General features: G+C 31.7%; 10 protein-coding genes across 23 annotated transcripts in view; 4 read left to right on the plus strand and 6 right to left on the minus strand.

Moving 5' to 3' along the window:
- Window positions 1-20,068: 20,068 nt before the first annotated feature.
- Window positions 20,069-22,773, plus strand: shams (glucoside xylosyltransferase 1 shams). The gene is made up of 4 exons (XM_088261620.1): window positions 20,069-20,401; window positions 20,488-20,785; window positions 21,380-21,572; window positions 21,929-22,773. Exons 1-4 carry the CDS (start codon window positions 20,229-20,231, stop codon window positions 22,408-22,410), a joined length of 1,146 nt encoding a protein of 381 aa, XP_088117746.1. The 5' UTR covers window positions 20,069-20,228; the 3' UTR covers window positions 22,411-22,773.
- Window positions 22,774-26,374: 3,601 nt separating this feature from the next.
- On the minus strand, window positions 26,375-38,404 carry cdm (importin-13-like protein cdm). Its single transcript, XM_088261619.1, has 17 exons — window positions 38,041-38,404; window positions 37,716-37,883; window positions 35,568-35,684; window positions 35,366-35,481; window positions 35,132-35,287; window positions 34,774-34,981; window positions 33,822-34,094; window positions 33,313-33,504; window positions 31,531-31,792; window positions 30,736-30,935; window positions 30,205-30,366; window positions 29,430-29,588; window positions 29,032-29,169; window positions 28,726-28,942; window positions 28,091-28,228; window positions 27,455-27,671; window positions 26,375-26,677 (listed from the first exon to the last, which is right to left on the minus strand). The coding sequence occupies exons 1-17, from the start codon at window positions 38,191-38,193 to the stop codon at window positions 26,566-26,568; spliced, it is 2,988 nt and encodes a 995-aa protein (XP_088117745.1). The 5' UTR covers window positions 38,194-38,404; the 3' UTR covers window positions 26,375-26,565.
- Window positions 38,405-38,877: 473 nt separating this feature from the next.
- On the plus strand, window positions 38,878-39,771 carry LOC148308492 (uncharacterized). The gene is made up of 2 exons (XM_088261600.1): window positions 38,878-39,277; window positions 39,376-39,771. Exons 1-2 carry the CDS (start codon window positions 39,060-39,062, stop codon window positions 39,731-39,733), a joined length of 576 nt encoding a protein of 191 aa, XP_088117726.1. The 5' UTR covers window positions 38,878-39,059; the 3' UTR covers window positions 39,734-39,771.
- Window positions 39,772-42,762: 2,991 nt separating this feature from the next.
- Window positions 42,763-47,959, minus strand: eIF3g1 (eukaryotic translation initiation factor 3 subunit g1). Its single transcript, XM_088261599.1, has 5 exons — window positions 47,835-47,959; window positions 44,475-44,663; window positions 44,064-44,331; window positions 43,597-43,853; window positions 42,763-43,034 (listed from the first exon to the last, which is right to left on the minus strand). The coding sequence occupies exons 2-5, from the start codon at window positions 44,661-44,663 to the stop codon at window positions 42,888-42,890; spliced, it is 861 nt and encodes a 286-aa protein (XP_088117725.1). The 5' UTR covers window positions 47,835-47,959; the 3' UTR covers window positions 42,763-42,887.
- Window positions 46,207-47,611, minus strand: Tmem43 (Transmembrane protein 43). Its single transcript, XM_088261598.1, has one exon. It carries the CDS (start codon window positions 47,482-47,484, stop codon window positions 46,348-46,350), a length of 1,137 nt encoding a protein of 378 aa, XP_088117724.1. The 5' UTR covers window positions 47,485-47,611; the 3' UTR covers window positions 46,207-46,347.
- A 2,223-nt stretch (window positions 47,960-50,182) lies between the features above and the next one.
- On the minus strand, window positions 50,183-57,343 carry LOC148308495 (bifunctional FAD diphosphatase/FAD synthase-like). 3 transcript variants are annotated; one of them, XM_088261616.1, is made up of 6 exons: window positions 57,232-57,311; window positions 53,047-53,202; window positions 51,853-51,982; window positions 51,349-51,696; window positions 50,595-50,716; window positions 50,183-50,507 (listed from the first exon to the last, which is right to left on the minus strand). In XM_088261616.1, the coding sequence occupies exons 3-6, from the start codon at window positions 51,895-51,897 to the stop codon at window positions 50,333-50,335; spliced, it is 690 nt and encodes a 229-aa protein (XP_088117742.1). In that variant the 5' UTR covers window positions 51,898-51,982; window positions 53,047-53,202; window positions 57,232-57,311; the 3' UTR covers window positions 50,183-50,332. The 3 variants fall into 3 exon arrangements, with proteins under 3 accessions (XP_088117742.1, XP_088117741.1, XP_088117743.1); XM_088261615.1 differs by lacking the exon at window positions 53,047-53,202 and having other exon boundaries at window positions 57,232-57,343; XM_088261617.1 differs by lacking the exon at window positions 57,232-57,311 and having other exon boundaries at window positions 53,039-53,164.
- On the minus strand, window positions 55,550-57,294 carry LOC148308496 (tRNA (guanine(37)-N(1))-methyltransferase). The gene has a single exon (XM_088261614.1). It carries the CDS (start codon window positions 57,165-57,167, stop codon window positions 55,680-55,682), a length of 1,488 nt encoding a protein of 495 aa, XP_088117740.1. The 5' UTR covers window positions 57,168-57,294; the 3' UTR covers window positions 55,550-55,679.
- Window positions 57,344-57,504: 161 nt separating the features above from the next.
- Window positions 57,505-66,099, plus strand: Ir40a (Ionotropic receptor 40a). 9 transcript variants are annotated; one of them, XM_088261604.1, is made up of 15 exons: window positions 57,505-58,001; window positions 59,038-59,176; window positions 59,639-59,723; window positions 59,810-59,911; window positions 60,089-60,225; window positions 60,746-60,911; window positions 60,981-61,087; window positions 61,308-61,401; window positions 62,193-62,351; window positions 63,001-63,151; window positions 63,532-63,764; window positions 64,456-64,621; window positions 64,781-64,877; window positions 64,954-65,192; window positions 65,951-66,093. In XM_088261604.1, exons 2-15 carry the CDS (start codon window positions 59,166-59,168, stop codon window positions 66,082-66,084), a joined length of 1,881 nt encoding a protein of 626 aa, XP_088117730.1. In that variant the 5' UTR covers window positions 57,505-58,001; window positions 59,038-59,165; the 3' UTR covers window positions 66,085-66,093. The 9 variants fall into 9 exon arrangements, with proteins under 9 accessions (XP_088117730.1, XP_088117731.1, XP_088117729.1 ...); XM_088261605.1 differs by lacking the exon at window positions 57,505-58,001 and adding an exon at window positions 58,028-58,139 and having other exon boundaries at window positions 64,954-65,197; XM_088261603.1 differs by lacking the exon at window positions 57,505-58,001 and adding an exon at window positions 58,028-58,139.
- Window positions 66,100-66,137: 38 nt separating this feature from the next.
- LOC148308498 (kinesin-like protein KIF18A) lies at window positions 66,138-75,733 on the minus strand. Of its 2 annotated transcripts, none has more exons than XM_088261602.1 (7): window positions 74,914-75,733; window positions 73,950-74,162; window positions 73,189-73,394; window positions 72,368-72,866; window positions 71,340-72,216; window positions 71,107-71,247; window positions 66,138-70,344 (listed from the first exon to the last, which is right to left on the minus strand). In XM_088261602.1, the coding sequence occupies exons 1-7, from the start codon at window positions 75,496-75,498 to the stop codon at window positions 70,253-70,255; spliced, it is 2,613 nt and encodes an 870-aa protein (XP_088117728.1). In that variant the 5' UTR covers window positions 75,499-75,733; the 3' UTR covers window positions 66,138-70,252. The 2 variants fall into 2 exon arrangements, with proteins under 2 accessions (XP_088117728.1, XP_088117727.1); XM_088261601.1 differs by having other exon boundaries at window positions 66,141-70,344; window positions 71,328-72,216; window positions 74,914-75,731.
- A 16,797-nt stretch (window positions 75,734-92,530) lies between these two features.
- Window positions 92,531-144,179, plus strand: part of LOC148308499 (uncharacterized) — a 62,580-nt gene continuing 10,931 nt past the window's right edge. The window contains exons 1-4 of one of the 3 annotated variants that reach the window (XM_088261624.1): window positions 92,531-92,796; window positions 98,305-98,908; window positions 118,245-118,450; window positions 126,500-126,635. In XM_088261624.1, the coding sequence (XP_088117750.1) occupies window positions 98,851-98,908; window positions 118,245-118,450; window positions 126,500-126,635 (400 nt within the window). In that variant the 5' untranslated portion in view covers window positions 92,531-92,796; window positions 98,305-98,850. The remainder of the gene's footprint in view (window positions 92,797-98,304; window positions 98,909-118,244; window positions 118,451-126,499; window positions 126,636-144,179) is intronic. The other 2 variants (XM_088261623.1, XM_088261625.1) reach the window with 2 other exon arrangements.

The following is a 144,179-nucleotide window of genomic DNA, read 5'->3' on the forward strand; positions in this document are numbered from 1 at the left end:
TTTTTTCAAATGAAGACATTGAAGATCTTTTTTTTTTAGATGGGAATTGCATTTATTGCTTACCTTGCTTATTATGTACATGGTTTATAGATCATTAAGTGAGGCATTGAAGATCAGCTGTGTATATTAAAATTATAATTAATAGCTCATCTATAATATTAAAAAATATATCCTTGTTAGAATATCCCGGGTTAACTAAAAACAGTATTTGTATGCTGGAAATCAAACGTACACAAATTTATCATTGACGAATTTCCAACGGCGCCACGCAGCCTGCCAATCACTTCTTTTAGCATGGGCTGGAGGGTGAAATAATGAACTTTAATTTGTTCTCAAGCATGTTTATAATTTATGATCGACTTCATAGAATAGACACGTTACAATGGAACTTTTCCATTACAGTGTTGAAATTTAATTACAATGGGTCCTCTTAAACGTTTCTTTATGTTCTTTAAACAGTTCGACAATGACAATGGGTTTGAAAGACTTGGCAATAACACGATTTGGGAATTTCACAACATTCAAAGGAGAAAACTTTTCAAATTATATTTAGATTTTCATTAAACAAAATGTTATTCTCGATTTAAAATAATTCGAAGCTATAAATAAGTTTATTCGTTAAAACAAATTTGATTATAAGCTTAAATTAAGAGCGGGTATCAGGAAGGAATTCCAATTGGATTTTTATTTTTATTTTAATTATATTTTCCCTCGATCGAGCGTTTATTAACTATTTTATTTGAATAGAAAAATAGTTCGTTCAATCATGAATTATTATATACTTTATTAACATAAATGAATACTAGTTAAGATAATCATATTCTTCAAAATTAAATGCTTTTTAACATGTTAGCTATAGAAAAACAAAGTGTTTGCTATTATTAGGAGATAAATGGATTGCCATTTTATCTGCAGAGTAATGGTAGGCTAGTAAAAGTTTATGACTCTCTACATAACGCAGTAAGGTACCTTCCTATTAATAAACGTCTCGGAGAAGTACTCAGACCTTGGTAAACAAACATTTCTCGGTTTTAGTTATTTTTTTACAATTTTTATTGCAAGCTTTTACAGTTCCTGAGCGGAAAACAAGTCAAAGGATAATACTCAAGTTCTCTCAGCCCGAAAGCTCTGATAAAATTGTACTTATTCTTTCTGCTATTTTCTGCATCTCTACATTTTTACTCAAATAAGCTTCCATCTTCAAGCGCAGAAAGCGCTTTCAAATTTAAGTGAGCGATTGTAAACACGGTAAATTTTTTGGTTATTTTTCATACCAGACTTTACCGTTACTCGACGTTTATCTACAATTATTTGTCTGGCTTTCTAGGATGCATGATTTTTTTTTAAAATTCATCCCATAATCATTTGAAGTAATTTTTGGTTTTACTTATCGTATCACATATAACTTATACACTTGTACGAAACGGAAATGTAGTGAAAAGATGTACTTGTCTTATTCAGATATTTAGTTTTTAGGTACCTACCATCTTAAATATCACAAATTAAGAAAAAATAGCTTAATATTTATTGAAAATATAAAATATAACCAGTGACTGTTTTAATGGAGTTAATTTAATATTATACGTTTATATTATTCAAGTATAAAGTATTCACATATACACTGCATATAGTAAAGCTAATATGAAACTTCCTCCTAGCTTACGTTACAGAAAAGTGTAAAATTAAACGGAATTCATCTATTCCAAAATAGACTATATAATATATCTACAAACATATTGAATGTGACAAAGTTTATTTTTCTTATCGATAAATAACCCTTAATATTTAATTCTTTATGTAAATTAATCAAGATGAAGTTAGACGGATTAAGCCAGTAATTATTATGTACACACAAATTATTGTGAATGAACATATAGTATAAACAACTAAAGAAAAACCAATATCAGTCCTTGTAAGGCCATTAATTAGAAGTCCTGTATTGTACAAAATATGTTTTAATCATTGTAAAATTGCACAAACAAAATAATGTATATCCTTTTAAAGAATTCATCTTCATGAATAAATATATACTATCGAATAACTTGTATAATATTAAATGATCGTATTATAATAGAAACATAATTATAATATGACAAGATTTTGGTCTTAAAGTATGGAAGAAAAGTTTTTAAGTATAATATGTTATATGTAGGTTATATGTTAATATGTTGGTGCTCTACAGTACTATTTGAGTAGGTATCTAATCATGTAGGTAGCTACTCTAAAGTACTATTTGGGAAGGTATCTACATATGTAAGTTCGCTGATATAGCGGTCTAAATTCTGACTTTTTTGCTATGTAACAAAGAGCGCCGTAAAGATGTTTGGCTCCACTAACCTTTTTGTCCCGATGCAGAGCGGGCGGCCGAGTGAGGCAGGCGGGGCAGAGATGGCGCACCGCTGATTTGCGGTCCCGACTCGCCCGGCCAAATTTTCCCAGAGTGGGCAACACAGAATGAATATTCCGGTGTATTGAGCGGGAAACTGTAGGAAAAGTCAGTCCGTGATGTTTGGCGGTTTCGAGAACTTGAAGCGCGAACATTTTGTTTTATCCGGATTATTCTAAAGGTTCATTAAACGGACACTAGACTTCAGAATGGCGGTGTTGTTTGGATGTTCGCTCCGGGCGTTGGTATTTGGTTTAATTATTTCCCAAAAACAGACCTACATAGGTATTTAAGTACATGGCCAGAGAATTTTAGAAATTTTCCACAGAAAACTTTCCTGCGCGAATCATTTCGCTTTAGCAGTAACATTTATGAAGCTTATATTTTTTTACGGATTGTTGTAGATTTAACAAATGATAATTTATATTTGACATACTTGAATATAGCCTCGTATTATCGAAAGTAGGCATATTTTTTTTATGTCCCCAAAAAGGATATTTCTTTCTTAAACTGTAGAAAGCCCTAGCTAAAAAAGGAAGAAAATTAGTTTCTATTTTAAGTTTACCTCGATATTAATATAAACATTCAAAATGACGTAACTTCCAAACATTTCAAAATCACTTAACATGCAACAGGATTTTCATTAGTCGTCGACCAACGAAACAACCTGTATAATTATTAAATCATGAAAAAATATATAAAAAAAGACTATTATACCATTAATTATATAAAACATTAAACCTTGAGTGTAAGTCCCTCTCCAAGCACAAGAGCCCAGTCTCTTTTTTGAAGAGGCACTACGAATATAAAACTATAAGTTTGCCATATCGCTCACTCCTTTCAAGAACGTCATAAATCAAAAATCGTCAATTTTCAGTTGTACATGTTTTCAGAACGCCCAGAAAATTTACTATATCCCAGCAAAAGAGGCATGTTTTTAACTTAATATTTATCTGCTACAGGGCAGAAAGTGTTGTTTTTGCATTTTGAAGAAAAGTTATTGTTTAATTATTTTTTTTAATATGTTAAATATTTTTCAAATGGAGAAAAAATCTTCAGGTTTTACCTAAAAAGATCTGTTGCACAGTAAAAAGTTCAATAAGTGGCTTGATATTTATTTTTAATACATTGTATTATATTTTTAAACTTTAAAAACGTTCTCCTGAAAAATCAATCTTTTTGATTTATGACGTTCTTGAAAGGAGTGAGCGATGTGTATAACTGTTTAGAAATTGTATTATGTTGTTCTTAAAAATTTAACTATATTAATAAATAAACAAAACAAAATATTATAATAATAATATAAAGGTAGGATCAAAAACGTCCATCTTGAATTATAGTTAATTGTTTATACAATTACATAATTGTATTTATAAAACCTTGCAAATTACGTAAATTAACCCTTGATATCATATTGTAGTTTTTCCATCAGGTTTGCTTTAAGAATTTCTAATTCTAGTATATCTGTTTTTGAAGGGTGCTGAATATTTGTGAAGAACGCGGGAAGGGGGTTGGTGAGAGTACCTGTGGAATGTGGGAGGCTAATGACAAAAGGATGGCAGTGTTGAGATCCTAAAACGCGAGTGGTCGGGGTATTCTTCGATTGTTCGGAACTCCTATCATTCTCTTCTCCTATTACAATTACAACAAGCATCCCTTTGAACTTTGAGACCATTAATACTACGAAATTAACAAATTTCATTTGATCCTTTACAAACTGATATTCGGCGAGATTTAGAATAAAACTGATTTTAATTTAACATTAACCGAATGCTTGTGGGTCTTTGATAGAAAGGCAAAATGAATTCCATAAAAGCTTCCAATTTAATCAGATTTAGCGCCATGAATCTTTAAAATGAAATTGATAAATAACCAACAAACAAATAAATTTAGTTTAACGAACTCGACGAAAATAATTTAATTTAAACGTAAAACAAAAGATTATAAAATCCAATAAAAATATTATAGGTCATTTATGGGTACAGCGCTTATCCTTTTTAACAGAATTTTCAAAGTTTTATGGGGACAGCTGGGCTACGAACTAATTAATCTTAAAAAAGTATTCACGTATTATCTTTTATTATTTTATGTGAACTCCTATGTCAAATGGAAGATGAATGAAAATCATAAGGGGCAATCGTTCTACATTTTTTAAATTAACTGAACCTAACACTTTGGGATGCACAACAAACATATACTTAAATAAGAAACCAGGATCCTCATAAAACTTGCGGTGGTTTAATCGGTGTAGTTTTCAAGATGTCAATAGGGTTTGGGGTATGTGAAGGTACTGTGACGTCACAGGATAGAAGGGGGGGGGTAAGAATAACAGCGCGACACGTCGATAACCGACCGTTCCGTAAGTCATCTTCGGCCTTTAACGTGAAGAAGGAAATAATTGTGCCAATTCTGGCGAATAAATAATCACTATTTGCCCCTTTATTGGTTTTCTGTATGCACGCCTTACTTTGCTCTGTGGCGAGTAACAAAAACAATATATTTTATCGAACAAAATAATACGACCACAATCGATACACGTAGTTATTGAAACTTGTTAGTAGTGGGTTCGATAATCGATAAATAATTGGACGGGAACGGAAGTGAAATTTCAAGGAACCGTCACGTTTATTATGCACATTTCATTACATGAGAGAGAAGAAATATATAACGTGGAGAGAAGGAGAAAAGATTATAAAGAAAAAGAAATATTCATTCTGACACCACGGAAGTGTTTGCTCCACTCCTTTGGGAGATCGACGTGTACACAACGATAAAAAGCGATAGAATAAGATAGTGTTTCGTTGTATGTAGATGTACAGGTCAGTCGCTATAAATGAACAGTTGAGGTACCGAGCGTATTATCATTGCGCATATTTATCATTGTGTTTTAACAAACCCAACGAATATTAAAAAAGTTGTGGAAAAAATAGTAATTTTTATTATGAGAAATAGAATGTTTCATATAAACATTTATTTAAGCAAAAAAAATACTGAAAGTCAATTGATTGAACTATTAAGTATTTAATATAAACATTGACAGATATATTAGACTAAGGTAAGTTTAATAATTATTTTAAACTACGATGCAATTAAATTAAATTTACGTCGAGTGGGTGTAGGCAGTGTACGGGCTCTGGGAATAATGTTGGCTAACCGAGCTAACCAAAGTAAGGCCGAGTGAGGGGAGTTTTATTGTTTATGGCGGATATTAAAACGTGACAAAGAGTTGGGGGGAGGAACAGCGTAACCGCCACCCCCCCACCCCCCGGCACCCAACCGACTAAAACATCAAAACCGGAAATATCGTTCCAATTATTTTTAACAATGTGCAAGAGATACAGATGTGAGATTTAATTTAAAAAAAACTACGAATTATGGTATCTATTACACTGAATTTCGTTCTTCGTATCGTAACTCTTTATATAATAAGAAGTAGATAGATTCCTTTTATATCTTCTAGAAATAGATACATTCCCTTATCTTATAGAAGTATGTATGTATGGATATATCTTATAGATAGTCTTTTAGATCTTATAGAAGTAGTTACATTCCCTTATCTGCACCCTATGGTGCATAGGGCACTGCATCGCACATAAGCAGAGTTATCATGATCGTGAAATACACGAGTGAAAGGTGATCAGCCCTAAGCTTCACGTACCAATCCAGGGTAATATTAAATAAATATTAGAGTGAAAAATCAACTATATTTATTTAAACCCTCCGCCGGGAATCAAATCATATGTTTTACGTAACGTTATCATAATGTATTTGTTATTTTTTAAATAGCGTAAATTTTCAGTATTCAGTTTGAACAACAGAAAGTTTATACTTAAAATAAAAAGCATGCACCATAATTTACATGTTTTTTCTTTCGTCTGCGTTGAGAAATAAATTAAAATAATTGATGGAAAGATCTGCTGAATAAATGCTTTCCTCATCCCACCATAGATATATCTAGTGACTCTCGCACACTGTGTTTCGAGTTTGATTAATACATCTAGAAGTTTCAAGAATTTGAGTAGCATGATTGTCAGTCATAGGTAGAATTGATGAATGTTACACGTGTGCAAAGTGATCATTTAACGAGCCTATGACGGTCGTAAGCCCTGTAAATGCCCAGACTTTCATATTCTTCTTCATCTATGTATGTTGAGATGTCAAAAACAAACTGACGTTGTTTAGTGTTGACGACGCTTGACAACATGTGTTAAAGGAATCTATATTAAACTACCGATATAAACAAAATATTAAATAAGTGCTTATATATAATATTGTAAGTAAAGGAGTTAAGCAAATTTTATTCACACTGATACTATACCCTTTCACGGTGTTTGTAAACAGCATGCGTGAGAACTCTAATTAATTTTTTTTAAATTATTACAATAGGTTGCTACGTCACTGGATACGTACTCGCAGCAGGCGTATTGCGAATACCTTACCCCGTTTCTGATACTGTCCATTCGTCCTCCTCGTAACTGGATACTCGAGCCGGCGATAAACTTTTCATTGCTGTTCGTCAAATCCTCTCCTGAGGGGCGGTCATATGGGGAAAGTGTTTCATGTTCACACTTGATGATAGAAACTCGTAAGATTGCTCTACTAAGCACCGGAGGGGGGGTATCTACTCGAAATTGCACCTTTTGACGCGGACGGTTTGGGGCGAAAATTACTTTGCGCCAAAACGACTACGCACCAAAACCGAGATAGAGGTATGATGCTCCTTAAAAACCGATCGGTATGGAGTTAAAATCAGTTACAATATTTCTCGAAAAGACAAAAAGCCGAAAGCGATCATCGCATGGTGATACGACTCACTATAGTCTGTATAGGTACGGTACAATTAAGAAATACACGAAATAGTTTAAACTGGTGCTTTTCCATTCATTAAAATAATTATTTACTAGTACGCGTACCAGTATATCTGTCTTTTCCTTTTATGATTTCGTTTAATGAAACCTCATTATTTTGAAATAGTACATTGCTACGGTTCATCTTAGTAATAAAATAATATCACGGTGCGGTGGGATGAATGACGTAACCCTTACTCTTTATGAATATGCTCTGTCAAAACGCCAGCGGACAAAGTCACAATGGATATTTTGTATGAAGTAAATTAAAACGTGATAATGAAGCTTCCCCCAGGTTGCTTTTATTCTATTCACGTTCTTTATTATTGTTGTAACCGATAATAATTTAGCTCTAAACAATTATTTTTCAAAAAATAAAAACATCCAGATGTTCAGTAAGACTTTTTGGACGCTATAATATGAAACGCTTGCAGCCGTGCAAGATTTAAAAATATATTATCCGTGATTAGAAACGTATTATATATGGTGAAATATCCGATAACGAATGCCGTGAGTCCCGAGTGATTCGACTTATGAAAATAATTCCGGCGGAAAATGGTAGGTATGACAAAATAAATTCTGAAATTTTATTTATTGTTTCGGCATTAACTTTGTGGTAAGACATGTTACAATGATTAAAGAAAACACTTGTTTTTTACCACTTGAGTTTTATCATAGACTACATGTTTCAGAAGTTAAACTTCCATCATTCAGGTCTGTATAATAATTATTATACAGACCTGAATGATGGAAGTTTAACTTCTGAAACATGTAGTGTATAATAAAACTCAAGTGGTGAAAAACAAGTGTTTTCTTTAATCATTGTAAATTCTGAAATATTGAACACGTTTTTAGTAGGACGGAAATATGATGAACTTTAGGCATCCCTTTCCGAAAAATAATACATTTACCACTAATACTTATACGATTTGCTTTTTGGTAAATCATTTTTACAAAATGTTAGTAATGTTAGTATGTAAGCAATCTCGAAACCGGTAGACTCAAATCTAGGTGACTTGTTTTATTCTAACATTTTGTAATAGTGCATTTATTATTTGTAAAATTTAAAATTTATTTATCCGTTTTTTCACTTTGTGGACATGATGAAATTGTAAATGAAAAAACTTGTTTCTTTCTACTTGAACTATATTTATTTTGACGACTAAATATAAACATATTTATATTTAGACCCAGAGATAGAAGCATCTGTAGCTTCCGAAACTAGTCGTTATCGTCGAAACTAGAATATTATGTATGATCGTGAAAGTATTTCGTGATTATCGTAAATATTTTGTATTATCGTGAATGTATTTCGTGATTATCGTGAATATTATGTATTATCGTGTATGTATTTGTGATTATCGTGAATATTATGTACTATCGTAAATGTATTTCGTGATTATCGTGAAAATGATGTATTATCGTGAATGTTTTTCGTGATTATCGTGAATATTGTGTATAATCGTGAATGTATTTCGTGATCATCGTGAATATTATGGATTTTTTAGCAAAAATTAGCATTACTTACATAGATATTTCAAAAAATGGTAATAATTTTAAATTAATTATAATAAACTAAGCTCTGTATGGACTTGTATGTAAATAACGATTTTTAGGAGTGCATAATTACGAGTATTAATAAGTATCTGTCTCCAATAATGAATCGCCGAAATCTGGAACCCTTTAACCTCTTCATTATGATGATCCATGAGCATATTTCATATGACCGGGGACCAGAATAGAGACACTTGGTGGAAATCAAAATTTTTAATTTACGTGTCATAGAAGCAGAGTTGGAAGGTTTCGGAAGTTGAATGTGGGAAAGAGAAGGAAGAGATCATAATATCAAATGTAATATCCGATCTCTAGAGCTTATCTGCCCCCGGCCGATTATATCAGCCAAGGGGTGTAAATTAATATTACAACTCTGACAAGGGATGGTATTAAATAACAATTATTATACTCAATTTTAAATTTCATGCTCCTGTAAATACGTGTAATCCAATTAATTTTCAGCATACCTGAAAACCTCTTTAAAACACCCATTACATATATATATATATATATATATATATATATATATATATATACATATATATATATATATATATATATATATATATATATATATATATATATATATATATATATATATATATATATATTTATATATATTTATATATATATTTATATTTATATATACCAAATAATAAAGATAGGTTTATATTATTTCGAGAAATAAAAATACTCTGTGTTCTGATCCACTCACATTTTTATTTAACCAACTAGTTTCGGCAACAACCTGTTGCCCTCTTCAGGGTTACATTTATTACTAACCTCTTCAGAGAGGGCAACAGGTTGTTGCCGAAACTAGTTGGCTAAATAAAAATGTGAGTGGATCAGAACACAAAGTATTTTTATTTCTCGAAATAATATATCAATATGATCCACAAAGTTAATGCTTTCAATATTCAAAAAAAAAAAAGATAGGTTTAATTTGACACAGACCTCGTGGGTCCATAAAAACTGGTAATTTGATCTTGGGAATCAACAAATTTTTTTTTGACCTTCTAAAGATGCGTGAAGGGATTGGCAGTGGAACGTAGACTGCAATTCTTAAATATGTCGACTAAATCAAATACACATTATCCCAAAATGGGTAGATACGAGTACATCATGAAAAAAGGAAGAAAATGCTTCGATATTAAAATTATGTTTTAAAAATTTATATTTTTTTTTGTTGACATTTCGCATCAAAAACTCTTTAATTAAATTTCTCTCACTCACTTCAAATTTATTTTTTAAATTTCATTTATCAACGTAATAAGATAATGAGAAACGTTTATGTAAATCATTTCTAATTCAACAAGCTCGTAACTCTCAACTGTCAAAACCAAAACAATTGTGCCGTTTGCAATTCAAATTAAATAATACTAGTAAAAGCATTTCTTATGAAGACTGTTTCCGTGGTCTGTATAAGACGGGTAATTAGCATTATACAACTAAAATAGGTTTACAATTTGCGCTCACCCCTTTACTTAGGGTAAGATTTTTTTAAATTAATTTTTGTACTCAGACTTCTACAGTTTTATGAAATCATGTTTCTTTTCTACAATATTGATCCAAAGTATTGCTCAATGAAGATCTTAAAATTTATTATATTTAAAAATAACGAAAAAACCTTTAAACCGACGCATATATTTGATTTAAATTTTCTACTACTGAATTTATATTTTTTACCGGTAAGCACCTACTCAAATCTTTAAAAAATAACATTAATAGAGAGTAGGGATCATATTCTGTTCCGTTTGTTCACATATTCAAGTGATAATTCAATGGACAAATTAACGTCATTCTTGACTTTCGTTGTCGCTTTCCTAACCAATTATGTCGGCATAACTTTGTAGTAAATTGAATTAATCCAGATTTACGGAGAAGCCATACGTTTCCAGCAAGTAATTAATTTAATTGTAAATTATTTTGGAATTATCTCTACGTATCTACTTACTTTGCCTCGCAGGTTTTCTCTCATTTATCGTAAGAAAGGTGATAGAAGCTACCTTATATACATATAATTATTATTAACCTTGTCGAGTGTTTCGTGGAATTAAAAAAGGTCTATTCCAACGGTCGATCTTTAAGGCTCTATCTATATTAATAATTAGTGAAATAAGGAAATTTGACCCGAGATAAAAAACAAAAACTATTTTTCTCGATTAAATTTAAAACTTTACTATTTGGATCGTACAAATCGTTAGTAAAGTTAAAATGGAGGTAAATCTATATAAATATAGTGTTCAGGATAAACCTACCTCTTTCAAAATCAATTAATATGTTTTTAAAACTTAGTAGCAAACAGGTAAAGGTAACCTGATAAGTTTTAAAATAAAATGAGTCGTTTGAAATTAATGTATAAAAAATGTTTTATTTTTCAACAATACTAAAAAAATCTATAAAATATGCATAAAATACAATTTACATCACTATAAAAAGAAATAATAAGTTTATCTCAAATTTAACCTACTGATTTATATATATGTTTTTGTGATACATATATGTTTATATATACGTAATTAATTAATCGGTCTAGGCCACCCCAGTTAATTTTTATGGTTTATCGATACGTTCAACCCACCTTTCCTGTAGTCTTTCCATTGAATATATCTAATTCTACATTTCTCTCTTACATTGGTTCACAGTAGCGTTGGTCGCCTGGTTTACTCGTATCTTGTAAAAAAGTGAGCACCTCTGGGATATTGTACTGTTCTGAAAATAATTCCAGGAGTAAAAAAACTAATATAAGAGATAAATTTGTTTGCTCCATGCCACCTCCTTATGAAAGGAATATTTTTAGCGTGGATAAGGCATACGTTTTGCTATTTGAATGTGCGTGATGTTTATAATATATATATATATATATATATATATATATATATATATATATATATATATATATATATATATATATATATATATATATATATATATATATATATATATATATATATATATATATAATATTTGTTTTATCACTTTTTTTTTCAAAACTGTACCCCCTCAAAAAGATATGAATTACATGGGATATGGTTATAATTATTATTAAACAAATATTTACAAATAATAAAGTGATGTTTTAACCACAAACTTGGTATTGTGGAGCTCCATTAATCTCTATCAGTACTTCGAATTTATCCTTTTCACATATACCCGTAAATTAGTTAACCTTTATCATGAATCAGTGCTTCAAGTAAATTGATGAGTTTGGAACTAATTTACGATATTTTTCGTAGACATAGGTAGTGTTTTCATCCAACAGATTTAAATAAAATACATTTTACATTGTAATGGTTATCTGGGTGCAAAACAATAAAATAAAGAAATATCTAGAGGGCAATTCTTTATATATTTACATTCATACGTAAAACATACATGAGTTTTCCACTGGACAGCGAACACAAACAGCGATGCAATGGTCACTGTACAATGTACAAGGTAAAGTACCTACATATATGGTACATATACATTCAACTCACATAAATGCCTTCGGTACGAAGTACAAACATTATATTTAGTGGGTAACAATGGTGAAAAGGTCCTGAAAAAGCGACGTATTATTCGCTATCCCGCTATACGCAAATCTGCAACTGCTTCTGTTCCTGTAATCGGGACACAAATTCCAGAGTTCAAACATTTTGCTAATTGTTTTTGTTGGAGCGTTTTTGTAGCTTTCACAGCTGCTGACAGTTTGGCTTTATACGATGCAAAAATTTTCATCCCGAAATGCTCTAATTTTACCATCACATAAAGTAAAGTTTGTTCGGGTCGTTACGCCGCGCGCCGCCCGCGAAGCGCTACACGGAACGGAGCTCCGTTTAGTCATTCGACAACATTGTATTTCTACACAAACCACTTGTAATGTTTTACTATAAAGTTTGCAGTTGAAAAATTCCATTTGATTCGGCGTAATGGGTTTCTTTTGTATGTTTCCCTGTCTTGGAGAATATTAGATAATCCCGGAACACACACATCGCTTTAAAGCGGGTTTAAAACAATTATTATTCAAACTAGACATTAAAAATAGTATTTTTTACCCTCCTATGTGAGATACTGAGGAATAATGGTGTAACCTGTAACGTATTAAGGGGTGTTTTTATACTAGCTATTTCTAGTTTGAAAAAAAGTTTTATTTTATTTTATTGTTAATTCGTTTTTGCCTTTACTCTCTATAACTGTGAATGTTAATTGTAGATAAGTCAAAGATTAATTTATATTTGATGTAAATGCAGTCCTATTTTTTGTCAATTAAAGTAATCGTCGCACTTAAATACATACGTAAATGTGTGGAGATCGGTGTAAAGCTTTTTTTCAAAGACCCCCGTCTTGGACATTTCAACAAAGTTTATGACGTCATTCTAAGCAGTCAGTAGATGCGAACTCTTAACAAATAGCCGAACTTGCCAAAATCATAAATATTGAAAAATCAAAAGTTAAGAGCTCAGAGTTTCGTGCCACTGGGATTTTCAATAAATTTGACTACCTTAAGTACGTTATTCGTCATTTAAAAATAGAACCCATTTAATGACAACTTCTTAAGCATCCGTCATAAATTTCTAGCATTGCACTTATAGATTACCATTTATTCAGATTTCTCCAAAATCATCATGAGTATATAAAAAAAAATCCTGTAGACGATATCAAAAAGATCCTAGGTATTTTTTTTTCTTCAATCTGATATTTTTTACCGGTATGCGGTATATACATGTAATGTAATGAAAAGGTAGAAGACGATCATTCTATAACAATATAATTTATCAATTTCATATTATTTTTAAAAAGAAAAAAAAAATTCATTTCCCACAAAAACTGCTAGAACTTTGCACCACCTAATACAGTATAATAATAAAAAGAAATGATATCAACACAAATTGTTTTATTTCTTATACGTACAAATATAGTGACGTGTGTCTTCTCACCCATCCTCATTTTTTATAAAAATTACTTAGAGCTGTCGGATTCATAGTTTTTTTTTATTATTAAGATACGATAAAAATAATGTTGAATTCGTAATACTTTTTACGTATATAAAAAGAGCAAAAAAAAGTCCTAAAAAGAATCCTAAAACTGAATATATTTCCTCAATGTCAAAATATGTTTATGTAAAAACAAATATCATTTTCATCCAAACGAAAGGAAGGAAAGGAGGATACGAAATATATATGTATCTAATGTGTTTATTCATCTACATGAACGATATATTAGGACGATATAACAATACGCGATTATTTGGAACCACCCTCTACGCTTTGTAGTACATAGCAGAGTGGACGCGGGCGGCGGAAATAAATTGTACCGAGTGTCAGGGAATGTAGTACTGTGTTCTACCCACCCCACCACCCCTCACCTCTTCACCCGGCCACGCTGAAGGTAGCTACATATCAAGTGTGTAATATCCAATACAAAGGAGAAATAAGCCCGTGGGAGCTAGGGGGAAGTCGGGATTACAAAAAAATACACTAGAGTGCAGATAAGGTTGAGTAGATACTAATGCAAGCTAGTTTTTTTCTTCAATTTACAACACAAAAAAGGCGACATTATTGCAGCGAAATTTATGAAATGATTTCAATGCAAAATAATAACAAAAGTGTATTTATTTAATAATAATAAATAAATTCAGGACTAGCTACAATTATTTCGTTTTATCTTGATTGGTTGTTCTAAATATTATTAGTAAATTTTGAACAAAAGTTTACCTTATAATATATTTACACTTAATATAAATACTATTTGTACACTTGTTGTAAATACAACAAATGTAAAAATAAATAATATTTAAAATAGAAAATCACAAATTTAGTACATCGAATATTTGATTTCGTACTGTTTATTATAATTTACTATCACTTTTAAAGCAAAAGTAAATACTATCAGGATTTCAGTAAGGTACGTTTATATTAGGATTGAAAAACTTTTTATTGTTATGACACATCATTTTCTCGTTGGTAGGCAAAATGAAATGAACAAAGTTAGATGTAATTTAGGCAAATAAGATCCATCTTTATAACCTCTGTCACGTGAAGAGGAGAGTAGAATAGTGAAGAAGTCCGCAGACTAGTCGGCGTGATGGGAAGTACAGTCGAGAGTGGTGCTGAGAGTCGAGAGTGACTAGAGGAAGTATAATTCGAGAGAAATGGTTCCATTAATCATAACTTCCTCTAACAACGTGCGGGAAGATCCGCGGTAACATGACAGAGCTTTGTTATTTTACTATAATAAGGGGGATACATGTAAAATACCTCGCGACATCTATGTTAGTTCACCTACGTATATACGAGTATGTATCTACCATATATTTTAAGAAAAATATCAACCGACCAAACATGAAACAATGCCATTTTACTGAAACGGTCGTAAACATTAGTATCGAAAATATGACAATCGCTTTTTCAACAAAAAAAGGAATTATCCATATTTAACAAACTATTGTTTAAAAATATATCAAATAAATACTTAGTTGTGTCAACCAGGGCTAGGATTCCTTACGGAGGTTAACGGTTTTACTACGTAGTGTAGTTAAACCGTTGACTGGTTAATCAACTTATTACTTTATAATCAGAGATACTTTGATAAGAAAAAATAAATAAAAAACGCCGTGAAACGCTGCGCTGGTGCGACGATAATAATTAAACTATGGAGTTCTATGATTGTCACTTTGGTATAACAATACAAGAAAATGATGAGTAAATAAATACATAATAAATTATATGTTACAGGATTTTTATGTCCAGGAAGATATTTATATGTGTGATCCCATTGTTACTTTGACGAACTGTTTGTTATGTAGATTCAGTAATTTAAAATACATTTTAACCATAATAAAAACAAAGTTTGTACCTACGCAGTTTTTAAATATTATTTATAAGGTAGCTATATTGCTTTTTGCATTTTAGGACCAGGTGCAGCGATGTAGCTTTAATTATAAAATTGTAGCTTCCAGTGTCGTATAAAAAATATCTGTTTAATATTTTTTACGTAACATTACACCTACATAAAACGAGGCTCAGAGTTGAATTAAATGCCTTGGTAGTTAACTCTGGCAGAAAGTACTAAAAATTCACACACACACACACATATATATATATATATATATATATATATATATATATATATATATATATATATATATATATATATATATATATATATAAATATATACATATGTATATATATATATATAAATATACATATATATATATATATATATATATATATATATATATATATATATATATATATATATATATATATATATATATATATATATATATATATATATATATATATATATATATATATATATATATATATATATATATATATATAGCTCTCTCCAAAAAGAAGACTGAGAACTTGTGCTTGGAGAGGGACTTACACTTGTTAGTTATGTTTGTTGGTAATACAATTTATTATTATAATTTTTTTTTTGAAACTAGAACTTTATTTTAGCCACTTTTATTTTTGGTACATTACTTTAACCGGTTTCGACATGAATCTTGTCTTCTTCAGGGATGGACACATGTCCACTAAATCTATAAGTGTGAAATATTCGTAGTTAGGTGAGTAGAGGGGAATAAGTAGTAGGCAATTTTAATTGAAGTTTGAAGTGAGAGGGGACGGGGGCGTGGAGCTTTTATTACTATTATTTTTTACGAATTGGAAAAAGGAAAACATTCAAAATAGAGCTATTACTTAAATTCAATTGGTTAACAAAAAATGGTTATAAATCTACAATATTCATGGTGACTAAAAAACACTTATGTATGTACTCGTATAATGTTATAAAGTGAATTAAATAAAAAGTTTTTGTGTTTATATTTAAAGTTATTATATTGTTTTGTGTAAAAAAAATCAATATAATGCAAAAAGTCCCTACCAACTTTACACCTGCTGAAAAATGAAACATTGTAAAATAGAAACAGATTTTTTTAACCACCTTTATTTTTTGTACTTTTCTCTAATAGGTTTCGACAAGAACCTTGCTGTCTTCAGGGATGGACACATGTCACAACTTCACATTACGTATCTTAAAATGAGTTATTATCATAACTTCTAATTAAACTTAATACCATTGTAATACTGGGATTCAGAGAACAGTCAAATCGAACTCGAAAAATGTGCGTGACATTACAAACCACAACATCCTATCACTACCCCACGAAGATAAATCCTAATGAAATACTCGCTAAAAGAATTTCCTCCCTCCAAAGTGTTTAGTTTCATCCTTTGAATTCCCCGCACTCTAAAAGTCGAGTCGAGATTACAGCCGACAACGACGCGCGACACTTCTCCGTGGTATGCTGATTTTTATACAATTACACGAATAGCACCGGAGCACAGAAATTTTAATTAAGTCTGGATTAAAGGTTGAAATCCAGGAGAAAGAGTTCACGCATGCGTGAAATCTAAATTGCAGACCAAGAAATATTATAATGGCAGAGAGGGAAGATGGATCACTACTACTTGCAGTCCACGAACTCACTCTTTGTTCAAAAATCAAAAAGGCGATAAAAAACTAATTTATTATTTCTCTTAAAGCTTTTATTGTAAATATTAGTTTTTTTCTGGGAAAAACCCGAGAATAGTATTTTATACTTAGGGAAGATCATGGTGTCGATTCCAATGGAAAATAATGCGTTAAATCTATATTGTAGATAACTTTAACGTTACTTGTATTCGGTAAAATTCAATTATTCAATTTTTCGGTAACTTTAATTCTCGATATTAAGTCAAAGGGTTTTAAAATGCCAAAGTAGTTAAAATCAGTAACTACAATAAAATTTGAGTTATCTACACAACTCACGTTGTGTTCATCTTTCCATTGTGATACCACCAAATATGCGAATGAATAATAATTTTTCAACACAACAAAATATTTGCTTAAAAAGAAGCATATTTATTATCATAACATAACATTTTTTATTATCATCATTACATAATATTTCACATTCTTAGTTGCAACCTTATGTAATGCCTTGCAGCTACTAAAGTGCAGCAAAGAGATCTTACCATCTTGAACTTGGTGAACGTGCATTTGCTGTTTCAGGCCTGATGGCGTGGAATTCTGTTCCACTAGCAGTAAGAAAGTACGAGAGTGAGATAATCTTTTTTTTCAAATCATTTCCTATTTTTGCGTTCATTGAATCTCAGGTCAATAATTTACAATTTAATTAAAACGCCCTTCAGGTAGTATTTTACGAAAATGGCGCTCTATAAATCATCCATTATTGTTATTTTTATTAAAGCACGTATAAGGTATTTGGGAGGGGTGTGCGAAGAATATTACAGACACGTACTTATGCAGAATGATTTTTTTTAAATGGGTGTACATTTTTACTATAAAATTAGAATGTATATTTTTGCAAAGATTCTAAATGTGTTAACGTATATTTAAAAAAAAGTAACGGGTAAATAAATATCTCACGTTTGGAATTTTTTTTGAACTGTTGGATATTTTTTTCAAAAGCATAGTTTTATTAGAAAAACTGAACAATAAATATAACATTATTCAAATGACTTAGACTTAGGCTGGCCTTAGAGTACCCCATTTGATCAACTCAATTTTTCAATACATTTTCATACCTTTTATCAATATGTATGTCAAAAAATGCTACATTAATATGTAGGTATATATTGCTCGATACCTAAGGGACTATCGAGTGGACTTAATCATCCATCAAGTAAAAATCGAAGATGATTTATATTCAAAAGCTGGTCTATTTTTTTAAAAGTGTATATTAAAAAAAACTCTGATAGAAGATTGAGTCCTATCCGAATATACAGAAATACTTGTATATTTATTATGTGATATCATATTGCCAGGAATTTCAATTACACAAAGCAATAGATCGCTCAGCGATATCCAAAGGATTTCAATCATCTCTGAATAGGATCTAATTTAGGGGAAAGTGGCGGCAATCAGCAATAATTCTCTGATAGCAAGGTAACAAGAGGATAAAATATTATACAACACAATGGAAAGAAAGTATCAGAATGTACCTAGAGGTCGTCAATTCATTTGGTCCACAACTCAAAAGGAAATCACCAACATTTGGTATTGATTATTTGTGTCTTTCTATACCAAAACGAGCCAAGTCCGCAATGGATGAATCGGAGAAAATCCGCTTTTTGTTTCTTCGTGTGTCACAAGAGAGAAAATCGTTGAAATTTATTTTTTTTTTTAATAATAGAATTCTGGTCAGTCTGAAAAAGCAGGAATGATATTAGATATTACTTTTGAAGAAATAAACAATATATTGTAACAAAAATTCTATTCTACACTATTTTTAAGTGTGTCCAAATCTACGCTTAGAATCTCTGGTTGTGAAATGCTAATAAATATTGTTATCAACGGCGTAAGGCCTAATATATATCGCATGATTTTCTTACATATCCTTTGTACCATTGTGGGTAGGTATAATATGAAATAAATGTTTGAAAAAAAGCAATTGAAACCGTACCTAACAATAATGAAATTATATATTCAAAAATCCCAACTGCGTAGAGCCCAAAAAACATTCTATAATTTTATTTTAGTACTCTTTGTAAGATAAAGCGATCACTTAAACTATCCAATGACAGGCCGTAAACCCTGTATTTACAGAGTCATTTGACCTGATTTCAATTCGCCCCTCAGGGGAATCATCATCATGGTTAAGATATCAATATAACTTTGATAAAAATACAAAATTTTTATAAGACTATATACATAGCCAACGAAGAAGAAAGCTTGAAACGTCGAAATAAAATTTACAGTTTGAATAAGATTCTTCTATATTGAAAAACTAGTCGATGATTTGTATTATGTCACATTATTATTTTTATTATAAGCGCCATACTGGAGTATCTTGAACAATCTCCAGCCAAGGTAAAGAAATTCTTAATATGCTGAACCTGCTCCACTTTCTTATATCTAGAAGCCAGGACTCTTTTCTGTCTATGCTTCTCCTACCCTTTTCCACTTTCCTGCCATTTTTTCCTTGAAAAGTAAAAAGTGTGGCATTAGCCACCCAAATTTTGTCTATCCAATAAGTATAAATGTTATGTGTTTGTTTCTTTTTCATGATGAAAATAATAATATTTATCTTTATAATTTCAATACCAACTTTGTTTTTAAATTTCAATCAATGGCTAATCTATTATTTATTTATAATATTTTAAATTTAATAATCGTTTCGTGTTGGTGTGAAGATTCATTAATTTTTTTCATTAAGTAAGTACCTACACTTTTTTAATATAGCCGTGGGTGACGTTACACCATTTTAAACTATGGTAACATTTTAGTGTTTTGACAAACGTCAAAAATTTGTTAAGTTGCAAAGTGGTAAACGCCGAAAACGAGTGACGTTTGCGTTAGTCTTGTGATTTTTTATCAGATGTTATTATTTCGCGCTATTTTACTTATCATAAAATACGTGGATAGTTTTGAAAATGATTAAAACATGATCTCTATAAGAAGGAACAACATCGGCAAAATTCTATTGGGTCTCTTTTTGATATACATTTATTACTTTATTTTTAAATATGTTTATAGTATATTCGGATCATATGAAAGCCCAAAGGTAGATTATGATGTTTCGAATAGGCCGGTGTCAATGGAATACTACCCTGACAGGTATTTTTTTTTTAAAAGATAAGTAAAAAACAGAATTTGGACACATTAATATTTTAATCTATCACTCTTGTATGTTTTTTTTTTAGAAATACTAAAACAAATGAAGAATTAGTTGTGGCAGTTGTAGCTTGCGGGGAGAGATTGGAGGAGACTCTGACATTACTGAAATCATGTCTCTTGTTTTCTTCCAAATCCCGATTGCGTTTTATTGTGATAGCTGATGATGATCTCATATTGGACTTTAAAGAGAAACTCAGCGAATGGCAGCAAATTCTCAACGGATCATTTCAGTTTGATATTATGAAGTTAAGCTTCCCTGAGAAGGATGCGGACGAATGGCGTAAATTGTTTAAACCGTGCGCTTCCCAGAGACTTTTTCTACCGGTTAGTATATTATTTATCTACTAGCAGATAACAGTCGGCTATTGCTGAACATGCTAGTCTCCATTCCATTCTGAAAAACTGTTCATAAAAAAATTGATCGCAGAGTATGATACAAGTTTTTAAGTAAAAAAGTTTATGTCAAATGTATTACTAGAATATGAATCCTTGTTTACTTGCATTGACATTTCAGCTATCACTACGGAGTCTTCTTTACGAATCATGATGAAACTTAACTTTCTCTTCTGACCTCTCTTACGATAATTGTGTACATCAACCAGTCATAAGAGAAACAATTGAAACATACTTATTGTCAGCTCTATTCGCTCAAGTGGCTCACTCCACTCCACTATCAGGACTTACTGTACTTTGTTAAAACATTATGATATCACCATTAAGCGAAATTTATATACATTTATAAATATACAAATATTTATTTGTACTTGGGAATATAATAAAGTTCGAATCAATAAAAAAAAAATTGTCGTGTTAAATTGTAATGTTTTTACAATTTTCTGAAATGTCCGGATGGAGCTTGACACTTTAGGGATAAGCCTACATATTATTCCAAACTAATGTTTGTATTTATTTTTCCAGGCCTTACTTCCCGATATTGACTCTTTAATTTACTTGGACACTGATACATTATTCCTTAGTCCTGTGGAATCATTATGGAGACACTTCAAGGAGTTTAATTCTTCACAAATTGCCGCTCTTGCATTTGAACACGAGGATCCTAATGTGTCATGGTATAGTCGATTTGCCAAACATCCATACTATGGAAAATTAGGTAATACCTTATTCCTTCCTATATTTATTTTAGTATTAATTTTAATTTAAAAAAGAGGAATATATTTGTTTTTATTATTTACACAAACATTTCTATTTCATGCTATTTCTGTGAGCCTAAGCGGCTCATTATAAGAAATAGGTATCAAAATGTGGTAGAGTGGGCTCGAACCGAGAAACTCTGACTTAAGGAATCCGCAACACTAATCACGGGACCACAACCCGACACTATATCTTTCTTAAAACTGTGATTGTGCTATTCTAATACGCTATCATAATTGGTAATAACATTCGCTGTGTGTAAATTTTTTAAGTACCCTCGCGCTTGTTATAATATATTCTGGATTTATATTCTAGGTGTAAATTCAGGTGTTATGTTGATGAATTTGACGAGAATGCGATCGTTCCAATGGGGGGAATATGTATCCAGCGTGTACCACCAGTGGAAGACTCAGCTCACGTGGGGAGACCAAGACATCATCAATATAATATTCCATTACCATTCCGACAAGCTCTTCCTTCTAAACTGTGATGCTAACTATCGTCCCGATCAGTGCACGTACGGTTCTGCATGTCCCACAGCCGCCAAACACGGAGCTAGAGTGCTGCACGGTAGTCGGAGTGCTTTCCATTTCTCCAAACAACCCGCTTTCAGCGCCGTGCACAAGGCCGCCAGGGACTACCAGCTGGGATCGGATCCGGTAAAGAAATTCCTCGAACCGCTATTGGAAAATCTTAAATCTGCTTCTGAATCCAACTGCGGGAAAATGCTTAGTGTTTTTACTAAAATACCCAAAGAAGTGCTGGAAAAAGAAAAGCCTGAAACGGTTGAATCTTAAAATCTACCTTTTATATTTTAATATTGTGATGATACTTGCAAATCTTAATTATTTTCATCTTTAGTATATCCAACGTACAACATCCAACCCATAGGAAAAGCTTGTTCATTTTAAATTAAAGAAATCAAGATGAAAACCATTTGGGACTATATAATGGAAGGAATGATTTTTTGCATTACAAAAAAAATCCCTTGGAGAATTCAATACCCACAGTATTTTGTATGATAAAACTAAAAATATGATACATTTTTCAGTGTATCAAAGTAAATACCGTGTAAAATGATATGTACTTTTATGTTTCTGAAAAACATCTTCAATTTTATAGTCTGCTTTTGCTTTTGCTTACAGCAATAATTTTTTTTGTTTGTAATTTCCTGTTTAAATTTTGTAGATTTCCCCGTATGGCACACTAAGCTACATTACTGTACATATATTCCCATTCTATGAAATTGTATAGAATTAGGTTAGTTATCAAATGATTTTATACTTTAATAAGTCAGAATGTTTAATTTATTCATTTATGTAAAGACACTGACTTAGCATTTATTGTGGCAATATTCCAGATTGCTCATTCTATTTATTCAGCTGTTCAGTATGTAAATAAAATACATATTAATATTTCTTTAAAATATCGATATCTATTTTATTTTTAATTATCTTTATTGTCACTTTCTCATTTATCTAATTTATTTATACAAAGATTGAGTTTGCCAAAACCCAGCCACCCTTAAGATTAATTTAAATTAAGAAAAAAAAAATTACATCGAGTATTATGTTAAGAGTATTATTATTATCTAGCTCATGTTTGCCTCAAATACTGTAAATGTACTTAATTTTATTGTTAAATATATTTTAATTCAAATTACTCGCTTTGTATAAACATGTTAAATTTTTACTAAACTAGGCTCATGTACTATAAAATTAAATCATTACATTTACTATCTTTAGACCTCAAGTATGAACTCTATAAAACATACATTGATCGCTCACTTGCTGTGGTTCTAATTAATGCAATCCTCAATAAGCAAGATTTATTATAGCAAAGTTACCAATTTTTAATAAGCATAAATAAAATGTTGAAAAGGTTCTTAAAATTCATGGTATGATATGAAAATCTACTTAGGTTCATTGAAATTTACCTCACTGAAATCCTGGCCATACTGGTGTAAAGCTTGGCGTTAAAATTTGTACAAATAATACGAAATAACTTATTGACAGTTTTCAAGGTAGTTGACACAATTACTGCATTTAAAATGTTTTATTTACATTCTTGTCTACTGTTTCATTAATGGATTTGACAGTTACTTGGCTGATCTATCCATTTTTAAATTTAAAATTACTTTGGTAAATACCACGAGTTATTGCACTAGTATAATGTAACATATGTTTCGATGCATTCGGTGTTTGATAATGATATTGGGTGTATTGAAACATGTGTCACAATATAGTATAATAATAAGCGGTACTGACCAAGTTGATTTTTTTCAACATATATTTAAAATTTTGATTTACTACTCTTAGCTTAGTTTTCAGAGAACCTACATACAATTTTTAATTTTTGCATTGTTTTAATTATGTAATTACTTTTTTGCACACTGCAAACTGATGAACAAAAAACATTATTAATATGTTTAGAGCAGATTAAATATCCTGCTTATACATAAGCTAGCTAGTTCTTGGTAATCTGGAGAATTTTTTTATATTCACAGATTGGCCTATATATTTTTTTAATATGATGAAATAATGTACAAGACTAGCAATGCCATGTGATTCTTGTATTTTAGCAAAGATGGATCGCTAAATTTATTTATTTATATATATGTATAATGATACACAATGTTGGACAATTTTTAACAGTCCAACCGATCAATTTGTTGCTAATTACCAGTTTTGTTAGATTTAGTTCCATGTTACATGTTCTATTGAGTGTGATCTACATTTTATCCATTATATATGATGGAAATAAAAAATTAAACTTTCTATTTATTATTATTATTATTTAAATATATTTCTCGAGTGAAGCTTGTCTCGTTACAATTTTTGTATAAAACTTTTAAAAAATGCATTAATAAAACTACTACTTCTACTGACCCTTATTCACACCTAATGGTCCATGGAGCACTGCATCAAATTGATGCAATGTTAATTTGATTGTTTATTATACGAAGACAAGGTGATCAGTCCTGCGCTTCAGGTCGGGGTCAGGACCAGTCCAAGATAATATTAAATAAATATTAGGGTGAACAAACACTTACATTTATTTTGATCCCCCTGGGAATCGAACCCGGGACCTCCAGCAAGGTAGTCAAATGAGCTAACCACTACACAGTAGACGTGGACAATAAAAATAATGAAATGCTACCACTCATTATGTATTAAGTAATTTGTTTTATTTTTATTATTATAATAATGTCTGTTTTTCCTTTAAGGATTTTCATTTTCATTGCGTCGGAAATATTCAAATTTATTATACTGTAAAAAAAATCAATATCTTTTTTTAAATATCTTTTTTTTTTGGTTTTAAGATACTAAGATATTTTATGTCGATATGTTACAAAAAATCATCTGAACACATTTTTACCTTAATTGCCGAAGAGATAATGTACATATTTATATTTTTATACATACATACCTACATAAAAAAATATTACTCAACAATAAACAAAGATTTCCTAAGTCAATTATTCATTTTATGGCAAACATTTTTATAAATACAAAATTGTAATAAATATTCAATTTTATGTTTTAATTTATTTGTATTTTTAAAATTTTGTCCTATATATTTTAAGAACCTCATTTCTCTTTTAAGTATTTCATCACTACTTAAAACAAAATTACTTTTTACCTATATAGCAATGTAATGAAATTAATAAAAATGTTTGATAATGAAATTTTGAATTAAATATTCCAACTTTATTTCACCAGTCTGGTAATAAAAATAGATTAGTAAGATTAATTACATTTAAATGAAATTCTTGAATAAATTGTCATTAAAAAATACTGATTTTTAAAATATTTCCATTAACACATTTTATATCACTCTCCCTAAATTTTTATATTGATCACAGAGAGGTATTAACTCGAATTTATAAATCTAGATATCAATCATGAATATTTAGATTTATAAATTGGTCTACTATATTGGACCGAATACAATTGTTTTTATTTTTGTCGTCTGCTTAATTCTCATGGATTCTAATGGAGACGGTACTGCCCCCAGCTGGCGCTGGATAGATCTTCTAGGGGTACTAGAGGCCCTAGGAGATTGAAGAGGGGGTTGGAAAGAGGGAAATATATTTTTATTCCTCCTCCCTCTCCATGAGGGGGTACATTCTGGTAATTTCCTTCCGCCCGTCTGATAAATTTTGAAAGGGGGGCGCTAGACTAAAAAAGAATAGGAACCTGTGGCTTAATTCATAAAGTGCCCAAACCCTCTGTGGTTTGCTCACAAGAAAGAAAAAAGTAAATGGTTTAAAAATGGAGATATTCAAATTCTAAAAATATGATTTTTGTGTACATTTGAAATACAAAATATATTTGTGGAATTGGTGAATTAGTTTAAATTATCGCATTTGACTATTTCCTGTTAAGTAAATCCTGATGATTTTGGCCATTTTATAGATTAACCTGTAAGTAATAAAGACAAAACAGTTCATGAGTTTTATTTTTATTGCTATACAATAATTAAAATTTTAAAATATTCATGAATTGATTGAAATTTATATTGAGCATTTATTATTTACTCCTCTGTATTGACTATATACATACTATGTAGCAGTGAAAGATAAAATGAAGAAAAAATACATTCACAAATTGACTATCATATAGGTTTTTTTTATATCACATAAAAAATTATGGAACGTGGTAGTCTCCCATACCAAATCAGCTTTAGAATCTCTACCAAGAATCATGAAAATGAAACACATTTTTTTTTAACAAAAGAGAAAAGAAAACACAGTAATTATTTGGTTTTCTTTTAATTAAAATCATATAATTGAAATAGAAAATATTTTCAATAAATAAAAAGGAGTTATTGAAAAGTTAGGTCAGGTAAGAAAGAAATTCATTTACATGCTATAATATCGAATTGATTTGGTAAGGTACATGTGCACAATGCAGTCTGGAGGTCGGGGATCTGCGGGGCTGGAGACAGATCTAGAATAGGTTTGTAGTTTGCGTCATCTTCCCATACTCCCCGAGGAGTCCTCTGCATGCGAGAGCAAACTCTCTTATGGTTTCTATTAACCGCCTCTTGTGTCCGTGATTCCTGGGGACAAATAATACTTAATCATCCATTTCGCACCAAGGTCTATCGAGCTTACGTAATCAGAGACCCTCATACTATATTGTCTCCATTCTGGTAATAATCCCGAACTTACAATCGTTATTGTGCCCATTATCTGCACACAGTAAATAGATCCAAATAATGGGTGATTCATTATGATCTTTTTTTTCAATAGACTTTCCAATTAGACGGATCACGCTTGAGTCACGTTGAACTGTCATGGTAGTTTTATTCATTATTGTTTGACATTTTATCCTTAAATTTCTTATACTGCAACATTTTTTCTTCAAAAATGACACTGGCAACAACGTTGCCGTGAATGGTGCCTGCTACCGCGCCATGATAACAGACTATTTGCTGTCTGAAAAGAAGCCCGAGATCTCGATGACATTTGGTTCTAACAGGACAACACTACTTGCCAGACAGCGCATGAAACAATGGCTCTATTGAGAGATTGATTCTGTGAGAAGTTATTTTCACATTTTAGACTGGCGAATTGGCCACCTAAACTGTATGATATCGTACCTCAGACTTTGTTCATACAATTTAAATATAAACAATTTTATCATTTTATTGATAGAGAAAAATGTAAGGTATATGTATGTACATATTTGAAACATGCGGCTCAAATAGACCTTATGAAGTAAATTATGCTATTGGCTGAATAATAGAATTGTTCATTCTTTAAGTTGAATATGCCCAAAGCATATTCAAAAGGATACATTTATATAAATGAGTATAGATAGAAATGAAGTTTACTTAATAACAGCCTTGATAAACTTGTCCTTGACTTGCGGTGTGGCGAGATCGGTGGGGAAGCCGGGATGTTGCAGGGCATCCTTCAACCAAGTGGCCAGTTGGGCCGGGCCCCGGAGAGCCTCCTGGTCCCCCGCACCTGGCTCTTCCCACTGAGCCTTCCCTAGTCCCAGGAACACTTCAGCAAATGGGTCAATGTGCGATCTTGGAGTTAAGATGCCTGACGACCAAAGAATATTATTAAACAACATAATTACAAACATGCATTAAGTTTTTTGAAATTATGTTTTAACCTTTTACTGCCGACAAGTATCAATCCAGTAGTGCAAGTAGCTGCAATTTTTTTACTATAATTTTTTGAATTTATAATTGTTTTTACAGCCGCCATTGCATTGTTTGGACTAATATCGGAGAGTGTAATTGCAAAATAATCCAGAAAAAAACAACTACAAATGAATGGCCGAGATAATCAAAGAACATAAATCATATTGAATGTGGTAATGAAAGTTATCAGTATGTACTTTGTTCGGTTGCATCTGTAAGCATCTGCTCCCTTTGGGAACGGGTAAGTTAGATGAAATATAAATCATGAGAGGTAGAAAATTATTACGAAACATTAAAAAAGGACTTCCGGCTGACCTATGCATTGGACGGTGCGCTCGACAAGTGCGGGAGCTTGTGGCAGGATCTGCGCCGGTTTGACCCTCGCCAGCTGGGCAAGGAAGAAGCAACCAGATCTGCAAGGTCCTTGCTCTGGTAACCCAATGGCTAGGATTCCTTTGTGCATAACAAAAATTATACTATTGTCAGTTAGAAATAATAAAATGATAAGTAAATGTAAATAAAAGTTTTCATTTAATTTTTCATATTGTTATCAAGATCATAGGAGGATTCCATAAAGTGTAATATGTATTAATATTAATTAAAGAAGTAATGGAACAAAAGGGTAAATGTTTATTTGCTTCTTTGGATAATCACCACTGTTACTTAATCGAAATTTCATCCATGAGAAAAAAATCTGTGGTTTGGTGTGTTTTTGTGTATGTTGTTTATTTTTTCAAAAACTTAAAGTGAGCAAATAACAGTTTTGCCATCCACATACTCAAACACCTGATCGTTTGCTTAACACAGTTTGAGGTCTCAATCATGTTTTTATACTCTTTATAAAGATACATCACCTTTGTTTCAATGGTGTGAAATTATATGATACAAATGTATGCACAAAATATAACAATTATAAAGTAAAAACATATAAAATTGAAAGTATTCAGTACCTAAATGTATAATATTTTGCAGTTGGTAGTGCATGTAGTCTAGAAGTTGCGGTTTCTTAGTAGAAGCTGCTGCCAAAGCAGAGAACAGAGAGTCCAGGAGAGGAGAGAGTTCCGACAGAGAGCGCCCTCTCTCCAATCCGGACTGACATTCCCGGACTACCGCCTCGGCAGATAGACTCAATACAGATCCACACACATCAGGGAACATGAGCGATATCTGAAATTCAATTATATAAAAAAATATATATAAAACTTTACGAATTAAAAATGTTTATAAGTTTGTATTCCAAAAGACAAAACTCTTACCAATTTGGCTATATCTATGGCAGATGGATGTGGTTCTCCTTCCAAACCAATATTCAGAATGTTAATGAGATCTGGTAGCAATGGTATACATTCGTCCAGTAAATTTGTGATTATTAATTTTATTAAAGCAAACAGGTGCTGAAAAAACATAAATTTAACATAATTAGTATGAAAATATTGCTTTAATACTTTTACAATACACATTGTACGAGTATATATTACAACCTTTTATTTGCCTTCTACCATAATGGAAGAATGCAAATAAAACCCCAGATCTGGATCCTCAGATTGCCGGTCAGTTTCTTTATCCAGTAAGTTAATCAGTCAGATATGTTAACATTAAAATTAAGCAATTATTGTTGCTAAACAGAAAAATAGAGTACATAATGCATAATTACTTCAGCTAAGGCGGGATGCCTCGCAGTGTGGGGCAGAATGGGCATGAGAAGTGAGAGGGGCACATGAGCCGCTTCGGCGCCCCCGCCACATACGCCACCGAGTAGCGCAGCACCCTGGCGCAGGGAGCACCCGCATTCCTCCATCTCACTCTTGGATAACTACAACCAATTTTTTAGATGTTGACTAAAGTTTATATTATACATAATTGGTTTTAAGTTTATTAACTGCATACATATTATATTAACCTTTCCGAGAGTATGGATGTAAATGAACGTCGGTGCGAATTTTCCACCGACGTTCATTTACGTTGAATAGCAATGACATCTATGGATATTTGTGTGTAATTTTGTCATAAAATAAAACTGTTGTTTTTTATTTATTATTTTTACATAATTTCCATCTTCATAATTAATTTGTAAACATGATTTTGTGAATTTATTATTTATTTTTTCATGTAAAATGAACCCACTCTCCAGAAAAAGTCGGAGATCAATCATTGTTCTCAATAATACAATAATAAATTAAATTACTAAAAGTTACATTCTTTATTTGGGATCTATTTCGGTTGGTTGCCTACCAAAATATTACCTTTTTAAGGTCTATTATAATTTACCTTGCAGCGCTTGTATGTGTTTTTAAAGCTAAAAATTAGCAGGTCATAAAATATAGCAAGATACGCGGCTTTGGCTGTCCATCTGAACGGGGCCTAACGTTAAAGTTATAAAAAAATATTAAGTATATAAAGTTTAAGTTAAAATAAGTATTGAATAAGACCTGCGTGCGCTGGGTGCATTGCAGAGTGGCAAGCAGGGGGGCGAGAAGAGCGGCCACGTGAGGGGCTGCCGTGTCCGGGGGGAGGGTGGCCGCGGCACTTCCGGCAGCTTCCATCACCTTTACTGCTACGGCTCCTCCCCAGCCCCCGCCACTTTGACCAGCCTGGAAATAATTTCATATCAATAGGGGTCGAAATGAATTTTATTTACGTTTTTTGTTTGTTTTTGTTTTGAAAGAAATTGGCTTTTGGAGGCTTGTCTGCAGGTAGGATAGTAAGGATTCATCTTCCTTCAAACCCTTATTCGCATCCCAATGCAAAGGGCACTGCAACATATAAATGCAGTGTCATCCTGATTGTTTACACATGAAGGAAAATTGTTCAGCCCTCCGCTTCAGGTACCAGTCCAGGATAATTAGGGTGAAAGATATTCGAGTAAAAAAAAAACTTAGCAGTCGAGCATCTACCCAAATATGCCATGGCGCCTGCCTGCATTACACTATTATGATTATAAGATTATAAGTATTAGTAACCTGAATGGCGGTGAGTAGCGTGACAGCGTGTGGGGCCAGAAGGCAGCGGCATTCACGCGTTAGGGAGCGCAGTGCCAGAGCGGCTCGCGGCGCAGCTCCGGGCACGCGCAGGGCGGCGCACACTACGCGCAGGCCGCCCCCCACCAGTTCCCCTGCCACCTCCCCCGCATCCTCGCTGCCCAGCCACTCTGCATACGCCCCTATACACACACATTGTTGTTAATAAAACCCTACAATACCATCATCCCTCCATATCAACCTGTAGTCGCAAATAGCGAAACCATAAATACCGAGACTTCTATTAATCAATGATGACCCTTCTGAAAACTCAGAAACAAGGATTTTAAAATCATTTTAATAAAAAGGAGCATAAATAAACATTCTTCTTTGTCAACTGTCTCTCCACTGCTGGATGTAGGCCTCTTCTAATTTTTTTACAGACTTTTATTGCTTGGGTTTTTTCAATTCATTTACCCACAATGGGACAATGTCAGCCCATCTTTTCTGGGACCGGTCTATTCCTCAAAATAAAATTGTTGATATTTTTTACTTAACAAAATATCTATTCCTAAAAGACTTTGATAAATCATGATTTAAATCCTAGAAATTCATTTTAAAAAATGCTTACAAATTGTTTAGAATAGTATATTCTAAAATCATGAAAAAAATAGCTTGTCTTGTTAGAAATGCGAGATAGTAGTATTGTTTCCATTTTTATTTTTTTGTCATGGGCGCTTTTTCCGACATTCATCTCATCAATTCACATCAAGTCTAAATATAGGCAATAGAACCCACCAAAACAGTCGAGCGCAGTGATTAGCAGCTGGTGGTGGGTGGCGTGGTAGGGCAGGGCCAGCAGCGTGCGCAGCAGCAGGCTGGGCGGGCCGCACCCTCCCGCGCCGGCGGCCTCCCCGAGCGCGTGCAGTGCGTGCAGCACGGCCTCCAGCTGTGCGGCCGCCAGCTCCGCCCCCTCCCGCCCCACCGCCCCCGCCAGTTGCTCCAGGAGCTGCCCCAGCTGCTCCAGCAGGGCAGGCCCCAACACCGCGTAGCAGTAAAGCTATATAACACATTAGGAATGGGGTTTTATCACTCAGGAGGAATATTTAATTTAACATACTCAACCTATAAAGGATTGTGTAAGACTCGTTTTGTGTTGAAGCCGATATCATCAATAGTATTATTGGCGGCTCTATTTGTTCATGTCTATGGCCAACCCTAACAACCCCCAGCCCCCCATGGTAGTGTAGTGGCAAACCAACAATCCACACTACTACTATTATACTTCTATAAAGAGACATTTTAGGATCCATCCGGTGATGTAAAATTTGATAACGTATACGGATGTCCGTTTTTCATTTTATTCAAATATCTAAAATTTAAACCTTAATACCTCCCTTACTTCTCTACAGATTTCAATAAGAATGTCACCAACAGTATTGCGATTTTTTCATTTATATTTATTAGTAATAACACATCATTGAATAATAACACATCATGAAAATGATCCATTGCATTAACAAAATGTATGTAGATGAACAAGCATACATATATATATACACACAGTTGATTTGAATATTTTAAAGCTAGATGTGGTTGGCCTTACAGTGCGATGCGGGGGAGTCTGGATGGTTCCATTCTCCTCACATGCGCATACCATTGTCTCCTTCGTTGCCTTCCCCACCTAACGACATCTTCGATCTCGCATATTTCCCTGATCCTGGCGTTTCTTATTCTATTTCGAAGACTCTTCCCTGATATGCTTTTGAGAGTCTTTATTTCTGACGCTCTAAGCGCGTTTTTTGTGGCAACGGAGTTCGCTCTACTTTGGATTCCATACGTCATGATGGGTCGGACACAAGTTTTGTAAATCTTGATTTTGCTGCCGATCTTCATCTCAGGATTTTTCCATGTAGTATTTTTCAGGCATCCTGAGATGGCTGCAGCTTTGTTCACTTGTCCCATCACTTCGCATCGCAGATCCGTTTGACCACACAGGTATTATCATAAAAATGTTTTACATAAAATGATTCTTTAATCGTTCCGGGAGTACAATAATTGATATCCGACTTCCTCTAGGAAATGAGTCCATTTTGCATGATTTTTTTTCATGAAATCTATGTATTATAAAGATAGAAATTATGTAAAAATAATAAATAAAATAAAAAACAACATTTTATTTCATGATGAAATTACATATAAATATCCACAGATGTCATTGCCATACGTTGCATACCAACTGACAGATGGACTTCAAAATTAATTGACATCGATACTCCTTTGAAGAGAATTCGCACCGATGTTCATTTACTTCCATATTCCCAGAAAGGTTAAATATTCTGTTTGCAGAACATATACTGAAGTACATTCAATTTTTTTTTTTTAACCTAACGTACATACATTATTTGTCTCGTAAGAAATGTAAAATATGTTATTTTGGTTGTTTGACGGCAATTCTATCAGAAAGTTCTATGGCAAATTTTTAAGTTTTATTGCAATGAGATTTTATAGATTTCTGAAATAATATTTTAAAAATGATTTGTTTAATAAATTTCATAGCCAAGAAAAATGTTCACATACTAAAATATCAGCTATGTCTTGGCGGTAACATCGCATGAGTTCTGCATCCTCAGCGGAGTAGGTTGCTGGCGGAGTGAGCAGGGTAGACTTCCTCAATAGAGCATTGGCCAACTGCTCATACCAGCCACGAAGAGCGATCTTTACAAAACATCCACTGCCCACACTTTCTGGTATATCTCTTAAAGCTTCGTCCTGTCAAATAATGAACATTACTAATTAGCATAGTACATTTACGCTTGTAAATTGAGGATTCTCGGATTATCATAAGCAATGTTTTGGAAAAATATGAGTGGCCGGCTATCATAATGCTGTTTTTTTTGTTCAGGGCTTTCATATACAGTATTTTGTAATCTTAAATTTCCATTTAAAGATGTATAATACTTTCTAAGGTTGAATGGAAAATTAACTGCTAAAATCATACATTTTTCTAGCCAAGGCAAATGAATATATGACAAATTCAAAACAATGGTGTCTTCCATCTGTGAGTTTTTATGTAATTTGTTTTATACCTGCAAAATATACCAAAATCCAAATGCCAACTGCGAGTGGGTCTCCTGGGTAGGATAGTTCCCCGGGGCATCAGAGCAGCGCAGGATCAGTCGCACAAGGTCTTCGGCACTCTGTAGCGTCTCCCTTCTCCCCCTCGCCTGCTTGTCCCCCTCGGGATCCGCCCTCACTCGCACTTGGTGGGAGGTCTCTTCCACTGCTAAAGCTGAACATATCCACTGAGCGTGACACTCGCCTATTGCAACCACCACACCATAGATTGCACCAACTAATTCCTGTTTAAATAATGCAATATTAATTTAAAACCATAGGATAAGCAGTTCAAATAATATTACACGGTGTTTTATAAAGCAACCGTTATACGAGGGAGATTAAAAAAAATAAGATCTCCAACAATGCCACATCACAACGACAGTCCACGATGAGGAAAGGCCTGGAAGACTGTGCTTGTTTCGGTTGGAATCTTGTTAACCACCCCTTTTATAACTTGGCGCTTAAAAAACACCTGGAAGAACACAAATTCTGGTCTGATGAAGAAAGGATCAAAAAGCTCGTGGCGCGGGTGCGTAAGGTCATCGAACGGGAAGGAGACTACATAGAAAAACAGTAAAAACTTCAAGTTTCCCGACGATTTTAATATGGTTTTATATGAAGAAAAAAAATTAGGAGGGGTTATTTTTTTAATAGCCTTCGTAATAGGGTATTGGAAACAAACAACAATCTACAAACAAGACATATAATTGATTTTTTTTTAACTAGTACAGGTAGAAATTGATGGATTAGTTTCAAAACCAAAATTATTGATTTAAAAAAAATCTAAATTCTATTTTAAGTAAATACAAAACTATACAACTCAAAGTAGACAGACTCAGTGTAACCAAATAATTGCAGTAATAATAAATTTAAATAAATTTTTTTAGAAAAATGGGGAAACTGTTAAAAAAAAATACTCACATCATTTGACGTATGGACTACATCTTCGATGAGCAGGATTGGTTCAACAGCATCGAGAAACATTCTTAATAGTGGTTGACAAGAGTTGGAATGTTTGGCTGCATCTGCCTGAGAAAGGGTGGCATTGACTACCCCCAGAGCGCTCTCACACGCCTCAAACTCTGTGGATGACAACTCCCTACGTTCAGACTGACACGAAGACTGGCCCCTGGAATGTAAACAAATGCTCTAAGAATATCGCGCTTTACTATTTCTAGAGGTTTGAAGAAGACGTTTACAAAATATGTACCTCAGAGGAGTCACTTACGATCGTGGTGGAGATTGAAACATGAGTTTAAGTTTTGGAAAGAATACTTACCAATATACGGCATGTAAGATTCTCAGTGAAGCGGCAAAGACGGAAGAACATTCAGTAGGAACAACTCCTCCAAGCTCTAACCATGCACTAGCACATTGACAAGAACTTTGCCATACGCTGACTTTTCTATTCCATTCCTCAGAATTAACCATTGATCTAAAATGAAAACACACACTAAAAGAGATGATGTAGAAGTGATAAAAAATAAAGATTCATACATAGAAAAAAATGTACCTCTGAGAATCGACAAATAGATTCTTAGTTACTAATTCGAGAATTCTCGGTGTCATTTGTTCTAAGTTATGGCGGACAACTGACCTATTGTTACCCGACATTGTCATACTATGGAACTGAAAGCAATAAATAATAAAAAAGTGAATTAAAACATTTGAAACATTGTGAGTGCGAAACAATTTTTTTTTAGTTTTATAATTACCTCTTCCGGAACTACAGATAAAATTTCGAGAACAATTGTTGAATTATCGGAAGACATAAGAGGTTCTACAGATTCTAGTAATCCACAGCCACCTTGATGCAGTAAAAAAGCAGCCAGCTAAAATGAGAAAAATGTATACCTATTAAACAACAGAAAAAATATACAGCATAAGATATTCACTTAATTTCTTAAAATTTATTATTAATATTTAATAATAAATATTTATTCTGTCTTCACATTGTTGTGTTTGGAGTGTTTGGTTAGCGTACTGGGCTTCAAGTTTGATTCACAGAGGGTCAAAATGAATATTAGAGATCTTTCACCCTAATTACCCTGGACTGGCGCCTGAAGCTCGGAGCTGATCACCTTGCCTTAATGTAATTAACAATGAATATAATACTGGTTTTATACAAAGCAGTGCTCTATGCGCTATTGGGTGTGGGTTAAAAGTAATAGATAGATAGGCAAGTAATCATTATGATTTTTAATTTAAGTTTTACTTAGTAAACACCACTTTTTCTTAAAATCTACTGTGACACGTGTTTTGATGCATTCCGCATCATTTTCAAACACCGTATGAAAACGATGCGGAATGCATCGAAACACGTGTCACAATAGATTTTAAGAAATAGTGGCATTTACTAAGTAAAACTTAAATTAAAAATGGATAGATTTTACCACAAAGTGAATGCCGAATCGATTAATGAAAACATTATGATTTTTATTTTGCAGTGATACATGTATTCATGTATATTCAACCTGTGTTTACGCATCTCTAAAAGTGATTATTTTTTGGAAAAAGTGATAAAATAATATAATACGCAATTTGCATACATGGCATAGTCAATGTCGATAGCAGCACCAAGACAAAATCGACATTGCTGAACATTGATAGATCCAACACTGTTTAATAAAATTTTTATTAACATTATGATAGTTGACGCATATTGCGAGTTGGAATAGTTGGTCCGTGTTTTTTTTAAGAAAACAATTGGACTGTGACTTCAGACCATTATGTCAATATGATTCAAGAGTTTTTTCTGTCATGACTTGAAGAAATGGGTGTAGGATAAGTGTGGTTCCAGCGCGAATATCAATGACTGTTTTGCGGCAACACTTCTCAGGACGGATCATCTCCTTGAGAGGCAACCTGCCGTGGCTAGTGGCACGGTCGCCTGATTTAATGCCCTGCACTTCTTTTTGTGGGGATATAACGGTCTACAACGATCATCCTAAGACCCTTAATCATTTAAAGCAGTGCTCCGCAACCGGTGTGCCGTGAGCCTAATACAGGTGTGCCGCGATCAAATTCAATGGAAATGACATATACATTATGTATTTAATACACGATGACAAATTATTTTTCATAATATTGTTTTTTTTTCAAAATGTAGGATATAATAATGCTCCCTCTCTCAACCCTTATCCGCACCCCAATAGGGCATAGGGCACTGCATCATATAAAAGCAGTGTTATCTTGATGGTTAACACATGAAGGAAAGGTGATTAGCCCTCCGCTTCGGGTACCAGGACAGGGGCCAGTATTGAATAAATATTAGACTGAAAAAATCATTTATATTTATTTGACCTCTTCCCCTTGAAATCGAACCCGGGACCTCCAGAACAGTAGCTGAGCGTGCTGACTATTACAGTACGGAGGCGGATAATAATTACTTCGATAAAATAATTTTTCAATGGTCTATGTACTTTAGCTTTTGGTGTGCCGCGGAATACTAGGTAGAATTTTAGTGTGTCGTAGGTAAGAAAAGGTTGTAGAGCCTGATTTAAAGAACACTATTCTTCAAGCTATTGTCAACATACCAGTGGATATGCTAAAGAGAGGTGAAACAACTTTAAAAATCGACAAATGCAGTGCATTAGAATAATGGATGCCATCTACCTGACATAATCTTTAAAACTGGGTAAACGTAAACTTTCAATGTTGTAATTTATGGTGTTCAGAGAATAAAACATATATTTCTGCATTCATTATTTTGATCTAATAACCAAATAAGCAAGTTGCTCTGTCCCACCCTGTATAAGCTTCAACCATGTTGCAACCATTTTCTTTTGTATACCTCACTTTCACATTATAATATTGCATCTGTTGTATACTATATTTTTCCATATGGCGGTTAAATTACTTACACTAATGCAAAGCCTATTAAGAACTATTTTAGGGCCACGAGAAAACATTGCAATTGCCCCTAAGATTAAGTTCTTAAGTTCTCCATATTTGTCAGGGGGGACTTCTGCCCAACATCTTTGAAGCTTGGTGTGAAGAGTGGTGGCAGCAAAAAACTGGATTTCCGTCCCCTGTAAATGTATTGCAGATTTTTTTTTAAATCATTAAAATACAACTAAGCCATTCATTTGAATAATAAGTCAAAAAAAGAATATGGAGATAAATACCCAACAAGTAAAGGGTGTTTTGCACAATTTGCTTTATGAACTGTTTAAAATAAGTACTCACTTTCCGAGATTGCAAAAGTTCCCAAACAAAGCTCCATGCCTCTGGACATCGTTGCGCTGCTGTAAGCCATTTGTGCGCTTCAGCTCTGTCACTGTGCTCGCTTGAATAAAATACAGAAACCGCATGTTCTAAATTCTGCGCTGTGTAATCCATAATAACCCCCTTTCATGAAGACATACATAAATTTACATTCTATTGAGCATTTCTTAGAACGGAAACGAGAATTTTTTAACTTGTTAGTTTGTGAGTAAATTTAAAACAAATGTATCATGGCAAACTGATCAACAAAAAATATATATTCTACATTCCAGCGATCGCCAGTACAATATTTTCCTTTTCCTATTTTGTTTGACTTTGACAGAAGAAATATTATTGCTAGAGTAATAAAAAAATATTACCTTATAAATTATTTTTAAGAAGGTAAGAACTAGGATCGATTTTGTTTGGTACCTAATATTTCAAATCCGAAAAAATGTGGGCCGTAAATTAATTTGATGGGCATAAATAATATTTGGGCTAATATTGCTGAAGGGATCAAAACCGCAAGGCATTGCAGACCTTCACCCATCATTGGATACAACGTTTTTTTGGCTTAAATACTCTCTTAATAATTTTTTATATGAAGTTTGTGTATTTGGTATGCACCCAAGTACCAGGTCGTAAGCTCGTAAGCCCTGGGTTGCTCAAACTTCCATCTTCTTTCGTATAAAAATGAATGATGTTTCATCTCAAATCGAGACAGAAAAAAATCCTCCAATATTATTCGTTAAATTCTAGCCCCTTGTTTTTCCGAACCAAAGTTTTCCGATTGATCCCGAATCGTTCCGATATTGCACTAACTGACATTAGGCTGACATTACTGATAGTGCTTATATTTATATCTATCAATCTAAAATCGGGTGATTGCCAAGAATATTGTGAAATGAAAATACAATTTTGATACAAGTAATTTTTGACTTTAAATGTGATAAATCGGTTTATTTATAGAATACTCGATTTCAAATTATCGTTTATGAAAAATGGAGTCTTTTAATCGCTACTTCAGTAATTTTAAATCATCAGTGATGTGTATAAAATTACCACCTATTCATACAGATGACCCATGGAGTGCAATTGGCCGAATAAAAATTAAACCTTTTACCAGGAACAATATATTATACTATTATATGCCACTTCAAGGGCTGATAGGTTACTCAGCTTTATCTCTCAACGTGATGAATCCAAGTTTATTTACTAGGTTAGTAAAAATAGTATTCATTAATCAAATATGTTGTGGTATTTCACAATTCATACAAAGTTGGGACCATTAATTTGTGTTACTATTTTTAATTCCAGACTTTTTCCTCGAACTGATGTGACAAATATACTTTTATTGAGCTCAATCAGCGGAGCAGGACTGTGGTTGTGGAGGAGGCCACACATGTCCGGTACAGCTCCCGGGAGAAGGTTTCAGTGGGTTTTCATGGGAAGCTCTATGTTTGTCCTAGGAAGTGTGTTATTTTGGGCGATCATCCGCAGCATGGTCGGAAGAAGACCCTTTATATCTACAACATTAGGGTTCATTAGCGGAGGAATACTCACATACTCTGCTGTAGATTATTTCAATTATTTAGATAAGGATATTGAATTCATGGCAGATATCACAGATGAGACTATTCCAAGTGATGAAGAAAAATATGACATTGAAATATAAATGTAATATTGAAATTTATATATATATATATATATATATATATATATATATATATATATATATATATATATATATATATATATATATATATATATATAAAGTGTCATTCATTAAAAATTAGTAATTTGTGATAATTATCGATTGACATGAAATAGGCACGAAATCAATGTTAATTTTTTTCTCATGTTGAGGTTTCACTACACCCATTTTTTGGTTTGTAATTTAAACTGGCACCAATCAGTGTGCAAATCTGCCAGACTTGCACACTAATTGGTGCCAGTTTGTCTTAAAATACTTAGAAACAAGCTTTTAATGAAAGAAACAACCTTTTATACATACCACATCAAACGATATAATTGTTCCCCACATATAATTTTTATGGCTGTCTAGTAAATGTCAAGTAATATTTTTATTTTGTTTATGTCCATGTCACAAAAATTGTAAACATAATTGTTCTCTGTGCTTATTTATATTTAAGTATTTGTATTTACTTCAAGTAAAAAAAATGCAAATTAGGATATATTTATTTTTAATGTACGGACATCCTATTTGTTACGCTCAATAATTTTTATTTAATATTTATGTACTTAAAAAAATATCTTATCGTTTTTTCTCTTGAATACTTGCCAATTTTTCTCATGGTGGAGTTATCAAAATGAGTCATGTTTGTATTGATAAGTACCTAACTATTTTGTTTATGTTTCATCTAAAAGTTTACCAAACTATCTAGCAGCTAAAAATAAGTTTTCAGTCACAGCACAATATTTTTTTATAGCCACCCTCAAATCTTCATTGCTCAGTCAAAATCTGACAATATCGAGATTAAGGCATTATAGAACCACTTTCTTGAATCTCTTTATAAACCATATAGATTTTTTTATTCCACAGAATTATATTTTCTTTTAATTTTGGCATTGGGATGGTAATATGTAGTGAGGATAACTTCCGCAAGTGATAGTATCTTGTAATAATATTATGTCTACTGTGTTTTAGTCAGTATTATCACCTAATGAGGACCCGTAAATGTGACTACAACACACTATCAGGAAAATCTTGGAATAGTGATGATCTTATTGCTTATAGATAATTTCCCCATGTATGTATCAAGTTAACTTTTGAACTAGTCAACTATTGTATACCAACATAATATTATTAATATAGTTTAAACTCCATTGTTGTGTTAAGTATTTGTTAATTTAGATTTTGTGACACCATGTAATTTAATTATTATTAATATCACCAGGTTTCAACCAAAGTTAAAAAGATTTTTTATGTTGAGGTTTAAGGTTAAATGGTTTTTAAATTGATTAATGTTATTTTAAAATCATCTTCTATGATTCAATATGACGGATTGAAAAATATATTAATCAAACATTTTTGGATCTATCTATCACACTGTTGATCAAATTTCGAAAATGCAGCTTTGCAATATTGCATAAAGATATTTGAATTAATTGTTTAAAAAAAATAGTGTGCAGCGTCATACATGTGATAGAAGTGAAACTTAAAAAAAAAGAATATGATGAGAAATTTAGTGTGAGAGACAGAGGGCATCTCAAAAGAAATACGAGAATACAAAATTTGCATAAAACGTAAATAAATACAAAACGCATTCATAAATATAACTTACACAACTTGTGGTAGAATACCTCACTGTTCATACATAGAGTCTGACATGTACATCTAAAATGCTTCACATCTTATTCTATTGATTTTATTGTGTATACGTCACTTTCTTTTGTTCCACTCCCGTGGCGTCGGAATGTATAGCTCTCTTTTTCTCTACGTTATATATTTCTTCTCAAAGGTAACAAAATGTACCTAATAAACGTGACGTGTCCTTGAAATTTACTCTTTTAATTTTCGTATGACAACTTTCAAGTAACAAATTATAAATTGGATAACATTTCACAACATTTTGGAGTGTCCAAATCCTTGTTTGCAAATCTGGGTTTCTCCACTTAAAAAAAAAAGAGTTTTTACATTTTGACATCTCAACATAAATGAAGAAGAATATGGAAGTATTGTATAATTGTTATATTCTTTCATGTGTAATCTCTCGGCAGCATCTATGGTTCATTTGAGTAAGCTTTGTATTTTAGCACTCTTATTTTAAATGCATTTAAAATAGCCTATGATGGGTTGTAAGTTTCGTGAATACCAGACTTCCATATTCTTCTTCATTTATGTCGAGATATCAAAATGGATAAATATTTGACTGGTTTAATTTAAACATTTAAATGGTAAAAAATTGTTATTGTAAATGTATGGCAAAAAGTCCTAAAGTTAGTTTCATAACTTATTCCAATAAGGTGCACACGGAAGCAGCAAATTGCGTTATTAGAGTGGAAGTGTTATATTTGAAAAAAAAAGTTTCAGTAATTTGGGAACAGTACATAAAAGTTTTAAAGTTATATTGTAATTTTTTTCTGCAAACGTAACTCTTACATTCTGACACCACAAAATGTTATTTATTTATAGATAGCTTATGGGCTTTCCTTTGTAATAAATGTTTTATGTTATTTCTATGGTTTAATTTTTAACCTTTTGATGGACCAAATATATTTAGACATTTACAACATTTTGAGTGTGTCCAAATACTTGTTCACAAATCTGGATTATCTCCAATTATGGCAGTACTATTTCATACTATTTTTTGACATCTCAAACTGAAGATTGCGGAAATATTTATAGATTACATTAAAAAACTATTCGGTCTCACAAGTCCGTATAAGGTGGAAACGAAGATTGTTTAAATCACCGTAATGAACTATTGAGCATGATGATAAAATGCTTTATTTTTTCCTTATCCGTCAGCAATATAAAACATGAGGTGAAAAATCATGCCTTGGATGGCTTCGTTGCGCTTACGTATATTCATAATTAATCGCGCTATTTTGCTTCTTAATGTAATCAATTTTTTTAAAATAATGAATGTACATTTTCTATTAAAGTATAAAGCAGGAACCGTATTATTTTTCTGAAAAAATAGCTGAAAATATGGTTTTCAGGAAATAAAACAAATCAAACTATAGGTACCATTATTTCATAAAAAATATGGATAGTAATTTAAGTGGATTAAATGATATATTTTATGCCATATATAACATGAAAGTAATTATAACTTAAATATATATAGTACACGGCATAGCAGTTAGTTTTGTGTTGCGGGAGGTTTAGACCAATCTACTCCAAGAATCAGATGATCGTAGCCGTGTCCATTAAGAACCTGGATCGCTTTAGCCGCATCATTACGGAACTTGAAGTGAATGTACGCAAATCCTTTGCACACGCCGGTGTTCTGTAAAAAAAAACAGCTTTAAGATATAACTCATTATTTTACAAGTACACTATTTCAATAATCTTTATATATTTTTTTTATATTATTACCTGATTCTATATTTTTTGTTAAACTAACATTAAAAACAGAAAACTAAACTTTTAATTTATTAAAAACAAGATATATTGTTCAGAAGTACACCTATTACTATTTTTGCGGGGTTTATGAAAATAATAAGTTCTTATAAACACTTTAATTGGCTTTTAATTTAAAATTAATCAATAACATTTTATTTTTCAACTATCAAAATATTTGTGTACACCATTAGCATTATAAAAAGATATCAAAACAACCTTTAAAATTAGCTCACTGATGATTTTTCATGTGGGTTTTTTTCCTGGTTTTCTCTAATATGTACCCACAAACAACTGGAATAACAGGGTTTAGCATATGTATAAAAAAAAGCCTAGTTAAATATTTTACCTTCTTGAATGCCGCTAAAAATAATAGCAATAACTGATATTAAAAAAAACTAATTATGCCAGAAAAGAATATCTCTTTTTCAAAGTGACTGGCAAATTACCTTTTCCTTGGCGAGATACAGTTTTTGCACGGGCCCAAAGGCCTTGACCAGGTCCTCGAGATCAGCCTCCACAGTGGAGTCAGAGAGGTTGGAGATGCGGATGGCTGCCGTGTCGTCCCGGCGCATGGGCCCCGAGCCGGCCGCGTCCCGGCGAGCTCCGTCGCGCAGGAAAGGCGCCACATACTTGCCTCCCGCACCGGTACCCCCGCCCCCAGACCCACCCGCCTTGCCTGCGTCCGCAGCACCACTGCCTACGCCTGACAAAAACACGCTTTATATAGCATCACAATAGATATATACAGGTCCAACACTTTGGTTGGGAATATAAGTTAATCAACTTTGTTTTGGGCTTGTGTTTGCTACAAGGGAAGATTTAGTCCAAATTTGTTATAACCGCTCATTATAACAATAGTTCACACAGAATCTAAACCGAGAATAAAAATATTTTCAAATTAGACTTTACTTACTCAGATCTGGTTTAGCAGAAGCCAAGTATTTGAAAGGACAACTGACAGTCCAGTGGTCTCCTTGGCAAGTACGGCACTTGAACATGGCATTGTTGGGATGCGCCTTCAAAGCGTCCAGGTCACTTTCTTCTGGTCGCGTGCTCTCTTCACGAGAGGTGATAAACTGCATGTACACATCTTCAGCTACAAGAGTGGTTGCGGGATTCGGACCGGGCTTGTCATTAGTGGAATCACCGAATTTGGGAAGGTTTTTGCGCTTAGCAATGGTCTGTAAGTGAAATTTAATGGATGTCAATTTTTTTTTTTTTTTCTTTATTTTCAATATATTAATATAATATTCCTTATTTTATTATCAATAAAATATATGTACCTATTTAAATGGAAAAGCAATAAATATTCAGCTAAAATTACCTTTGATACAATTCTCTTCTCGATCTTGTATGTACGCACAATCTTCACTTTCTTGTCGTTTTCATTGATCTTGTATTCCGTGACAATTTTCAGTCCATTTTCTTGAACCTCAGAACCAGCAGGCAAAGAGCCCTGATCCAATTCTACCTCATCAGCCCATGAAGATTTTATCTCATCAGCGACAGGCATCTATTGTAAACAAAAACATAATTTCATAAATATTACATCAGTTTTAGGCGATGTAACCAAATTTCTTGTAATAAAAACAAAGCTACGTATAATTCTGTCATAAAAAAATCGGATTCAATCGCTAAATATCACCAAATTGGTATACTCTGTTAATATGACATTCTGAAACATTAGCCAGATATATTTCTTACCTTTTCTACTGATTTTTCATTTTGAATTAAGGTAGAATAGAAAATAAAATTGAAATAGTAAGGATAATAATTTATTTTCAATTTTGTTTTAATCACATATGGCTGGTTTTGTAACTTATATTCCATCCAAAGAATGATTAATCCTGATATTGAATAAATAAATGAAAAAATATACAGTGCAAGAAAAATAGAATATTGATACTATGCAAAGCTAAATGCTGGGTTTAGGTATGAAGAAATTCAAATAGATTAAATAAAAAACACAAAAGTAGCAATATTTCATTTGATTTATTAAACATATCCCGAAGAGGCAAAAAAGTACAAAAACTGTAAACAATACATATATTAATAGATGTGTAGTATAAAGGAGGTATTATTTAGCATTATTAACCATAGAAATAAATAAATTTGTACATTTATAAGGAAAAATATACCAACTGAATTATTATTAATGTGACTAGTATCCAGAATCTTCATATTTAATATTAAAATGGTTGTGTAATTCAGTGCATATTGAAAATAAATCACACATCTAGCAACGGTGAGTGTGATATGAATTAATGATAAAACAAAGAGTTAAATAAAATAACCGATGCATTATGTATATGTTGACAATGAACTAAAAAAAATCTTATAATCATGAATATAAAATTTGGCACATGTTGCATCATGGATAAATACATTTTTATAATGCATTTATTTGTTTTTTAGTTTTAAAATAAAAGAAAAATATGTTTTTATACAAATTCTTATTGGAGATTCACAAATGTCTAATAAGTGCAACGAAGCCAAATTAAATATTATATATGTAAATAAAATAATACAAAGGAAATAAGATTTTATTTAATTGACATAAAATGTGGATTCATTCAGTCGATGAATTTTATTTTGGCATAGCAGAGACATTCTACAAAAAAAAACTATTTTAAACATATACAGTAAAGTAATTTTGTTATTTATATATTAGTAATACAAAATACTTATTTTTTAATTGAATCCTTAGTTCAGAACCTATATTTGTGAAATTATTTATAGCATTGTTTCTCAACCCGGAGGTTGCAAATCAGAATTTGTGGCAAGTGTATTAATTTATTTAAACGCTTATCTGCACCCGATGGTGCATAGGGCACTGCATCATATAAATGCAGTGTTATCTTGATCGTTAACACATGAAGGAAAGGTGATCAGCTCTCCGCTTCAAGTCCATGATAATATTGAATAAATATTAGATTGAAAAATCACTTAAATTTATTTGACTCCCCACCCTGGGAATCGAACCCGGGATATCCAGTACGGTAGCCGAGTATGCTGACCATTACACTACGGAGGCGGACAAATTCATATTAGTGAAGGAAAACTTTGGTAAACATTACGTTGATATTATAATGAGGAGGTGGCGAGGATTTTAAATTTTGACTTTTTAAGGGGTCACAGCACTAATGTGACTGAATAAATATAAATACTTGGTATTGTTTGGAAACAAAAGTCTAATTTCAATTTTGTGTGTTGCGGTTGTGCGTATTCCTGTGAACTGTACTTGTAAAGTAGAAAAGTGGCAATAAGGCCAGAAGCAAGAGGGTGAGAGAGAGAACGGGCGAGTATACAATCCAGGCCAGAGACGTGATAACAAGTGTGACACACGTCGCCAGCGTGAGGTTAGTGAACAGGCGGCTGTGCTGACCAACTCGAGGCGACACCGTCATGAGCAGAGAGAACCAGTCGGGGTGGAGACTCATGGCTGCAGCGAACATCTGGAACCAGCCAATGGCTCGGTAGCGCCAAGCCAACCACCCGGCAGTCCGAAACTCCAGTACTACCATATCTGCCACTGAATGCTTGCCTTTTCGAAGCAACACCAAAGGCTCTTGGGAAGAGATCGGGATGTAAGGAACGACAGTTCCATGCTGGAGCAGTCCCAGAACGGAGTATTCGTCATCCTGCCTACCGGCATACGCAAACACGACTCGCAAGTCTCCTATTTCATGCACTAATGGATCCACCCCGTGATAGTACATTCCAGAATGAAGTTTAATGTCGCGTCTCTCCGGACGTTCGTCAGAGGTGATATCGTAATAATCTGCAAATTTGGTTTTAATGTCTCTTCCTAGGGAAAACCACCCAATTTTAACATTTTCCGCAATATATGTCTGTCCCGACATCGGCATTTCTTTGGGGTTATGATGCCCTGGAGTTATGTAGAACAGACTGGAGTCCACAATGTAGTCTCTCCAATCTTTGTGGTAGTAAAAAGTATTAATGTCTGGATTAGAATCCAGAGTGTCGCCGAAATCATCCTTTTTCCTAGATTCTTCTATCCACTGATACATTTGTACTCTTTTCTTTAACTTGACAGACATAACTTGAATGTTATAATCAGGTTCTGTTAGCGGTTCCATTATATCTATAGGACCGATGAAGTGCACGAGTTTGCCTTCATATTCAGATTTGGAAGCCGAGTTAAAAGGGTCTATTGTCTCTACTTGATTTGTTACTTCATTCAAACTTTGTACGTTGAGAATTGCTTGACCTTCGTTCCAAAATAGCAAGTAAGTTACTGCTAGAAAAAGTGCACAACTGAATGAAGTAGTTAGCCAAGTGGCTTTGAACTGTTCCAGCACTGCATTGGTCATCGTCTTACGATTTCAACATCAAACCAAATTTGAAAACTTCAACACAATCCCATCCTTGATCCTCGGCTCTAACTGAAATAAACGTCTCGGGATGTAAGGGCGATCCATTCAACATTACAAAGTTGACACATGAAATATTCGAACTACTCTACTAACCCTCAATGCAACATAAGATAAAACGATTGTCAAATTGGTTTACAAAGTAAAACGTCTTCTAGGTGACACTTAAATAAAAATACGTATTTAGTCACCACCAGACGAATTATATATTGTTCCATGACGTTGAACATTTAACGAGTGAAATAATACATAATACACAATAAATATATGAAATTAATTTGATTTCTTACTTTGCCGTGATGTGCAATAATATTATCTTCTGACGAAGCGCTAGTGATGTCAATATTCCGAACACCTTCAACGCGGCGATTTTTCACAAAACCGCGAGGTCAAAAACTGTAAATCGGGCAAATATGGCGAATTTGACAAGAATACGGGTGACTAGAAAATCTTAATAACTGATGACTAAATAATTACCAAAAAGTTTACAGAGTACTTACCGGAGAGGATAATTTACGTACCTACTTACAAAAAGATGTGAGAGTGGAGCTAAAAGTTTTTAATACCTACCTTATTTTCTCTGTGGGGGCGCATGATTTGAGTAAGAGATACCAAATTAAATTTCTTGGCTTTGCATCTAGGATATCCCGGTTTATTTATTTATTATTATTTAATAGGGTTACAAAAGTTTTTTTTTTAAATTTTGATTGAGTTTTTAGACATTTCTACACAAACAATCTTTAAATTAACAACGCAGTTTTCTCTAGTAAAGAAACTAAGCTCTTATGCTTGGAGAAGGACTTTCACTCATGTATTTATAATATGTGTGGTATAATATTAGGCCAATGAATATAAAAAGGGGGATTTTTCACGTTGTAATTTTGAATTCGTGGAGAAAAATATTACATTCGGCAAATTATGATGATGAGAAAATTAGAAGTACGCCGACGACCTGGCAGAAAGCGAACATCGTGGCTTCACAACATTTGGTACTGAACCGGGATGAGAGGAGTTGAGGAATTGTTCCAGACGGCGCAGAATCGCGAAACCTTTGCCATAGTGATCGCCAACGTTAGGGGGACCTAACAAGGTGTACGAAGAAGAAGAATTTAAAATTTCAATATCAAATACAGCGGAACCTCTCCAAATTGGCCTGGATTAGATAAAAAGTGGGAGGAAAAAGGAAAGAGTGGGAGAATCGTTTCTACTCTCTCCGTCGTATGTCAGGGAACCAGTAAAGGCTTGTATACAAACTGTCCATTAGCTGAACACCTTTTGATATTTAATTTCCACTGTTGAAGATGCAGCAAATTAGTTAGTCTGTGGATGCAGCAATTAGTTAGTCTGTGGATGCAGCTTTATATGGGGGAGAGATGGACAAAATGTCAATGGTTATGAATGGTGATTTCAACATCAAGTCAGATGTAGCTCAACAAATGATAGGATTTTTGGATGAAAAATTCAATTTAAAATTGAACACCGACAAAGGTCAGTCTACAAGCAGATCTGGCATATCATAAACGCAGTATTCTCTCATTATTTAGAAAATATACTGCCTAAATTATTTGGATAATACTTTAGCTACATAAATCCACAATTTATTTCTTAATACATTGTTTGCAAGAAACATATTTTTCATACTGTTGAATGAATGAACTTTGAATGATTCATGTTAAGATGTTTACAAAGTATCACAAGTTTGTTAGGGGAGATTAGTTGAGATATTAAGAGGTATTTGTATGTCAATACTGAAAATATCGGAGAGGAAGCTCAGGTAACAATAACTTATTGGGCATTTAAAGATATGATCCAAGTGTTCCTCTTCAAGACGAACACTTAGACCTTTACACGTGGCACTGTCTTATCTGTGTTGGGATAAGACAGTGACTCTCATAAACCATCTTAAATCTACTAAAAGGGAATGAATTAGCCATGAGAATATAATAAAAAACCCTCAACTTTTATAAGCATATATTTCTTATATTTTTAGAACTGGTCACCAAAATAATTTTAATTCAACAATAATAATAATAATTATAACTCACTTATATAAATATGGAATCTTCTAAAAATCCTAACTATAATACTATTAAGTCAGAATAGTAAATACTACAGGCCACTATGGTAAAAATTGTACTGCCGTTTCATTTATTAATTATAAACTTTATAAAATAAGACCACATTTATTTTTGGTACTTTTTTCTAACCAGTTTTAACAAGCACCTTGTCAAAACCTGTTGGAAAAAAGTACCAAAAATAAAAGTTGTTAAAAATAAAGTTGGAGTTTTATTTTATAAAGATTGTAAAACGTGCCACAAATTATCAGCAAAAAACATTCAAGAAATTGTTTTATGAAACCATTAATTTAAAGTCTTATTTAATTATTTAATTTGTTTAACACATCAATAATTGAATTTTAAAAAAATCCACCATTACCAGAGAACTGGTATAAAAATAATGTAAAAATTGTCTTTTTCAATGAAAGAATGTTTATACAGTCCTTTATCTGGAAAATCACTAATTTTGTTTTTAAATATCTTAAACCATTTATTTTCACAAATGAAAGACAAGTCTTCACATTTATTTAAAATAAAATAACAACATTTTTGGAAGTGTTCAATTTTAAGCATAGAATTATATTTACAAATATAAGTTAATTACAATGTAGTTTGAAAATACTTTCTATATTAAATTTTCTGAAGATAAATTGCTATAAATTTCTCCCTCATTGAATGGTATACATTAGTTGATATATAATTATAAACTTTAGATATTACTATTTATTTTCCTATTTATGCAATGCTGCAGCGGAGAGTCCATTTTTTTGCTTTTTAATTCTGCCATTTCGCTCCAATGTTCCATCTTCAAGTAAATATGCTGGTTTATAAATTTCTGTACCATTCAAGTTGGCTTTTAATGATGGGTTAGGAATAGTATTATCAGTGTTTCCAAGTGAAGTGTATCTTTAAAAAAAATCTGATGGTTAGAACATGGTTTTACAAAACATACCTAGTATGTAACGAAATTCATAATTATTAATATTGACCTACCCAGCATCATAAAGAATACAGTATGGTACGTTGTTTTCAAAAAGATAACTCCAAATTTGATGGTAGGACCAGTTTAATAGAGGGCTCACTCTCATGATTTGCGGCCAATCTGAATCAGTCATCTACGGAATAAAAACATTTATTTATTTATATAAGTGATAATATATATATTTTTAATGAAAAATCTTTCTCTAATATGGAAGGAATATGGAAAAATGGGCATTCACAGAGCTGATACAATCTGATATTGAATGGCCTAAGTGATCACTTTGCACAGATTCACTCCATTATTAAACATCCATATTCCTCGAATTCTCGGAAGATCCGTATATCTCAATTACCCCTTTCATATTTCAGTTGAAAATGGTAGAGAATGGTCATCTAGTATTTGAATACTATCAAATAAATAAGAATATTTATAAAATGAATATTGTTTATACCATAGAAGATGATATTATCTGAGAGAGAAACAAGGTATATTTGGGTAAAGAAAAAGTTTAATTAATACCCCTTTCCATAAAGTTTCCCTTGACAAAAAGTAATATTAAGAAAAATCCAAATATATTTTTCTGATTTATTTGCTGTCAGTGGGAAAGGTTGAGGTATTCTTACAACCTATGAGTATATTACTATTAAATAATGAATTAAGGCTACAATGATTTTATTGCGCTTCTTTGGCATGGATATTAGCAAGATTTAAAAAAAAGATGAATAAAATATTACACTTGGACAAGCAAAATTAAAAGATACTCACTTCAAAGAAATTTAAGTCTTCGCTGAATGGATCTGTTCTCCTGTTTCCCATCAGGCACGTTTTCAAATTATCATTGTCATGTAAAATTTTACTCAAAGCCTCTTTGATGTTGCCGGGTATTATGGTCATATTCAAATTATATTTGGCTCGTATTTCTTGAATGAAATTTTCTAGTTCAGGGAATGGATTTTCAGGTTGTATGTAAACAAACTGAATATTTGTTTGGCCAGGAGATATTTTTTTCAACACTTTTAATGTTATATCTAACAATACTGTACAATCTTTACCTCCGTTAAAAGATAGAAATACTTCAGATACAGAATACTTTTGAAAACATTTTTTTAATACCTAGAAAGTTATAAATTACATGTATTAAAAGCATGTTGAATGATTTTTACAAATTAAAGTGTTGCAGATTGTTTAAGTTAAAACAATAACATCCATATGGAATCTTAATTCAGGCTAAAAATATGCATAATATGTTTATATATGTGAGACACAAACCTCTTCCGATTCTTGTAAAACATCTGAATAGCTAATAATTTCCATTGTGGTAGATTAAAGTTCTGTAAAATGACGTTCCTAATCCTTAAATGAATCTAATTCCCCAGCAATTTAAAAAGGTTTTGTGTTCCTGTAACAAAAATAAAAACAGCAAAAAATGCACATTATGAATAATGCTAAAGAGTACAAAAAAATTAAATGATCGGAACCTGAATGTATAGAATGTAAGCGACTAACTAAAAACTCTTATTTTACATTTTGTGCCACTTTATTTTTATTTTCTAAGTTAACACGAGGTGCTGTACTCTAGTATTTTCAGTTAAAAGGGCTCTTTATGCTGCTGTTTTTTTTAAATATTATTTAAGTTTAAATTTTACTTTCCTGGACACTTATCCAGTCCTAGTCTCTTCACCAGTAACATCATTATGCAACTCAAATTTCTGAATACATATCAAGTGTCTTCTTCTTCTAACCCTTATCCGCACCCAATGGTACATAGGGCACTGCATCATATTGACACAGTGTTATCTTGATCACTACTTATTTGAGGGCAAGGTAATCACTCCTGCACTTAAGGGACCAGTCTAGGGTAATATTAAATAAATATTGGAGTGTGAAATCACTATTACTTATTTTCACCCCTCCTGGGAATCGAACCCGGGACCTCCAGCATGGTAGCTAAACACGCTAACCATTACACCACAGAGGCATACAAGTGTCTAGATCCCTTGATCTCAATAGGTTCAATCAAATCTATTTTGATTAAACCTATTGTATATCTCTGGTAGTTATTTTCACTCTTATTCCTTGTTTTGTGTCCTCTACAATTTTGGTAATAAAACGGCGATGAAATATTGAACTTGTTCAAATTGTATGGTACAAGCCACAGTAAATTGACAATATTTTTAGCTTATTCTTTTCCTACAATGAATTCCAAAACAAATATCAACATTCAGAAGCCACTAAAAGATGCTTTTGTCGTGGTGAAAATCTCATTCAATATGTAATAATCGAGGAACGTAAGTCTTGCATTGATTTTTCACTTATACCATAATTATCATAGTGGAATATATCAAAACCATATCCTCGTACTTAGTGACCTTTTCCTGAATGGGGACAATATAAATTATAGCCAGAGTATGTGCCAGTCAAAGTATGTAATATGACAAACAGGCAGAATACATACATACTTACATTTTATCCCTCAGCGTATATTTATACATATATGTGTGTGTATGAATATATATTTACACGAGGTGACCTCAGTATTGCCATTTGCTCATAGGGGTAGCCTTACATGCAAATGGAGCCATTTTTGAAAGAATGTCAAGATTTTTGTAGGTTTGATGTCTGTCAACATTAATCAGTTCATATTAATCAACATATTATGACAAAGAAGTTTTTACTGTGTTAATCAATTCCAATTTTGTGCCGAACAAAAGGTGATGTGCGGGAAGTTATGTTTTACCACTTCCAAGAAATTTGCTGATGAATCGCATAGAGTGCTTATGGAGACCTACACCATCAGAAATGACTTGCCAATATTGGTTTAGTCAGTACAGTGAAGGCAATTTTTTTTGAGGGACCAGAAACCGGAAAATCAGCTAAAAAGTTTGAGGACATCGAATAGCAAGCTCTTTTGGACAAGAACAATACCCAATTGGAGGAAATGCTTGATGTGCAACTGGGTGTTTCTTGCACGGCTATTTCCAAGCGCCTGCATGCCGTGGGATCAAAGGTTGAGAACTGGGTGACTCTCAAATTTGATGAAAGGCAGCAGGAACGACGTCGCAACAACTGCGAAATGCTGCTCGCTCGAAACAAACAGTGGATGATGAAAAATTGATAGTTTTCAAGAATCCCAGGCACAATAAAATTGTGGGTTGACCCCGGTGAAATAACGACATCGTCCGCCAGACTGGATCGCTTTGGAAAAAAAAGAATGCCTTGAGTTTGGCAGGATCAGAGGGGTATTGCCTACTATTAGGTGCTAAAACTGTGAGAAAGTGTCAAACTCAACCGAGCTCATCACGTCAAAAGGCCCAAATTACCAGAAAAGACATGAGCGGCTAATTTACTCGACAGCAACGCATCGTGGAACATATTAACTTTCGTTTGCAACTACTGGAGGCACTCAATTTGGAGGTCCTACCCTACTTATTCACCAAACTAGGCCCCCTCCAACTACCACTTGGAGCCATGCGTTTGCTAAGCAGCGCTTCAATTCATATGAAGACATCCGAAAATGGCTAGACGACTGGTTTGCCTCAAAAACCGAGGACTTTTATTGGCAGGGTATCCATAACATGCCAGAAAGATGGGAAAAATGTGTAGAGCGAGGGTCAATACCTCCAAAAAAAAATTTTATTTAAAAAGTATTTTTGTGTATTTCTGTGTCAAAAAATGGTAATTCTGAGGTTACAGACCCGGTATATGGTAAATGTGGATAGGTAATGAAAACTTTATAGAAAAAAATCCAAATAAACAAAAAATATTTATTCAAAATGAATTTCAATTAGCCCAAACATTAACTTGACATTGGTAAAAACTGACATCCTATTGTTGGATGAATGTCGGGTAAACAAATAAAAAGTAACTCTTGATATCATAAACAAAAAAAACAGGTTCTCAGCATTTTTTGCCAACATTTCTCATCAATGGTGGTAAGGAAATTGACAGATGTCCCATTATAGAAGAGAGCTCAAACTATATTGCCTACTTCCCAGCTCTTCTTTCCGTCTCTTGGGGCTTCTAGAATTCTCTAGAATACCTTTCCAGCCCCTACTGGGGTGGGTACCGCCCACATTGGAAACCAACAGTTAATTAATGTAATAAAAAATAATAGATACCTTTATAAGTAAAAATTATCTTGGAAAAAAAATATTTAACAAAAAAAATATGGTTGATGAATGCCATACAAATAAATAATAATACAAATATATCAAAGATTGAGATGTCACTAGCATTCTTTATTGGACGAATGATACACAAACAAATAAGGATCTCAAAGATTGAGATGACACTGGCATCCTATTATTGGATGAATGATACACAAAGAAATAAGGATACAAATATACCAAAGATTGTGATGACACTGGTATTCTATTATTGGACAAATGGTACACAAACAAATAAGGTTCTCAAAGATTGAGATGACACTGGCATCCTAGTATTGGACGAATGATACACAAACAAATAAGAATACAAATATCTCAAAGATTGAGATGTCACTGGCATCCTATTATTGGACGAATGATACACAAACAAATAAGAATACAAATATCCCAAAGATTGTGATGACACTGGTATTCTATTATTGGACGAATGGCACATAAACAAATAATATGAATACAATGGAACCCCGGAAATCCGAACTAATTGGGGCTGTGGCCTGTTCGGATTTGGTATTTGGAAAAGTTCGGATTAGCCAAGAAATTTGTAATACAGTACATACATAGTACTTTACACTACAGTAGTTACATTGTACGTGCCGCCCTATGCCCCCTTTCGAGTTAGGGACTTACGAGTTACCGGTTCCTCGTACTTGAGTAGCAATACAGGTACAGTACAGTACTATTTACTTTATCAACCTTTCAATATTTTTTTAACAAAATCAAGATACGTATAATAATTTTGTGAATAATAAATGCGTCTTTAGTCTTTGCGTGATTTTAAAATGTTTTCTTACAAACGTCTTTCTTAAAAACATTGTTCGGATTTCCCGGGATTTGGATTTCCACTGTAGTTCAGAAACAAATGATTGACTCCAGATTCGGTAGACGTAATTTTAATGTAAACAAATAGTTAACAGTTTTTTTCAAAATTACTCAGAAGGGACAATCTTGGAAGGGAGAATCTTCTAATCTTGGAAGTTTACTTTGAGGTTCATAATTATCATCTAACATGTTCTGCTTTTCGATGAACAAATTATCTTTCATTCCTAACAACATATTTTTAGGTATTTTGAAACTAACTCTCATCATTTCTTTTTGAGGAGCAACATTCCTGACGTCAAAGACATCTATCAAGTAATTATCTAATTTATATTTCAAGCTCTGCTCGATCATTTTCTGAGCACTTTTAGCAGAATTCACTCCAAAAACAAAACAGTAAACGTGAATAATGGGTTCTTTGAAATCGATAAGGTCGTCCATAGTTAATCCTCCTAACAGGCCAATAAATTCACTTAAGAATTCCACGGCCAGCGCTGGTAGGTTCATTGTTATATGAATTTGGGATTGATCGTCAGTTTTGGGATTAGTAATAAGATCGCTCAAGTATGGTGCTATCACTTCCGTTATGAAGCATCTACCGTCCAAGTTATATGTTTTAAAAGAATGTCCTCCTACATTATTAAGATTTGCATTATGACAAAGCCATTTGTAAGAATCTGGATTAAGGTCATTTGCGTAAACTATACATTTTTTCCGCAGCGAAGGGATAGAAAATGGTCCAACCCCAGCAAATACATCGAATAATATATCACCAGCATTTAACAATTTTACTATTCGTTCATGTTCTGAAGATAGTCTCGGATTCCAGTACACACGGGAAAAGTCAAATTCAAAAACACATTTATTTTCTTTAACACGCGCTTGGAAATTGTCTTCACCACATAGGAGTTCCATTGAAAAATTTCTATACGTATTGTCGATACCGTTGGTTTTATTTACAACAGTTTTACAGTCTTTGATTTTATCAAGAAGAACTTGTCCGATCAAATACTTATATTCAAGTTGATGGTTTTTTAAGTTTACATGTATAATATGTCCAATCATCGAAAAACTTGTTAAACTTGGTTTGTCGGCTGGCAGAACGGCTTTTAATATTTCTTCAGCTTTCCAGTTTTCATAAGTTAGAAATATATCTTGCAATAGAAAATTTTCACTTGAGATATCCCATTTAGCTAGATTTTCACGGTCTTGAAGAATAACATCATCCCAATTACTAATTACTGATGGATCCATGTAGGCGAGCTTCGTTGAAGGTGTATCACTTTTATCGCCATCCGAAACATCTGAAGGCAAACATTCTGATTGCACGGGTTGAAACTTTTCCAGTTTGAGAAGATATTTCTTAATGAATTTCATTATATTGCATATAGTTGATTCTTTGATACGTAAGGCCGGAACATTTACTTTGATGGCAAACTGTTCCCGATCCAAGTTAGTCATTCCCCTCACGTTAGCTGGCGGCGCAATACGAGTATGAGACATGTTTTTAGGGGTTAATATTATAACACTGTGTGACTTAATACTCTTAATAGTTTGCAAATATTTTGATTGTGTTAATATAATATGTACATAGGTATACATAAGATAAAAGGATGATGAGAGAGGTTATGAAAATATTTTAATGTAAAAACAAAAAAGAAATAACCTCATTCGCACGAGAGAAAAGTCGTTTCAGTTTCAATTTTTAATATTATCCATTTTTGACACCTGGCCCACAGATTCCACAGATAAAAACTACAATGAAAAAAATAACCAGAACAATACAGGCTTAAGTAAGTACTTAAATAGAAAGGTGTATAGTACTTACCTACTCACCAATGTACTCAATATCTAATTTGGGAGTGCTCTGTCTATCAAATTTATTTAGTTTTCTAATCAAATCTTTCAAATAACCATGTATTCAAAATCACTTGCAAAAGAGTGGAGGTTTCAATTTTTTTTTTAGGTACAATTGTTGAAAAACTTGGTTTGCCTGCTAATAAAACGGCTTTTGATATTTTTAAACTTTCCATACCTAAATGGTATATATTATTATACGCAAAACCATTGGCAGGTAAAAATTCTAAGAAAAATACGTGTTTTAGATGTAAATAAAAATATAATTATAAAAAATCGCTTTGTATCGTGTATACACGTCAATCTCTTTTACTCCACTCCCGAGTGGTCAAAATGTATGGCTTCTCTCTGCGTCAAATCTTTCTTCTCTCTCATATAACAAAATATGCCTAATAAACGGGACGCGTCCTTCAAATTTCACTTTCAATTCTCGTCTCATTATCGATTTTCGAATCACCGCATAAGAAATTTTACTGACTTCAAAAATATTTATGGTTTCCTCTATTATATATGTTCCTACTATTTACAGCGTGTTATTGATATTACAAACAATAATGAACGAAAATCAATTGTGACACAGTTAGTACATTATTATACATTTTCAAGTAACTCTATAAATATAATATCTTGCATGCAACATCAATCAATCAGAGACTTATGTATATGAGAGACCATGAATTAATAATGTCCAACCTGTTCATAAATATAAGTGATGAAGTAAGTACTGTATATTACTGTAAATCTATCTGAATAAAAACTATGCTGCTTTCCGCAAGGGTACACAGAGAGGATAATATGCCACATCACTTTGTTTTTGCATTCATTCTTTGTATCTTCTTTATTTACGAAACTCATTATTTATACCACTTGAATGCTCCGACTCCTGTTTTGTGCATGTTTAAGTACATATTTAGTATTCTGATTTCGTTATTTCTTTTTCAGTCTTTCTGAAATTTCTTTCTTTCATCATTTCACATTTAGCATTCTTCACAGCAGTGACAAAAATTGTTTGTCATTAAAATAGTATTTTATAATATTTGCCGTAATTGAATGTTGAAGATATAAACAATGAAGCCAAATTTTCCATCCAATTATTATTATACATAAACATAATGAAAACTGAAAAGATTTTGTTTATATAAAATTTAAATTTATGGAATACTTTTGATTGAATTTATATATGAATTATAAATATCCTCACATATATATGGTATTCTTCATGAACTGGAGAATGCATACATACTGTATTAAATTATTGATTGAATGAAGGTATTTGATCCAAATACGAAAAGCTCTAATAGTGCTACAGAACTTCTCAGACTAGTAGTACTGCATAAATGGCTACATCATAAATATAACGCATTTTGATAAATTGTTATCATCAATGTATTCTTTAATATTGATATTTTTTTTGTTACCGATGGAGTCCACAGGTTAATGTTTATACAAAACTCTTAATTATTTCAGTTCCTTAAAATAATTTATCACTGATGGAGTAACATGATTGAAGATCTTAGATCATAAACGCACACTCTGGACCTCTCTTGATCTCATTTTAAAACTTTTGTTTTTAATTACAATACTTGATTAATATTTTTAAATGTACATATTTAAGGTCATGTATTGTTGGATAGTCTAAACGAAACTAATAAAGAGAACGAGGGAAATATCTCAACAGCAATCACTGATTTTGCAGCGGGACTCGACAATTGCAATTCAATAATTATTTTTACGGATTTTGGAATGAATAACAGGTGAATAAATACAATAAGTTTAAAATTAAAATGTTACTTCGTTTTAAAATCACTATAAATATTTTACCATAACTTAATTATAATGTTTACCGGTTTCGAAGCTAACCGCTTCTTTATCAAGACTGATTAATCTTATTTTTTTTGTATTAATCATTCTAGATACAGAAGCTGTTAGCTTATATAAAGCTTAAATATAAGTTATAATAAAATATTTTTAGTGATTTTAAAACAAAGTTACATTTTAAATATAAAATGGAAAATCACAAAGTTAATGCTTCAAATACAAATTATACAATAAGTTTATTAAAAAAACATCAAATTATTTTAATTTTGTTGTCATTTCATGGTGGGCACGCAGTTCTCACTTTCAATGTCAAAGAGACATTATTACTTTTTTGTTTTTGTTGTAAAATCGCATATAAAAATGAAAAAATACATATTTAAAAAAAATATATATTTCAGCAATTTGAATTTGAGACATCTTATAAAATTGTTACAAATGAAACAAATTTCAACAATATTCTATCAAAATAATAAGAAAAATAAGGTAAGACAGGTAATTTCATTGTTCACGGAAATACAAGAGGATTTTGTCATAATACATTTATTGTAATAAACTTTTATTGGTTTTAGGAACAATATTTCAGGTATATTTCTAAATCCATGGAAGATTATTTATTAACAACGAGTTTATTTTTTTGTAGTCCAGTTCAATGTGAGGAACTTTTAGATGAGGTTGGTATAATATGGTTAAATGATTTGTACACAGAAAAAGCATTCAGTAAATGTATTTTTTTAAATATAAACGAGTACAATAGGGATAATGGACCGCTTGGGTTTATCATATTATTATTAGCTTAGCCTAAAAATACATAGTAAATAAAAAAAACTCATCATCTGGTCCTTTTTTAGATCCGTGAGAAGAATTTAATTCATCGATTCCAGTTGTACATTTTTTATTGGGGTGATAGAAAACCTAGTAGTAGATTTATGGTCAGTGTACACGAGGCTATGAGAGTCGCAGTAATTACAAATCCAAGGACGGGGGTGTAAGAATTATATAATTAATTTGTTATATTGTAATATAAATAATACCACAACACTTGAATGTAATACATAATAGCAAAAGCTTTAACTCAACAAACTATAATTTGAAAAATATTTCAGATTTTTACTCACAAATGATTTTTCAAATATATATTTTTATATTTGGAAATAAAAAAAACAAGCTAGTATGTTGTTTTTTTTTTAAATACAAAAAATATTTTAAATGAAATAACATAATTGAATACTTACTTTGTAGTTGATTTATTAAAAAAAATCTGATCCATTTACTGTTTACATTTACAAATCACTATGAAATTTCGCCCTGCATCCACATATGCCATAGCTTATATATGAAAAATAACTTATTTGAGTTAACAAGCTGTTACAACATAATATTTTTATTAGTGTATTACAACATTATTTCTATTTTAAATACCTTTTTGTAGTGTTGAGTGCATATTAATATTAATCTAAATACTATGAATTATTTAAGTAGTGTTTATGTGTATTTAAAATTTAAAGATATCGTCTATATTACAATCAAGTGCGAGTTGAAGAGGGAGCACAAACACTTTCTATAGTAAACTGGTGGGAAAGGGGCCAGCTTTATAAAACTCCAGCCTTGCCTCCACCACTGGAGGTATATTCAGACCTCGGGGGACGGTTTTTCAAAGTTCCAGTACTTCACGTAATTTGAATTTAATATATTTATATTTAACACCTTAGAATAACTAATCAGTAAGATGTAAATTTACAGGCTCCCCCGTGGTATTTTGTCAAACGATTAAATAATTCATCGCTAGCAGTTACTGGTGGTAGAGATCATCAGCTGTTGATGCTTTTGGCAACAAAACTTAATTTTAAGTAAGTTTAGTTCATGTTGCATTTCATCATTAATATAAAATACAATTATCAGTTGGTAAAAATTTTCCATTTCGAAACTTGAAGTACACATGATAAATGGAATTAAATGGAATAATATATCATGACTAATTTTAATAAGTAATTATAGTTAATAATTATTAAGCAAAGTTAAGTCTTAAGCATAATGATGTTATATTTTTAATAACGAATAATATTTCAGAATACAGTATTTTGATCCACCCCAACACAGCCAAGGATCAGGTGTGTCAGCCAATGGATCTTTTAAGGGTGTTTTGGGAATGATTTATCGCAGGGTAAGCCATTTCATGATATATGAATGAATAGAAAATTATAATTGAGGAGGTAGCAAGTCAAGGAGTTATTAGTGATTTTTTTTCATTGGTATACATTGGGGATAATATTCACCCTGCTATGGTTCAAGTGGTGCCATTTGCTGACATTCAAGTCTCCATGGCATTGGGCTGTTCACGTCAAAATTTGAAAACCAAAATCTGGTTGAGCAAGATCATCAAGAATTATAGAAAACATGAAGAGTGTTAATCAGGATGTTTGTGACGATCCGAACCTTTCAATTCATAAGCGGGCAAGTAAGAAACATTTTATGGAAAAAGGCTAACTTTTTTTTAATCGCTCCACTAAATATAAACTTACCTTGTATCTACCATTCCCTTCATGATTAATTATCCATTGTAACGATTTTATAACTTCATATCATGTTTTGTGTTATGCTTATTTGGAAAGAATTTCACTTACATAAAAAAATGTTTCAGCTTTATTACTTATTAAAGATGTGAACTGGTGACGATAGGAGCTCTCATATTTGGTTCATTAAATAACATGAGATATATAAATACATAGAATTTTGTCTTTGTTGGGATAGATATAAGATCATTTAATTGATATTATCATTTTATATGTTTTAAAACTTACTTAGCAATTGGACTGATATCGCATTGTAAGCGAGTGTGAAAATAGAAATGATGAATATTAGTATTATAAATAATTAGTATTCATTATTAATAATACTATTAAATTATGTTTTGCCCACTGTATTTTTTTAAAAAATAAAATAAATATATTATAGGAAGCAGATTTATTTTTGGGAGATGTCACCATGTCCTGGGAGCGACAACGAGGAGTTGAATTCTCTTTCCTAACATTAGCTGACAGCGGGGCATTTGTGACGCATTCTCGACGTCGATTAAGTGAAGCATTGGCATTACTACGCCCATTCCGTTGGCAGGTAAAACATATTTAATGATAAAGTTTCAGGTCCATTCTCTTTGAATAATAAAACTCTTACACTTTATATATATGCTTTTTACATGCAACCATTGTATTGTCGCTTGGTATGTTATGGGGAATACTCACGACAAACGTTTTCGCAATTGAAAATAAATTAAAAAATAATGAAACTTTACTGTTCGTTCCAGATATTTCAGGTTACTTTATTTTAATGGTCCTTTGCGGGGTGTGGAATTTTAATTACAAATCCTACCGACAACCAAAAAAAGGTCATCAAAAGATTTTTCTATCTTACAACTACAAACATTGTCTAGGGTACCTTAATACAGAATGTAGCACTACGTACTGTGTTGACTCATTTCTATGAAAAGTATCACAATATTTTTTTTGTAATTTAGTTTAGACTAATAAAAATGTAGGTAATATTTTTTTCTGCAGTGGTAATTTTTAATACACAGTAAATTGTTATCGATTTTCATTTTTTTCTTATTTAACTGGTATGCACTTACTCTGTATCAGGTGTCTTCCCTGCCTACCTACTCCTTGTTCCGTGACTGCTATTGAGTCATCATCATTTTAATTTTGATAGACGTATGGTAAGGGGACGGCCATGTTTGAAATTTGAATTTATTTATTATGATTTACAGGTGTGGCCAGTAATTCTGGGGACAATAGTGGGCAGTGGTCCAGCTCTGTGGCTGGCAGCTGCAAGTCCCTCCCTTTGGGATCAAAACAATGGCCCCATCCCATCGCTATCCAAATGTGTATGGTTTACCATGTCAATTTTTCTAAAGCAATGTAATTATGCTTGCTCATTTTTTCTATCTAATAATGACTCTGATTTTTTTTTCGGCTAGTAATTAAATTAATGAATTAGCATGGAATTACAATGAAAAGATAGAATGTTAACTAAGTAGAGTTTATATTATCATTAGTTTATTTTTAACTTTTCTTCTATGCAATGAAAAACAAATAATCAATAATTGTCTTTTTGGTCATAATTTTCTGCTAAAACTGATTGATAACCGTTTAATATCAAAGTCGTTATAATAAAGTTCAGAAGCAAAATCAAGTTAGATAGATATACTATGTAGTCAATGATAAATTTTCTCTCTAATTCCAGCCCTGGTTCCTTTGTAGTTTTTCAGAATATTGATATATTTTTTTAATTTGTAAAGGTGGGCGATTTCCATCACAGAACAGCCATGCACGTGCTGTGGCGCTGCTTTTGTCCCTAGCAGCTACTTATGTTTTAAGCGATATGTATTCTGCTACACTCACTTCTCTGCTAGCTCGACCAACTTTAGAGCCACCCCTCTCCACTCTTTCTGCATTGGAAAATGCTATGATATTAGACAACAAATATCAACTTTTTGTGGAGAGGCATAGCTCTTCTTTGGCGAAACTTCAAGTAGGTTTTCTTTATGAAAGTAATGTAACTAAAATTTTATTTTAAACAAGCAAAATTCAGTAGAACCTCCATTATCTGGATTACATATCATATAAAAAATACATATTCTGAAGCTTTCAGTGCTCAGATTTAAAATTAAGACTACTTTGTTTAAAAAATTATGGTAAATTGGCAGCTTCAAAAAAGACAGTTTTAAATGAAATTCAATTACAGAATTTTTATGATACAGATTTTTTATTGTTTAGACAATGTTGATTTGCAACTACTTGTAGTCTGGACAATGTAGGATTTACTGTATATGATGGTATTGAAAACAAATATAACAATTTACAGGCTTGAGATTTAGGAAGGAAAACACAATAAAAGCAAAAAAGGAGATTCATAAACTTTAATGATTTAGCGCTGAAGAGCGTAATCTTGCTTTCAATAGTTCTGTTGAAAAATGCCAGCGGTGCATCGCATTCTATATTTCAGTTTATGTTTGACAAGTGCCGGTGAATTTCTGTGTTTTATTATCATAGTATAAAACCATGCGGGGAGAATATAAAAATAATTTTGTATATCTATGATTTTTTTTAAAGAAAAGGCACTTTTTTCTGACAAGCATTTAAAAAAACATCTTGAAATAATCTTTGAAAAAAATATGGCTCTAAAACAGTTTAATAAATAGTCAATTATAATGTATTTTTAGAATGGGACAGGAGTATATGGAAGGCTATGGAAAATGATGCAGCGGCAGCAGTATCAAACTGTTCCTTCTGTTGAACAGGGAGTTCGTCGAGTTCTCTATCATAATAGAATTCATACAGCTTTTCTTGCTGGGAGAGAGACACTATACTTTAATACAAGGAGATTTGGTGATGTTTCTGATTTGTACTTTGAACAAATATACATGCATGTTTTATATAATAATTTCCGAGTTCGTAGATAATTTATTTAATATCAAATTCACTAATTTTCTGTAATGGTTAGAATTCAAAAGGATGGTAGAAGTTTTCAATTACTTCATGTTTCAGGTCCATCAAATTTTCAACTGAGTGAAAAATTATATACTCGATATTCCGCAATCGCACTTCAAGTTGGATGTCCCTATGTAGAAAACATCAATAAAGTGTGAGTTCATTACAAAATTCTAATATGATAATTATGGTTATTAGCTGTTTTGGTTTTGCGCATAAATTTGGTGCAGATTGTTACAGCTTTTCGAGGGAGGAATTCTCACAAAGATGACCAACGAAGAATATGAGAAATTAGGGCTTGAGATTGTACCAACAAACGATGACAAGGGTCCTTATTTAGGGGAAGAAAGCGGCTCAAAAACAAATTTTGGTGGCGGAAGTAACTCTTCAACCCAAACACTTGAGCCCATTAGTATGAGAATGTTGCAGGGAGCCTTTTATATACTTTCATTTGGATACATTATATCAGGCAAAGTATAAAATAGTTTATGGTGTTTTACCCGGTTATCATTACCTTAATTAAAAGCAGTAAAGTTATTAGGTTTTTTTTTTATTTGACCTCAAAATCTATGCAGATAAGTCAAGTGTAGATAAATTTAACAAAAGAGATACTTTGATGATAGCTTTTGGGGACTGTAACACATCATAAGTTCTATAAATAATTTCCAAAGTACCTGGGCCAGGACTTCCTTGCATAGTTTCTTGAAAATTTCCTACAAGTATCAGTATGTAATAATTACTTCACAATTTAAGATTTCATAAAATATTTATTTATTGTGGCAAAACCAGAATGGTTGAAGATTAAAATTGAATCAGTTTAATTATGTTTCTTTGAAATTGTATTCCTATTCACAATATTAGTATATTTTTGGTTAATAATAAATTATATTGTGAAAAGAAAAGTTAAATATATAAATGTGAAAAGACATAGATATAGTTATGCTCGCAAGAACTTACTCGTCCTGAGTTCAATTTGTTATAATTTATTTTTGGACTGATAAAAATATATTTTTTAATTTTTCAAATAATTCCTAATCTTTTGAGATTTGTGGAGTTTGCTGTATTTATCATTCACAAAAACATATAACCGTCAGTCGAGAATATAAAGAATTTATACAAACATTCATACACAGTTGTTAATGATGATATTTTAGGAATCAGGTTTTTTTAAAAAAAAACTTTTTATTGTGTATACACAATAACATCTGAAAAATTAATTTATTTCAGGACTTACCCTTATTTATGAACTTAAAATGGATACAAGGATAAAGAAGAGTTTTCAACAACAAATGTCTTGGATTTGTTCATACTTTGAAAGGAAATCTGAAGTTTTACAACCTGAATTTGAGTACATTGAGTAGCAGAAAACATATGTCCAACAATTTATTTTTGACAAAAGATTTATTAATCAACATGCCTAAAACCTAGTAAAATCACTAGTAAACGAGTGAAGGCTTAATAAAAAACCAAAACAGTTTACTAGGTTACATATAGTTATTTTTTAGGAATAATAAGTATTTCAAAATGTAGGTACATGTACATATCGCTCACTCCTTTCAAGAACGTCATAATTTAAAAAAAACTTGATTTTTCAGGAGAACGTTTTTAAAGTTTAAAAATATAATACAATATATTTAAAATAAATATCAAGCCACTTATTTATCTTTTTACTGTGCAACAGACCTTTTTAGGTAAAACCTGAAGGTTTTTTATCCACTTGAAAAATATCTAGTATATTTTAAAAAAATAATTAAAGAATACCTTATCTTCTAAATGCAAAAACAACACTTTCTGCCCTTTAGCGGGTAAATATTAAGTTAAAAATATGCCTCTATGGCTGGGATATAGTACACTTTCTGGGCATTCCCAAAACATGCACAACTAAAAATTGACGATTTTTGATTTATGATGTTCTTGAAAGGAGTGAGCGATATATGGTATATGTATAATATTGTAAAAAAAAGTTCATCAAGTTTTTCCCAGAAAAGTTGATCTCGAATATTACTTATTCATTGTAGAAAGTGTATTAATGTATGTGAGTGAATTTGAAGTTGTTGTGGTCTATTTGGCAGGTATACGCGTTTCCATCAGTAACACAGTAATAATTGAATTGCATACCATATAGGTCTGAGGGGCGGCAACTCATAAGTTTCACACTCTGTATACAAGCATTATATGTATCTGTTTTTGTATGAGCTTTATTTGAGTCGACTTTGATGGAAACACCTACGGCATCATGGTTTGTTTAGATTAGATACTATTTCTTAAATAAATTGTTTATGGTAAAACCTGAAAGTTGCGATGATTATTACGTAAACTATTAAAAATTATACATTTAACATAATTAGGATAATACTAGCATTGCAACCAAATATGTAATATTTAATTATTTTTCACATGTTGTAGACTGGATCATGTAGGCATTGTTTAGTAAAAAAATCTGTATTTTCAAACAAATTTTATTATAAAAATAGAGTTATGTAAAAATACAGCTAGAAACTAGTACATACATACGACTATGAAACAATAATATTATTAATATCTGCTCTTTTTTTACCAAATAACTTTTTATGTGAATCTCAAATTTATTTAAATACATATTATGATAATAAAGAATTAAAATTATATGCACAATTTTCCAATATTATGATAATATCCTGTACACTAAAAATAATTCTAATCATTTAAGATTTGGTAATATGTATTTACAATTGTTTTAAAAGGAGTCCTGAGTAATAAAATTTATACACATATATATATTTACATTATTTCGACACCTCGGAATAGCAAGTCTCAATTTGCACTAAAAGAGTTGAGATAATGAGCCAAAGTTTTAAATATTTAAACACTATTATATCTTCACCATTCCTTTACAATGGTGAAGATATAATAATGGTATTTAGGTATTAATAAGAACGAAGGATCATTGTAAGTTGGAAATCTAGACTACTGAAAAAATAAGTTAACACACTTTGTGCGGGGACGATAGTCCTACCCGCACTGCACTTTAAAGGTGGGTAAGATATTTAAACTTGATTATTTCATGAGTATTTTATGTCAAAGCTTCTGTTCTAAATTACGCACACATTAATAAAAAAAATAAGATAAGCCATTGTTTATTTTTCATACACACATACTCTGGCACAGCTCAGGTCAGCTTGAGTAATTAGTAATTAGAGTTAATGAGTCAGTGAAATGATTTATGTTAGCAATAATAATTCTTTCCTTATAATCCCTCTATTCTTATTTGAATGGTAGGCAATAATAATTCTCAAATTACAATTCTTCTAAATGCGAGATTATCAAAGAGTACTTTCCTAATTTAAACAAAACTGTTCTTTAAAAGAAAGACACAATACTGTGGAACAATATATTCTAAGTGTGAATTTGATTTTTACAAACAAATTTCACGACAAATTTTATCAAAAAATAATCGATACTAAGGAAGATAAAGCGTTTTTTGTAAAATTTAGGTTTGTTTTATATTCCTCTAGTTTTTGCCCGCTATGGGCAACAGTAAGTTTGCCGCGAAGCCCGCACAAAGTGTGTTAAGAAATTGTTCCACTTATTAGGTCATTTCAAATAATCAATAGGTTTCATCTGCCAATAGCAAGATTTTTTATATTTTGTTCTAATGAATAGCTTAAAATAATGTGAGTTGGGACCTTGGTGTTCCAAGGGATTAATTTATGAAATCTGTTGCAGGTCATGCACCTTCATACCTTTTATTTTAAAGGATATGTAGAATTCCTTAAGCGAACATCCTTATATATGCTAATTATATTTTTTAAAAAAGGATTAGTAGATTATAAATTACATATACAGAAATTCCTATAAAATATGTTAAAAAAAGCGTAAATTCATAAAATATTAAAGCAAAAACTCACCTAAAAAACACAAAACAAAATTGATCCATCTCGGCAAAATATTTTTAAACTAGTTAAGAAAGATCATTGTTTCAGTAGATCTACTCAAATAAATAAATGGATTATCAGAAGAAAATCACTTTGGAGCGGTCCTTGGATCAGTATATTTATATTTTTTTCTTCTCCAGATAATGTCTATAATAATTTTAATAGATTTGTTAACTGTTGTTAACGATATTTTGCCAGAAAAAGTCAATATCTATACATACAATGTGGTTAATAACAACCCCTAAACAATCCATTAAAAAAGTTTAAACAATATAAATATAAGGATATTACAAAAAAGAAATACAAATGTTAGGTACATAAAAATATCTATGAAAATGGATGCTTTCAGGAGAAAAGAAATTATGTAAAAATATGTATTCAATAGTTATTTCTAAGACTTTCTTCGAGAAAATAATCGCAATTATAACAAGCTGTGTTCTGTAGTGAAACTATTATTGAAATCACTATTTTGTTCCCAAATTGATGCTCGGCAATGAGCAGGATGACTAAGAGAGAGATTACAACAGATTTTTTTTCTGAATGTAACAATATATGCAGCATATTCGAAACTACCATTTATGTACTTGCCTAAATGACATTTTTAAAACTTATAAAATAAACATTATTTTTAATTATTAGTTTAAAATAAATTTATTGAACACTTCAAATTTAAAGTAAAAATGTAATATCTCAATCGACAAAATGTTTGCGGGGTGCGTATTATTCTCAAATGTAATTGTTTCATAAATATTACAAATCTTTAAGATGCAGCTGTGTGAGTCATTTTAAATTCTCAATATGAATGTAATTATCATTTTCTTAGCCGTAATGTTGTTCAAGTGTGGAAATCAATAATTCTATTAGTTAGAAATATTTTAATGAAGAAAATGACCAAAAAGTTATGTTTCAAACCTTAAATCTCTTCAGAATAGTGATGACTACTGCATTTTCCATAAAAATACTAAAATTAGAATAATATTGCTAGATACATATGTACGATACTTAAAAAAACTTATATATCTTACCAGGAAGTGTTATACTATACACACATACCACTGGACTTTTTAGACCACTTAGTAATTATTAACTGTACAATATTTTCCTAATTTACATACATAAAGCATCAATAGAATGAGTTTTTCGAAATTACAGATTATTTAAAAGATAATTTCTTTTAACTGGATTTTTTCGGTAACATTATGATCTGCAGAAGTTTGATAATATCGCTGACTCCTTTCAAGAACGTCATAAATCAAAAAACTTGATTTTTCAGGAGAACGTTTTTAAAGTTTAAAAATGTAATACAATGTATTAAAAATATATATCAAGCCACTTATCGAAATTTTTACTATGCAACAAATATTTTTAGGTAAAACCTGAAGGTTTTTTCTCTATTTGAAAAATATTTAGTTTATTTAAAAAAATAATAAAACAATACCTTTTCCTCAAAATGAAAAAACAACACTTTCTGCCCTGTAGCGGGTAAATATTAAGTTAAAAATATGCCTCTTTTGCTGGGATACAGTACATTTTCTGGGCATTCCGAAAACATGCACAACTGAAAATTGTCGATTTTTGATTTATGACGATCTTGAAAGGAGTGATCGATATGTATTCATCGGCAAGGTGGTTGAGTTATATGAGGTCTGTTGTAGGGTCCACTTGTTGCTAAAGCTCCCCGTTCTTTACGTACTGATTTGCAGCCAACTGAGAAATAATGTTCAATAAATTAATGACATTGTCAATACATACATACACACTTAATCCGGTAATGTCAACATCCTGTAATTGAAAATCAATCAATCTTCAATAGCTGTATATTGTGCATTTTTATTCTCATGCAAGTCAAAATCAAAATTAAGACTAAACATTTTTTGGATGAATCTCTAATGGAATATTAAATTATGTATCACAAATATAAGTTACTTAATTCAATCACCGCAGCGCTCATATAGGTCAGCGAGTGATTAAGGTGCTCAGTGGCACCAATAACAGTACAGTCTTTTTGGCATTCACGAGGGAATTTAAAAGATTTACATTTAGAGATTTATACAAAAAAATTATGTACATGAAATACCCAAGATTCGAGTCTTTATTTCTCGGGATGAAGTATTTAGATGGTATAAATTTTTCGGTAATACGACTTATTATTTCTACTATTGGCATCTGTCTAAATAATTCTGAAAAAAAAACTTTTGTCCATTTAAATGATGAAATTGAGCTACGGTAGTTTTGGCAGCCACCATAAACAGATAACATATCTACATCTCAGTCGCGGTTAGTGATGCATTACGAACTTGAGACATATCTTTTAAACTTAACACACACACACACAAAATTAGCGCCTGTTACTGTTATATCAGTCCTGTGTTAACATGGAATTCTTTTAAAGATTAAAACATCAGACTATGTATAATGGAAGGAGCTGGAAAAAAATAATTTGTATTTTGGTAAATGATGAGGAATTACCTTGAACATTATTTTTGGCAGGCTCAGTATAGCGGAAGCGATTAGTGGATGAACCAAATCCTGATTTGTTCTCTTTGGATATATTATTAGCAATCACCATTTTGCTAATGGTTGCCGAATTTATTGACTTACTCTTCAAAGCTAAAAAATAAGCATAAATTAGGTACAAGTTATTGAAATGTTGCGCACGAAAAGTAATAGATGTATACCAATTTACTAACGTTTATTATCACCTATTAAAAAGTTTGTCTTTTCTGACAAGACTCGTTTGTGCACACCCCCGAGTTTTGTTTGTTTCCTCACCGGTGGTTCACCTTTCTTGTGCTTCTGCGTCAACACAAATGTCGAGTTAAGATCTGCTACATTGATAGGTTTGTGTGAAACATTGGAAGTACCATTGTCTGGGTACACAACAAATGGTTTTGCATCATATTCTAATGTACGAGTAGAATTCATGTCATCTCCAGATTCTATATCGAGTGTCTCATTTAGTATCTGAGCTTTGCCTTCAGTCTGGAATGTCACGTTGCTATTGAATAATTCTTGCGAATGCCTGGATTTATCATTGTAATACGAAATATCGATTTTGGGCAATTCGGGGATAGTTTGGCTATTAGAGGGATCCAATCTTAAAATAAAGTTGATGTGTGCATCCTCGCATTTGGCCGATAAATCATTTTCTCGTTCATCTTTCCATGTGATAGATTTGGACGTTTTCCCCTTGCGAATGAGGTCATTGTACTCAGAGACCATCGATTTAGTGACCTTATCATATCCTTTGAGATATAGATAATATCTATTTAGCATCTTCAAGGAATCTTGGATGAATTCGTGATGCGTATTAAGTTCTTCGTATTGCGTTGTTGCTATATTCTTCACATGCTCATCTTGAGCACGCAGAATAATTAAGTCTTTTTCATTTTCGAGAGATTTTACTGTATTCTCTAATGCAGGAGCTACTTTTAAAGCTCTTTGAACTAAGCATTTATAGCTATTTGATAAATTATTCATGTTATCCCACATATCCAGTAAATCTTTATTAAGTTCAGTAGCTTGGTGAATTAATGATTCTGCAGTTATTTGAAGCATAGAAGTTTGATCGCGACAAGCCTGCAAGTAAAAATTAATAAATAAATAATTCACAATTTGAGTAATGGTTTTGGCATTAATTTACATTATAGATACGAGTAAATATCATGCGCAGTAATATAATTGGTGCTTTCAAAAAATGAAGTAACTAGAAAGTTAATTGAAGTCAAACCTCTAAGAGATCAGTGTCAGTAAAGTGGCTACACATGGTGGCAAGTATCGCAGCAGCACGTCGCTTCCGTATAGCTCGTATTAGAAGGCATCGCTGTTTGCTTTGACGATGGAGGAATTTCTCCAGAACTATCCAGTAAGGCTTCACACCACTTTCTAGTTGACAGCGCCAATCATCTGCCAATTTATTAGTGACAGAAGATTGAACATCCTCGACAGCAACCGGTCTGGAAGAAGATTGAGCTCGAGCCAATTCAGCCTCTAGCAGTTTCACTTTGACGGTCAGCTCCTCTACTCTCTTGATATATTGTGAAACATGACTATCGCAAGAGACAATATTCTTCTTCATTCTCAGTTGTATTTTGTTGGCGCGTGTGGCATATTTCAGGGTGTTGTATGTATCTTCGTAAGAGAGATGAGTAGGAGCGATGTTTGCAATCATCACTGTTCTACAATTACCTCCCAAGCTGTCTTTAAGTAATCTTGTGAGTTTTGAATCGCTGGAATTAATACATATACTCAATATAATTAATAATACAGAATAGGAAAATAGAGCTGTAAGCGGTATGTTGCCTTCTCAATAAATAATCAATTTTAGTTTCGGTGACTATCAGCACAGTGTTATACATACATACATGTATTTGGTTTGATTTAGTCCATACACTGAATGCATAAAAGCAAACAATTTATATTCCAAGGTTCTTATTTATAAAGAAGTTTGGCATCATACTGATATTCTTTGATAATTCATTGACTATATTAGTGAATAATATTTTGTGAAGGTGGTATATGTTTATAATACACATGAATATGATTATTTACCGGTAAGGAATGAACTTGGAGCCATCGGCGAGTTGATTAATACAGTTCCCGAGAGCGAGTAGACTCCTGTTGATGTTTGCTCCTTCCTTGAACCTCTCTCCCTTGCATCCTGTCGCCGAAGCTCTTTCGCTTCCTGCCAAGTCTATCATCGATAGTTTCACAATCTTCACCTGCCCGGAGGTCTTATTCCTCATCTTGACGTAAACCTGAAGCATTTGGAACATAACAAGTACTCTAAAGAAATTGTCACTCTCTCTGGAAAAAGTTGTAAAAGCCAGTTAAGTTAAAATATTTCGTTTAAGGAAATATTTGTACTTCATTCACTTTTGGATATTATTATTGTTTTACCTATCATTCTAATAGATTTTGCGATTGATTTGAATAGATATTATAAGGTAAGAATATAATCATACAATAAAATATTAATTTATGACAGCATTGATCTCATTAATTTAAAATAGATAAAATAGAGTATTTCAGAATATTGTCTAATGCATGTATAATACGGTACAGTAAACCCCCCTCCAATGTTGACATAGTTACCACTTTATCTTAGGAAATTTTGTAAGGGGTTAATGTTTCAAATTCTATTTTTACATTTTAACTAGCGGAAATGTCTGTAATGAGTCATTTTAAATTGAAATACAAAAACATTAATTTCCCTATAACATCCTCTCCGATGACGCGGTACATATCTCAGCATTATAGGGGGGTTTACTGTATATAAGAAATATGAATACTTATATGAAGAATAAAGCTACCTGAAATACAGCGTGGCTTCGGGAACTTTCGGCATTGGCATCAGTCGGATGTTGGGTGCGATTTCTATTTCCCTTTTCCAGCATGTCCAGCAGATCCTGAGCAGTGTGAATACTCTGACTGTGTAGGCCGGACACTATCACTCCGTATGATCCGTCGCGCAAGTTGAGGGGGCCAGAAGGAATCAGTAAGTCATGTACATTCTCGTTGTAAATCTACAACAAATTAGGTATATTAAAATGTCTATGCTCGCAATCTTCTTCTTTCTGACTATATCTCAGTTTATTGTCCGTGTAGACTGCTGGGGTCGAGGAGAGCTGTCCTCAGGTTATAGGTCCTTCTGTCCTGGACAACGTCACCTAGGCCATGCCTTCCAATCATGTTATCTTTCTGCATCACCCATGAATTTCCAATCTTATTCTTTCTCTAGATAACTTTTGAGGAAGATCCATTTCTATTGTCTGGTAACCATACCATCTCAACTGTCTTTCCTCTACCTTCCTATCAAAGTCAGTTACGCCCAGGCTTCCACGAATGCATGAACTCGTTATTTTGTCTCTAAGGGACACTTCCACTGACCATGTAAGTGGATTCTAGTTGTCTATGTTAACAATCAACAAGTGGATAAAGAAAGAAAGCGAGTAATGGGTATACAAATGCAAATATTGCACTAAATATTTACTGCTAATATAAATATGTCCATGGAAGTTTCACTGGTAGTGTGTAATGGAATGGAGTCCTATGTATACGAGTGAAATACGAAATAAGCAGAAGTAGGATACAAGCACAGAGGAATAAACTTAAGCTTATTTTTGGTTATGTTGAGAATAAATTGTAAAAAAAACTAGGACCGTATACGCTTGTGCTTCCCTATGTGTCAAATAGTGTGATGATAGCGGCAATTGTAGAGTAATTTAATTAAAAATAAAGGAATGGGAAGATAGTAATTGTATAATATGAACAAACCTCCAAGTAGGACACACATATTTCGAAATCTCTGTCCACCTTATGATCTTCCATGCACCGGAAGAGTTCCTGCATGGTGAGATACGTGATTCCGGGGCATGTAGGGTATCCTAGCATTGTATGCGTCTTCCCCGCTCCGGTTGCCCCATAAACAAACACTGAACAATTATATCCATCCATTAAGGAGTTGATTAAATCTTTAGTGCTGTCATTAAACACGTCTTCGTTTGTGGCGTTCATGTCAAAAACGTTGTCAAACATTAGCTGCATTTCTTTATTCGCTTTCTTAATATAGTTGTGCGTTGCGTGTTGAACTCCATGAAAAAAGAAGGGTTTTTCATCCTCCCTAGGATCGAAAATAAGCATTCGCGAGTCGAGAGTTTTGACAACCAACCTACATTTGGCATCGTTTTCTCTATCATTTAGCGGTCTGACTCTAATAGCTACTTTGATATTAGCTGGGGTAGAATCAGTCGACCCTGATAATGAAGGTTTCATTGCTGTAGCTCCAACTTTAGAATTCCTTCTAACTTTTTTGCGTTGAGGAGAATACGCAGCTTTAAAATCCCGTTTCCCGGTAATCATTTTGGGCAAATTATCAAGTTGAATACGTTAAAATAAGTATTAAAATGTACAAAAACACATTGAATCACTGTTTGTAAAATATAATTATAAAATCCTGAACAATGTTTACTGTAAAACGAAAACGTCAAACCAAAACACGTAATTAAACCGCTTTTGAACGTATCCGTTGAGTTTGTTTGGTTTTGAATTTTGAATTGTAATTCTTTATTTTTCCGTTAAAATGTAGCGGTGATTGGCGGCACTGACGTTCCCATTGATGTAATGTTGCTAGTTGTAAGGGGCGTAACTAAACGCGGTGCTACATCAAATAGAAATAATAAATACAAAAAACTAAAATAAAAAATAAGTAGGTTGGTAGAATTAATGCTGATCATCACTTTCATAATCATAAACCACGTGCAAATAGTACAAATTAGTTAGTTTTTTTTGTAATATGCTAGTTTAAAAATATTAAGTATTATTAACATACATGTAAAAGCACATTCATGAAAATACTTTATTATTTTCCAAATTATAAACAAAAAAATCTTCTTATTAAAGACTTGCTATTTGCTCCTTTAGACACTGGCGCTTCGCTACTTTAGATCACCGTGGCAAAGGCCTCCCTGTCTGCGCTCTTTGAAGCAGCACATGGACTCAGCTAAGACGATTGCTTTTTGTTAATGCCAAGTCGTCATTACGTCTTGCACCCAAATCTCAGCTGAACCATTTGGCAATTGCCACCATGGCTTCCATGGACCTAATTTTATTCGAATTCATTGTATTCAAAACACCGTTTATTATACTCCCTGCATTAACTATTATTTGATTACCTTTTTCACTTTTCCACCCATAGTTTTGGGATTCAAGGATATAATTTGCAATGACATAATTTGCAACTATTCTTGCAGTTCCAGGCATTTATAGTTTACTTAAATCTTCATTTTTTCTCTTTTTCAAATAGGTACCCATAGCCTTTGACTTTTAATTTCCAGACCATTGTCCGTACAACTATTCTCGACACTATTTGTTGCAATCATCCGCGCTGCTTGCCCTCATAGTAGATACAGCATAATCCGCACTCAGCCAGCAGTTTACAGATTTACTTGTACTTGTCCTTGTCGACATGTTTTTTTAAAACAATAAACTCGTTTCTCATCTTTAGCTTCTTATTTCGAGAAGACGTTTTATTATAAGGATACCAAAATGAAGTAAAAATTAGTGTTTTCATTCAATTGTGACAAATAGAGACTAATAAAAAATATTTTTATTTTATTATAATTTTAATTAGTGGAACAAACATAACTCATTTTAGTTAAATTAATTCGCTTTACTATATTTTATTATATTTTGTTTAGCGATACGTTTATTGCAACGTGTTTTACATTGTTATTAGGTTGTGATTACGGTTTGTAGACATGCAATGTTCTATGACGAAATTGTTACTTATTAAAAATAAATGTAATATGATGTAAAATATAATGACCGGGTAAGGACAATCAATTTGAGATCATTAAAAAATAATTCAATTGCCCGTAATTCTTGTTATTACATTCTTATGAAAAAAAATCTGTACCATCATCAGTTTACTGGATAAATAAATGGTACTCTTGGTCTGCCTAAATTTATATATATGTATTTATCATTTATCCCCATACAATTTGCAAAACCAAATGATGTAGTTATATATAATATATTTTGATCACCTGTAATTAACCTCATATGGAGTTTTTAATTATCTCCTTTTCTTTTTTATTAATTCCGAAAATCAGAAAACATTACTGAAGTACGAAAAAATCGACATTGACGGAAACCCTTTTTTTTAATTACCTAACTTCCAGTGACTCTGAAATGCTTATGCAATACCGCTTATCGTGACCGTACTCAAGCTTCAACTTTTTAAAGTTCCAACGGCTTTCAAGTTTTATAGACTTTGCCTACTCGTGAGTGCATTTACTCTTTATGTTTGAAGTTAATATAATTTCATGTAATTCATGAGAGAAAATTCTAGGCAAAAACACTCGCTATCTCGCTAGAGACATGAGTTTGTCATGGAAATCCAAGGATGAAGGTACCTATTTATAGTGATATCGCAGGTATGACTGGTGGCGAAAATAACAAAAAATTAATGGCACATAAAACTTTTTTAACAGTTTCATGAAGAGGTTTAACTTACAAACACTAGAATTTTTTGAAGTTAGGTCAAATTTAAAGATATTGATCGCATGCCTAGCGTAACAAAATCATATGAAAATGAAACGTTTAATATTTTTGTATTAAAACATGTAAAAAACTAAATCCAATAACACTTTCTATTTACTACAAACGAAAGTACAAAATTAAACAAGAACATGATAACAATTTCAAAAGTATTCATTCATTCGTTAAAATTCATCAATATGTCTATGACATTAACTCAATTAAGGACCCGTGGCTTGTGTCGCGTACTCCAAGTAAAAGTTCGAGCCAACTCTTCTATTACATGATTCCTATTTTTCATAAAAGGATGTCGTGGAAAATGTAACCCAAATTGAATAATAATTTATTGGCTTGACTAGTTAAAAGTTTGGCTTTGTGACGAAAAGTCCACAAACAAAACTTTGACAAGATCGCCACCCCATCATATCAAATTATCGGCAGTAAATTTGTAAACAAATAAAACCTAACTTATGTCCGTATTCACTAATGCGATATTTCATTAACTGTTTATGGTGCTCGACCAGACAATGACCAAGATAATACATGGTATATGGTAAATGTGTATGAGAAAATAGAACAAGAAAAATGCCTATTTCAAATAAATTAAAACCTGAAATCTAGTATTCGTACAAAAAGATGATTCGTGTCTTTTGAGATATCTTATACATAAATGTTGAAAAAATATACTTTTATTTTTATCAGGACGCAAATGAAAATTTTTGGATCAGGAACTGGCACCAGTTGACTCTCGAATGACAGGACGAGGATACGTTTGAATAAATTTCTCGATCTAATGTGTTTCTCCTGTCATGTGCGTTTCTAAAAAAAAAGCTTCAATCACCTGTTATAAAAAAATCAGAACAAAGATCGAAGGAGGCGATCAAGCCCGGTTTGTATGGGCAACCCATAGAGGCCCGAAGGTACAAATATTAGGGCCTTAAGAGGTCTAAAGTTTTTGGGCAATAGGGCCAACCTGACGTACAATAATCGGCGTTAGCTGACTCTAATGTTCTAGTTAATATTAATGTTAGTGTATTTATAGATTTGGCGTTTAATTTGTAGAATTCCATTTTCGACATTCGTTTGAAAATGCAATAACAAGACGAAACAATTGTCGCAAAAATTATTTTGATGTGTTTTTCAACAACAAAATACAACTTACTTGGCTGAAAAAATCAGTGTTTAATTTTAACATTTAAAATATAATCTATTAAGGGTGGCCGAAGCGTTGCGTTAGTACGTGAAAATATTAATACAAACTCGTACTTTTACCCAAAACTATGTCCATAGTTAGTCAACTGTGAAAGTGAAAAAAACGTTTGTTTTGTTCAAAATATACAAAACAGAAGTTTTTCATCCCTGCTCAGTGAAATCCTCAGCGTACGGATGCCTTATATCTATTTTCTCCGCTCGATTTAAATCACAAATACCAGATGGGTAGATCCTTTTGGTACGTGCTCCACTCGAGTGCAACGACTTTTCGTAGACGTGGCAACATTCCAGTCGGCTGTTGTTTGTTTTTCTACTTCCAATCAGTTCGCATTTTCCAGCCGAATGGGCGCGGGCGCGGGGTAGAGGGGTAGTGAGATGGCGCATGGCCGTGTTTGCCGGCTCCAAGGTAAACCAATTAAGTCTATCTGGCGACGATTTGCTGGCAGTTTCAACTTGCGAATTTTCACTCACCCAAATTCGCCGCCCCGTCGCCTCCGCGATTTATGCCTCCTCGAGCGCAGACTCCCCTGGGTCCGTGAAAAGTTTTGCATATTAGAATTAAATCTTAGGAAATCTAGTATTGGAATTATATATTTTTTAAATATAAGAACGGTAAAAATATATTATTTATTAATAAAAAATTAACTAATTAATTAATAATACATATTTATTTATTCAAACATTATGTGCAGAAAAGAAATAAGTACATTGCTGGGCTTATTGATAAAAATCAATATCTTCCAACCAACCAACCAACCAAGAACAGACTAGTGATATTGGTCAAATATAAATATATATATATATATATATATATATATATATATATATATATATATATATATATATATATATATATATATATATATATAATATATATATATAAATATATATAAACTTCGTACACATGTTATTTGAGAATAAGTTATATGAATGTAAATCGGTTATTGGTATTTTTAGCTGATGTTTATTTTACGTCACTATTGCAAACAAATCTCAAGCTTCATATTTTTCTTTTAATATCATTACTTAATTATATTTTAATGATATATGGTTATTTCCCAATTTGCAATTCGCTATTCCTATCTACAAAAGCAAAAAAATCTATTAATGTATCAAAAAATTGTTTCTGTAAAAAAATTATGAAAATATTAGACGATTTACGAAAATCAAATCAAAATAACTTTGCTTTACTTTGTGTTCATCAAATATTTTATTTTTGTATGATTACATTTGTTAATGTTTATTTTTGTGTACGTTACGATCATTTTTGTATACCCTTTATTAAAATTTCCAATGAAAATATTGTTATGCCACACGGATTCCTACACTCGATTTCTCCTAATACAATTTCCCCAGGACTTAGAAATTTTGTTTATTTATTGTAACTTTTATTATTAAAAATAAAATAAAAGTTTAAAATCATAAAACCCGGAGAAGGGAAGTATAGGGTCCGCCATCTAAAGTTTTTTTTTTCAACTAGTGCTTATTTCGTGAATGGTAACACTTAGCTCATGTCTGATTTGACAGATAATTAGTTTTATCCTTCCGCTAAGCGAATATGGTTGTGTATACGCTTGAACAACGCTGGGAAATATTGCGACATTCGACTTACAGAAGATGCCGATTTTGCCAAAAAAATCATCTTTTCGGATGAAGCTCATTTTGATCTTGGCGGGTATGTAAACAAGCAAAATTGTCGTATTTGGGGCACAGAAAACCCGCACGCATACATTGAAAAGCCGGTACACCCAAAACGAGTCACTGTTTGGTGCGGATTTTGGTCCAGAGGCATAATTGGGCCATTTTTCTTTGAAAATGAGCAAGGAGTGGCCGTTAGTCAATGGCGATCGTTATCGGGCCATGTTGAACGGATTTTTGTTCACAAAAATTGAAGAGGAGGATATTGGCAACATTTGATTTCAACAGGACGGCGCTACGTGCCACACAGCCGAAGCTACACTCGATGTTTTGCGCCCCATTTTCAAAAAAAAAAAGTTATTTGGCGGACCCTTTATTAAACAAAAAGAAAAATAACCAGTTTCGAATGATAATTAATGTAAATAAATTTGCATATTTTATTGGAAACTCATTACGTACACAGATAAAGCTGAACCCAAATAAGTTGATTGAAACGAATACAAACTCAGTTGTTATATCTATATCGGTCTAAAGGGCTGGCGTCGTAAGTTTTTCAATGGAGCTATTTGATCCTCTGCTCATGTTTATCGACAAATAATATTGGAATTATATTTATACTTTACGTTATTTTTAATAAATTTGTATTTGTATTATTTATTACTTATGTAGAAAACAAATATAGTTTATCAACAAAGACGTATTCAGATTTCATTCCAGCCACGGACAGACAGTATGGGGTAGGAAGACGCTCTATCGCAAAAATGGTTTTGGGGATTTAATTTCCACCAATGACAAAATTGTTTCAAGAATGAATTGTTGTGGGTGATGTGATGTGTTTTTCATAACTTTCTTTCTTTTCTACATGCGGATAAACCTCTAGATAACTTACGTCGCGTCGCGTCGTGAGTTATCTCAGTCGAAACATTCGGTTCAACATTTTTTAAAACTGATTACTCAAAGTCAAATATTGCTGAGATATATGTTCGAGTTGCTGCACAACACATGTGATTTTGAAGCAATTGCTTTGATATTCATCAATTTAGCATCAATTTAGCATATTGACAATTTATCGAAGACCTTTAGCGGTATCATTGATTACTAACATACGTAGATGACTGCGTACTTTTGATACGATACACTTTTGGTACGTAGAGTAGCTGGGTGTCGGAGATAGTTATTCTTTATTCGGGTAATAATGACTTTCTTAGTATGAAATACATATGGATATTAAAAAATAATGTCAGGATAGGATACAACCTTGCCTGACTATTGGAGACTCCATTCTGATCGGTGACAAAATTGTCAGCTCGCACGTGTCATTCGCTACTATCGGAGTGCATTGTTAATGAAAAATGAAATTTTATACGAGTACATGTTAAAATGCACATTATGGTGTTATAAGCTAGCTTACCTACCAAAATGAGTTGTTGATGTCAAAATAAAGTTAACATAACGAGCTACTTTAAAAAATAACAAGATTTTTTAAGTCTGTAATTTACTTTGGTTATAAAGTACTGACCTATTGTCCAAAAATGATTCCGATTTTGATCCTTTTGTTGAACCTATTTGAAATTTCGCATATTTATGTTTTCTTGCTTGAAATTTATTATGAGACAAGTTTAAAAAAAAAGCTCAGAATATCTCAGAAACTCCTACCAAATTCTATTACTTCTGTTATTATGTATAACTAACAAACTAACCATCACGCCGCTTCCGAATAGAACGCCACACCACGCTGTCTTTGCAAATATTATTCGTTATTTGTCCAACTACACTCGCCTCATATATTTGTTTTACCGTTCTTTCATCACTCATACGTTTCACATGTCCAAACCATCTTAGCATATATTTCTTAATTTTATATTTTTTACTTATTTCATCATTCGAACATCTATCATAAAATAAGAACAAAACAAAACTGAAGTTAATTACAAACTTAAAATACAAATTTGTATCAAAAGTTGCATAACATTTATTCCATCTTCGAGTTTATCAAATGTCAGCCGCCCAGTGGTTGTATGGAAGATTAGTGAAGCATTGAGGCGGGCTAGGGTGGCTGAAGGCGGGTAAGGGCGGGCGAGCAAGGGGCGGATGGAAGGGGCGGCGGCGTTTACTCTCAAGACAACAGATAGCAGTGTTGAGCGACAGGAGCGCAGGAGTGCAGCTTCTATGAAGGGTAATTTGTTGTGTTCATGACTGGCGCGGTGACGAGAATCTGTTCACTGTTTCCAGAATCGTAATTGGTGCTAACAACCACAACTATTACACGCTTCAATTATTCATAATTTGGTCTTTCAAGTTTACTGATTAATCGGATTAACATTTTACCAATATAAGTAACGATTAAATACAGCTCAATTTATTCAGATGTTACTGTAACACAACATGTTATTTTCAGTTACATTTGACGAAATGCATTACTTAGAACAATTTTCAACTGAATTCCGCTTCAAAACAAAGCATTAACAAGGGGTGCCCTCACTCTCTAAACTGAGAACCACGTCGGCACGCCGGACTTATTTTTTAAGGGGTAATCTTCTTTTAATAGAAGTAGCATTTTGTCAAATCCAGTTTTTATTAAAGTAAACATGTCAGGAATCGGAATAATCGGGGGAAATGTATAAGGAGATCCGAGAATGCAGGTGTAGCGAAGAATGCTTGCAAAAATGAGTGGTGTGGCGTATTTTTACAAATGTTTTTTAAAAACTAAAGAAGATTTAATTTAATTATTATTTTATCGGCGTTAATTTTGTGGCAAGACATGATGAAATTTAAAAGAAAACACTTGTTTTTGACCACTTGAGTTATATTTACTTTATTATAACAAAATTAAATAAAAATAACTAAAGTTGTAAAAACAAGTGTTAAAAAAATCTAAATGTAAAAATTATTTTAATTTACTAATATATAAAATGCATTATATGAAAATATCTTCAACCGAGTTTCACTCGTGAAATTCGCCAATTCGAGTTGTTAATTTTATTTTTAGTAAAAAATTCCCTCAAAGCGTTTTATTCACAAAATAAACCAATATTTCGGTACGTGCGCTTGTTGCAAAGGATACGGATTTTTGAAATGCACCTGGTAATGGAAAAAAGTGTATTTGTGGAACTCCAATATGGTAAAAATGATTAAAATCTTAATTTCAACGGTAGACACTTACTAAAATCGATGGTATTCGATAAGTTATAATTACAATAACTACACAAGAGTATAGTAATGGATATGCACCTATACACGAATTTACAAAAAAAATACTGGAAATAATAATTTATTGGAAAATTTTAATGTTTCATTTATATAATTCAAATACTCGTATGTATATATCGAAAACAAAATTTCAACATTTATCAACTCATGAGATTTAGCAACGCTCTATTTATTTTAATTCCGCATTAAAATACATGTATTAAGGGTCTCTTAGAATATGATCTTCGGTGTTACGGATGACATATCCGAAATATTGGAGAATTCCAAGAGACAATGTAGCTTTGATGTTCGTTTCCCGAGAATGGACATATTTTTTGTCCGTAACATGCGTCGACAGCACCACATTTCGAATGCATCAATCAATCTCCCGTCATTCGGTAACTGTTCATGTATAAACTTCAAAATTATTGTATTGAATGTCATTTTTTTGTAGTGTATTAAAATCTTTACGCATAAATATTGAGCTTAGCTCCATAACGGGTTGTTATCAACATTCATCAAAGAATATAATATATATATTTAATATATATATATAATATAATAAACCCTGATCTGCACCCCAATGGTGCATAGGGCACTGCTTCATACATATGAACACAGTGTTATCTTGATCGTTTACACACGAAGGAAAGGTGATCAGCCCTCCGCTTCAGGTACCAGTCCAGGGTTATATTGAATAAATATTACAGTGAAAAAATCACTTATATTTATATGACCCCCCTGGGAATCGAACCCGGGACCTCCAGAACGGTGGCCGAGCGTGCTGACCATTACACTACAGAGGCGGACATATATATATATATATATATATATATATATATATATATATATATATATATATATATAAATATATAAATATATATATATATATATATATATATATATATAAATATATATATATATATATATATATATATATATATATATATATATATATATATATATATATATATATATATATATATATATATATTTATATATATATATATATATATATATATATATATATATATATATATATATATATATATATATATATATATATATATATATATAATAATCCCTAATCCAACCTTTATAACAACCCTTTACGTATTATAAATATTGTAAGCGAGTTTCTTTTCTTTTATTTGATTGATTTCAGAAAATGGATATTATGCTCACTTCGTCAAATATTGTTTATTCTCCGTACTCTCATGTATTTATTTTATACGAATTACCTTTTGATAGTACAATATAATAATTACCTTTAGATAGTACAATATAAGTTTTAAAATTTTGTTAATTAAAAAAATACAATATAAAAATAAAGGTCCCTACAAAAGATGTACAAAAGAATACTTTTCGCTCTTACAAAACATATACGTATATTTTATTGTTCTTTATTATTTTGCGGTCAATGAGACTTATAACGTTTTTGCAGTAACATAATTCAAAAGGACTTTACATTTTAATTACATTACTATAATGTTAGCTGGCGGTTGGGAATGATGAGTTTAGGATAGGATTTAGTTTAGGATTTGTTATCTTTTGGAATTAATCTGAATCCACAGGGTTTGCATCAATCTAAGCAAAGCCCGCGCAGAATAAAAGGGGTTGGCCACCCATTTATCAACTACACCCCCTCTCCAGATAGTATACAGGGTGGTGGCGGTGCACGGTGGCAGCGAGGGACACATTGTGTGAAAAGAATATTGAAATCAATTACAAGGCTCTGAAGCTTTTGAAGGCTTTAACGTTATTTATTTTAGACATTAAATTTATCAGAATATTATTGAGCATGTACAAATGTAAAGTGCGCTAAATACTGGATTTATCCAGTGTCGTGGAAATCTCACAGGAACGAAGTAATATATGGAACACTTTTTGAAGCATTGATAGGGCTCAATAAAATTTATAAAAAAACACAAATAAAAAAATTCTCATCAAAATGGCTGGACGCTGCTTGTAACTCGCACATGTATACATGCTTACACATAGAATAAAAACCATTTCTAAAAAAGCCATTCATGTTTAAAAAATACTGAATGAAAAAATCAGAATGGTGAACGTTACACGTGTGTAAAGTAATTACTTAATCAGCCTCTGACAGGTCATAAGCTTTGTAAATATCCATACTTCTATATGAGATGTCAAAATGAAAGAAAATTTTAATCTGCTCACGGTCAGATATGGTGCCAGTAAAAAAGGATTGCCGTATTAATGATACATTAATGGTGATGAACATTGATGTGACCTATTTTTTTATATAAAGTTTTCATCATTTGTTTTTTTATTGTTTTTCGATCGGTTTTAGGAATGAAAAGGAGACTTTTGTTTATCATAATAGTCGATGATAACCGTTTGTTATTGGCTAGTGTTTCATTGGTATTTATTTAATGATTAAAAATGTATTTATCCAAATGATACAATTGCCATTTACAAATGTGCTAAGTGTATGAAATACATATATTTGTATGCAAACGTGATTTTTTGTTGTTGATTCAATTTATAAAATTTTATGATAATACAATTAAGTGCTTCATTCACTCGTATAACCTATTCACTCGTATCTTCTCGGGCATTTACCAGGACCTTACCTCAGAGGCTCCTTATATGATGAGATCAGGAATATATTAATACAAGTTTAATCTTCCTAAATACACATTTAAAACAATGACGATTTAATTGATAAAGTGTTTATTCAACAGATTTTGATATAATTTATTCGGATACTATGTTGGCATACCTAAACGAGTAATAAAGGGCTTTGTTGGATATGGGATCCGCAGAATGGATTGGGGCCACCCGGGGAATTCGTCCGCTGAATTCTAAAAGGAGAGAAGGGTGTCCTTTGACCTACCCTAACCTACAAACTGAATTATGAAAGGATAGCAGAATTATGACAACATTGAAACATAAAATATCAACCCATCCCTTCTTTCTACCCGTACTCACATACTGAGTAGATAAATATTGGAAAACCTACACTGGGGATAAAAGACGACAAAGGATTATTCATAAAAAGGAAGCGAATAGAAACAAAATAATCATCGGGAATATTTTTTTAGGCAATGTCGCTAAAGCACGATCAGTGTGATTCATGCTTGATAGATTTAATTGTGATCGCGAAACGTCAATTCGACGTTTCAATATATTGTGTTTGAACTTATCTACGTATATAGTACTCGTCCACGGAACTACGGAGGGCGATATAATATTTTTTGTATATCTTTTACGCAATGCTGTTATACTATTTATATTAATAAAAAATATTTCTTTGGTCTGGTAATTTACAGGAATCTTTTCCGTGATCCTTTGTCATCTCTGTACCTACCATTCCGACTAAAGTAGTCTAGTAATTGAGCAAATTTTGCTAGATATTACATTTTCCGGCTGAAACAATAGAGACGCACTACTAACACTTCGAATTAGCGTATTACCACTACACTTACATGTACCATTACCCGTTTACCACTTGTACGAGTAATCAAATTTGCTACGAATGGCGCGAGACTGAAGCATTAAGAGGTTATCATCCAACCTAACCTAACCTATGCCACTCGCAGAACTCGCTGGAGTTTCAGAAGCAGCTCCGCTATCAATATAAAACATGCTTTTTGCACAAACTTATTTGCAAATTAATCCGTCAAACTTGAGGTGTCAGGGACCATACACATCAAAGTTACGCGGTCTGATGCGATATCGCAACCCCCAAATACGCAACTGCGCAATCTCGCATATTTTGCTTTCAAACTAAGCTGCATGCAATATTTCCGCTATGCGTAGGGCGAATTTGCGTCGCAGATTTTGTCGTGCGACGCGCATAGCTAGTGATGTGTGCGGGTCCTAAATGTCAATTTCCTATCAAATTGCGGGACGAAGTGAATTTTTAGGTGTGTGACCTGCGCTACAAACCACGGACACCGATACACGGACTGTTATTGTCTTGTCGGGGTCATTCCTCTATTTGAATACGAAATGATGGTTGACTGAAAAAAAAATGTTAAGAAACTGGAGAATATTCGCTTGGAGCAATCGACCCGACCGCTCCAAGAGGTCCGCGTATAGTCATACATAAAATTTTAATGTGGTGATGTCATATTTCGTCGGGTCTGTCTCATGGTAGGATATCAACCTTTATAATGCAATGCAAGACTATATAAGCGAAAAAAAAACACTAAAACATAAAAAAAAACTTCTATAACAAAAAGAGAACAGAAGTGTTTGCGATCGCTATACTTACCACGAATTTTGTGTTAAATTTCATATTTTTTCTGAATTATAAATTTGTTTTTTTTCTTTAAATAAATCTTTTTACTTTTATTTCCAACTATTTATTTTTCTGGTTAGTATAGAGAGTTAGACTATTTTAGAGATATTTAATAAATGAATTGTTTCATTTACAACATTTTGAGTGTGTCCAAATACTTGTTCACAAAATCTGGATTATCTCCAATTACAGGAGTTATTTTCATATTATTTTTTGACATCTCATCAAAGATGAAGAAGAATATGGAAGTCTGGAATTGTTTCATATTTTATTTCGTATTCAAACCGTTATCCGCCTCTGATGGTGCATAGGGCACGGAATTATATAAACGCTGTATTTTCTTGATCCTTAACATATGAAAGAAAGGTGACCAGTCCTCCGCTTCAGGTACCAGACCAGGGTAATATTGACTAAATATTAAAGTGAAAAAGCACTTTTATTTATTTGACGTCCCCCCTGGGAATTAAACCTGGGACCTCTAGTATGGTAGCCGAGGGTGCTGACCATAAATAATTACATAGTTATGGCATGATTATGTTTCTCTCAATTTTGGGTAATTCGGCAAAAAAATGCATCATTACGAACATACCTTGATATTATATCAAGTATGTTCACCAAACAGACGTTCAAAATCGGATAGGATAAATAATAAACTCCTATCATAGGTCAAAAGTTTAAATAAAAATATAAATGCCAGGTTATGAAAGTTAATTACAATTTATAAATAATTAATTTGTAAATAAATTAACTGGTCGAATTATAAGCTAAAGTAATAAAATGAAAATGATATTTTCTGGCGTTTCTCATGAATGTGATTATAATCCAGGATTCGGACCTCACATACAAATGAAAGAGTTGCTGCTTAATAAAAAGCTTCTTTGCATCTCGCCAATAGATGTCTCTAGTGAAATTCTAGTGATTCAAGAACAATGTTTCGAAATTAGATCATATATGTTTATAGAGCTTTCAAGAACTTGAGTAGTGTGGTTGTCAATCATGGATAGAATGTTACACGTGCCTTTGACGGTCGTAAGCCCCGTAAATGCCCAGACATCTATATTCTTCTTCATCTTTGATAAGATGTCAAGAAACAATATGAAAGTAAATGATAATTTTAAAGTTAAAAATTAATTTTATATGACGTGTATGTAATCAACTTGGTATTAATTTGCCTATCATTCTGGATCCTGTGTGAGTACACGCTACACGCTCCTTCCTATGCGGTGTCTAAGATCACGGAAGAAGCGTCTGATATCTGTACAGATAATAGAGGTGAATTAGAATTAAACTCATCACATCCCCCCTTCTCGATCTCTCGCTCTCCTCCCGGTAAAGTTGTCGTGACATTCATTTAAACTTTTAATTTAATTTGCAGTGATTTGGGCTGGGGAATTCGCCGGGCGTTTGTTCTCTGAGCGGAGTTGTTTCGCCAGTAATCAAATAGTACAAGGAACTTCCAGATTCTGCCAGATTAATTATTAATCAACGAACATTATGAGTTTTGATCGTAAATAACCAGGAAGAAATTACATAACCACGCCGAATATTGTTGAAGGTATATTTATAAAGATACAAATATATCGTATGTTTAGTAAATCTAAATATGCACATATTAAAATATATATACATATATATATATATATATATATATATATATATATATATATATATATATATATATATATATATATATATATATATATATATATATATATAAATATATATATATATATATATATATATATATATATATATATATATATATATATATATATATATATATATATATATATATATATATATATATATATATATATATATATATATATATATATATATATATATATATATATATATATATATATATATATATATATATATATATATAAATATATATATAAATATATATATATCAGATTATAGATTATTAAAATTGTATCAAGAATATAGTAAATTAAAAAAAAGGTTTAATACTTATTTCTTTACAGTGTAAGAGAAGGGTTATGCAACCCCGAGTGTCACCTTTTCCGGTTCTTAAATATTACTTATTGTACTCATTCATTTCGTTTTGTATAAAGCAGTGATGTCCTTCACCCTTGGTCCTTTTATTCATCTTTATTTATTCACATTATCTGATCGCTTCAAATATATTCAGCTCCTAGATACAAGGAATTGGAATGAAGAGTTGATCACCTTGCCTTCATGAACACTCGAATTTACAGCGGCGATACTATAGGGTGTACAATACACCCTTGTGTGTGATAAGGGGTCAGATAATAAATTATTGTAAAAAATAAATCTTGAATGATAATTCTTTCGAAATCCCTGCTGACTTTTATTATAATTCATTTTGTATATCAAGTAAATTAAATTGAATGAGAACATTCTGAAATGATTTACATTCTAGCCGTAAAATAATGTAAACATTATCTATATAATAAAAACAATATAAAACCATATAAACTTCCATTGACACAAATAATGTTATAATATAATCGTTACTACTATCCAAAAATGTTCCAACATAAGGGAAAGAAAAGACGAATAAAATTCTCAGCAGAATATGTTAAGTAAATAGTCAAGTTATTTTAGCTAATATACGAGTCACTCTTACAAACGAATGTTCTCCGCAAATGCGAAAAGGACAAGATAATAAATCCTAGTTATGGCGTAATATGAATTCACCGTATAAATTATTCTTTATATGTTATTTCTTCTGTCATGTTTTGTATTTTTAGTAAAAAAATAATTTCTGCTTTTAGAAAAGTAGAAAATATATTTAAGAGATACATACAGTATCCAGGTACTTGAATTTAGGAGTTAACATAATCTATTATTCATATCAACGGCGTTCCGTTCATAGATGCTGTGGACGTGCCGCATCCGTTTGTTTTTAACAATGTGTATCTATTTTTGGTATTGGACCTGAAAAGTTCATATTGACGTCATATTAGCAACCTATCCCTTTTGATATATGTATAGGCGGCCAACACGTCGACGTTTTGTTAAATAATTTAGTAGTATAATTTTGTTAAATAGTTTAAAAGGTTTGTAATTAATCATGTTTGCGGGTTTAAATTTGGACCCCACAATATCGTTCACTCCTTTCAAGAACGTCATAAATCAAAAATCGTCAATTTTCAGTTATGCATGTTTTCAGAATGCCTAGAAAATGTACTATATCCCAGCAAAAGAGGCATATTTTTAACTAAATATTTACTCGCTACAGGGCAGTAAGTGTTGTTTTTGCATTTCGAAGAAAAGGAATTGTTTAATTATTTTGTTGAATATACTAAATATTTTTCAAATGGAGAAAAAGCCTTCAGGTTTCACCTAATAAGATATGTTGCACAGTAAAAAGTTCAGTAAGTGGCTTTTTATATGTTTTCAATACATTATATTATATTTAGCTTTAAAAACGTTCTCCTGAAAAATCAAGTATTTTGATTTTTGACGTTCTTACAGACTCTTTTTTCGAAAGTGCATCCTTATCACAAAAACAAGTAAAATATACTGTTCATAAAGTCCAAAACAGCTAGTCAACTAAACTTTTATCAAAGCTTTTATCTGTTTATTTTTGGTCACTATGTTCGTTACACAGTCATTGCATAATCGTTGAGCTTTGAATGTGTACTTTTGCCTTGTAATTTCTTCTTCTTCTTCAAACGCTCATCCGCACTTGATAGTGCATAGGGCACTTTATCAAATAAACGGAGTGTTATCTTGATTGCCAACACATGAAGGAAAGTTGATCAGCTCTGCGCTTCAGGTACCAGTCCAGGGTAATATTGAATAAATACTAGAGAGAAAAAAACACTTATATTTATTTGACCCCTCTGGAAATAGAACCCGGGACCTCCAGTACGGTAGCCGAGCATGCTGACCATTGCACTACGGAAGCGGACTTGTAAGTTAATTAAAATAAATTCCGAAAATCGACCGTACAAAGATTGGCGAAAATAATCATATAACTACTAATTATTGTGTTTGCATCATTAAATCGTAATTACGGAAGCCATTTGTATCGCGATCATTATCTGAAGAAATTATGTAGTTGAAAGTTAGAAACAATCTCCTGTTTGAAGTATAACTACGAGAAATAAATCATTTTCGAGTATTTTCATAACTCAGTTATGAGCGAGAGACAGTTTGTGGAGTCCATATGCTCCACCTAGGGAGCGGATATGGTTTAATAATAATAATGTATAAAAAAAGAAACAGATTTAATTCAAATGATTTGTATTCATTCGTTAACCACTGCGCTTTAGATGCAGGTAATAAATGCTCAATATCCTATCACGCGTAGTAAAATACTTTTGAAGTAAAATGGTAGAAAGTATGAGTCATCTACATTGTGTATATTCGATTAAATGTAAAAAATCCTTTAAAATTATGATTGGGATAAATTGTCCGGTAAAGTGATAATTTGAACATATCTTTCAATCGTTCTGAGTGTTCCACTCCTCACTCCTTTTCGGACGGGATACGCGCGTGCGCGCGGCGTGAGGACGGGCGCCCATACGGCAGTCCCGCTCGTGAAGCCTCCGAACACGCGCGCGCCGCGACGCCGACGCCGTTTTTGTTTTCGAGTATTTTCGTTGTACGAATTTGCAAATTAAAAAGTTAAGTGTTAACAAAAGAAAGTGATGAAAAGTACTTTTTGTTAATAAAAAAGTAAAAAAAATATATCCTTGCAGTGTCCTAAGTGGTTTTCAAGGAAAAAGTTTAGTTAGGAAGTTTGAGAGTATTACGATTAAGTGGTTTTAAAAACAAAGTATTAAATTAAAAAAAAAATTCTTCAGAGACGGGTAAAATGACTATTTACTGAATTTTTAAAGAAATATTCAATGTTTTAATAAAAAATATATGATAATTACTCCATTAGGCATAAAAAAGGAAACATTTAAATGCATAAAGATGATGCGAACTTTATGATTTGAAACAAAAAATATGAGATCGCATTTTTAAATTATTTTTTTTATTTTTATCACATTGGTACAAAGGGTATTTAATTAAATCGGTAGAGTGTTACCTTATTTGTTTATTGTATTAAAACAAAATAATTAGACATGCGCTTGACAAGATTACCAATGGATATATATTTAATTTAATAAAACAAAACTAAAACATTGTTTTTAACCACTTTTATTTTTATTTTTTTTACCGGTTTTGACAAGCACCTTGTCATCTTTTGAACATGTTGAAGTGCTCATCGAAACCGGTTGAAGAAAAGTACCGAAAATAAAAGGAGGTAAAATTTAATTCAATTTTATAAAGCTCTACATATTTGTTTTGAATTTAACCACGTATACGAATAAAAAAAAATCCTAAGTAAAATCGGAAGGGATGTACGGATATTGCGTATTATGTAAGGAATATTGCGAATTCCAGTGTAAGAAATTATCTAGTCCATCTGTAGTAATTTAGTTACTTACGAGACGACAGATTTTGTGTATTTGAAAGTCTCGGGACGAAAACTAAAAATATCCATTTTTTGCATTATCACATTTTTGTCTATAATAAAAATAATATAATTTTTTCTGGCTTGACTTGATAGTCAGGGTAATAAAGTAATAGAGGTGAGTGCAATACTAAATCAGCCATATTTTGTTTACAACTACATTGATAAAATAGCATAACAATAAAAAATAGGGAAAAATCATAATTCTGGGGTGAGATCAGCTCGCTAGTAATTATTTTGACTATGTTCATCTGTAGAAAGCAAATATTCACATTTATCAGAAAAATATTATACACTTCAAATCAATTGTCAAAAATACGTAGTGCTATATAAGATGCTTATAAATATAAATTGTTTTAATGTAGATAAATATAAAACGAAATGTTTTGTGTTACGGGTAGTGAATGAAAACCTTAAGGTGTTTAATTTATTTAAATGCTGATTTTTTACTGTTCATAATATCACTTAAGGGTTCTAATATTAACCATCTCAAATTTTCTGGTTCTTAAGACCGAGTGTCTTCAAATTACGAATATAAAAAAAGCAAAGTAAAAATGATCATTGAACATTATGTTTAAACCAATAACAACGATTAATAAGCTTTAAATAACAAGAGAGATAATGTCGTTATCATCAGATTAGGCTAGAAAATAAAAGAGACGATTAACTATCCTTATGTTCATATATGTAAGTTAATCGTCTCTATTATTTATACAAGTATGTTTTTATCCATGCTCATTACTATAATCCTAATTGACATTTGTATTGAATGTGATTTTGACTACGAGGTACGAAAATTATTTAACGCCATACTTTTCATATTAAATGATGAATGGATATTAAATTTTGATCGATGAGACATGAGGTACGTGCATAAATGTTTCCACATACACAGAATAAGATTTTTAACTCCATTTTAATATATATAATTTGACGGGCCATGAGTTTTCCGGAAAAACTTTAACAAATTGCTAACCCGTTTAAATATGTTTCTTCATATTTTGTAAAAGGTCATTTTTGTTAAAATTAAAACATATACCAGTTTAAACATATAAACAGTTTAAACACTATCCAAAATTTAACAGAATAAATAAATAAATACTAAAACGCGGTTTCTCGTGAAAATATAAAACCTCTGGTGATTTTAAAGAAATGTGACCGTTAAAATCTTTAAAAACAATAATAATTGTATTGTTTTTAAAATATCAAAAAATGTTTTCTTATAGGCAAAATAGTACATTCTAAAATATGAAAAAGGAAAAAATAACAAAAATACTGAGCCTTTAAGCAGAATTATAATCACATGTAAAAACACTTGCCGAAAGACCCCTGATTTAAATTTTTTGTGATTTAAACACTTTTATAAAAGGGTCTTACTTGAATTCGGGGTTAGACTTTTAACATATGTATATATATGTATGTATATATATAAATATATATATATATATATATATATATATATATATATATATATATATATATATATATATATATATATATATATATATATATATATATATATATATATATATATATATATATATATATATATATATATATATATATATATATATATATATATATATATATATATATATATATATATATATATATAAACCACAAAATAATCTCTCAATAACAAAACTGTCAAAAGAGCGAGCGTATGTGATATTGTGAAATAGCTTACGTTAAGCAGAAAGGAACCACATTTGAAAAAGAAAAAAAATGTCAACTGACATAAAATTTGCACCATGTGGAAATATAATTTATAAATAATTTCAAATAAATGTAAAAATATTTTTTCAAATATACTTATGCATTGAAAATCGTTTAACACAGAAAAAGTGTTGGATCGACGTCGTATTTTTATGCTTAAGATTTTTTCGGTTTGCACTAAAATGTTTTCTGATAAACAATCGTATTAAGAGAGTAAGTACTGTATCATAATAACGCGATGTAACATGGTCTTAATTAAGTAAAAACAAATTGATTGGTCTTTTATGTGGCCGTCCTAGGTAACATCAATGGCTATAGTGGAAAAACGTTTATTAAATTTATTTAAATTTTAAGAAAAAAAAAACTCTCTAAGTAATTATGTTATACAGCTGATCAGATGACACATTTATATTGAATGTAAACCCTAGTATAAAAAAATTCTCGTTGAAAAACAATTATTTATTTTCAAACTACCTTTAAGCAGATTTTTTGCTAAATATCTTCGATGCCAAAATTAAAAATGTAAGTGTTTCAATTTTAGTTTAATTTCATACTGAAACGTTAGTAATAAATGTCTCAATTGACAAACAAAGATGACAGGCGTCGCGACGCCGTGGTACAGTTGAGTAGACGCCTGACTGCGAAACGCGGGTTATACGTAATTCCTGACAGGTTAAAAGAATTTGTTTTCTTTTATATATGATTGTTCTGTTGTTTTTTTTCATTTTTACATTTTCTTTTTGTAATTTTCTCTCCTTTCATTTGACGATAACTTTCTGAATGCTATAAATATTTAATATGAAAAATATTGGTAATTTGCGACGAAAATATTTAAGGAAGGAGTTTTAATAGTTTAAACATAATGGTTAAGTTTTGAATGTTGATGTTGCAAGTAAATAACTGACTGGTAACTGATATATATATATTTATATATATATATATATATATATATATATATATATATATATATATATATATATATATATATATATATATATATATATATATATATATATATATATATATATATATATATATATATATATATATATATATATATATATATATATATATATATATATATATATATATATATATATATATATATATATATATATTTATATATATATATATATATATATAAATATATATTTATATAAATATATATAAATATATATATATACATAAATATATATATACTGTTATCAATGGATTCCTCTCAGAAATCATGTAAAGAAGGCACAAATAATAAAGTAGGTACGGATTCGTCTGGAATCGAACTGTCAATACGTACCATAGCCAGGCATATTACAGACACTTAGACTCACGTAGAACGCGAACGATTTAAGTACTGATATTTGAAAATATGATTACGTTAAAATTCGTAAGAAGTATTCATAAACCTATTATCCCACCTAGATTATATGGGTCGATAGAGTATTGAGGAATTATTAAAAAAATGAATTCAGATTTACTCATGTTAAAAATAGTAAAGGCGTATCTAAAATAGTATTTACAATTTAATAGAGGCATTTCTTATTTCTGAAAAATTCCACATTATCTAGAAAGAATCTGCACAGAAGATATTCTGTCTCTTTTAATAGTTGTTTAGTAGACGAAAAATTCCAGATGTCTACATAAAGTCCTGGAAACCCTTTAAAATATTTAGATAATAATATTTTGCTCTTAGGAAGAGAATTCAAGATATTTTCATGTCCATAATGATATCGTTTTCAACAAGATACTTCCATATTTACAATATATTTGATGTATCTACTTTGTATTAATACGTAGAATGTAAATAAAAAAGAAATGATATATTCTTTAGGTCTAATGTAGTATCTTATCTTTAGGTATATTATTTATATTCCACTAAAATATTTTTTTATGAATGGTAATGTGCAAAATTTTAGACAATTCAAATACATTTAATTAACAATACTTTAGCTTGCGAATGATCTAATCTAATACTCTTACGTAATGTAGTAGTTTTAATTTGATTTGTGTTTAATCAACTTCACAAATATTCTAATAGCTTCAAGTAATCAGGTTAACTGTTTCAAGCTGCCAGAAATAGACATTTGTAGTGTTAATACAAAAATCTAATTCCGGGCATAACCATGTTATAGTGCAAACCATGCTAATTAGCATTTCTATTCCCAAGAGACAGATTTTTAATCGTATTTTACGTTCTAGAGTGTTGCCTTCAGGACTTTTTGTTTTTAAGTTTTATTTTATTTTTATTAACATAAATTGTATACATTTATTTTAATCACAATTTTAAATATATATTTTTTTGCAGCGACCCACCAAGCCACCTTATGTGTCTACGTGTTCTTACTCAATGTCTCAACTGATGTTGAAAGGTCGTTCTCCCGTTTAAAAAAATATTGCGAAAATTTGAGTCTAACCTTAGGAAAATAAAAAAAAACTGAGTTTGTACGACTACAATACAAGTGGGTACTCGTATATAGTTTGTCACACATTAAACCTTGTTTTTTTCTCAAGTGAACTGTCAATGTAAGCTTAGATAATATAAAGTAATATTTGGCACATTAAAATAATTATTAATTGATTCGGCAGTGACTTTTTCGTAAAATTTATCCATTTCAATTTATGTTTAGCTTGGTAAATACCACTACTTCCATACCGCTTTTTGGTGTAAATACAACCTAATACTATATTTACCAAGTAAAACTTAAACTAAACACAAAAATGATGTTAATTTTTTTTTATTTTAGGATATAAATTCCAGCCTTAGTCATAATACAAATTGTTTTCAAGAGAAAAATTGCGGAATTCGTATAACAGATGGCGGACTGTTCACCTCTAATTAATTATTTATATTTTATAATTTTCAAAAGGAAGGATAGGAATGGTATTTATTCGCAAAATTTATAATATTCAAACTAGTGCTCATATTTACAGGGAGGATTAAAAACCGCGAAATTTTGATAGGGTAATAATATAAACATCCCACGGTACTAAAATATATGCAGGCGACATGATTTTATAAAGGGCTTTTTTATTGGGAGTGTGCAAATATTGCAGTATTGCAAATTTGCGGTATTCGTTGATTTTTAGTAAAAGTCAGAGTGTATTAAAATTTATCATTTGTTAAATAATTACCTTGTTTAAGCTACCGGAAAAATATTGTCTGAATAAAATAGTAAAAACTAGCAATGAAAATTAAGAAATTACAGATCAATGAAAAAATCTATTCTTGCCGAACTAAATGAAAGGAATAGTTGGATTTTAAAATGAGATAAATTATACGATGATTTTACAGAGAAATGTGTGCAAAGCATTCCAAAGCGTTGTGAATTGAGAAGAAATAAGCTGAAGTATTGTTTTCGGTGTATAGATCGATATTGTAAAATACGCATTACCTCGTGTCTCCGGAGGAAACCGAAACCCTTCTAGGGTGTGAAGTGAAAAATAGGTAGTCGTGCCAGTAAAACAGAAACCATCGATATATGTTCCGCATCTCCTGTGAAGTGATACAATGGGCATAACACGATTGTTGAACATTCGTCAGGCATTCGGGAAGAGACACGATCAACTCGCTTCGTACCTCCTCTTCACTTCTGTGCTCCTCGTCGGGGAGACCTGAACTGGCCGAGGGAGTGTGATTTATGGCGCCAGATACATAAATCGATACAGTCAGAGACACACAGGAATACATATGTGGAACAGGATGATGTCTCGAGCCGCGTTCTTCGCGTTGCTGCTTGGTGTAGCAGGTAAGATACATGTACTTAATAATAAAAATAGAATTAACTTTTTAGTTAACTGAATTCATATATTTTCATATTTTTATCATGTGAATAAATCACAATTACACATTATTTTATATAGGGTAAATGTGTGATATTGTAAAAAAAAACTTACTCGGCTATAGTTTACTAGTAGTATAACTTACTTGAAGAGAGGTTAAATTGGTAAGCAATAATAAAAATATTCAAGTACCCATAGGTATCAATTGAACAATAAAATATTAAAACAAATGTTGAAAAGAACCGAAGACTCTTTAATCTAGATTCTAGTCAGCGGTAAAATAAAAGTGGTCCCGTGTAATGTACCGTGATGACTTTTTGTTCAAGACGATTTTGATTTTGAAGCGCTCTCTAATTTATCTCTGAAATGTGAACGTATGTAAAAATTTAACCTCACAATTAGTAATGACATTTTTATTATTAAAACTGCGTAAATAAACTGAAGACTGAGGAAAACATGACGTCATCAAGTATGTCAAATATTTCAGTATTTAACAATTGATGTTTATTTATTACGCTGTTCGCATCGTTTGAATTGAAAGTTAAATTCGATATAATTTAAAAGTTCACCACTAACGCTGTCCTATTCACGAAAACCGCAATGTTACACGATGTCCATTTTGACCATTTGACATCTATTTTGCAAGACAAAAATTATATTGTAGAGTGGCCAGCGATTCTTCCACCCTATTTCCAGTTCTTCCCAACCCGATTGACTCGTAGAACGTGTCCCGTAATGTGGATAATACTGATGGTTTCTTTAAATGTTCTCTTTACTGTGAAAATGTCGATAATGTTTTCAAAGGCATCTTTCTTATTTCACTAGTATTATACAGTTTCTCAACTGCATCTGTAAGACTTATACATTAGTAAATTTAACATTGCAGCCGTGTAACTTGCAACTGAAGTAAATCATTATTATCCAATCAGGGAATCAAAATGAGTGAACTGAAAAAAATCTTTGTGGAAAGGGAAAGGTGTGAGTGATTCGTTATATTTTCTCATTTGTTTCCTTTGAACATACTTTTTACCTTTAGGTTTTTTATATGCTTCTATTATCTTATTTGTTTTTCAATCTTGATTAACTTAATCCCAAGTCCCAAAATTACTGATCGGGATTATTTTATATGTGACTTATGTATGTATATATTTATTTAAAAAAATATATTACAAAAGATAGTAATTTTTCTAACAATTTAATTTAATTTTATTTTATTAGTAGAGCTTCCAACGTCATTGCAATCTTTATAGGTCTATTGTGAAGGGTACCCAAGTTAACCTAGTTTCCAGCCCTATGTCTTTAATTAACCGTTGTACTAAATAAAGATCGTATCTATAGGTACGAGGTAAACAATCGTAAATCCATACTGTCCAATATTCAGGAGAGATAACAAATGTTTTTTTTCCTTAAAATTTCGTTCAGATTTAGGAAGCAAATAAAATATTATTTTGGTTAATAATTTTAAATTAACTTTCTTATAACTGTCAGCTTAATATAATACTAACAAAAAAACAAATAAAAAATATCCCCTCTTCTTTACTTTTGATTTTTTTGATTTGCGTTTGTTGGCAGGTATCTACCAATATTAGATACACTTTTATCGATTTAATACTATTGTATTTAAGTTGGCTCAAGCGGCTTGTCATCGAAAACAGGAAGTAAAAACTAGTTGTGCCAGAGACCTCTGACTCGGAAGCCTATTATGACATTACCACTGGAACACAACATGATAAATTTATTTGCTCTTTCCTTTAGTTTTTTTAACATCTGAAAATAACAGGGACCCACAGTTTTATAACTCAATAACCGCAAATAGATGCCGCTATTTATCGGTTCCTTGTTCCCATAAAACCACCACCCCCTTCGCACATCTGATCTATTCTCAGCACGGCGTAAATATTTAACACTATTTTATGTTCTGCCGATATTTCGGTATCGCAGAATGCTGCGATAAGATAGCTGGGAATATTTGCTGTACTAGCTCTGTGTAGGTATGGTATACAAGACACCGTAAATATTGACTGCTACCATTCAAATCGAGACGCACCAGCGCGGATCCGTGCGTGCTATACTTGTACGTTCTCGTATACTTTTATATCTACAGGAAAAGTGGTATATATCAGGTAGATAGTAGAAACACAGATATCTTCTTATTCTAGAAACCCAATAAAAAGTTTGACAAAAAAACTAAACGGATTATCATCGTCATTCGCCTACAATCATTATTTTCCCTTGTAAATTACCGCCCTTCAGAACCCAAATACAATACATAAATCAAAACTAACGCGTCTGTTCAATATGGTTACATTTGACATTCTTCGTGTTAAAGGAAATTTTCAGGTCATTTCAAACGTAATAAAGAAATATTCGAGAATAGTTTAAGGTTATATTTTCTTAGGCAAACATACATTATGAGTAGTAAAAAACACGTGTCACTAATTATTGTTTCGATAATAGTACTGTTTCCTGTTTATTATTAATATTATTCTTATTCTTACCATTATCCACAGCCGTTGGTGCGTAATGCACTGTATTGTATGGGAGCAGTATTACTTTTTATAGCTTATTACATGAAGGCGAGGTGATCAGTCTTGCGCTTCAGGTACCAGTTCAGGGTGAATAAATAGTGGAACGAAGAGTCACATACGTTTTTGTGACCTCCCTGGGAATCGAACCCGGGACCTCCAGCACGGCAGCCAAATACTTTGATTACTTCACCACGGAGACGGACAAATATGTAGATAATTAATATTATTGAACATATAAACGTAGACGATACGAAAATTGCATAAAACTGAACTTTCGCTTGACGCTTGGTGGTATGTTTGTTGAGTTGCACAGTTTCCTTGAGGTTAAAAGTAATTTTATATGGAATAAGTACAATATTATAGATAGAATCGCAGAAGGGGCACTAAACCATCCCCAACCTTTCGTGCGGTTGCCACTTTACAGAATGTGAAATGATAATACCACGCTACGACGCCGACGTACGGTCTTGTATCGTGGTGCCTCTTTTATCCGAGATGTACTTTCTGCCCCAGCCGTGTTTTTTGTTACCGAGCATCTCCGACGTAAGGAGATAATAGACGACTCTTAAGAAAATTAGATGGTTTCGGTTACAGCGACACACCGTTTCAGACTGCGACTGTATTTACTTCATTTTACTCTATGAAATGTTTCTTGTAATCTTCTTATACTCGAGATACCGCCACCGGTGCTTTGTAGTACAGGTAACCAGATGTGAACTTGCTCGTCTAATCACCTTATAACTCACTTTCCTCACGGAGGTGGTAATATGACATAAACCCGACGTTTATTCAAAACACTAGAACAAACAGTCGGGATTATGTATGACGAAGTTAGTTGAATGACTTTGACTTATATCAGCTGAATAATTCGTTTACTCTCTGTACTCAATTATGTGTTATCTGCACTTAATGGTGCACAGAGCACTAAATCGTATAAAAGTATTGTAATGTTTAAGTTTCGTACTGACATTTTTTGGTGGGACTGCATTTTATAGAATAAAGTAACAAGTACATTTATGCACATTACTCTTATTTGACCAGCAACTGGGTTTCGTCGTAACGGACCAGTCTGATGATGTTGGTTAGGACGAAACCCGGTTGCTGGTCAAATAAAATTCAGGTTGAAAAAACTGCATTGTTGTTATTTTATTCCATTTAAATTTTGATCGCTAAATAGTTCAAGTATTTAACGATCAAAATTACTTCATGTGAAACGGGATCAGTCCTACGTTTCAGATATTAGTCCAGTGTAATATATATTAGAGTGAAAAATCACTCATATTTTCTTTTACCCTCTCCTCGTTTACGAGTGATTTTACTACATATTATTTACTAAACAATAATTTTTACTCTCTCTAGTATAACAAATACCTAATCTCTTCGTTAAGATTGTAATATTTCATAATTAGCAGCATCGCTCGTTTTCCTCATCATATTTGAAACAATATTTAACTTTGCATTTAGAAAATAAATAAATAATAATAATCAGAAATTGATCTTGAGATTGAGTACTTTTAACTGCAAAATACTGAAGTAACTTACATACCAAGATGAAATTTAAATCCAAAAATTAAAATTTAATGAAATCCCTTAAAATTTCCCGCAGAAGCGAGTGCCCGAATACGCGTATTTTATCACTACTACTACTACTACTACAACCATCACGCCGTTTCCCCGCAGGGGTAGGCAGAGTGAATGGAACGCCACACTTTTCTGTCCTGACATACACTCCTCGCCTCCTTCACATCCATACATCTAGTCATACATGCCCTCCGATTACGCAGACTTTTGACACCGCCAGATTTTAGGTTCTGATTGATCTGATCGTGCCAAGTCTTTTTCGGTCGTCCTCGTTCTGTTTTCCCTCTCCCATTCGCCACATATATTTTCTTAGTCATTCTCTCGTTAACCATTCGCTCTACATGTCCATACCACCGTAAAGAACTCGTATTTTATTAAATTGACCAATTCCAAACCCTTTCTCAACTATCTTTGGTTTGTAAAAGTTTAGTAGATTTTTACATCGAACAAACCTGAAATATAAACAATTCCGGTACGGAAACAAATTTAAGGGTTTCGTGAATGTTTCCTAGTGACCCAGGCGAAGGTCTAGTATTCCACAAATATACTTTATAAAACAAGCATTAGGTTCAGAGAAGCTGTCTCCGGTAACAGTGCTTTCGAGGGATCAGATCGGACATTCGACAAGTTTTTTCAGGGAACAATTTCAATAAATCCATAAACATTTCCTCGAATAGGTCTGTACTATTTGGGTTTGCGGCCAAATAGGTTTATAAGAGCGCGAGAGTGGTTGTTTGTGTATCCTAGGATTTCCTCGGATGTAAATCTCCACGGTGAAATATATTCAAGCTGACACGGGGTATTTTTCTTTAGGGGTAATGTATCCACGGGACGTTCGTATTCAAACAGTGGTTTCAACAAAATTGTTTACGTGACGAGCAGCCGCGGCTCACGCACGACCGGAACCTCGGCAGGGTGGGGCGGGGCGCGGCGGCGGAGGGGGGAGGGCCGGCCGACTTGTGACTTGTAGATGGGTACTCTTCTAAAAGAAACAATTTGAATTTCATTTCTGATTCAAAATTGCATGTGACAAGAGAATGCGTGAACTTTCTTTCATAGCTGTTATGATGTCATTAATCCCAGGACAATGTCGCTAATCTGTAAAATATAATATTTAAATTTTGAGTTTCGAAGTTTAAAATTGACATCTAAATTATCTTTGTCCGCCTTCGTCGTGTTATGGTCAGCACGCTCAGCTACCGTACTGGAGGTCTTGGGTTCGATTCCCAAGGGGGATGTGATTTTTATCACTCTAATGTTTATTCAATATTATCCTGGACTGGTAGCTGGAGCGAAGGACTGATCACCTTTTCTTTATGTGTTAACGATCAAGATAACACTGCATTTATACGATGTAGTACCCTATGCACCATCGGGTGTGGATGAGGGCTTGAAGAAGAAATGATAAAAAACGAGTAAAATATAGCTTGGAAGTACACAAAAGCACAGTAAGTCCCACTTTAAAAAAATCTTTATAGCAATAGGATATGCAACACCTCTCATTAAATTCAGTTTTGTAATAGTTACGTTTATATGTATGTTTAAGGTGAGATTAGGTTTATGGTACATAACTTAACTCATATTCTATGAAAACTCACAAGTAAAACCAAAGAATTAAAATCATTTACTAACTTCATTACTTCTAACTGACCTCTAACTAAGAATCATTACATTGTATAAGCTCGTGCCTTTATCGAGAAAGTGAGTGTTTTGGTCTAGATTTTTTCACCAATAATGAAAAAACAGTAAATTTAATCATAAAGAGAAAAACTAAAGTCCCACTAACACGTAGCAATAAACTTTAAAATTTATATAGTCCGAGTCTCAGTAGCAATATGTTAAGCGGTGTTGCATAAGCCGTAGCTAGATTTGAAGGCCACTGTAATCATTAAGTATGATTAAAGATACTTAAAATTAAGTGGTACCTAGATTTAATTCAACCCTTCATATTTGAATACATCAGTATCCAAATATGCACTGAATTGTTGGATATAGGAGCAGAATGTTGTTAAAGTAAATGAGAGAGCTAAGGATGAAGGACATTAGTGATATGTAGAAAACGAAGTGAATCAGGAGAATACAAACTATGGCTAGGGCGCTCGGAGTTCCAATCCATAGTTGTGTGATATACAAGCCACTAGGGGTGCCTTGAGGACAAATAGACCCTTAAGTTTAAATCCGACACTCATCAGATATTTATTTAGTCTTAAAAAATAACCTTTATGGTTATCGTTTAGGTAGAAAATGAATATTTTAGATTGAAGAATATCGGGTCAAGGAAAGGGTTGTTGATTAAATGAGGATTACAAATAGTCGTTGAATTTCCCCAGGCCGGCGGATACTATAAACACGAGGCAAGAAATCCCTGAAAACAAACAAACCATGAACTTTTATCGCGGTTGTGAAATACCTAACACTGTTATTTTACTTAAAGACTTCAGTAAGCCTTTGTGAAAAGAAGGAAACAGGCTCAAGAAAGGTTTTCTTTAAGAGGGCGTCTTCTTTGTTTACCTTGAGGTATTTCGAAATGAGCGCTCGAGGGGGCTCTGGTAAATTAAGAAACAAAATAAAAACAACTAACTGTTTTCAAACTTTCGTAAAGAATGAAGTCATGCCCGTATTTTAATTGGAATGCCATTTACAATGTATCCGTAAGTTTGAGTGAACATTCTCCTGGGGGTTAAACTCTTCTCTTTAAAATATCATAATGATTATGCTAGTCCTTTTCATCTCTCTCTTTGACCCCTATTCGTACCAAAATGGTGCGTAGGGTACCTTATCGGATCGATACAATGTTAAATTGATCATTGATTACGTGAAGGCAGGGCGATCGTAAAGTGCTTCAGATTTTTGCGTATTTGGTAGAAGTGAAATTTATATGATTGTGAACTTGTGTGATATTGGGATTATTTTACAACACGATATTTAAAAACCTGGATTTTGTTCACCGTGGACGGTAGTGAGCAGTATTTAAATCTTGCTTTTACAAAGCAACACAGATCAGATACATCATTTGAGGACTCGAATTCGAATTTCCCGTGAAAGATATCTTCTGGTTTAAGAAAAGCTCCCTCTTAAACTGCTTATCCTACCCTTGATTTCCTCTTAAGATCTCCCATCAGTATTAATCCATGCTTCCAGATACTCAAAGTGATTTGTCCGCTTTGTGTTTGACCTCAAAATGTCTGTGTCTTAAGTTCTTAAACTTTTTAACCAAGCACCTCCTTCTTAAATATTTTGTCGATTCAGGAAACGAAATTGACAGAATGTTTAGATGGGGGAAAACAAATATATTGCACACTTCTCTGCCATCTGTTTAGTGCCCTAGGGACTTAAGTGTCCCGTAGAATATCAGTCCAGAGCCCACCGGGGGCGGTATTGTCCTCTTTGGAAACATATGTATAGTATGTATGACTGGGGTGATATGTGGATAATTTGTTTGAATGTAATCTAAGAGCACTCGGTTTCCCGAAATGGTCAATATTAAATATTATGTAGGTATTAGTAATCTCTAGACTAAAATCTCAATCAAGCACCATTAAATCCGTGCAGTAATAAAATAGTATATCTACATTTGTATATTATTTTTCACATCGGCGCGCCTTTAAGAGGAAAATATTGCTTCTGGAGTAATTCTCGGTTATGTCCACTTGCTTTTTTCTATCTGATTATTATATTATATTTATCTACCTGTCCATATCCATGCATGTATGTATTTAAACGTATGTATGTGTCTGTGTACGTTATAACTTATAACATTTATTTATTAAAACTTCATGTACAGAAAATAAATAAGTACATTGGCGGGCTTATTGCTAAAAAGCAATATCTTCCAACAAACCAAAAACGAAATGTTTGATACCATATATAGCTGTTTGAAATCAGAGGGTAGATAGTATTTGAACATAAATAAACATAATACATACAACAAATAAACATATAAGAAAAAAAGATGATAATAAGGAGGGTAAAGAAAAAAGGGAATTTAAGGAAGGAGGTAGAGGGAAAAACTAAGGGAGGAGGTTTGATGGACAGTTAGGATTCTAATGATAAATAGTAATGTCTCAGACGTTTTTTAAAAGTTATTAGAGAAGGCGCATTTTTTACAAGGAGAGGTAATTCATTCCACAGTCTGGCCGCTTGGACAGAGAAGGAATTGCTGAAGAATGAAACGTTATGGCGAGGAATGGAAAGTGTTTTTTCTTGGGAAGAACGAAGTGATAGACCATGATCTGAGAGGTATATAAAATTTTCAGCCAGATATTTAGGTGAATTGGGGTTGTGAAGAACATTATAAAGTAGCGTGAGAGATTGAAGATTTATGCGCTGGTTGAAGTGAAGCCATTTTAGTTCCGTGCGAGAAGGTGAAACGTGTCATATTTTTTTAAATTGAAAATGAAGCGGATGTTGTATATGTTTTTTGTAATATTTGATTTAAATTGTTATGTACATAAAAGAAAAAAAATATTATCTACGAAACCTGAACTACATACAGGACAACTAACCACGGTAGTTAATAATAGGAATAAAAATATTTTATGATAACACTCGTCAGTTGGTTACCGTTCAGGATCACCTCAAATTGAATTGCGCTCATATTAAAACATGCGCTCACTTAACCCCAGTAGAAACGTAATTGATTTATTTGATGACAAACAGAACGTACCAACTGCTCACTTCTCACCCTCCACTTCGTCCGTGCACAACGCCCTATCATGTTTAATTACCAATCCATGTTGCAATATCACCTGCATGCACACAGTGGCATGTCTACTGTGGAAAATGAAACATAAAATACACAGCATGTATGGTTAAAACGACCATAATATGTAAGTAGAGACAAATTTTAATTGGTAACGTAAATGTTAATTGAGGTACTATTATTTAAAACACTGTATTTTACATTTATAGATTATATTTAGACCTGAAGATGGAAGCATAGCTTCTGACACTAGTCGTCATAAAATAAACTCAAGTGGTAAAAAAACAAGTGTTTTTCTTTTACAACTATATATTAAACTTAAATACATGCACACAAACAAATTTATATGGATATATTAATTTTTTTTATTTTGTCAACTTATTTTTTATGGGTTTTCAATAATAGAAATTGATTTTCAATTTTTTTTTTGATCCAATTTTCTCAATATGTTATTCGTAAGTAATGAGCTAATAATGGTACGAATATATGATTTTCGATACTCCTTACCGTATTTATTATTGAAACCCAAATTTATATAAGTTAGTTATACTTTCGGGATATCGTACAGAGATTGTATTTCGATGTTTTCTGTTATTTTGTATTTACAATATTATAGTGTAAATCAACGCTTGTCGTCTGTAACAGGTTAAACACATTCTAGCTTAAAGCAATCATAAAAATAATCATAATAATCGGTGGCAATATCGTCAAGCCAATACCTACATGCATAAAAATTTTTTCAAAGATATTTGGCCGATTACAGGGTTCATAATTCACACAATAACAGGTTATTAAATCAGGTAAAATTTTATATATATATATATATATATATATATATATATATATATATATATATATATATATATATATATATATATATATATATATATATATATATATATATATATATATATATATATATATATATATATATATATATATATATATATATATATATATATATATATATATATATATATATATATATATATATATATATATATATATATATTTGTGTATATATACATATATATATATTTATATATAAATATATGTCCGCCTCCGTAGTGTAATGGTCAGCACGCTCGGCTACCGTTCTGGAGGTCCCGGGTTCGATTCCCAAGGGGGGTAAAATAAATATAAGTGATTTTTTCACTGTAATATTTATTCAATATTACCCTGGACTGGTACCTGAAGCGGAGGGCTGATCACCTTTCCTTCATGTGTAAACCATCAAGATAACACTGCGTTTATATGACGCAGTGCCCTATGCACCATTGGGGTGCGGATAAGGGTTTGATTTTTAATTTTAAATATAAATATATATATATATATATATATATATATATATATATATATATATATATATATATATATATATATATGTATATATTTATATATAAATATATATATATATATATATATATATGTATAAATATATATTATATATATATATATATATATATATATATATATATATATATATATATATATATATATATATATATATATATATATATATATATATATATATATATATATAATAGAAATAAATACATGAATACAAAATGATGATATCATGCATTAAGGTATTCGTAAAGCAAAGGGATCTATTAATATTTCATTCCCTTTCCTTGTGTGTTCATTTCGCTGAAGGAAAAATATAATTAGAAAAGTCTCACTCCTTGAACCCCTGTCAGAACCTACTGTTACTTTAATTACTCTTGTCACAATAAAAGTGATCTTTATTTGAAGGGTTGTAAATAAAACCTTATCTTCGCTGGTAAACGTGATGAGTTTTCCCGTCTTCCTTTTTATGCTTACCAACACGTAACCTTTTATTTAGTAAGAAAGTAATTTTCTCTTTACAGCCGTACTTACATTCTGTGAGAAACATTTGTTAAAACAATTTATGTGGAAATATAAAACACCGTTTCACTATAAATGTTTTGTTGCGTCTTGTATAGTTGTATTTGTGAAACCAGTTTATTGTTCCCGACTTGAGACTTTTTTGCTCCTAACAGTTTCTTGTTCCCGACCGATGACACTTCCACATTAAAAGAAATTATCAAAAGCTAATTATTCGATTATTTAATAAACTTTGTTTTGGCATTCATACGAAGTATCCGACGTGTGTTGAGATAATTGAATTATAAACTTTTTGAAAGTTAGACGTATCCTTTTGCTAATGAGGAAACGAATGGTAACTAATAAAATAAATTTACTTCAGTTTCCTTCTTTACTTCGATTTTTTTAAATAAATAACTTTGTAAATAGATGTACGAAAATTCTAAAAGGTATCCGGTGATAAAAGTTTACTAATTAGTCGATAACCGGCAATTGTTTATTTAAAGAATGATTTATCTTTGTCAAATGTGTACTCTTATCGACCACATTAATCTTAATGTATTTACATTCATTCATGGCCATAATATAAGACTTAGATATAGTTTTGGTTAGCACATTAGGCAACCATGCTGCAGGTGTCGGGTTCATTTTCCAGGGAGGTCAAAATAAATTTAAATGTTTTTCACTCCAATATTTATTCAATATTACCTTGGATTGCTGCCTAAACCATACGACTGGTCACCTTACCTTCATATAAGAAACAATCAAATTGACATTACATCAATTTGATGCAGTGCCTTATACACAATTGGTTGTAGATAAGGGTCCGTAGTGTCATTACTGTGTCATGCTCTATACAGTAAAAGGAACTTTTATAAAATCTTGATAAAATACTGTTTTAAAATATTGGTCTTACATTTTGATTTTGTTACTATGTATTGTATCTTTAATACATATTTGCAATTTTTTTTATATAATATCAACAACAAAATGGATATCTTCAGTAACGATGAAGTAGACAGATTAAAAAATACTCAGTTTTAGATTTCAGTACTTATTGTTTATGTTTGTGACTATGTGTATCTTTATTTAATGCTTGATACGTTACAACCCTCTGCTCATATTTCCCTATGCGATTTATGATGTGGCTTGATATCCTTTATCTTCAAATTTAACGATTCGCGTAAATACGAGTAAGTAGATACCTAAATTCACATTGTGTAAGTACTCAACGTGCTCGAGGCTCTTAAAAAAGAAAAAGAAAAAATATTTTCATGATTTAGGGATGATTGACCTTCTTCATTTTTAATTTCGTTAAATATTAATAAATTATAGGAGAATTCAATAGGCTATCGCCGACTGTAATTCGACCGTGGAGTGTGGTAAAATTTATAAGTCCAAAATTTCACATCAATTGTAAACTGAAATGTTTCATATTAATATTGATATATTTATATTCACATTTTATCTCACTGCAGGCTCTGGCGTTGTTAATCTTTAATTTTGAATGAGTAAAAAGGTTGCATGATCCATAAACACGCAACATAGACGGCATGAAAACATTTAATCTTTTTATCCCCGTGGGTACATTTTTACGACATGACATGAAATTTATGAAACTATCAAGAGAAGCAAAGGTAAAATAAATCACGCATACAAATATTTGATGTGATATTTTAAAGATTTAAAAGCGTTTTTTCGATAAGATATTACATTATGTCCATTTTTAGTACTTGGTTTCTAAGGATATTTTGTCGATTTGAGTAGATACTCTCATTTTAACCTTTTTAACTTTCAACAAAGTAGTATAATGTCTAAATAACTAATTTCAACCTTAACGACCGTGAAAAAAAAAACACTGAGAAAAAAGTGACATTAACCAAATAATAAATTTACAACATTTTGAGTGTGTCCAAATACTTGTTCACAAATCTGGATTATCTCTTATTAAAGTAGTTATTTTTCATATTATTTTTAGAAATCTCATCAAAGATGAAGAAGAATATCGATGTGTGGGCATTTACGGCATTGTTAACCCCGTAAATGCCCAGACTTCCATATTCTTCTTCATCTTTAATGAGATGTCAAAAAATAAAATAAAAAATTAATTGTAATATTTTTTTACTTTTTGCGTGATATAACGGTTATCATTTATTAAAAATAATATTTTGTGTGGAGAAAATGTATTATTTAAAATTTAAACAAAATAATTAAGCTGGGAGGGTTACTTAGTTGTAAAAAAGCGTAAACATGTAACCACAATGATTTAAATTGTGAATATTGGTCGAGATGATAAATTTTCCGAGCCTAATCAAACCCTTTTTAAAAATATAATTCAATGTGGGTCAGTAAAATGTTGATAAATATTTAAAAAAATATTTTAATTATTTATCGACATTTCATTAAATTGAAAATAATAAAAAAAATATTTACTTAATGAAAATTAAAAGCACATAACATTGCTATTTACCTTTGTACTTAATGACATCTAAATTTCTCACCATTTTTATCAAGTGTCTTACGTTTCTCAGGAATTAAAACATATTTCGATAAAATATTTAAAAACATAAATAAAAATGTAAAAATCTTAGTATCTTCTCAAATTATTCACCTATTGCTTTCGAATTTTGATACAAGGCGCAACGTTGCATTTGTTAGTGAGCGAGTCTTTATATCTATGACCCTATGACAAGTATTTTAAATTTTACTTGAAACAGATAAAAATAAGTTTTTATACAACTTTTTGACCACAATGGGAGCGCCTTATTTTCATAACAGCAACACATCCAAAACTAAATATTGCTTATTACGAACAGCGTGTTTCTTGACAAATGGCAGGTGAAATTAGGCATTTTTATTTTATTTTATTGAATTGTTGTTCCATAGATTTTCCAAGCATTGTGCAATTACGTTTATTCGAAATGGGTGCTTTCCATGTTATTTTTTTATATATTTAATCAAAGCAACGCGGGGCCGGGTACAGTTTGTTGATATATAAAAGTAAGCGGGCATGGTATAACGGTACATATGTACTTATTCTAAATAAAAATGTAGAAGAGTTGGTATTTTACATTTAAACAAAGGAATTTGATTACTAGGGTTAATTATTCTTTTGCAACATTTTGAGTGTGCCCAAATACTTGTTCACAGAATCTGGATATTTTTACTATTTATTTTTGTATAATTTCATTAGTTATTTCAGATAAGTTATTTTCATATAATTTTATGACATTTCATCAAAGATGAAGAAAAATATGTAAGTCTATTTTTCTAAATTGGTTCATATACTTATATAGAACTTCCAAGAATTTGAGTAGTGTGGTTGTCAATAATGGGTAGAATTGGTGAATGTTACTCGTGTGTAAAGTGATCACTTAAACCAGCCAATGACGGTCGTCAGCCCCGTCAAGACCAGACATATTCTTCTTCATCTTTGATGACAAGTCAAAAAATAATATGAATTCTTTTCATTTAAAAAAAAATATATATAAATCAATATTGGTGCATCGAATATTAGTCGAGGTGATTTATTTTTTGTTCATAATCAATCTCCCGCGTAGATAATATTTCAATGTTGATCGAAAAAACGCTGTAAAAATAATATTTTATCGGCTTATATGGTCTACTATTTTCTTATATATATTTTTTACAACACACATTTCCCTTTTTTTCACTATTTATTGATGTATTACAAAGCGCCTGTCATAAGAAATAATAATACATATTTAAAAAAGATACATGATAAAAATAACTTTTTGAATGGTACACGAGACCGCCCCGCATTCCGTATTTGTGTGTAGGTAGGTACTCGCACAGAATAAGGTTATTAGGGTAAATAGCAATATTTTTACATGTTGGCAAACTATTCTGAAATCCGAGTAAAGAAGTTGGGGAACGGAAGGCATTGTTAGTCCGAGCTTATTCCGCGGGAGGACATGTGTTACAAGTTACAAGGGAGGAGAGAAATTTGTTTTATTGCGTACAATTTGGGCGCAGATAAACGTGGCAATTTAAATAAATTACTGCGCATTACGAAGTTTAAATTAAATTGAGCACAAACCGAATTTATTAAAGGTTTTAACGCAAACTTCGCTATTGATGGCAAATTTAATGTTTTATGGTTCGTAATCGAATCGCCAGTTTTTAAGAGATTTCTGTTTTAATAAGGATTTCACATCTTCGGGCGAATTACAATTTAATTAAGGAGCTTTCACATTAAATACTACTCTAATTCCGTTTGAAATATATAAAGCTTTATTATTTTCTACAACTAAAGTGGCTTTTTATTTCTTAATTTTGTACAAAGCTTCACCATATTAGTTTGTCATTCACTAAATTAAAGTTATATTAAATTAAAAAGCTACGCTCTTCTCTGTGCAGTATTTTCCACCACTCTCTGTTTAAAGACAAGTTTTATTAGTTATTTATACAACACGACTTCTGCCTTCTCTGTAAACAACGTTTTTTGCTTTTCTTCTTCACCTTTCCCCTTCTTTTTTTATTGTGGTAATGATAAGGTCATCGTACTGCAGGTTATGTCATATCGTATTTTATGGTCTCGAAGCCTCATAGTTACAATTGTTTTTCATTCTTTCTATTCGTTTTATGATTTCCATCTGTCATCAACTTCACAATTCAATAATAATAATAATAATAAACCCTTATCCGCACCCCAATGGTGCACAGGGCACTGCACCATATAAACGCAGTGTTATCTTGATCGTTTACACATGAAGGAAGGGTGATCAGCCCTCCGCTTCAGGTACCATTCCATGGTAATAAATATTACAGTGAAAAAATCACTTATATTTATTTTACCCCCCTTGGGAATCGAACCCGGGACCTCCAGAACGGTAGCCGAGCGTGCTGACCATTACACTACGGAGGCGGACAAACAATTTCACAATTTAAGTGCTTATAATCATTCTCTATCCCTTATAGTAATCGTCGAGATTTCTCAATTCTAGTGTTCAACTCAACTCTTGACACAGGTCTTAAAAAATCTTCACTAGTTAGTTCCAAAAAATAAAAGAATACCATATTAAATATAAGAAGAGGACGGCGCACGTCATTGTTATCAGAGAATGAGAGTAAGGGGGAAAGGATATATTATCCATACGAGAGGATTGTAAGTGTAGAAAAAAAAGTTCTGGAGTGGTAACCGAGAACTGAGCGTAGATACATAGGCCCCAACAAGGACGGGAAGATGATATCGACAATATTGTCGAAAAAGAATAGTCAACGAAAGCCTAGATCACAAAAGAGTGTAACGCAATGAAGGAGACATTCACCCAGCAGTGGGTGGATGCGAGTAAAAAGAGTGAAAGAGATAGAGAGAGAGAGGGAGAGAGAGGATTTTTTACGAATTTACAATTAAAAACATAATTTAATGACGATTCAATTTAAGATTTAAACGCACATTAAAAAGACTTTATTAATAATAATAAAATAAAATTACTATGGTTGTTTTTGCACTTTGACTAGATGCATATTTTTTAAAAATAAATTTATATTGTCACACTAGAATTGTGTCATCAGATATGACAAATTACATATAACATTCCAATCTGGAATTTTTCATAGAAATTTGGGTGCAGTGGGTGAATCACGGGGCGAACAATTTCATCAAGACATTCAACTGACAGAAAATCACTATCGAGGTTTTTTTTAAATGAAAACATGATAGGTGATTACTGTTAAATTCTCTACCTTGATAACCCAGAAAAAGTCTTTAAACGAAAGCCATATTCGCAGCGATGTTGATCGAATTTTGTGATACTTATAGTGAATAAAACATTGGAAATGTGAATACTGGGTTAGAAATTATTGACAGATGTGCGGATCTAAGATACTTTAAGGGTGGGAGGTATAAATTCAGAAAACATTGCCTTAGGCAAATGTCTCCTTGAAATTTGTAAATAAATAGGATCATTTTCTCAATATCTGTACGCGATAGAGAGAAAAAACTAAAAATATATTTGGATTTAGCTTGGAAAATTTATCCAGAATTTTTAATTTTTATTTGCGATGAGAATATAAGGAATAATATTTTTTTGATAAGTATTTAATTTATTTGATGATGGAACTCTTTAACGTTGTAATTACTTGTTAGTCAATAAAATAAATAATTGGATATATATTTCTTTCTTTTTTACTTTAATCTGCACCCAGATGGTGGATAGGGCACCGCGTCGGATGTGTTAACACGGTCGTTAATCACATATCCGAATGTGATCAATCCTGCGCTCCAGATTCTTGGGTATAGGAGTGGAATATATATATTTGATGGGAAACAGATGACGTACGTCAGAGAGTTTGGGGTGAAGGATAACACTACTATAAGGAAAAAGCAAAGGAAGAATGTATAAATAAGGTAGGACGAGCAAAATAGCAGTATTGCTTGAAGAATTCACTTAGCGATAGCATACTCGTACTTGCACTAGCTTGTGTTACTCACTAATTTAACAACCCGTCCGTTTTCAGCAAATTTCTTTGTGTGAGTCGCGTAATGGAAAACAGAAAGTTTGTTGTGCGTAGCGTTTGTCGTGCGAACCATAGCTGTATTTTTTTTTGAGCTTCTGAGAATCGAAACCGTTTCCTCCAGCGTAGTAGTCTTTTAGGGTAGCCTTTGAACGAACTTTTCACTACACTATGGAGACGGAAATGATATCAATAAATAAAATAATACCTTCTTGAGAAACAATAATTCGAATAGAATACACAAAATAATGCTATTCTGATGTTTTTTCTAACATTTTTTGGTAGAACTGCATTTTATATAATAAAATAACAACCATCTATATTGTTTTTAATACATATATTTTATTTGGCCAGTGACTAGCGTGGACAACGAAACCCGGTCGCAAGTCAAATAAAATTTATGTGGGAAAACTAATTTTACTAACCAATACTGTACATTACACAAAGCATCTCTTAAATCGAGTTAGAAATTTTACAGTTAAGTCAAGCAAACAGGATAATATTAAAGGGTATTTTGAGAAAATTGGAAACATAATTCCAGGACAATATGTACCTACAAGTATGCACCTGCGGTAGGATGTATGTAAATATGTACAAATATCGTCAAAGGAGATTTCCTCTCAGTGTGAAAGCAATAGCTATGAACCTATTCGGTCTGGGAATTCGATCGTACACCACTTCGTACAGACTTGTCGGATGCAGCGGAGTACCTGTTACAATACAGGTACGCTTAAATTGGTTCACAAGTGAAGAACGCTGCGCCGAGCTTTGCTTTGTGCAAAATCTAAACCCCAGGGAGGCAAAATATTCAGTAATAGCGACTGAACCGCATAATATCCCATATCAAACTAAATTCCAACCAGGAAATAAAATGGAAATCGTTGCTCTCTGAAATAGAGGTAATGTTTAAGTGCAACTAATATAGAATACGTATTAGGGTAACCACTGTCCGCATATAAGGTTGTTAATAGTTTGTGGCCGAAGTAACAAAGAAATAAATATTCTCTCCTTTTTACGGAAATAATAATCAAAATAGTAGATACTAGCAAATACTCGTAAAAGCTATACATGCTCTGATTAATAAAACTTAACGTTTTACAGTTATGAAATATATTATGATACATGTTATTTATAACATAAACTTAAAGCTGCACTTTTTTCTGGGTTGTAATATTTCCATTGGACCTTGCATGTCTTTATTTCAATCTTTGGTTCAACTATTTTATTTATTAATTCATCGTGAAGTATCAAATGGTTCGCCACCTTTCCTCTTTTTTCCTTAACGGTCTTCAACATTTTTTACTCGTCCACAACTGCTTCTTTCTATATATAAATATATATTATATACCAACATTATTCTGTTTATTCTCTAACACCAAAAGACTACATGCAAAGGGTCAAAAATCATCACCAAAATAGACATTCATAATCCGTAATCATAATAGCGTACCTCACCGATAACAAAATACTAGGGCGCACGGTAATGTTGTGTAATGTACCAAATATATACTATGCCATGACGTATTATTGCAAAAAAATATGTTTAAGGACCTGGAAAATTCGCATTATCTCTTGGAAGTAAGGTTTTTTTTTTTAGAAAAAAGTGTTATTAATGAAAAAGTAGTTCCCTGGTATAAATGGATATATATTATTCTTAAGTTAACGTACAACATATTTTTACATTTTATTTATTATTTCTTTATAAAAACAGTTTCAAAATATGTAAATACTCTACATAATACAAATTCCTTTTAAATTTTGCATAAAGTTAAAACGAAAAATATTATTATGCGAAGAAACCAATGCAATGTAGCAGAAGGTATGCAAATTGTGTAAAATTCCAATCACATTTATATTTTGTTTTACTATTTTGTGGCTTTTTATATAATATTATCTATATTATACAACAAATAATTAGCAAAAATAGGATGAGATCTGGTAAATATTAATTATCCTTTTATATATATTCAACCTATGGTTTTCTCTCTACGTAAATGAAAGGTATGAAATTTTGATAACAGATGTTTTAAGGATGACGTTTCAAATCCCATTTTATAAGATTCATATCATTTGGTGGCGATAAAGTTACGAGAGTGAACAAATATTAGTTTTGGGTGAAAGTTTTAATATTGAGACATAATTTAATTTTGTCATTTGTCGCAGGGGTCGTGGGGTTAAAGGACGTCATTGTGTCTGTCCCGGAGGCTGCGGCGTCAGGAGACACGGTGACCCTGGGCTGTAAGTACGACCTGGAGCAGGACGCGCTCTACAGCCTCAAGTGGTACCGGGGCCGGGACGAGTTCTTCCGGTACATTCCCAAGGAGCTGCCGCACACTAAAGTCTTCCCTCTGCCCGGAGTAGACGTGGATGTAAGTAATCGGTACTAATTCCTGGCATTCCAACATCTGTTGGAATGACAATAATTATTGTCTTTTTGTAAGATCATGAGGACCAATCTTTGTCACATCTGGCAGTAATTTAGTAAGATAAATTTAGATACAGAATGTAGGATGAACTTGATTAGCCACTGTTTGTCTATGATTTGGTCATTTTAGGAGTAGGTACGTCTCATAGAAATTTTACTGTCTCTGTTCTTCTTCCTGGTTCCACCCCTTATCTTAACTAATCGTATTTGTAGTCTGTTGAGGATAGCTCTCCTCGTCCTCAGGTTGAAGGTCCTTCTATCATATACAACGTCATCTAGGTCATGTTTTCGAATCATATTATCTTTCTGTAGCATCCATGAATTTTTTGGTCTTCCCCCAAGTTTTTTTTCGGGGTAGATCTTTGGCAATCGCCTGGTTTACAATATGTTCAGGTTCTCTACATTCTACGTGCCCATATCATCTCAATTGCCTAGAGTAGGTGTTATACTCGTACATCGTCCAGCATTCGGAGCCATAAAGTAGTGGGAAATAAAAAAAATGTCCATTGCAGTAAATATCTATACTAAGAAACGTTACAAAACTAAGAAATGGCGTTTTGTCTGTATGATTATATCCAACGTTATCTGTGTAAAAAAATAGTTTTTCAGTTCTCTGTACGACACGATGCCTTTTGCTCTTTTAGCCGATTAAACACATTTAATACCTAGATCGGGAATACCAGGTTTTACACTCCACTCTATCGAGTTGGTTCTAAATGGTTTCATCAATGCAAAATGCATTTGAATCGATGAGAGGTTTATGCGAGTATTTGTTACTAACCACTAGTTAAATAAAAATGTAGTCCGCGTGAAACATTTATTAAGAGTACCAACGATATTTTCGATCGGCCTCTTTCAGATTAGTTATGTGTGGTAATTTTATTTTTCTCAATAATCAATGTTACGGTAAATTCACAAGCCTTTGTTAAAAAAATCAATTAAATTCCTTTTTCCGAGATGCCGATAAAAAAACGTTTAATTTCCAAGAATTAAAAACAACAATAAAAAGTACAACTAAATTATGGCTAGAATGAAAAGATTTATAAACAGGGTCCTTTTTAACGACGGAGAGTTTGAAACCATCTGAAAAGTAATAAAATAAAGTACTTACTTGAAATGCTTCTCCCACAGTAATACTGAGAACTATTATTTTTTTAACTTTTAAAATTTTTAAAAGAAGTTGAACGTTTTAATAATGCCTTTAGTAAAAAAATACAGCTTTTGGTATATTTTATAAAACAATTTAAGAGTTTTTTTTTTTAATTTTTCAAAGGGGTTAATTGTGAAGTTAAATGCTCTAAGATTGTGAAATAATATTTTTTCCATGAGTATAGAAATAAATATTTCACATTATGTTCTTTCGTATCATTAATTTCAGTATGTCTCGGTGTGTTCTGTATTTTATTATTATTTTTTAATTGTTTTTATTATTACTTTGGTTAGTAATGAAATGCGTTTTCTAAATAATGTTCTATGACATCCACCTCAGCCCTTTAAAATAACAATTCGTATGTATTTAATTCTTAATGATCTTTGAAAAGAAGATGAGTGAAATTTCATCACTTTACACAAGCGACATGGAAGTTTCTAATATAAACGGAAATTCTTTCTAGAAAATATCACTGAATAAATTCCGTACACATTTACTATAAAATATTTTGAATTTTTTTTTTAATATCGGAAGTGATAAGTGATATGAGCTCTCTTTATTATTTATATAAATTCTTCTTTTCTTTCAAAGTCTTTCAGAAATATTTAAGTGGGAGTGTAATATCTCATATGAGCCCACGTGAATTTTTTTCTTACAAACATTGATGAAAGTAATATTTTTTAGAGCGTCAAATAGGAAGCTAGCATGAGTTTAATAATGCTGAAGGTTTACAAAAGGTTTACCTAATTCAACGAAAGAAGATATTAAAAGAGTACTCATACCCGCGGATCGCTTGTGTTTAATATAATATTTAACGACTTATTCAAGTGTTATTGTCTTGAGACCTGTATGATTTATAGTTTAAAACAAATATTTGAACACGTGTTCGTTATGTCATATTATGTGTCGCCAAGACGTATCAGCGTTCAGTTAATACGAATTAACGAAAAATTAGTTTTATACACCATTAATAACTTTTAAACGATTTGGCTATAAGTTCAAATATTTTTTTTTTCAAATCGGTACTTCATTCAATCTTTTAAATAAACACATTTCAAATAAGCACGTTCTTTATCACATAATGGAAATTCAGATATTGCGGTTTCGATATGTCGCTCACTCCTTCCAAGAACGTCATAAATAAAAAAAACTTGATTTTTCAGGAGAACGTTTTTAAAGTTCAAACATAAAATACAATGTATTAAAAATAAATATCAAGCCACTTATTTAACTTTTTACTGTGCAACAGATCTTTTTAGGTAATACCTGAATATTTTTTCTCCATTTGAAAATTTTTAGTATATTTAAAAAAATAATTAAACAATACCTTTTCTTCAAAATACAAAAATAACACTTTCTGCCCTATAGCGGGTAATTAAGTTAAAAATATGCCTCTTTTGCTGGGATATGGTACATTTTCTGGGCATCGCGAAAATATGCACAACTCAAAATTGTCGATTTTTGATTTATGACGTTTTTGAAAGGAGTAAGCTATGTAAAAGAATGCCATGAGCTGTTCCGTTTTTTTTTATTATTGGGTTCAAAGACAAATATTTACCATAAGAGATACAAAAATCTTTCGACATATTATAAGCATTGGATTATCGTAAGGCGGCCTTGGCTGGTGTGTGAATTGCGTGCCTTCGTAAATGAAGCATCGTATATGCTGGAAATGCGATTTGCGTTACTTTTTTCCAGTAACCACAGAGGGGAATAGATTTCGCTTAGTCGTGGAATTCCTGCAATGAGCGCTGTTGGAACAGGAGCTCAGGCGGCGAGGGGTGAGGAGCAGTCTTGTTTTTAGCGTTTTCTCAAAGGGCCGGCTGTATGGAAATCTTGCAACGTCATCTGCCCAGATTGCCAGCGTGCCTTAAAAAACTCCCGGCTGAGTCTTTAATGTGTTTGTCAATGGCTATCAATCACCGGCGGGGAGGCCCCCCCCGCCGCCCGCTCGCCGTCCGCCGGGGGCTGATCAATAGGCGCCAGCCGAGGGTGGCGCTCCGATAACAATGAAAAGTTGAAATCACTTTTTGATTCCTGTTGTTTCCTCCCCGTTCACGATATTGTCGCGTTTTTGGAGTTGACAAGTGTCTGTTGAATAGGAGTATCTTTTTTCATCTCGGAAAGTAAAGCGGATTATTTTTAGCGTTATACTTTCAGGGGGGTGTGACGGGTATCGGAAACACTCCATTTATATCTCTTTTCATCAATTTAATTTATATCCGCACGATGTCAACAAAAGTTATGTAAACGTATTTATTACAGATTTCAATTTTTGTAACAAAAATATAATTTTGTGAAGCTCCGTGGTCGTCGGTAATCTTGAAAAGTAAAATGATTGAACTTTTAATAAATTTCTGAAATGATTGTTTTTAAGAAATTTTGTCAGCGATGTGATGGTTTCTCAAGAACCTTTCAATTTCTTGGTATTAAGTCTCTATGTACAGTAATTTTTTTTATTTTTATTATTATAGATGTTCATCTAATCGATCATATTTTTATGCTAAATGTGATTTTATTAGATCTATGACAAATCAACTATTTTAGTTTAAGATTTTTACAAATTTAAAGTTAAAATTGAATTTTTAAAAATTTATTGTATTTCAAAATTAAATGTCACCTCTAAATATTTTACAGAAAATTTTGATAAATATATTTTTACTGGCCACCAAAAGAAGATAATTAATTATTTTTCGTAAGTCGTTGATACAAATATTGCAATGCACCATTTTTTCTCAAGAATTAATAAATCGTTCAATCTTAAACTAGAGATATTTAAAAATAATATTAAAAATTCAAGTATTCATAAAAAACACATCACAATAGAGTTTGAGTAAATAATTGTTAACAAATATGTGTTTTAATAGTTTATTTGATGACTTTTAACTTAAAATGTAATATTGATTCCTTCCTAATAGAACGGAAAGAACTATGTTTTGAATGTTGAAAGCATTAACTTTGTGGATCATACTGATATATTATTTTGAGAAGAAAAAAAAAACTTTTTTTTATTCACTCACATTTTTATTAACAACCAACTAGTTTCGGCAATAACCTGTTGTCCTTTTCAGGGTTCAATTTATATAACTATTGTTTTTTTTCATAAATATTTTCAGAAACAGATAATAAGAGTGATACTATAATTATAAAAATAAAAATATTTACAATATTAGAAATAAATAAGGTGCAGCAAAAATTCTTGATTTATATTTTCCGCTGTTGTCAGCGGTCCAATAACTCAACGTTTTTACTGATATATGGGTTTCTGCCAGCCTATGATCTAAATTTTACAATGGAATTGTGAATGATGGTATAACTTGTAGTGACCGCCGCCTTGTTTCTTTGGATTACATATTTCATCACACTACCTTCTCAAATTATTGTTAAATTTTAATGGACGTTTAAATTTTAAATGTATTTAGTTAAATTTAATTTCATAATTCGAAATATTTTTTTGCGATACACAGCGACTGGACTATAAAAGAAATTTGGATTTTCTTTCGGAATAGAAATTAGGAAATGACACAATTCATCTGATTCACATTATAAATAACTTTAAAATCCTGTATTGCGTCAGAAGTTGGCCTTTATGTTCTGAGTAATTGACGTGCGAGTTTCTGACTGTTTTGAACATCGTCTCAACTACAACCAATCTGCATTTGACCTAGTTGGTAATTTAACTAGGATAGCTATTTACACAGAAATTTAAAATTTAGGTTATATCTATACTATCCACTGACACTTCGTGATGGAATTGCATTTTTAATTTATTATTAGATTAAAACCAATATTTTTAGCTTTTCCACTTTTTTATTTAACCAGCGACCGGGTTTCGTCGTTGCCGACATCATCAGACTGGGGGCTGTCCCCCCAGTCTGATGATGTCGGCAACGACGAAACCCGGTCGCTGGTCAAATAAAAAAGTGGAAAAGCTAAAAATATTGGTTTTAATCTAATAATAAATTAGGTTTTATCATTTAATGATACAGAGGGTCGGCTCAAAGATCACACAAATCGACAAAGTAATGGATTTATTTAACACTGTTTTGTATGACGTTTCATATTATACATATGCTGTATATAATAATAATTTTTATGTGAATATTAACATGTAAATAATGAAATTGAAATATTTTAACAAATTAGTATTGTCGATTCCATTTTACGTTTTTAATATACGGGTACATATTGCGTTTTTAATACCAACATATTTAATAATACCTACTACAACCTGTATAAATGTTTGGAATTCCATTTAATAAAATTCTTCCGTAGATCAGTAAACAAAATTAAATTGTTGTGCTTTTAGTATCTTTTCATTATATGCCGTGGGTACCTACCTTATTTTATATAATGTTAATCATTTCGATTTTAATAATTATTCAGTGAAAATAAAATAACGTCTAAAAGCAATATCTTTCCGAGAAAGGAAATAAAGTAATACTTTATTTACAAAGGTATTTCACAAATGTAAAAGCTCTTTGAATTAAATCAAGAGCATGATGACTTTTACATAAAAACAATATTTTATTAAGATATGAGAGAAAAAAGAATAATTGATATTTTTCGATTATATTTCTTGATAAAAATCTTTTATTACGAATTGGATTTATTTTATTTCAATGCTTGATTTTTTTTGCTTTTTAATTCTTATAATCATAAAACGTTATTTCAATATTTATTTGTTGATTAAATTTCTAATATTTCAATGCTAATGAGAAATAACATTGTAATATTAAAATATTAACATGTTTTACATCATATATAATAAATAAAATTTAAAAAAAATCCGAATGGGTTTTATACGCCAACGGGTATTTTTCCGTGACTACGTATATGGTAGATGAGAGAAATAATAGAATATGTAGGTTTATTAGCAGCAATTTATTAATTATTAGCTTGCACACCGTTGCAATGGTGGGGTTTAAATTATTGGGCCGCGTCGAAAAAATAATGGACGACGCAGACGACACAAGAAATATTTAATCGTCCATATTTTCAAGCCAAATCCGGAAGAGCGGCTAACTGGGTTCTAATATGTTAAGTTTCTTGTCTCTATGAATGTATGAATACTATATAAGTACCTACCCGTTTGGTATCCGTCGACTTAACTGAAAGCATAATTCATCCAACAATCAATCAATCAGTAGTGAGATAGTTCCGAGTTAGATCGATGTTTTAGCAAATACCGTATTCACCCATGCCATGGACTAAATGTGAAGATGGAGAGAACACAATACTCGTACGTTACAGCGTCTTACTGAGCCTTGGTTGAACACAACATATAGCGAATACGTTCGTATCAATCGTTATTCATGAATACGCATCTAACAAATGTCCTTAAAATGAGGACCAAGGATGCGTTATCTCTCTAGTGCCATAAGGCATCTGGGCCCAATCACAACCTGCGTTATAATCATGCCCACTTCATTTTATATAGTTTGATAAAATATAATTCTCCTACCAGCATATTGAAGGAATATGATGTTAATTAATTACACTTTTTCTTACCTTATTATGAGTTTTACAACCAACCTAATATAGTCTACTCGAATGGGTTTTCTCTTCCTGTGTAAAATAAAGAATGACCTTTAAAGTCAAGGAGAGATGGGTCAAAAGCAGAATGAAAAAAAATCTTCAAAAAGGCCTTTACAATCTTTTAACACTATTTGAAATAATTTCATGTTTTCAAAATTAGACGAAGATTGATTGATTAAATGATTGATTAGTTGGATAGTTATAATATGTTTATATAAATATATAAATATATTTATATATATATATATATATATATATATATATATATATATATATATATATATATATATATATATATATATATATATATATATATATATATATATATCTTCCCGGTTTGGTACCTTAAGCGTCGACCTGTCTATCACTATGTCTTCATGTAAATAACAATTAAGATAGTAATGTGTCTATGAGGTAGTGCTCTATACACAATTGGGTATGAATGAAGGTAGAATCACGAAGAATAAATTATTTCATTGACTGATTTGGCAGTAACTTTGTGGTAAAATATATGAATTTTTAATTAAAATTTTACTTCTTAAAAATAAAGTTAAAACCACCACTCTGTCTTAAAATGTGTTGTGAGACGTGTTTGATGCATTCCGCATCATTTTCATACACTGTATGTGAAGCCAAGTCTAAATTTTAGAGTTGGGACGTTGAAAGTTGAAGAGCGAGATTTATTTATTTGAAAAAAAGAGAAATATTTGTCTTTTTATTATTTACAAAAAAACTTCATTTTAATACTATTTCTGTGAGCCTTAGCGGCTTAATATTAGAAATACGTAGGTATCAAAATGTGATAGAGTGGGCTCGAACCCAGAAACTCTGAGTATGCAACAGTAACAACGGGACCAAAGCCGACACATTCATTAATTATTATTTTAGTAAACACGGGACCAAAACCCGACGTTTATTTCTTTTTATCAGTGTATCATATTGTTCATTAAAATGATGCGGAATGCATGTCACAATAGATTTTCAAAAATGGTGGTATTTACCAAGTTAAACTTAAACTTAATTAAACTAACTAACTTACTAACTAACCATCACGCCGCTTCACCGCAGGAGTAGGCAAAGAGAATAGAACGCCACACCACTCTAACTTTGCAAACATTCTTCGCCTCTTCTTCATTTATGCATCTCCTCATGTCCTCATACATGCTCGACCATTATTTCGACTCCTGACCCGGCCACTTTCAGGTATTTGACATACCTGATTGTGCCAAGTTTAACTAACTTGTGCCAACTTAAACTAAGAAAAAAATAATTAAGTACAAAGTTTAATAGTTGATTATTTTTCAGTTGGGAAGATCCGGTCCGGCTGCGGTTGTGCTTCGCTCCGTGACGCCGCCCATCTCGGGCCGCTTCCGGTGCGAGGTGTCGGCGGATGCGCCTTCCTTCCATACGGTCATGAAGACGAGCTACATGCATGTCGTTGGTAAGTTCATCTTCCTATTTCCGATTTATTATAAAATGACGAAAGATTTATTATATATTTAAAATAAAATGATATTCCCTGAAGAGATGAGGCTTTCTTGTCCTGGCATCAACAGCAACCTGTATTCTATATCCTATTCAGAGGCAGACAACAGAGAGGCCAGTTGTCCAAGTGGCGAGCTTCTGGGCCGAAGTTTTTAGTCAAAAAGGCAGTGTAAAAAATAAGAGAGGATTTGAAGTAAAAAGAATTGAATAATATTCTTCTTAAAACTCTTATCAGAACACGATGGTGCATAGGGCACTGCATAATAGGGCAATGCACTGCATAAACACAGTGTTATCTTGATCAGCAAATGATGGAGCGATACATTACACACTAAGGAAAGGTAATCAGCCCTCCGCTTCAGGTAGTATAATAAAATAAGAAAAACACAAACAAGTAAAAAATTGTGACTGAAAACGATACAAACTTTGTTATTTATCAATTTGGCGTTTAATTATGTTTAGAACGGTATAGTCTTATTTTAAATGTTAAAATTAAGTACTGATTTATACGGTCTACTAAGTTGTATAATTTATTTTTAAAAAAAAACTTGAAAATTGAAAAAGAAAATTGGTGACATTTGTTTCGTCTTGTTAGGGTATTATCAAACTATTGTCCGATAGAAGTTTAATAATGCAAAAACAATTGTCAATAATTAAGAATAATGTTTTAAAAAAATGCAATTCAGTAGACCCTGAAAATCAGCGTTTGATTTTAAAATTTAAAAAAGTAAATTAAAAGTATTTATAGAATATTTAAGAAGAAGACGAATTTATTATCACGAAGTAGTAGTCAATCACATGCATGCGGGTAAATAAATACTCGTACCTTCTTGCATAAAGTAAAAAGTTATGATTTCCAAAGAGTTTGTAAAGTTATCAGTGAAGCCGTTTCTTTGAACAAAATATTATGTAATCTTTGCACGGTAAAATAAAGAGCGAGAAATTGAATCCATCTCTTTTGATCGTTCGTAACGTGCATAACAACTATCTCTCTCTATCACACTTTCTCATGATCAACACGTGATCTGAATCATTCACATTTATTTGAATAAAATACAGTTTCTTTCAGTCACTTTGGTTACACTGTACGTTCCAGCGTTATTCAAATAGGAATACATTATCATATTATGATATCTCGATTCCAAATAATATTTTTTTTCGGAATATACCAACTCATAACATTTTTCGATTTCAGCAAGTCCAATCTTTAAAAAAAATGAAGTTTAATACGGAAGAAATTATTTTGTAACCGTCGCGAAGCGTCAGTGGTCTAAATCAATATTTTCGGAATTCGAAACCAGTTGCGTTAACCGCCATATCACAATAAATAACAACTTTTTAAAATTAAGATATTTATATTGGTGGAAAGGATACTCAAAAATTTCTTTTTTTGTAACCCTTATCCGCACCTAATGGTGCATAAGGCACTGAATTGAACATAAGCAATATTATCTAAATTGTTAAATATATGAATGGAAGGTGATAAGCCATGCGCTTCTGGTACGGATATTAAATGAAATATTTCATTTTTTCATATTCAAGCCTTTATCCGCACTCCAATAGTGCACAGGGCACTTCATCATATAAACACAGTATTATCTTGATCGTTAACACGTGATGGAAATGTGACCAACCCTCCGCTTCAGGTACCAGTCCAGGGTAATATTGAATAAATATTAGAGTAAATATATCACTTATATCTATTTGACCCCCTCCCCTGGGATTCGAACTCGGGACCGTTGATTTCTACACTTTGGAGGCGGAAATGTACACTTATAAAAAGGGACAAAACAGTTAAGATTTTTTTCATTTATTTGTGTTTAAAAGAAAATCGAGTAAAGTATCGCCTCCAAGTCCGCTTTTTATTTTGTTTCTGATATTATAACTGGCTGTTGAAAGTGCGTGAACATGATAAATTCCGTGAAAACCGGGATTAGTAGCTTATAATCTCGGAAAATTCGTTTCCGAAAATCGCTTGAATTCCGAGATTCCTTTTCTTGGGATTATATTTCTACTTCTGATATTTACAAGAAAAGATTATGATAAATATATCGGAACCCTTATGTAGGATATAAATCTAAATCTTAAGATATCAAATAAGGCAGAATACCAAAAAGCTTTAAATGGTACAATAACAAAAGCTCCGATCTTAGTTGGACAATTCTGTAGACTAAATAAATATAATGAAATCCGAAATATCATATAACAGTAAAATTTTTCCCGTTAACAGCAAACAGTAGCTATATAATTACTCAACAAATAATCACATGAGATTCAATTAACAGTGTTATTTTGAAAAGTATATGTTACACTTAAAATCAAATATAAATCGTATTTTTGTAAAACGTGATAAATATATATATATATATATATATATATATATATATATATATATATATATATATATATATATATATATATATATATATATATATAAATAAATATTTATATGTATATATATATATATATATATATATATATATATATATATATATATATATTTATATTATATAGTATTTTTTACAATGTTCACAATCTCCATAAAAATTCTAATCTCTGCAAAAGGTTTTCATAAACCCAAAAGTTCTTTTCTGTTTATTTAAGGTGCTTTTGTTAAACATTTTGTATTATCAGTTTTTATAAAATAAACTCGTCGTTGTATTGTTCGTTCTCACATTGTTCACAAGAAGGGCGGTACTTTACGTCGAGAATTACGCATTTAAACGTTAAAAGGTCGGATGGCGCGGAAATGGCCACGGAAAAGTTATAAGTAATGTATATCATTAGTGTGATGTTTCACATTGAGATGCGGAGCAGGTCCCAGCTGCGGTGATGAAACGGAGAACAGGAATGCTGGAAATGTTAACGTCCAAATGCAATCAAAAACAGGATTCCGCCTAAAAATGCCACCACTGGGTTTTGCGAATGTCGCCCTTTACCTAAAAATATTATACAATGTCATTACGTTGTACCACAAATCGTTTCATATTTTTTGGAGACATTATGAGATTTGGATATTGTGTGATAAATATGTATACATGAAATATTCCCTTTCTCGTCACAAACGAGCCAAGTACTTTATGTTCGTATTTCGTATTAAATTTATTATTATAATTTGAATTCTATTGTCTAATATCTGATAAGTAATAATCACGGGAAAAGTTTTCACGAAAAAATAATTTTCACATAGTGATTTCAATATGACACATTGAATATGAATGATCTCAATTATATAATAAGCTGTATTTTTTACTGATTTAACTTAATATTCAAAACAAAACCTCATTTTACTTATCGCAACCAACTACCCTAGATTTGTAAAGATTAAAAAAAAAACTATGTGATCATTAACACTTGGCATTTCATCCAAAAAATAAAATCATTTACTTACATAATGGATTTTTTGTAATAACGGTTAATGGTTAGTTATAAATAAGATTTTTTTGAAGAAAAAACTACTTTTAATAAAACATAAAATAGTTTTTCTTTGAGTTTGTTTTAAGAGTCATATATAAATAATAAATAACTTCTCTCTCCGTCATGATAAATAACCATAATGATAATTTTTGATAATTTATGCAGCGCCATTTTCGTAGAATATTCCTACATATATTACTATATATTTATCTCTCTTTTCTCTCATGTAATGAAATGTGCCTAATAAAAGTGACGCGTCCTTGAAATTTCCCTCTCGATTCTTGTTCAATTATTAATTATTGAATATCCACCTAAGAACTTTCACATCGAAAATATATTTTTTTACTTACCTCTTAATACATATTAAGAAAATGCTTGGCTTTTGTATGTATTAGTTTGTTTCTTATTGAAATTCACAGATGGCACTGTTGTTTGCTACGTGATTTGTTTTCGTAAAGAACTTGTCCTCGAGTAGAATAAGGCTCGCATGGCGTATGTCTGCTAAACTGTGGCTAATGCGATTACAGAAATAAAAGAGAACAACTCTCACGCAAGGATAATAATGTACAATTTAATTGAAGACTGCTTTGGGGGAAAATACCAATTTCATTTCTTCTGGCGCTGTGAAATAAAATGTCAGGGTAATGTGGATATTTCTTATCTCTTTTAATTTTTAAATTTCCTGCGTTTGGGATCGAATAAATATTTTTGATGATGGTTGTCGGGCGTGGATTATTTCACAAGTTTTAAATAAAACTTTGGTTATTATTTGAAGGGGAATAAAAACAAATAATTGCAGGTATAGCATCTAATATGCACCTTCTCTGATAACTTTTCAGAAACGTGTTAGACATCCACCATTAGAATCCTTACTGTCCATCATACCTGATCCCTTAGTTCTTCCTCTACCTCCTTCCCTTCTTTCTTTACCTTCCTTATTATCATCAATTTGTAATTTTCATAAATATTTAATATCATATACAGCAGAAAATTGTAATTTATGATTTTTTCCTCATTAATACATAATGTTCGAGCACTATCTGATTGCAAACAGCTCTTAAGGTATCAAACGTTTTGACCAATATCAATAGTCTGTTTTTGGTTGGTTAGAAGATATTACTTCTTAGCAATAAGCACGCCAATGTATTTAATTCTTTATATTTATTAAGATTAAATAGAAAAGATATGCCTGCACAAAACAATTATGTTTTTGTATATATTTGCTAGACAAATACATAAATGAAAACACATAATGGCAATTATAATCAGTTTTAAATTTCAAGATATTTAACATTTACAGATGTGCACAAACTTTAGAAAAAAAACTTTAAATTAAGCAAAATTGAAAAATATAACAACTTTGTTTTTTCAATAGCCTCTACTTAACACAAAATCATGATCAATTTATAATATAAACGCTGCATACGTGAAGTAAAGTTTTTTTTTTAAAACAGAAGCTTGTTCAATTTAATAAGCAAGTACAAGTATGAGTATGTAGTCCCGAGTACTCTAATTATTATTTATATTCTTATTTTTCTGTTTCATTTCAATAGTTACTTTAATTTTTCCTGCATTCCTTTTCGTATTTAGCAGTAACATCCGTTACTCTGAGCATCTTCACTTGTATCTTATATTCATATTATTACGATCATATTAACAAGGCATGAAGATTTAAAGTCATATTATACGGTTATCTAAGTATATTTGAACATAGTTTAGTATTTGAAAGATACTTGCGCTGACCTGATTTCAGTCTTCTGGGACGTCTCTATCCTTAATTGAGTTGATCCTGTTTCCTTGCCTTCGTGTTCTCTAGACTAGTCTTAATAATGATAAACGGTACCCACAAGCGAATCAAGGTTATCATACAAAATTTATTTTATATTCTCGCTTAATTTGTATCAAGACAAGAAATTTTGTAGTAAAATAATTTGGTATTATTATCAATAACATGTGATTTGTGTCGGGTTGTGGTCCCGTGGTTAGTATCGCGGACTCTTGAGTACGAGTTTCTGGGTTCGAACCCACTCTACCATAATTTGATTCCTATTTTTGATATTGTGCCGCTTAGGCCCACAAAAACAATATGAAATTAAAGTTTTTTTTTGTAAATAATAAAAACAGTAATATAAACAGCTCTTTAATTAAAAAAAAATAAAAACATATGGTATTTAATTTAATGATAACACCTAGTGTAATTTTATGTTTCAAAATAGAAAAAAAACTACTTTAAATTTATTTACCGATCTCAAAACCTGGCTGCGAGTTCTTTTAATTATCAGCAACTGTCACACTTGCCGTTACATATTTTTCTTTATGTTTGATTTTAATATTTTTTTCTTCTTCTTTTATTCCTATTATAAGTATAATTGTCATGGGGTAGGTTTACTTTTCAAACTATGAATATCTATCAGTGATTTTTTAATTTTTTATTTATGTGTGGTTTTCTTTCACATGTGTGGTTTATGAAGTACCTACCTCAATAATTTATTTGAAATAAAAATAGGTATACCTCAAGGCTGTAATAGACCATGGAAAACTTCTTTGCTGCATGACGTCCTTCCTATTTGTAGATTCTTCAAAATACACGTTAATATTTATTACTCAACTTACTTATTAAAGTATATTTATTACTTACATACTTTATTTTGTTCAATTTGCGCAAATATACCATACAAGTATGTAATTCGAAAACCCATAAAAAGTAACCGAAGCGGTCAATAATATACTGTATAAAAAATAGAGAACTCAGGCGTATTGAATTTCATCCACTACTGTATAGAATTTCCAAATAATAATAAAATGGATCAGTTGCGTGAGAGAAGGAGACGTGGCCATTTCCTAATGAAGTTATGATACGATGGATTTAAGTCAGAAATTTTAACGCTAAATAACGCTCGGGAATTCTTCGAGCACGTGATAAACAACGAACATAATAAATTAGGATTGTGTTCTCACAAAGTGAGCTAGTATCCTGAAAAAGAGAAAGGGGTTGATTGTAATCCCCGCAAAAGAAAAAGGCTTTGGGGCCTTCGATGTTTTTTGGTCGGCGTGTTTACTCAAGGCAGCCGCGCCGCATAAAAGTAAGTGAAATAAACGGCTGCCCGCTCGAATTGCACAATTTATGGCACAAAGAATGAATTCCACGCTGTCGGGGACGGGCGGACCTCGGCTATAAATCTTCACCAGCGTGGACCGACTATTAAGGTGTTGATTTGAGGAGCCGACCACGACTCGACTAGTTACCTCGAGTCACTATCTATTGTCTACCCTTTTTCAATCACTCTATGAACCGACACTAATTATTGCGCTAAATTTCTAACCGTTTTTTGTATTTATTATGTATGTCCCGGACTACCGTAATTTATTTTCAGGTAAAGAATATTTTGTTTGACAATAAAATAATATTATATATGTATTTACGTATATACGTTGGCTTCGCTCGTAATTACGATTGTAGGATTGTAACACACATACACACACACACACACAAGGCTTAACTCACATGCAAAAACTTTAATGAAAAATAAATATATAAACTTTTGGCCTGTATATTTTATACCTATTGTATACTTGTAAACACGGAACATAAAACGAGTGTCGAAAATAATACTACACACGTCTCAAAAATATTTTCAAAATATTTTCAAAATGCTTTGATGTTTATATGTTATAAATCATTGGTTAAATAATAGAAAAATAAATGTATTAAATACCTGGTAACGTATTAAGTATTATCACAAAAACCACAAATAGAAAATGTTACTTTGCACCACGGTCTCCCCATGTATGTTATATGCTACGTATTGTGATAAATACAGACTGTGTGGCCAAGTTAGCTGTGCCTGTTGCGCATTTTTTACACTGGAATTTTCTCGGCATTAAATAACAAATAACATTACAAAATTTAAGACAACTTGAATATTTTTTGATTTTGGATTATTCACTCTACGGATGTTATATTAATATTAAAGGTCTATCGTTTTTAGACAAAATAATATTGATATATCATCCGTGGGGTTTTAAATCCAGTGTCTAATAGATTTATTTAAAAACTGGTCAAATAAAAGTATTTAATAATAAAATATGATTACAGGATCTCTTTCCTAAAACAATGTATCGTAACTAATTCGGAATGAATCTCACCTCTATTTAATGATAATAATCTATAAATTTCTCAACTGAACGTGCCACTGTCTGCCGTTCACACCAAATCTATCAAATAACTACTCGAATGTGAAAGGAATACACCAACATTGCATATATGCATACAATTTTCAAAAATTAATCCAATATTGATGTCTACTAATGAACGTTACACAAGTGTATAACGAGTTTCAGCCAAATGCTAAGTCATAAACCCTGGAATCCTCAGACTTCCATGTCGTTTCTTATGAAAACGATAGACGCTTCACCTTAAGTTGAGATGCAAATTTAATAGTCTGAGTATTTAACTCAGTATTGATTTGGGTGTTAACTGTTAAAAGCTGCACAGATGTTGATGTGAGGTTTTTTAGGATGATTTTTTCGCACACGTCTTACAACTGACATAAATTACTGCACCACTATTTGCTAATTTTGTGCGTAAATGGATTATTTTATTCAGCACCCGGACATTTAGGTGTATCGTCTTCTGTTTTAGTAAAGTTCCAAATTGAGATTCATGCATTACGTATTCATACGATAAGTGTACTGAGGAGGGAGGGTAGAATCCCCAGATAAATGCTCGAACTTTTCCATGGCGCGATAGTTAAGTTGTTTTTTTTTCTCGAAATTAGCATAAAACGCGATTTGTGTTGGAAAATGGTTTACCGCCACACAAGATTTCCATTACAATATGTTTATTTTATGGAGAAATTATACATTCAATGGAATGATTTTCTTTTAACTTCGGTTCTGGAGAATACAGAACGTAATTTGGTTAAGATAACTTCATAATATTACGAGCATATTCCTTCATTGTTTGTTTCCTCCCGAAAAAGAGACGATTTTCTTTTAAAATACAACTACGAATATTATAGAGGGGAAAAATATACTTTAGCTAAGCCAATTATTCTTTGGAAGCGCGGGCGCATTTTGCCTTCTTATTTGTGGAAGTAACTTCACTTAAGTAACTTTTTATATACCTTCGATATTAAATATATTATTGTTTTGAAAAAAAATATTTTTAGGAATTTATTTTACTGTAATCATGATTGTGTTTTTTATAAAAGTAATAGTATTGTATTAAGTGGCCCAACATCATAACGGAGATTTCTTATACAACAAAAAATCGGGTAGGCTGGATCGGAAACGCGCCCTCAGTGGAATACGTTAAACGTCTTTTGATTTCTGCAGAGGGTATATGGGCTCTATGGTAAAGAAAAAACGTTACCAAATATAAACTATTAGTTGATATTTGGTCAGCACAAATATCACTTTTGTCTTTGGAACCATTCAACAGACGACTTGAGTGACTTTGAGATCAGATATGGGTTAGGTGGCCCAATGGCGCCAGTCGCACTACGCATGACTTATTATAACTATACATGAGATGTAGCTCGGTAGTACGTTTGTCGACCCAAATTGGGAATCACCGTGTTAGACGAAACATTGATTTATAGACACTCCATTTCTAGACCTTACGAAGGGCTCTATTAGCGAGCAGCTGTACATTTTCTGCAACAAATTACAAACTCACTTGCAAGCTTCATTACTCCTGATGAGCATCTGTTTGAGTTCGATGGATCATACCTACTAGCAAAGAAAGTTCTCACAAACGTGACTCTATCTTACCTTTCTGAGCGTCCCTGCTCTAGGCGCCCCCGACTCTTAGTTATTTTTGCGCTCTGGTCAATTAACGCCCAGCCTATTTTTATCATTGAAGTAAAATATTTTTATTATATATTGTTAATTTCACTGCAAGTAAATATATGGATAATACCTACCTTGAACATTGCGGGACGACGTTTGCACACCTTACCGTGCATTTTAGAAATTGTTTAAAATACAAAAGTAGTAAGCTTCCTAAAACAGGTTTCATTTCAAATTGGACGTTTAAAAAACCAAATTTGTTACCTTTGAAACCAAATTGGACGTCTGACAAAGCAAATTGGACGTTTATTTTTTTTAAAACGTTTTTATTGTATTTCATAAAAAAGAGTTGAAACTTTTAAAAATACATATATTCAAGGTAGTATCATAAAACAAAGTAATATCGAAAATCTTTTCTGAAAACTAAACAAAACTAAAAACATTGCGCAGACAGACTATGACAGCGCTTCGCGAAGGTTTGCCAACTTGACGACTACTATTAATAGCTTGTAGAAGTAACTTCTTTTAATACACTTGCTACTATTGATAATAAAATATGTGGTCTGGTATTTACACTGACAGTAAATGTAGTACGAAAATGAATATATAATTTTTTTTTTATAAAATACAATGTAACGTAGAATTTGTTTTCTAAAACGTCCAATTTGATTTATAAGTCATTTAATTGGCATTGATAGACGTCCAATTTGAAGGCTTATTACAAAATATAAAAACACAGTTTCCCTAATCCAACTCGTGGAGTTGGATTAGGTCAGGTTACATTAGTTTAAGTTAGATTAAAAAAATTAAGACATTATTTAATTTTTTATTTATAACATATTGTATAATTTAGACATTTTTTTCAGAATCTGACTACTATTATTTGAAGTATTTTAATTTCTAGGCATTTATTAAATACTTTGATTTTAATGAATTGTAAATTATATTAACGGCTTACGGCCAAGGCTCACTGGCAATTATAATTCTTAATCTAGGCGGATAAACGATAAGTCACTTGAATGTTGTCGGTATTGGCCGGAATTGATTCCGATATCTGTGTAGAATCGAACCTTTTCACGTTTCACTAGTGTGTTCTATGTTATAGTTATGGTTCACTAGTAAAACATTGAAAACGCATAAATACATGGATATAATTGGGTCGCTACTCTCACTTGTTAGAAGTAATATCCTGAAATATACTGTCATGTGAGTTTTTTATCCTGTGCTCTTTAAGAAAGATAAAGAAGGTACCATGTGAGGTGCTAGGTACTCAACCAGATGAGATGCTGTGTCGGTATTCTATACCAATACAGGTGGTACTGGAAATATACTATGGCTTAGAATTTTGCATCTTACATTAATTTTACCATACCTAAAAACTTAACATAATATCTTTTAAAATAAAAAGCTTGCAAGTTAAGCAAAATAGGCCCTTGAGAATTGTAGGATTAAAAACTGCCTAAGACTATTTATTAAAACCCAGAAGGGAATGTAAAGTAATATTATCTTTACATCAAAATAATGACAGTATGTACATGTATTTTGAGTCAGGCAATTATTGTATATGCATATCAAATATATTCCATGAATATACTTATGTACCTACGTCTATTTGTGCCCCATGCCTGACACCTAACCCAGGGCTAAATTATTTATTTTCTTATAACTCTCTTACTTCTCTCTATCCGCACCCAGTAGTGCATAGGGAACTGTATCAAATTGATGCAATAAAAAGTTGATCTATACCTAATGATGGCTACGTGATTGATGTACCAGTCCTGGGTAATATAAAATACATATTGGAGTAAATAACACATATATCGTAGTCATACAGAAGAAAGTGACCAAGTGTTTTTTGTACAAAAACGTGATTATTGACTATTTGATATCTTACTAGCTTAATATTGCCCTGAAAAAATCCCAAAGCGATTTTAAACTTGGAAGTTTAATATACTTATTGACTTGTTAAATATGACTAACTGCATTGATGTTTATTTTCTTGCCAAGCAAAAGTGACTTAAATCCTTCCTTAACATTTTACGTTTTGTTAGTTGGTCACTTTCTCCTGTACAACTACGATATGGTTTATTTAACTGAGCAAAGTAGAAAAATAAATAGAAGAATATTCATAAGTTTACACACTTGTCATTGAAATTCCAAAAAAAAAAATATTTTACACTTTGTTCGCATGGAATATGCTGCAAATTATGTATGTTTATACGTTGGTACCAATGAGTGGAAGGTTTCACTTTTTCTTGTTAATATTATTCTATAACAGGATTGTATTTTGTCTCTTTAGATCTCACGCTTTCAAGCAAGAAAATACCTCGCAAATTTAATAACCAACCAACTCTTCTGTCAAAATTGCAAATGATTCTGTCATGAGAGAATTTGATTAATGTTTGGTAGTCTTTTTATTTTATTATATTAAATAAAACTGTAAATAAAAGAGATACAATTCTTTAATATTTCAAAGGTAACGTACGAGCATTTTTTTGTAATTTTCTATAAAATTTCCGAAAATTAATTGTAATGAGATTATATTTTCGTAATGCGGAGGTAATGGAAATTTTTGATGTTTTCTTTTTTCTACGAGCATTTTTCTGGAGCGGATTTTTTTATATTGTTCTTGTTGTAGTATACGCAATCTACGCATTCCTCTTTAAAGGTATTTTTCTGCGTACGTATTTTTCCTAGGCATATATTACAATATCCTCTTCTGTACTCAACGTTTTCTTACCCACGACTCATGTACCATTCAACATGTCTGTCGGTCTGAATTATAATCCGACCGTTATAATGATTTCTTAATATAAATCTAATATGTTTACTCAGGAAGTCATCAACTATCTGAAAAACAAATGAGGTGATTAACATAATAAATGAAAAGACATCATACGAGTACTATTAATCATACTTATTCGAATACAATGACTGCACTCTGTTCACATATATTTTACCTTTATTTAAAAAAATATTTATACTTTCATTAATTTGATTATTTAAAAAAAATGATAAAAGAGGTAAAATAACTGTGAACGTACACATGTACAAATCAGTTGCCTAAAAATATTACCAGATATCCAAATACAACATTTTGACAGATATATGCTTTTGTTTAAATTACCTGTCTAAAAATATAAAAAATTAAACTGTACTTTATTTTATTACAAATGTTTGTGTTTCTATAAACACACACTCCAAAGCTTATATTAAAGTACATGTAGTAGTATTCAATAAGCAAAGATCGTTTAAGGAAACACCTGGGAAAGTCATTTCCCAGCAACGTTGTCAAAGTTTCTTTTTAGTTAATATTACTATCGCTTGACGGTAGTCATAAACCCACCAAATTATAATAACAAAGAACAAAGACACTTTGAGCAAAAAAGTTTTCCTTAAGATCCCCTAACTGGATGTTTCCTAACATTGGCTCGGATAACAAGGTTCGTGTTTAGTCTCAAAGAATATTGTTTTGGGTGAAAATAATTATGTACGTACTTATGTTGTTCAGGTAAACAACTCGAGTATTCTCACGGAAAATATAAAAAGCAAACAAGGTACTATGTTAATGCTTTTCATCTTTACTTAGCGTAAATACAAATTCAATTTTCCTTTAAAGTTGATATGAAGTCACGTATAATAAAGTATTATTACCAAATTCTTATTGTTTTGATATCGAATGAGATGTCGATAATTTTTTGATGTACGAGAAGTATCCAGTGGGGGATTAAACACTTGAGAGGTTACAGGTACAATTTAATTTGGATGTTACCCTCTAAAATTTTTAAATGCTCCTTGTTAAATAAATATTTTAATATCCGTAACATCGGAAAAAGAGGACAGATCAACAATATATAATTTAAGACAAATTCTTGGCAATTTTTTTTTCTTCAAATCTTTTAATGCTACTTGAAAGAAGAAACATTATTTATTAATATACATCGTAATTATTAATGTTGAGATTTATGTTTGTGATGTACGGAAAAAAGTTTTTTATATCGTCAAAGAAGAAATATTTTTTGAACCATTTGAACGAATTTTTACTATTTGAAACAAATATAATATACATGTTATCCTCAATATATTTTCGTATTTCTTATTCTCTAATTTTGCCAAGTTCAGCGTTTCAGAATAATGGAATCACAATGTATTTTATCATCAATAAAATACCTTAAAAATCCCCGTCTTTGAAAATTCAATTTCCCAAATTGTATGTGGGTTTATCAAAAATATTTCACGTAAGAAAATTATTTTTTGCTAGATATAAAATGTAAGTAACGAATTGTTCAACAGAGAAATATTTGTATTTATTGAAAAATTTTTAACGAAAATATTATTAATACGTTTATATATTTGTGGAAAATATATAAACGTATTAATACATAAAACATAAATACTACAGAAAAAAAGGAAAGGATTGCTGAAAAAAAAAAAAAAAGTGATTGTCTTATTTGAAATTCTGGTCTCATCATCTCATTATTATTATCATAAAATCATATTTTACATCATATTTTAATATCATAAATTCAGAGAAAACAAGGCATGAGTTTGAGGTTAAAAAAGAACATAAAAAATGAGAAAATCTTTTCTAATTAATAATGTTAATATACAATATATTTGATAATGTTAATATACAAAATAAAGTGAACTAAAAATATAAAATAAAGCGGATATTATTAGGATTTTAAAATGAAGAAAAATGGTTTATTGCGATTTCAAGATTTAGACACATAAACTCAAGTCTAGGTATCGAGTGTAACTCTTCACGACTAAAAGTATTTTCTTCATCTAAATGAATATTAGGCGGGAATGAGTAATGGCGCGGGGAGTATTAAATTAGTTTATTTTTGGGTGAAAACTGGTAAAGTGTGCGACAATCTCGGGAATGGAAAACAGGCTTGGCGCCTAAACTTATCTAGAATGCTACCCGCCCGTCGCTTGGAGCTTTTTTCAAATGCTTCAAGCCTGTCATAATTATGCATGAAATATTTTAAACGAACTGCTTTATATCTCTATAAGAACGTGTCCATAGAGCACCGTATTAGATCGATGCGGTATTAACTCGACCTTTAATTATATTAGTGCAAGGTAAACAATCCAGCTCTTTAGATTCTTGGATCTACCATAGGTGTGGAACATGTTTTATAGGATACAGATGACGTAAGTTAAATGCTTAGGAAAGATATTATTTCTATATTATAAAGGTAATGGATTAATGGATTCTTCTTTAATTTGATAGTGCTCGTGTATAGAGTCTTTTTATGTAAAGTGTATATAATAAGTACTGTCTGTTCACAGTTATTTTACCTCTATTTTTTTTAAATTTTATTGTTATTATTATTTTAAATTATTTATACAGCCAAATAAATAAAAAAAACTAGAGGTAAAATAACTGTGAACAGACTGTACGTATAATTAAATGAACAGCTTCCCCTCACAAATCGATCACTTTATTTAACCGCCATCAATATCTGTGCTCGTATTATCGCTGTCAAAAGAATTTTATGTTTATGCAATTCTTCACAATTTAATATTTTATTTTCTCTTATATTTCTTACGTATATGTACAAGTACTATCTCCCCAGTTTTTTTTTTTTTAAAAAAGCACCTTAACAAGTATCACTAGCTTGTTTGAAAGATTTTGCTTCATAGCAATAAGTCCGTAATTGTACGTACACATTTACAAGAATTTCAATTATAAAATATCACAATTCGCGACGGAATAGTTTTAGTTCTACTATAACCTAGTAAATAGTATTCCATCCATTGAGCTCATCCGTTTCTGACTTTTCCTGCTGCATTTGGTCTGTAGTTGAAGTAAACTATTGGACGGACTTTTTTAAAATATCGCAATTTTATATTTGTTTTTTCATAACAAAACGCAGCGATTTTTTTGTTGCGGTAGTTATTGTTAGAATTTTAATTCGAATTGTGGTAGGAGTAAAAAATTGGTTTTGTAAGAGTAAGACTTGTCTGACAATACCAGTATGCTGGTCGCTGATCAAAGAATGAATCCGGGAAAAGCAAAAAAAAACTATTACTACTAAACCATCACGCCGTTTCTCAGGGGTAAGCAGAAAGGATGGAACGCCACACTCTTCTATCCTGACATACACTCCTCGCCTCTTTCACATCCGTACATAAAGTTATATAGTTAAGTCTTTTTCGGCCATCCTCGTTCTGTTTTCCCGCTCACATTTGCCACATATATTTTCACAGGGATTCTGTCGTTATCCATCCGCTCCACATGTCCATACCACCTTAAGAAACTCTTCCTAATCTTTTCAATTATTCCTTGTTCAAAAAGAGTGTTTTAAATATACATAGTTACATCATTCAGCATTTACTTAAAAATGTAAAAAAATGTGCTTTAATGTTCGTTTGGTTCTAATGGGAGGTTCTTAAAAATTTTTAAATCAAGCAATTATGGTGTAGGCTGTCAAGTTGTCAGTATCAAAACGTTTTATTTTTTTATTTTATTTTGTTAAAAAAAAAACACTGAAAAAATACACAGATTTAAATAACATTGCAAAACACCTTATCTAGATTTCCCTGTTATAAATTCACACCATACTAAATAATTACATGCAATTTTTTTCTTGATCGCTGACAATCATCCATATGAATATAATTGTATTCTTTGCATCTGCTCAAATGATTAACTTTGAAGACGTATGGTATTGTCAAATGGTATTTAAAATAAGTTCAATCATGAAAAAATAATCACTAGGTCAACATATGTAAATTGATAAGAATCCGTCAAGAGTTGAGGTGGGTTTGGGTTGAGGTTTGCCCACATAACCGAAATGAAATCTCAAACTAAATTATGATTTCAATTATATGTATATTGAATGACAGTACAGTAAAAAATTAAACATAAAGTAATAATAAAACCCTTATCCGCACCTAAATGGTGCATAGGGCACTGCGTCATATAACGCAGTGTTATCTTGATCGTTTACACACGAAGGAAAGGTGATCAGCCCTCCGCTTCAGGTACCAGTCCAGGGTAATAATGAATAAATATTACAGAGAGAAAATCACTCATATTTATTTGAACCCCCCTGGGAATCGAACCCGGGATCTCCAGAACGGTAGCCGAGCGTGCTGACCATTACACTACGGTGGCAGACAAACTTAAAGTACTTACTAAAATCACGAGATTTTGTCGGTACCTGTGTAAAAGCATTATTAAATATTTGTCTGAAACAAAATTTTCTTGATTTATTTTCGCACGAAAAACGACGAAGTATAAGTGAGTGAATTCGTATTTTACGTAGTGGAGAATTTATTTTTACTAGTGAACCGCAGTCTATCGAATGGCGAATGGAAACCTCTTAAAGGGTGGCCAACCAATGGCTGAACCCACCATTCGGGAAACAGGAGAGAGAATTCCTACAATAGTTAGAGTTATGTGACTAATGGTGTTTCCGGGTAATATTGTGAAATCGAGGATGTGGAAAAAATAGGGAACGTACGAGGACTTAAAAAAATGAGCTCCGTTTACTCTCCCGGGCAGTGAAGGAAGTCATTTGAATGAAAAATCTCATAGATTTATTTTATGCGGTAGATGAAAAAGATATTTATTTATTATTTCGAATTCGATTTTTTTTATTTAACCTATGTTATCGGAACTAAATTTATAATAGGTACTTTATAATACTACTTATTAAAGAAATACAATACTTGTTGAAAAGTATGTTTTCAAAATACATTTTTTCAAGAAGATAGTATAAAATGTTAAGTAGATGGATAAAAATATCTGTTTGCATTTAACATTATTTGCAAAGTAACATTACGGAACGTTATACAAACCATAAAACAATCTTTTCCAAACAAACAAAATTTTCCACGTCAAAAGAAAAAGTGTTAATGAAAAAACCATCAAAGCATTTCTCGAGCAATCAGTATTAGGCAAATGAAGTTTTTTTGACTTCATGTACAGATATGTTTCCCTAAAAACAATACTTTACAGGTGGTTTATGAAAGTACGCCAGTGATTTTGTCTGTCGCATCTTTAAAGAAAGATGCCATTGATATTAATTGATAAGAGAATATTTATGGTACCCGTGAATCGAGAATAATGTATGTACAATATTTGTTCACTCGTAACAGAAGAACAGGATCTATATTTATTGTTAGTTTTAATAATATTGTACTTACATACCATATGTACATTTACTACATACGATTATAGGAATAATAGTTTAACAAGGAAGTAAAAGTGTCCCAATTAAAAAATATATAGAATCCAAAAAACAGATTCGGTATTAATAAATAAAATATTAAT

Source organism: Brachycentrus maculatus, unplaced genomic scaffold, assembly GCF_059751285.1.
Source record: "Brachycentrus maculatus isolate JH-2025_06_01 unplaced genomic scaffold, ASM5975128v1 h1tg000160l, whole genome shotgun sequence".
Classification (NCBI taxonomy): domain Eukaryota; kingdom Metazoa; phylum Arthropoda; class Insecta; order Trichoptera; family Brachycentridae; genus Brachycentrus; species Brachycentrus maculatus.

Excerpts from the sequence above, each read along its gene's own strand:
- cdm (XM_088261619.1), bottom strand. The coding sequence starts at position 38,193 with ATGGATTACACAGCGCAGAATTTAGAACATGCGGTTTCTGTATTTTAT. Across the intron at positions 34,982-35,131 it reads ATCTTACATGCCGTATATTG|GGGCCAGTCTTCGTGTCAGT; the intron begins GTAAGTATTCTT and ends TTTACATTCCAG. Across the intron at positions 27,672-28,090 it reads GCGCACCGTCCAATGCATAG|GCATCTTAACTCCAAGATCG; the intron begins GTCAGCCGGAAG and ends TTTGGTCGTCAG.
- Tmem43 (XM_088261598.1), bottom strand. The coding sequence starts at position 47,484 with ATGACCAATGCAGTGCTGGAACAGTTCAAAGCCACTTGGCTAACTACT.
- LOC148308496 (XM_088261614.1), bottom strand. The coding sequence starts at position 57,167 with ATGTATACCTATGTACATATTATATTAACACAATCAAAATATTTGCAA.
- eIF3g1 (XM_088261599.1), bottom strand. The coding sequence starts at position 44,663 with ATGCCTGTCGCTGATGAGATAAAATCTTCATGGGCTGATGAGGTAGAA. Across the intron at positions 43,854-44,063 it reads TTCTGCTAAACCAGATCTGA|GCGTAGGCAGTGGTGCTGCG; the intron begins GTAAGTAAAGTC and ends TGTTTTTGTCAG. Across the intron at positions 43,035-43,596 it reads TGTATCTCGCCAAGGAAAAG|AACACCGGCGTGTGCAAAGG; the intron begins GTAATTTGCCAG and ends TTTTTTTTACAG.
- Ir40a (XM_088261604.1), top strand. Across the intron at positions 63,765-64,455 it reads CTTCTTTGGCGAAACTTCAA|AATGGGACAGGAGTATATGG; the intron begins GTAGGTTTTCTT and ends ATGTATTTTTAG. Across the intron at positions 64,878-64,953 it reads GTAGAAAACATCAATAAAGT|ATTGTTACAGCTTTTCGAGG; the intron begins GTGAGTTCATTA and ends AATTTGGTGCAG.
- LOC148308492 (XM_088261600.1), top strand. The coding sequence starts at position 39,060 with ATGGAGTCTTTTAATCGCTACTTCAGTAATTTTAAATCATCAGTGATG. Across the intron at positions 39,278-39,375 it reads AATCCAAGTTTATTTACTAG|ACTTTTTCCTCGAACTGATG; the intron begins GTTAGTAAAAAT and ends TTTTAATTCCAG.
- LOC148308498 (XM_088261601.1), bottom strand. The coding sequence starts at position 75,498 with ATGATTACCGGGAAACGGGATTTTAAAGCTGCGTATTCTCCTCAACGC. Across the intron at positions 72,867-73,188 it reads TCCAAGTTCATTCCTTACCG|CGATTCAAAACTCACAAGAT; the intron begins GTAAATAATCAT and ends TATTAATTCCAG. Across the intron at positions 70,345-71,106 it reads TGCCAAAAATAATGTTCAAG|TTGGCTGCAAATCAGTACGT; the intron begins GTAATTCCTCAT and ends ATTATTTCTCAG.
- LOC148308495 (XM_088261615.1), bottom strand. The coding sequence starts at position 51,897 with ATGGAAATTATTAGCTATTCAGATGTTTTACAAGAATCGGAAGAG. Across the intron at positions 51,697-51,852 it reads TTTTACAAGAATCGGAAGAG|GTATTAAAAAAATGTTTTCA; the intron begins GTTTGTGTCTCA and ends ATAACTTTCTAG. Across the intron at positions 50,717-51,348 it reads AAGACTTAAATTTCTTTGAA|ATGACTGATTCAGATTGGCC; the intron begins GTGAGTATCTTT and ends TTTATTCCGTAG.
- shams (XM_088261620.1), top strand. The coding sequence starts at position 20,229 with ATGATCTCTATAAGAAGGAACAACATCGGCAAAATTCTATTGGGTCTC. Across the intron at positions 20,786-21,379 it reads CCCAGAGACTTTTTCTACCG|GCCTTACTTCCCGATATTGA; the intron begins GTTAGTATATTA and ends TTATTTTTCCAG. Across the intron at positions 21,573-21,928 it reads TCCATACTATGGAAAATTAG|GTGTAAATTCAGGTGTTATG; the intron begins GTAATACCTTAT and ends TTTATATTCTAG.